The sequence below is a fragment of the Triturus cristatus genome, chromosome 11 (assembly GCF_964204655.1).
Source record: "Triturus cristatus chromosome 11, aTriCri1.1, whole genome shotgun sequence".
Lineage (NCBI taxonomy): Eukaryota > Metazoa > Chordata > Amphibia > Caudata > Salamandridae > Triturus > Triturus cristatus.
The window spans coordinates 1,042,289,719-1,042,398,893 of NC_140594.1; the positions used below are offsets into that span (position 1 = coordinate 1,042,289,719).

At 45.5% G+C, this 109,175-nt stretch overlaps 1 protein-coding gene across 1 annotated transcript; it reads right to left on the reverse strand.

Moving 5' to 3' along the window:
- Positions 1 to 3,044: 3,044 nt before the first annotated feature.
- Positions 3,045 to 57,742, reverse strand: APOD (apolipoprotein D). The gene is made up of 5 exons (XM_085633840.1): positions 57,632 to 57,742; positions 35,816 to 35,977; positions 24,392 to 24,513; positions 21,986 to 22,080; positions 3,045 to 3,563 (listed from the first exon to the last, which is right to left on the reverse strand). Exons 2-5 carry the CDS (start codon positions 35,942 to 35,944, stop codon positions 3,331 to 3,333), a joined length of 579 nt encoding a protein of 192 aa, XP_085489966.1. The 5' UTR covers positions 35,945 to 35,977; positions 57,632 to 57,742; the 3' UTR covers positions 3,045 to 3,330.
- Positions 57,743 to 109,175: the final 51,433 nt, after the last annotated feature.

Genomic DNA, 109,175 nt, shown 5'->3' on the forward strand with positions numbered 1-109,175 from the left:
CACATGGTGTCACTGTGTGTCACCACACGGTATCATGTCTCAGCACGCGGTCACCTGGTGAAGAGCTGAAATCACACGGTGAGCACCGGGTGAGCTTAAAACCCCTACTTAGAGTGAGTTTCCAGCTCATGTGGAGTGTTTTTGCACTTTTTGAAAACTGTTACCGACTGCAACTTTCCCAGGTCAGAAATGGAAGACAGCTTCTGAAACCTTGGGGCATATTAACAAGGAACAGGGAAAATTAACGCTAAGGGCGCTTAGCGTTAATCGCTGGATAATATCGCCTGGTTATTGCGTTATTACCAATGCTAACCGCCTAGGCGATGATAAAATCCAGCGATAGCGGCATTTTGGGAGGTTATCGCTGGTAATACAGTGATAAAACTTAAAGGATAGGGATATCCTCGTTGATAGCCCATGGTGGATTTAGCCATGTAATCCACCTCCCATTGGATTACATGGCTAAGTCTGAAAATTAGCAGACGTAAAAAAGCAGCGCTAACCGTGGTTAGCGCTGCTTTATTTTTGTCTCTAACAGGGTTAGCGTGAAGCTTGATAATAGGAGAAATGTCGCTTAGCGACATTTCTCCTATTATTTTGCTCTGGAACGCCCACTTTGCATCTCATTAGAGATGCAAAGGGAAGCATAGTGAAAAAGGGTGCTAACGTGAGATTTTGCATGTTAGCACCCTGTTGTTGATAGGACGATATTTTTTATCTCCGCTTCTTTGGCTTTTAAAGCCAAAAAAGCGGAGATAAAGCCCTTGTTAATATGCCCCCTTGTTCTTTTGTTCAGCATAGGAGTTACCATTCACTGTCCAAGCCCAGCTTCCTCTAGTGTTGATCCATGGGTGCTCTAGCTAACATTCCCTGAGTGCCCGCATTATCTCCATGCTAGCACCCTTTTAGGCCCGCCTTCCCTTGCACACAGGGAACAATGTTTTTAAATGGACAGGTCCGGTTAGTGCTACTGTGGGTCCTGCATCTGTTTGATAAAGGGATGAAAGTACTGGAGTGTCTGCAGTGAGTAGCTTTTTCTTAGGGGTGAGAGAGCCACTGAAAGCTCAACCTAGGCACTATCCAGATGCCTTGCTCTGGCTCAGCTTGAGGTCCTGTTGGACGCTTAAACTTTCATGTGGCTTCTGCCTGCCGTCCATGCTCTGACCTCATGCACCGAGAATTAAAGACAAAGGGGCAGATTTACAAGAAAGTGACGCATCTGTACAGATGCATCACTTTCCCTGCGCCACCCTTAGAAACCCTTGCGCCACCATAGATGCGCTGTATTTACAATACGGCGCACTATGGCGCAAGGATTGACAGATGCGTCAGAAATTCTGATGCATCTGTTGGTGGAAAAGTCACGCATTGCTGGAGTTGTGTCGCAAGCACGACGCAACTCCAGCAATGCGTGTTGAGGCCTATTCCCACTACACTGCGTCACTATTTACGCCTGCTTAGAGCAGGCGTAAGGTTTTGACGCAGTGGCGTCCTAAAAGTGGCGCAGTGAAATCTTGTAGATTTCACTGCGTCACTTTTATGAGGCCTTCCTGCGTGGGAACGCCCACCCTGCATACATTATACCTGACGCAGGCATAATGTGACGCACGGCTTTACAACGGGACGCATCTCCCTCGATGCGTCACGTTGTAAATAGGCCGCATTGTTTGCGCCGCTGTTGCGTCAAAAAAGTGACTCAACTGCAGCGCAAAAGTCACGCAAGGGGCTTGTAAATCTGCCCCAAAGCATTAACCTTTGATGTAAAACAGGAGAGAGAAATCAATATCCATTTGGTGGCTGAATTGCACAAAATGACATCAGAAAACCTGGTATTAATCCTGGATCCCCCTGGAGGACCAAATTGTGTGATCGTGCATTCTCAGCAAGTATTTTATTTCACCATGCTTTTTTTTTATCCATTATAACACAAGGGAGCACCTTAAATTCACAACTTCAGGATGTGCACTGTACAAAAACCTGTGTTTGATTTAATAGACTACAATAGAGATCCATGTATAATAAGAACCCAGGCCATTTACAGGCTGCACAAGACAACTGATTTGCTTTTGAACACAGTGTTTAGAATTTTAAACAGACTTCATCATATGTTTACATGACGTTTGTTGCACGATTTTCATGCCAAACATTTCCATGTCTGGGCTTATGCACGGGCTTTTAGCGCCAAGTCAGATCCCCGGCTCAGATTTGGCTCGGATTTCCATGCTAATTTACTGGCTCACCCACCTTTCCTTTATCCTAACAAAATATGAATTACTTTTTAAACTAGCGATAGAAGGTTCGACCGCATTCAACATACATTTTGTAAAAAAAAATTCCAATACGTATTTGGAAAGTGTTATTGGCGCACAGCTTCTCTCAGATGGCGCATACACCTACATTTTGATGGTTGCATGACAGAGGCAGGCATGGCTAAACCATGCCTGCCTCTACAATGCAGGCAGAAGAACGAATGCATCAAAACAATGCATTCCTTTACCACGCATGCTTTTACCATGCAATTTCGTGGTAAAGGCATGACTGGTAAAGGGATGTGTGGTAAAGATCACACCCCACCCCCCCTGCCTTGAGCCCTAAAACTACCCCGACTTCCCCGATGCTCTAAAAACTACCCTGAGACCTAAACACTACCCAACCCCAAGTCCAAAACACTACCCTGACACCTCGAGCCCCAAACACAACCCGACCCCTCACTGAGCCCTAAAAACTAAACCCGATCCCCGAGCTCTAAAAACTACACCGCCCCTTAAAAACTACCCTCACTCCTAAAAAAGTCCGGCCCCATCCCCACTTACCTGACCACGTCCTCTCTCGATCCTTCCGAGAATCTAGACCGTGCACTGCCTTACCCACACATATGCTGGAAAACTTCTACTATGGTAGAAAACTCCTAACCGTGCACCTCCCCCCCCCCCCCCCCCCCCCCCGCAACCAGCCTTTTTTAATGTATTCCCACTGAGGAAGTAAGAGACACTGGTCATAGAACCACAAGAAGTGTGCCTGGTGAGCAGGGAATACCACCCAGGTGCAAGTTAAAAATATTTTACTACCTTTATTACTCATAGATAAAACATATGGTCTTGGGTCAGTTGTTTAGAGAGATGGAATATCAGGGAAGACACCTTATGAAAGTAATACCTTTATGCAACATTTAATGTTTTTTAGGAAGTATGTTTACTAATGAATTCCAAACTTTTCAAAACAGAGCTGCACTCCAAAAATTTCACTACATCTTTCCACTTTATATCTTAGCTGAGGGTAATCATATTTGTAGCTGGCATGCGCATTGCTTGTGTTCCATCGCCATGGACTTCAGAAGTCTTCTGGGCACATGGATTGATTGCTGCTAATCATTTGTTCTGTGCCAATACCGTAGCTTATCAGTATATTTTTCAGCTTCGTCACAGCTTCCTGGTCTAGCGTTCGTTCTCTTGAGAGAATCCAGATGTAGTCCACATGCCAATACCACAGCTGGTAGCAGCTATAGATCAATGCATAATTATCATAATCAGTTGAGAGAACCCAGTGTGGGGTAGAAACCAGAACTGGAACAAGAAAAAAATAGGAGATTAAGTACAATGGTACGGTGGTAAATGCAAGAGTTTTTAACAAGGTATCTGAAAATGCCTCGGCAGTCACACAGGCACACCTTCTGTACAGGCGCATGTCCGCAGAGGTGCAGTACCTACATTAATATTATAGCTTCTCTTTAGAAGTGTGGTACCATTTTACACACATATGAATATTTGGATGAAGAAAACAAAGGCTTTAAATATATTTCTATAAATTTTTCTTTTTTTAAAAATATGTTTATTATGTTTTTTCAATAGTTACAATTACATCTCAACTGTTCCCCAATCCCCCCCCTGTGCAGAAAGGAGCAAGTTACAATACAATCTGTTAACATCCGCCAAATTTCAGCAATATCTTAATACACGAGTTAAAAAAACATTATTTCTTTACATTTAAAAAAAAACGTACGTTCTGTGATAACATTAATATATTTTAATATTACATTAATGTATCTTAAGATGTTTTGATTTGATATATATTTTATATATATATATATGTAGTTTCACTGGAGTGACCGCCGCCGCGGCACTCGCCCTGGGTGCTGTCTTCGCGGTGGTGAGCCGCGATACATTCGTCCACAGCGGGAACATTAGAGCCACAAATAGACGCACTCACGGGTTAGTTCTTTGTGGTTTCTTTATTGTGCGGACCCCCCGCATCGACAGACGCGTTTTGGCGTAGAAGCCTTTTTCAGTGTTGGTGTCCCTAGACTAGCCATTGATTTAAATACAAGCCCATTGGTGCATGTGATCACAGGTAAACAATAAGATGAAATGAAAATAAAAGACAGTTTCTTTGGCCTTAATTCATGGCGGCCATCTTGTAACGTGCAAAAACAAATTTGTGATAAACAGACAAAATAAAATATTTACATTGACAGGGGTCAACATGTTTGACGTGCACATTAAATTCGCTTATTGTTCAGAGAGATGCACAATTCATCTTTCCAACAGTGCACGAGAGTCATGTATACAAGAATTTGTATATGTATATGATTCCCCTCAGAATTGTGCCCTGAATGGGCATATGTCATCCAAGTTGATGTTTCATCATTTACGAAAAATTAGATTGTCATTGAACCCATATTCTTTTACCTTTAGCCATATTTACACTTATTTACTAATTATAGGAAGGCACCTAACTTCCGTTTATCTTGCATGTATTGCTGAAATTACGGAACAGTAGCTAACTATATTAATTTATGACAATATCTATGTGTGTATATGGTTATTGCAATCAGACTGTGGGATATTGGCAATTTGAGGCAGTATTAGAACATTTTTTGGCGAGGTATCGAAGATTTATTATCTTCCTCTGAGTCTCATATCTATGTGCAGTTTAAAATTCGGGATGATATACAGTCTTTTAATGTAAATGGACCCACATTTCTTCATCTCCATTGAGGCCCTTGGGGGCCATCGTTTGGAGCTTAATAATGTATTTAGATTCCAAGATTCGTAATTTCTTGGTCCTGTCTCCTCCTCTCTCGTTCTTTCATATTTGATCTAGACAAAAGAAGCTTAATATTCTCTACTTTGGTGAGCTTCCTCAAAGTGGCGGGCGATCGGGTAGTTGTTATCTTTATGGCTGATCGCGAGCATGTGCTCTAGGATCCGCTTATTTGCGGGGTGGATTGTGCTTCCAATATATCGCTTATTGCAAGGACATACCAAGCAATAGATGGTATATTCTGAATTACAATTGAGAAGCAAATTGATCTTCCACAGACTGTTTGGATCTTTATCATTTATCCTATAGTTTGAGACTTTCTTGCTGCATTTGCATGCTTTGCATCGCATGCAGGGGAAAATGCCTGTAATTGGGTCTTTTCTCAGGGGCGTTACTTGAAAGTGGCTATGCACTAGGTGATCACCTATCGATTTACCTCTTCTATAGGTGATCATGGGTCTGGGTGGAAGGTCTTTGCACAATATCTGGCCTGTTTGTAAGATCTTCCAATTCTTCTTGAAGATCTGCATGATCTTTCCAGATGTGTTGTTGAATTGTGTGATCATCCTAGCTGGTTCTTTTTTCCTTTCCTCATGATCACGACTCTTCCTATTCTTTGTCACCAATAGTTGTTGTCTAGGCACCATATTTACTTTCTCTTCCACAGTACGGAGACCATTGAGTGAATAGCCTCTGGATGTGAAACGTTCAAATGCCTCTTGCTTAGCCTGTTGATATTCTGCTTCTTTATATACATACATCCATGAAACGTGAAAGCTAAAAATTTATCTTCATGATAATGTGTGTATATATATATATATATATATATATATATCGGTTCCAAGTTTGCTTCTGCAACCCACCACCTCCTGAGCGCAAGGCGCGTTGGCGTTAACGGACCTCCGAAGCCCGGTCCAACAATATGCTTCAAATTCCAAAAAACGGAATGTCGACGCCACGTCGTTTGGAAAGTTACTTTAATGTCAGTTGAAAAGAGTCAGACGCGTTTCGCCTGCCCGATTATATCAACATTTCTGACATCGCTATTTTTATCAATTTTCATTACAAACTGTATAAAAGTTTGTAATGAAAATTGATAAAAATAGCGATGAATTTGGACAAAAGATAAGGAGGCCCACTGGGACGGAATATGTCAGAAATGTTGATATAATCGGAACGAGATTAGTGACCAATTCAATTGTGATATAAGTACAGCGATTAATCTCACTAGAGATACCAATGATGATAACAAAGAATTATCAATTATATGTATGTCCAGCAAATCAGGCTATTTTTCAATTACATGGGCCACTATGTTGTTGGTAATTATATATATATAATTGTCTGATAATGGGTACATAATTTAAAACCTCGTATGAAATAGTGGAATGAGATCGATGCATGTAATGACTAAAGAACTACGAGTATGTCTTCGCTTTTTATGGTTGTAGTTTATCACGTGACACGGAACATATGCACAAGTTTAAATGGTGGTGAAACTTTATTGGAGTTGTTAGTGAGCAAGCCTGCTGGGCAGGCGAAACGCGTCTGACTCTTTTCAGCTGACATTAAAGTAACTTTCCAAACGACGTGGCGTCGACATTCCGTTTTTTGGAATTTGAAGCATATTGTTGGACCGGGCTTCGGAGGTCTGTTAACGCCGACGCGCCTTGCGCTCAGGAGGTGGTGGGTTTCAGAAGCAAACTTGGAACCGATTTGGATACCACCGCCCCCCCACCGTGGAAATAGGGAAGCGGCATTCGCGACCTGAGAACGAAGCACGTAAGCTGCCGGATTTTCTGACTGTGTACATCGGCGAGTCGGAGGACTCGTAGAAGTAACGGACGGGACGAAGGTAAGCACTTACCAAATACGGTGTGGGGGAGCAAGGAAAGCTAGTGCAATTGTTGTGTATTGCCACTATTTTAGCGGCGGTACGCCTGGCGGTTCGTTTGAAGTGCAATAACTTTTCTGCATCGGAATTGCATGGTAACAGAATGTGAGCTGCTGAATTAAAGGATCGAGAGGAAGCAGCACTTGCTGTATTTAATGACAATGTAACGAGTGGCAGCAAAAAAACTATGGCAACGAATATGAGCACCAAGACCACCGATGTGCAAACCCGCCTAAAAAGATTGGAAAAACTAAAACGGACAGAACTTTCGAAATGGTGGGAGGCAAAATCTTTGAACAGGTATTTGGAGGTTAAAAGGATTCCTCGTGGTCTTAGGATACTAGTAGCCCCTACGTATCAGGATCCCAATTCTAACATGCTTAGAGAATGGGCGGATAATAATCAGGAGTCATCAAGCAGGATGTTAGCAATTTTAATCAAATATGCAGAAATAGACTGGATAAAAATCATGGAAGAGATAGAACATATTATGGATATGCTTAGCAAGGAAGTTGATCAAGGACCAATTGTCCAATATATGAACGAAATGAAGGAACGCTTAATCCAATTGGAGGCTACCATCAAACAAAGGAAAGCTCAGAAGTTTTTACGGGATAAAATTGATTACGACAGGGGTCAAATTTATACCTTTGCCAGGAAATTCGACAACATGAGACGACAAAGGATGAATGCAAGTGGTCCAAACATGCAAGTACAACAATCGGATTTGAGTAGTGTACCAAGTTCAGAGCCAGATACTGATCTGGAAGAAGGACCATCCAATGCCAGAATGACATCAGTCCCTTTGGTAAATGATGAGTTTGATTTTTTAAGGGAGGAAAGACGTTTCAATCTCAGACCGAGACCCCAAACAGACCTCAAACCACCAAGAGGAAGAGGCAGAGGAGGAAGAGGCGCAAAGGCGCCAAGCTATACACCAGGAAACGGGAAATTGAAGTCCAAAAACAACAAATGAATGATGACATTGATGCAACAATTATCAATCTCACTTCCACTAAACTCACAGATGCTGAAAGCAAAATCCTGAAACTGGGTCTTTCGTTTTGTCCAAGAATGGACATGGACTATACAGCCACCAGAGTAGATCTGTTTAAATTTGCTAGGACATTGAAATTGAAGAAGTTATTTACAATGGCCCCCACTAAACCAGTCAAATCTGATGTTAATCAAGAAGTTCAGAATGGGGGGTAGTTGGTGGTGAGTGACATTAATTTGATGGTCGAGATACGAGAACTACAAACTGAAAACATTGTATTCAGTAATGAGTTGGCCGCGCAAGATCTGCCCAGTACATCAAACAAGGCAATTCAGTTGGCCCAGGAAGAGCAACTTGAAATTGGGGGAAGTGAGACAACAAATTTCAAATTGCCTTCGAAATTTATGCCAATAACATCAAGGGACTCTGTAGATGTTTTCGGTGATTTCGTTGTGAATGAGGTGAAAGAATTGTATACCCGAATACCCAGCAAACAAAAGAGTATTATGCACTAGTTGAGAAACTTGCCAATGATAAAGAATGTATTGTCCGCAATACGGACAAAGGTGGAAATGTGGTGCTATGGGGTAAAGACAAATATCTGATGGAGGCCAATAAGCAATTGGGCAATAGAGGAAATTATTCTAAAACCCAAAATGCTTGTATGCAGGATAGTTTTAATACCTATAATACACAGTTGCTGGAGTGGCATAGACAGTGTTTAATTAGCAAGGATGAGTGGGCGTATTTGAAAATATCCAATCCTACCACACCAGTGTTTTATCTAATCCCCAAAGTGCATATAGATCTAACAAATCCTCCAGGCCGACCTATTATTTCAGCCATTAATAGTGCTTTTGAACATACATCCAAATTTGTTGATTCTTTTCTAAATCCTTTAGTCACTAGGCTCCCTTCTTTTATCCAAGATACAGGAGATTTTCTACGAAGGATATATGATGTACCATGGGAACCCGATTTTCTTTTAATGACAATAGATGTGACGACTTTATATACCAGCATACGTCACAAGGATGGGTTAAATGCAGTTGGACATTTCCTAGGAGAGAGATCTGCCAAACTTTGGCACCATACACAGATGCTACTATCCATGATCACTCCATGCGTAGAAAACAACTTTTTTCTTTTTGGTGAAGATCTTTATCATCAAAAGTGTGGTACAGCGATGGGCACCTGCTTCGCCCCCAGTTATGCTAATTTGCATATGGGCTGGTGGGAGGAGCAGGTGGTCCAGTCGCAGTTCCCACGAGAATGGCAAGACAATGTGATTCAGTGGAGTCGCTATATTGATGATTTATTTGTTATATGGAAGGGAGATGTTACCAGTGCCCAAGAGTTTGTAAGGAAATTACAAATCAATCAATTAAATCTAAAATTTACTAGTACTATTAGTAGTGTAGAAGTACATTTTTTAGACCTGACAGTTTACATTCATCAAGAGAGACTACACACTAAACTATTCCGGAAACCCACTGATGGAAACACGTTGCTGCATGCAACGCGTTTCCACCCGGCTAATCTGGTGAGAAGCATTCCCTATGGAGAGTGTCTTCGAGCATTAAGAAATTGTAGCACCAAGGAAGATCTGGAGGCAGAAATTAAGTGCCTCAAGAGTAGATTTACTGCAAGAGGATACTCAGAGGAATGTATTGCAGCATCTGTGCATAGAGCAACAAAACAGTCAAGAGAAGAAATACTCTTCAATCCCAGCAAGAAGGAGAGTAGCAGTAAAACAGGGAATTCCCAATGTAGAATGATTACTACGTTCAATAATCAACATAAAGATCTACTTTTCATTCTACAGAAACATTGACACATCATTTGTAATGATCCAATTTTGAAAAAATGTGTTCAGAGAAAACCTCTTATCACTTTTAGAAAGGCACGTTCGTTAAAACAAGCATTAGTAAGTAACATGCTACCAATTGATAGAATACCAAAAGTTAATAGAACATGGTTAACCAGGAAAGATGGGTTTATCAAGTGCACGAAATGCAAGGCCTGTACTTTTGGCAAAAATACCAGCAGTTATTTACCTGGCTTTACAAAGAAAGAACAGAAAAGCAAAGGACAATTTTCATGCAAAACAAAGTTTGCTGTCTACGTGCTTCAGTGCCCTTGTGGCCTGAGGTACGTAGGCAGCACAATTCTTCAAGTACATAAACGGGTGCTGCAACATTTGCGAGCCATAAAGAATGCAGACCAATCATACTCGGTTGCCCGTCATTTTAATCAATTTCACAACAGAGATGTGAATGGTTTGACATACTTTGTTATAGATGCTGTGCCAGTCAACATTAGAGGGGGTGACCGACAGAGAACCCTACGTAGGCTGGAATCGAGTTACATTATCAGACTCAATACAAAAACCCCTATGGAGTTAAATATGGAAGAAGATTTGTATACATATTTATGAATTATCCTTATGATCCTGAATTTTTCAATTAGTTTTTGTGTCCTTTTCACTTGTATGTAAAACGGAGAAGACAACTCGGTGTGATGTAACATGCTATATAACATTGTATATCTAAGATAAAAAGTATATCAGAGAGGTTTGCGCACAGGCGCTATATTATACAGTTTGTAATGAAAATTTATAAAAATAGCGATGAATTTGGACAAACAATAAGGAGGCCCACTGGGGCGGAATATGTCAGAAATGTTGATATAATCGGAACGAGATTAGTGACCAATTCAATTGTGATATAAGTACAGCGATTAATCTCACTAGAGATACCAATGATGATAACAAAGAATTATCAATTATATGTATGTCCAGCAAATCGGGCTATTTTTCACTTACATGGGCCACTATGTTGTTGGTAATTATATATATTTAATTGTCTGATAATGGGTACATAATTTAAAACCTCATATGAAATAGTGGAATGAGATTGATGCATGTAATGACTAAAGAACTACGAGTATGTCTTCGCTTTTTATGGTTGTACTTTATCACGTGACACAGAACATATGCACAAGTTTAAATGGTGGTGAAACTTTATTGGAGTGGTTAGTGAGCAAGCCTGCTGGGCAGGGGAAACGCGTCTGACTCTTTTCAGCTGACATTAAAGTAACTTTCCAAACGACGTGGCGTCGACATTCCGTTTTTTGGAATTTGAAGCATATATATATATTATCATGAAGATACATGCAGCCACACATCAAGAGGCAACGAAAAAAACAAGCAGCTACTAACTACCTACCACTTATTTCAACCATAAATTAAAACCTTTGGATGGTTGAGTCTATGATGCCCAGAACTCCATGCCATCATCAATAACAAGAAGGTAGCTAAATATGGGCAGGGTTGATATCAAATGCTTGAACTTGTGTGGAAGTTCTTCTCTATCCCATCGCACTCTGTCCTTAGTTTAAAGAATGTATCAGATCGTTGTTCAACCTTTCAGAATAAACAATTATGTGAAATTATCGGCTTCTATGAAACTTTGTTCTTTAATTAAAAACTGTAGTATCCTGCCTTTGTTAATGTTATACCATTTACACCTCCTGCTCAGCCAGTGTGTTTGTGCTGTGTGCTGCATGAAAGGTTGGAAGGATGATGCGCTTCGGAATGTTGGAAGCCTGTGAGGCGAAGTCACAGTTGAGAATGGGCTGAGCAGCAGGCAGGGTGCTCCTGGTGGGGCTGCTCTACATAACCTGTACCTTACTACAATAAAACATCTTGAACTACATCCTATCTGCGTGGACCTCGTTCCTACAAAAACATTCACTGATTCAGAAAAATCGTCTCATACAAAATAACATGCATAGATTTAAGCAGACTTGATTTTCAGGTTGCAATGAATAATGTCATGAGTAAAAGTGCATTTTATATTTGACACATATCTAAATAACCAACATATATAATTCAAGAAGGAGGACACCTAAAAGGAAAAACTATATATGATAATTATAACAGGTAAAGGTGCTGTGTCACATGGCTGCTCTTCTCAATGGTGTGCACTAGGGCAAAGCTGAACTGATCTCTGAGTAGGGACTCTGTGCACTAACAAGAACAAGACATGGCAACATCAGACTAAACTAGAAGTATTTAGGTTGGTTTAATTATACATGTGCTTCCTATACCCCTGGGTTGACTTGGTTGCTTGAGCTGGGAGCTTTGGTGTCACACCTCTGTCCAATGGGAACATTGGTCTAGATTCTGAAATTCCAACTGTTATTGCCAAGTTGGGTTACTTTCTGAATAGCAGACACATACCGGGCAGATTTTGGCTTTCTGACATGTATAAACTTTGACCTAAAAGTTCCATCCATCACCCGTTTAAGACATTGCCCGTGCTCAATCAAGTAATGAGGGTAAATCTGCATAAATTAAATGTAAATATCATGTTATTTTCCATTTGTCCATGATTTGCAACTGTTTTTATTTGCCTCTAAGATATCACGCAAAGCCAGGTTGTACTACTTTGAGTGACTTTAGTTGATATGGCTTTTTGTGGAATCTTGGGAGTGTTTCTACTGTTTTAACTCTTGTACACCCACTCTTCATGTATTATCAGGGGCCTGGTGGTACACTACACTAGTAGGGTAAAGACAGCGGCTAGGTACAAGTTATGCAATCATATAAAGCATATCAGGCCATATATTTCTTTATATTATCCTTCAAAAAACACAGTAGAGTACATTTTAAAAGGCATATACACATGACCAGACAGTCTATATATTTTTTGAAAAAAGATATTTTTATTCAAGATATCTCATTGGTGAGAAAAATATTAATTCGTTGTAACGCATGCGATGTAATTGCAACGCGTGGTAAAAAACGCGTTGTAATGGCTGTTCCCCCACAGGGGAAGCCCAGGCCGCTTATCAGATCGTCAACCAGGATGGAACAGTTTATGGGCATGTTAATGGTTGGGGGTTGACAATAAGGCCCACAGACTCAAGTTCCGTCAAGAGAGAGGTGCCCCGGGACACACACCGAAAAACATGTTTTATAAACTAAAGGATGCAGCCGATCGCTGGCTTAAGCCCCTGAAGTCCTCCTCCGAACAAATCATGGACAAGATATATTTGGAGCGGTTCTTGGAGGCGCTGCCTTTTGGAAAACAGCAGTGGCTCCCACAGCACGCTGGTCTCACACTGGAGCATGCTGTAGAGATGGCCGAGCTTAAAGTCGGACCCTGAGTAGAGAGCCAGAGCGTATACAAAAAGCCCCCCCCCAAACCGAGTAGAGCGGAGGAACCCCAAACCTCCTTTTGAGACTTCCAGAACCCGAACAGGAAGATCTGAACCGGTTGTCCCCTCAGGGCCCCAATGCTTCGAATGTGGCGAGTTGGGCCATATTGCAAGGTTTTGTAGGACAAAGGAGAAAAGCGAGGAGGAACCCATGGATGTTAGTTACCTTCCACGCTCCATCATGTACGCTCAAGAAACAGGACCTGTATATTACATAAGGGTAAGAATGAACAAAACAATGGTAACAGCCCTTCTGGACTCCAGTGTAGACATTCAGTGGTCAGAAGTGAGCTCATTCCCCAGACTCAGTACATCCCTGGGAGGACCGTTAGCATAAGATGCGTACATGGTGACACCAAGGAATATCCTGTCGCTAGGGTGAATCTTCAGATGGAACCGGGCACAGACACCGTAGTCAATGTAGGGGTACTCCCTTCCCTTCTCGAACAACTGATAGTCGGTATAGCCAACCTTGGTTATTCAACCTCTTAGCGGGTAAACTTAAGTCTTCTCCCCTGAAGAAAGGTCCCCATAAGACCCTACTGACCTCTCAACCATGGGCCATGGATCACCATTTTAGAACAGCGCAGTTGAACGATAGCACCCTTAGCAATGCCTGGCAAAGTGCCAGAGACAATCAAACTAGGGGCAAGAAGGTCTTTCCCTGTTTCCTAGAAAAGAATGGGCTCTTGTATCAGGTTGCTAAAGAAAGAGAGGAACCCCAGTGGTTGGTCCCTGTGGGCTTTTGGGACCAAATCTTGTTTTTCGCACACTCCCATTTACTGGCAGGGCACTGTGGGGTTGAAAAGACGAGTCAGTCTATTCTTCGTAGTTTCTTTTGGCCAGGGGTGTATGCCCAGATCAAGAGGTACTGCCAAGAATGTGACTTATGTCAGAGGAAAAACCCATACATCCCTCCAAGCATACCCCTACGACCCCTCCCCATTATTGGCAAGCCTTTCGACAGAGTGGGGAGGGACCTCATAGGATCCCTTTCCAAATCATCTAGGAGGTGCCAGTACCTTCTTGTTCTGGTGGACTATGCCACAAGATACCCCGAGGCTATCCCCCTTCGAGCAGCAAATACCATCGCTATAAATTCAGAACTGACTGTAGGAGAAAATCATGACATCCATGACCTTCTACACTCCTTTAGGGATGTGTTTTCAGATCAGCCTGGGAGAACACACCTGGCCGTTCATTCGATAGCCACTCAAGAAGGTGTCGTTATCAGACAAAAACCCTACAGGGTTCTTGAGGCCCGCAGGCAAGCCCTACAGCGAGAGGTTAGACAGATGCTGGAGTCGGGAATTATAGTACCATCACGAAGTAACTGGTGCTCACCCATCGTGCTTGTGCCCAAACCGGATGGCAGTACCCGGTTCTGCATCAATTTTCGAGCAGTAAACCGGATATCCAAACAAGACGGCTATCCCCTTCCCTGGGTCGACGAGCTGATCGAACGGTTGGGTGAGGCCCGTTACATCTCTACAATAGACCTCAACAAAGGCTCTTGGCAATTCCCCTAAACCCCGACGACCATGAAAAGACGGCCTTCTCCACCCTGAACGGTCTGTATAATTTTACCGTCCTACCCTTCGGGCTTCACGGCGCACCCGCCAGCTTTCAAAGGTTGATGGACACCCTGCTAGCACAACACCAGAGATATTCGTCAGCCTTCCTTGATGATATCGTTGTGTTTTGCAGGTCATGGAAAGAACACCTCACTCATCTGGAATCCATTCTGGCCGAATTAAGAACCGCCCATTTACATATCAATGCAAAAAAATCTAAATTTGCCTTCCACAAAGTGAAGTACCTTGGGTATCTATTGGGCAAAGGCATGATCAAGCCCCAAACAGAGAAAGTAAGGGCTATACAGGACACCCCTTTTCCCCAGACCAAAAGGGACTTGCGGGCTTTCTTAGGACTTGAGGGACACTACAGGCATTTTATTCCCCAGTTTTCTGCCATAGCTGCCCCTCTCATCGACCTTCTGCACAAGTCTGCCTCCCCTTCGCGTCTCCACACCCCCTCCGAACCCGAGTCCCTGGCCTTCCAGTCATTGAAGAACGTCCTGACCTTATCCCCCGTATTACTTACACCTAATTTCGGGGAACCCTTCAGCCTCCAGACAGACGCTTCCGGGGTGGGTATAGGGGCTGTCCTCTCCCGGTTAGATCCAGAAGGAATCGAGAATACTGTCCTCTATATTAGTAGGAGGCTATTCCCTCGAGAAAAGGTGTATCCCACAATCGAAAAGGAATGCTTAGCGGTAAAGTGGGGCATTGAGAAGCTCAAGTACTATCTGGGGGGTAGACCTTTTGTACTATATACTGACCATGCCCCTCTTATCTGGCTCCAGAGAAACAAGGGGTGCAACGAACGAGTCCTTAGATTGTTTCTGACTCTCCAGCCCTTCCAGTTCGAGGTCCATCATCGCAAGGGCAGTGAACAGGGCAATGCGGATTACCTATCCCGTTTCCCTCTTTCCCCCCACCAGGGCAATCCTAGGGGAGGGGTATGTCAGGAATCTCTGATTGAACTAAGGGAGAGGGAGACGTGTGCCCGATGCATCCTGAGCCTGAGGTTCTACTGCTTCATATACTGCCTGAGGATTACACCTTTAAGACTCCCGTCCATTGACGTAATCGGCAGTGACCTCTCGGGGAAGGCAGTGACGGAGAAAGAGGAAGAGGATTCCGGATCGGGAGAGCGCGCGAACAAGGAACAGAGAGAGACCGGAGAACCGAGGGAGGACGTAGCGGATTGCGAGAGTCGTCAAGGGTTTCCGGCGCAGCTATCCGAAGTCGACGTCCGGGACGCAGGAAAGAAGCCAGGAGGCCAACGTGACCACGCGCGCCGCACCCCTCTCCTGGAGGAGTGTGGCTGGAGAAGGTACGGCGCCATATACAGGTTTTCTCGGTGCACTGAGTGAGAAGGGGAGGCCCTTAGAGGGAGGACACCGTTACAAGGGGAATGCACCTGGTGGCGGAACATGGTGATCCCTCACTGACCCCCTCCCAAGTCATGAACAAGTAAACTGGCCAAACCACTGATTGTGGCATTCTTTTGTTGTTTCTTTTTCTTTCCGTATTCTCTTCCGATACGTCGTGGAAAACGCCGAGTAGCCGGGCTGGATCCTCCCTTGCGGTGAACGAAGCAGGCTGGGGACTTGAAGATTGCAAAGACTTATATTGGAGAAATAAAAAAACAACTCACCTTGAGACCATCTTTGCCTACGGGTTTTCTGTTCTTAGTTTAGAGTACCAGGCCATGGGGTCGTATTGCGACACTTAATTAAGCTGGTCTTCCCTCAAACATTTTGCCTTCATACTCCTATTTTGCTGAATTCGTTTTTTGTTGGCTTTAGGACTTTGTGCAGTTTACCACGCTAATCAGCGCTAAAGTGCTTGTGCTCACACCCTAAAATATAGGTACTCATAAACATCTCCCTGGGGGCTAAAAGACATGGTCTACTGCATGCCGTATTGTGAGGGTCGGGGTGGTGTGAGGTGGGCGCAGGGGGAAGCATGCACACCAAATAGATCAGCACTCACTATTTGTTTTACCAAATATTGTTTTTTCTAGTCAGAACAAAATTAATCAATTGCAACTTTGAATGTTGTAGTAATTTGCATCCATATTTCATAAATTCATTCAAAGTCGTTCAGTCTTGTCGTGGGTTGAAAAATTCTTTATTGAAACTATGCAAGATATTCACACCAACGTAGCCAACACGTTTCGTCCCTTCTCCTGAGACTTCTTCAGGGCTTTGTTCTCGCTCATAGATGTTTCACCGTCATCTGTTCACATTAAATAGTCCAAAGGGTCCTTAATTTAATAAATTGATTCAGCAAATGTATAGTTTTAGCCCATGTCGGCAAATGAACCTTATCTGTAATTCACTGTGCATATCACCGTCTCCGGGAAGCAAAGCCTGTATATGGTGTGGACAACCGAGCCTTCACATGGCTTCTGTCTGCCACCCATGCTATAATTCCATGCGCCAAGAATGAAAGAAAAAGCATTAACTTTTGATGTCAAAAGTGAGATGCTCATCGAGTGGCTGAATTACACACTGTAAAACTAGAAGTCCTGGGATCTATCACGGCATCCTCACTTTGCCAAATTGTGTGATCCTAGGCAGTTGTTTTTTTCACGTTGCCTTCCTTTTCTTCATTACCTCATACGAGAGCACCTTGAAATACAAGAGTACAGGATGCGTGCTGTACAAAGCCTTCTCTTGTGGTTGATTTTATAAAGGTGAATGTTTTTCCAGTTATAATAGCAACCTAGGCAACACAGAGGTTCACCTAACAAATGACTTGCCTCTTGATTCACTAATGGCATTGTTGTCAGGACAGGGCGGCATTAATTATTGCAAAGTTCAAGTTTGAAAATGATCACTTCTAACAAATTACTCTCAGTATGGTGCTTGTGAGGGTTCCCCTCCTGTAACACAGGACCCGCCCGACCTTTCCAACATGGCGGCCGCCATGTGACACACAGGAAACAGGGTCAGCGGTCCAGTAGGCCGACCGGATGTTGCCAGCCCTCCTCCAATCGGGGATCAGCAAGGCGGGACCCTGAAGAACAAGAGGACGTCGCTCATTTCACCCGGGAGTTCAGAGAACAGGAGTGAAGCTGACGAGGAAGGAGGTGCCGCAGACGAGGATTTACCCAAGGACGTTATTACAACCAGCGAGCTGGAGCAACACACCGACAACCGCTCTGGGAGCAACGCGATCGAGTCCAGCACTTCAACCTTGGAAGGAGAGGCTGCGACTTCCACCCCCATGTTCCAGGAGGGTCATGGGTTCAGGGAAGTCCCCAAAGCCGGGTTCTTTTCTTTGAGGGGTTGGTGGGCGGGGTTTAAGGGCCACACCACCCCAAATCACTAAATATCCCCTGGCACCTAGGCACCGCACATTAGGGAGGCATAGGTGACGGGAGCACTCTTCCCTTTTCATTTTTATTGACCCAAAGTGGAGACCTGACTTTGTCCCTTATTGTTTTTGTTTGTCTGGTTTCCGCGATCTCCATTGCCGGCATCTCACGTCCTCAACCAAGAGAACCTGAAGCAAGGTGGAGAAAAGACCAGCGAGGAGGGAAGAAAACAACCACCAGTGAACGTGGACTGTGTTGTGAAATTTGTTTTCCCCAACTCCCTGACTGTTTTTTTTTTATTGTTTTCTTTTGCTTATTACAATCCCCAAACAAAGGGGCTCCAGGTGGAGACACCCAAGAGACATATTGAGACATATGTACCTGACTTTCTGTTAAGAAATATACCACCTATCAATCCCGGTGACAAGACCTCCAGAGTAATTTCCTTTTAAAGCAGGGAGGGGCGGACGACCCAACTAATCACCTGCTTGCAGTGCTATAATGTATGGTCAAAGCTTCTTCATGTTTAATGAAATACACTTTTTTGAATTTTGTAGTTTCTCATATTTTTCAGTGCAAGATGTCTGAAAATGTAGGTGTTTCTAAAGATAAGATGTGCAGTTCACATTCTTAGCTTTCTTACTGTTATTTTATTTTAAAGTTTAAATAAATGCTTGCCTGCTTCCTGCACTTTCTTTAATGGCAAAGTCATATTTTATGTTACAATTTAAAAAAAGCCACTTTCAGAATATTGCAAATACAAAGAAATGATGGACAGAGCACTGAAACCTTCCAGACACTCACCCACAGTCACAGATCTAGGTTGAATCCATCATCGTTCTTTAGCTCACTTCGCCACCCCAGTTCAGACCCGGCCGTATGAAAATCAGTCTTAACCCTGTTCCTCATTGGAACAATCCAGCCCGAACTGCTAAGTCAGATCTTCCCTGGACCGAAAACAATAATCCTGGGACTGATTTCGAAGTGACACCCCTCATCAGCCAATCTAGGTTGAATCCAGTGACAAAGTGAGCAAGGGACCCATGTCTGGGCATTCCCTGCTAACTTAGGGCGAACAAAGCAAACACAAAGAGATAATGGACGGAGCGCTGACACTTTTCAGACACTCACCCCCAGTCACAGATCTGGGTTGAATCGATCATCGTTCTTTAGTACACTTTGCCACCTAAGTTCAGACCCAGCCATATACAAATCAGTCTTGATCCTCTTCCTAAATAAATGCTTGCCCACTTTCTGTATGTCCATGATCTGTCAAGGAGGATCAGCCCAGTGCTGCTGTTCACCAGAGGGCTGCATATAAAGGTCAGGACAACATCATATGGCCTCAGGGCCGTAATTTGAGTATCCCAGCCCAAAAACATGGTAACATTGGCTTACACCTCATCAGCATATTTGATTTACTTATAAGTCCATAGTAAAGTGGTATACCATATACCCAGGGCTTGTAAATTAAATGCTAATAGTGCACCTGCACTCTTTTTAATGGTAAAGTTGGATTTTATGTTACAATTTTAAAAATGCCACTTTCAGAATGTTGGCATGTTTCTTCCTTATTTGTTGCCTGCGGCCTTTTCCTGGATCACATGACTGGGTTTGGTTAGTAGTCGGACTTTGTATGTTCCTCCCAGACAGCCACACAAACGAGGAATTAGGTGTGCCTGGATGGTCATCATTGGCAGGTTCAGGGGGGGCAGAGTTGGGCACCACCCCACTTGCATATCAATAGACTGTGCCCTGCCTTCACACAAAGGACTTCACACCACTTCATTGTTCATGCAGCCAGGCTGGAGCCAGCGCAGGAGGGGCTGGAAGCTCAAAGCACTTCAAAGGTAATTCTCTAGAAACTTCTACTACTTCAAAGAAGGCACCAGGTATAACAAATAGGACCCTCAGACTTACTTCAGTTCACTCTCATGACCTGCAGAAGGACTCTTAGAGGACTTCCTGCTGTTGTGGCCTGCTGTGTACCTCAGAAAACTGCTTTGCTACATCTGGAAAGGCTGCTGTGCTGCCTGGAGCCTACCTTGAACCATTAGAGGCACATGCTGCTGTTTGAGCACTGTTCCACTGCTTGGAGTCTTCACTACCAGAGTGACTCCAACGGCTAGTTGGCTGGCCTCCTGATCAGAGCGCCAGGGACAGAGAAGGCTCCCTCCCTTCTGTAACCCTCATCTGGACACTGCCTGAGTGAGTCTTGACCCTCCAAGTGGTGACCCTGCAGTCCTGGAAACTTGGAAGGGTGGCAAAGCTACCCAGAAAACCAAAATCCAAATCTTGGGACTTAAAGAATTTTTGGTTAAAAACTGCTCTGATCGAGTGGGAAACGGCCACTACAACACAGCCATTGCCATGCATACACTTAACCACACATGCTTTACAATGCATGCATGGTTACCACGCATTCCTTTACTACGAGATACGTAGTAAAGGAATGTGAGTTAAAGGTAAAAAAAAAAGGGGGGTCTCACCCCCCCCAAAAAACAAAAAAAACATGGGTTTCAAAAAGGGGGCTTGGGGGGTATCCCCCCCAGAAAATGAAACATTTCACCTGATCAACGCTCTTCTGAGCTTCTTGTCCATTGGGAGAGAAGCATCAGTACCAACGTAATTGCGTACGTGCGTCTACGTACTGCAAACTGTGAGTATATAATTTTATACTAGTTTTAAAACCTTAACCATGAAAATGCCATTATCATGCATAGTTATACAACGAAAAAAATGCTAAAGGTATGCGTGGTAAAGGAATTTTCGTGGTTAAGGATATTCGTGGTAAATGCATTCGCGTTGTAACGCATGCGTGGAAAAGGCATGCGTTGCAACAGAATGCGTTGAAATGTCATACAACCTGATCGAGTAGACTGGACCAAACCAGTCTAGCCACCAAAGCTGCACCGCTGGCCAGCCTGCCTTTGCGTAGCTCTCGCTTCATTCTTCTCCACAGCAAAACCTGTTCAGCGGTCCTTCGCAGAGGGGTATCCGGCCTCATATACCCATCACTGGCTACAGGCTCCAGACTCGTCCCACTGGAGATTTTCAACTTCCAAAATAAGAGTACTAACATGGAAATCTTTACCTCAACTTGGTCCAGCGGCTCCCCAACGACTCCTCTCAGACACCGCTTGCAGACTTCCCCACTGAACTTCTACCTTCTTAGACACTTCTTGTTGAAATTTCTTTTAAGTCCAAATGTAAGGGCTAACTCCGATCCATCGTGGTTGGCCATATTTTCCAACTTTGACCTGGTCTTGAGTAACTATATATCCATGGTTGGCGCTTTGATGATTTAGGCGCTAGATTTTTCCATAAACTCAAAAAAATTATAACCCCAGTTGAATTGATTGGATTTATGTCATTTTGGAGTGAAATAATTTATTAAAATTAACTCCATTTTTTCTAAATTGGTGTGGTATTTTTCTTGTTTTGTGTTTTCACTTTATTACTGTTTGTGTGCTACATAAACACTTTATGCATTGCCTCGAAGTTAAGCCTGACTGCTTTTGTGCCACGCTAATAGAGGGTTATGCACAGGTTAATTTAGTGACTTTTGTGGTTCACTTTGACTGGGATGGTGGCTGGTGCTTCAGCAGGGTTAACTCTCCAGCCAAGCAACAACCCAATTTCTCACAGTTTCCTTAAAGAGAACACCCTTTCCAACACTGCCTGCATGCATGGGCATGCATTTTGATGCATGTGTGGGCATTGCAATGTGAACAAACACTTGCAGACTAGTAGATCGTTCCTTCAAAGCATGACTTTGCCAATGCTTGCTTTACATTTGACATGGAGCTGTAGTTTATGCTACTTGTGTGCTCGAGTATCTGGGGAGGTAGGGGTTTACTATCCACCAATCAAAGTTTAACATTCTTGATTTCAAACCAATTTCTAACACCCTTTGCCCCAAAGAAAGTGCCAATACATACGCCAGTAATACTTGATTTCCATTTCCATTTTGGCTGTATCGGGTCCTTTCTTCAAATATGCTTCACACAGGGAATTACGCTGTTTGCCGTTAGTCCTGAGGGAGATAATCAGTGTAAAGGCAAGGCATGTGAGTGAGTGCACACAAGAACACTATAATTCCAATAATAATTACTTTGTACTGAAAGAGTATGAAGAAAGCATTTGAAAAAGAAACAATGAATAGGTACCCTTTGTCCATTGGAGCCACTAGCGCCAAGCTCTACATATCTGTTTCACTTGCCATATGCTCGGAATGAATGAAAAATGGAACATAAGCACAAAGTTCTGAGTTTGTTTATGTGTGATATTTCAGATTTTCTTTGTGCAGATGTGGGGAAATTGAAGCTGTGAAAATTATTATTGTTCCGCATAGAAATTCACTGAAAAACAAAGATCTAAGTGATGTTATAGTTAAATATAATTTACTTTAAATTTGAAAAAAGACGAGGGAGCAAGTTATAGTTACTTTAGGGCACAATTTAAAGTTACTTGAGATAGCCATATCTGGGGGGCTCCAGTGGTTTTCTTTGTTTAAAATAGTATGTTTTAACTGACATTTTCACCTAACTATAACGCCACTTTAACCAATATATATATATATATATATATATATATAATATATATATATATATATATATATATATATATATATATATATATATATATATATATATATATATTCTGGGTAGTTATAGATAGGTCTGCATTTCCATAGGAAAAGCATTTTTTGTTTTCCCGATAACTTTGGCTCCGTATTATCAATATTCCCAAGACGTTTAACAAAAAAGTCTCATCCACACCAGCTCTTCCTGGACAGTTACAGGGTGATCCAATCAAGTGGAGCCAAGAAAAAGGAGAGGTCCCAAAACACATTTTCACCTTATATTTATTAATCGGAAAACTGAACAGCGATAACGCAAAAACTACTGAACGGAATTATACCACATTTGGCAGAAAACTAGATCTTGGTCCAAAAGTGTACTTTTTTGTGATTTGGTGTAAATCTTTTCAGAAGTTTTTGATCAATTAAGGCTAACAAACGATGTATATTTCATGCCACAGAGGATTGTGGGGGCCGACAGAACTCAAGTTGAGATCTGATTGGCTGCGACCACATCCACAAGGATTCAGCGGCAGCCATCTTCGCACTCCCAAGTCCTAAAACGAGGTTTAAAAATTGTCAAGGGCACAGTAGGTATCCCCTCGTCCCCTAGGCCTTGTGGAGGGGTTGGGTCCTAGTTGTCCTCCGCCTAGGGCCAAAAATATTTATTTTAATTTTGCAGCAAATTTGCAGAGGATCCTCAAATCCGGTGCAAAATCATTTTTTTAAAAGCAAGGGCTCCAGCGCTACTGCTATAAATACAACCCAGTGTAGGCCGGGGAAGCACTGGAAAATTTAATTAGGGTAGGAGAGCACGTGGCCACTGCTTCGAGCCTCTGGGGGGCCCTGAAAACCCCATCTCCAGTGCCATCATCAAAGCCCCCCTCCCCAAGATTCAATAGGCCCTGGGAACCTCATTCATTGGGCTCAATGTCAAATTAAAGGAGAGAGTGTGTGAGGCCCCCCCAAACCTGTAAAGACCCTGTGGGCCCCATCCCCCGAGGCCTGCTCAATTACTGTGCCCTGGGGAGCTCACACCCAGGAGACAGACGTTGAAAACACATGTCTGCTCCCACAAGGTGGGAGCATTTTTAAAGTTTCCACCAAGTCGCAAGAACACAGATTGGGAAGACATATCTGCCCCCACTCAACGGAAGCTTTAAAAATGCTCCTGCTGGGTGGGAGCAGACTTTTGTTTCCCTGGCCACACTCATGTGGCCAGGCAAACGCCCATTGCTCCCACCTGCGAGCGCAAACAAACACAGCTGCCGGCTCTCGCAGCACTGAGGATGGGTGCAAGCAGTGAACCAGAGGGTGCCCTGGGCCTCCCGCCGCACACTCCAACACACTATTAGCTGGGTGCACCGAGTGGGATTCCATCATGACTGACTATTCAAGTTTACAGATTTAATTTAGTTATATGGTATTTTAATCAGTAAATCAGTTTGTGAGTTAATAACTCGAAGAAGAGGCTGCTTCAATGATCTGGGTTGCTTTAGAAAGGAATCCATTACCAGACCCTCTGTCTTTTTCAATTAAAAATGTATGGTTCGTCATCTTTGGTGACCTTATGTTATCCCTTAGAGCCAAACTAAATGTCTTATATTGATTTATGTATTTTTCTTGATTAAGTGTTTCAGAAATATATATGTAAGCATAAAGACATCAGAACTTTGTGTTTCTCTTAAATATTTTGTTCTCACATAAACACATGCAGTATTTCATTCTCTAACAATCTTACACAAATAAAATGATGGATACTTACAAAATATCTTGGTATAGTACAGTTACTTTCCCGTCAGAGTTTTGTGAATATGTTGCTTGATTGCATCTATTTTCCAGACTCATCACTGGGTTTTTTTCAATTTCATACCATTTTCCGAGGAACTGGAAATAAATGCAGGCTTCATTTGTTATTTGAGCATAACTTGTATATAAATCACAAATATAAAGAAGCATAGCATTGTATGTTAGGTCCAAATTCAGCTTTGGCTAATAAATGTTTGTATTTTGCGTGCATGTTAGAAAATCTAAGATGTGCTCAAATATATGATCTCATAAATAATTGTAACTGCTGGCAAACTTTTAAATCCTCAAAAATGGTTTGCTTCCAAAACACGACAGGGGGGTTGTTTAATTTGAAAATATATATTTAGAATATTGCTTATGAAATTAAATTAAATGAAAAAACATTTATAAATCGCAATAGCTTCCCTGAGGCATCCCAGCGCTGAGAACGGACGCGGACAGACTGAGAAGGCCCATGATTAAGTGCAATTTTGGAAAAACCAGGTTTTTAGGAGTTTACGGAAGGGCAGCAGATTAGGCTCCCCCGTATATGGGGGGGGAGAGAGTTCCATGGTCTGGCAGAGTTATAAGAAAAGGAGCATCCGCCACATCTGGCTCTCTTTATTTTCTGGAGCATGGCAAGAGAGAGGGACGCAGAGCGGAGGTTTCTGCTAGGTTGGTATGGAGTGATCATAGATCGGCTGATTGCTGGTACATTCCCCTAAAAGGACCGATGTGCGAAAAATGTTATTCTCTCCCTGACAGGCAACCAATGAAGGCTCCTCAGTGCAGGTTTAGCGGATTGCCAGTATGGGATGTGGAGGAGCAGGTGAGCTGCACAGTTTTGGAGGATCTGGAGCTTGTAGGTAGTGGATTGGGGGCTTCTATATAAAGGGCGTTCCCATTGTCTAGGTGAGATAGAATAAGAGCCTGGACCATAATTCTTCTTGCCTGGAATGGGAGGAGAGGGAGTATTTTACGTAACATCCTCAGCAGGCCATAACAAGTGGCCAATAGTTTTGCCGCCTGGTAATCAAAACTCAGAGAGCGGTCCAGCCAAATGCCTAGGCTTTTGATCTGGTTTTTGGGTTCTGGAGCAGGGCCAAGACAGTTGGGCCAGAGCAGCTCGGAATTGAAAGATGGAGAATTATCAAGGAGCATAAGCTCCGTCTTGTCCCCATTGAGTTTTAGGCAAGAGAGTTCCATCCATGTGGCTACGTCCTCTAGGCAGCTTCCTAGGTCGACAGATGACTTCTCCGGATGGTTCAATGCCACCATGAGCTGCGTGTCATCGGCGTAGGTAACGATTTTTATGCCAAATGGCCAGACTATCTCTGCCAATGGACTCATGTAAACATTAAACAGTGTGGGGCTCAGGGAAGATCCCTGGGGCACACCACAACTAAGCGACATACATTTGTATATGGTGTCGCCTTCAAAGACCTGGAAGGATTGTTCTTCTAAGAAGGACTGCATCCATTTGATGACGCCACCTGTCACTCCCAGACTCCTAAGTCTAAGGATCAGCATGTCGTGGTTAACGGTGTCAAATGCAGCGCTGAGGTCCAGGAGAATGATCGCTGCTGTACCCCCTTGATCCAGAATTCTCCGGGACCCCTCAGTCATGCTAATAGGGAGGTTTCAGTCCTGTGCTGGGGCGGAAACCAGTCTGCGAAGGGTGAAGTAGATTGTTGGATTCTAAAAACTCTACCAAAACTGGATTGACGTGCCTCTCCAGGATATTACTCAGCCTAGGGAGGAGGGAAATGGGGCGATAATTCCCCAGATTATCCTGATCAAGGTTAGTGTTTTTTTAGAAGGGCCTTCACGATTGCGCATTTCCATGCGGGGGGACCACTCCACTGGAAATAGACGCATTGATCAAATCAAGGATTACTGGAAGGATGTTTCCAGTGACTGAGGTCTATGGAAGGATGTTTTCAGTGACTAAGGTTAGACCACGGGGAGGTGCAGGGTCCCTGGGGGAGCCTGATTTTACACGAGCCATGATGGCGTCTAATGTTACAAGGTCCAATAGGGGGATTTGCTCCAGTACTGCTTGGGTACAATAGGCTGGAGCAGTGACAGGAGTCAAATTTTGTTGACTGCCAGTAGAAGGGAAGGTTGAGTATATAGTTTGTATTTTCTGATGGAAGAACTCAGCCACGTTGTTAAAGTGGGCAAGGGCACCAACCATGGTTGGTTGTTGCTGGGGCAGTTTTAAAAGGGTTTTAGCGGTCCGGAAGATTTCCTTGGGGGAGTTAGATGCTAGATACATTTTTTCCTCGAAAAAGGAAGCTTGTGCAGCTTTAATTCTGGCTTTACAGGTTTTAATAGCTTCCCTATATTTTAGTTTACTGGAATCTGCATAGTCCTTTCTCCATTTTCTCTCCAACCTTTAACAGATTTGTTTAAGTTCCCGTTACTTTGGGGAGTACCATGGGGAGATTCTCGGCCTACATTTCTTGTGAGTGGATCACTGGCTGGCCTAGTGGCTTCAAGAACTGATATCCATTGTTCTATATGAAGCTTAGACCAGTTGCGTTCCTTGCAACTGACTTCCATCTCTAATGAGATGCAAAGTGGGCGTCACTGGGCAGGACAACCTTGTAAATATCGCTGATGTTCACATCGCAATATTTACAAGGCTGCCCCAGCATTTTAGCACACGTTAGTTTTTGGAGAAAATCGCTGTTTTCTCCAAAAACTAACGTCTGCTAAAATGCAGACTTACCTATCCCTAACATTGGGGTGGATTATGCTGATACGACCCTGTGGGTTTTATCAGCAAGGTTATTGCCGTTTTGCAGGGAGCATCGCGGGAAAATCAGCGATGTTCCCTGCAAAACGGCGATAACCTCGCTATCTCTGGAATTTTTAATCGCCCTGGAGAAGGTTTGGAATCCTGCATAAGAGTGGAAGTGACAAAGGAACTCATTTAGTATCTTCCTGTGAGGGGGTGGGGCCGGGGGCGCAACGCCAATCTCCTTCCTTACCTGTGGTACGGGGAGTACGAACGCCAAATAGAAAGTGGAGATCCCGGAACGAGACTCCAGAAAACCCGTCAACCACACCATCCTCTCGTCTTTTCTCACAGACAGGCAGGTGGACGGAAGGAGGTGGGACTAACCCAGGAAGTGATCCTCATCCGCCAGTAAAAGGAGACCAGACCCAGGAAGTGGGGAGGAGAATCGACGAAGGAGCAGGAAGACGAAGGACGAGGAAAGTAAAGCAGAGAGAGAGGGAGCGGAACGACGGTGAGCCGGAGCAGGTCGGGAGAGAAAGCGGAACCGAATCGGAGGATACGGAAGAGTTCTGGAGCGAAGACTGGTGGTGTCCCCCGGAGGAGGCTGTGGAGAGGCTGCAACTCAGGAGAGTTGCGGCGAGGCCGGTGAGTGACGAAGCCCCAGGGGAAAGACCGGCAGGGAGCGGGGAGGAGGGAGGAGACTGAGCAGAGGGAGGGGGGGTGGAAAAGGGTACGGGCGGGATCCCGGGCACTGATTTGATTATTTTCTTTTATCGAGTGCACCCTTATTCCTGCAACCATGTATACTTTCTTTCTGAGCACTGTGTGATTATAAAGGCGATTTGTATACCTCTGAAAATCGGTCAGCCTTCCTCACCCCGCGGACTTTTTCTGGCACATCCCTTTTCTTCCCCCCCCCCCCCCCCCCCCTTTTACTCCTTAACTTGCTTTACCCCTGAGGCGGAAGCCGGGAGATCACCCTTTTAAAAATCTGTATTTCTTGTGTCACTATTTCGCCGAATATTTGATTTTAAAATTGCACTCACCTGCCTGGCTCCACCAGAAACGGGCTACAGAAACGCCTAAAACAGCGATCTTCGCTGCAACAAACAATTGTAAAAGCTAACGATCCTGCCGCCATCGACGGCGAGGAACCGAGGCCACGCCTACCCTAGGCCACGCCCACCCGTCCCTTTTCGCTCCCTCAAAAGATGTGCAATCACCGGACGCGCAGCGGACGCGCGCAGCGGGCGCGCCGTCAGCGCGCCGAAGGCGCGCCAAAGGCAAGCCCGTCTGGGCCCGTCCGGGCCCAGACGGCCTTAGGCCTAGCCACTATGCCCAATCTGCAAAAGCGCATCTCATACTCCCGAGGATCACTGCTCGCCTGGAACCCGAAAAAACATCCCCAGTGCAAATACGTCCTCAAGGAAGACACCCCCTATGTAGGATGCATCCGCTGCAATAGACCCGAGGAAACGGAACGCCACCAAGGACTTCGGCTTGGCCTTCTGAATTGCAGATCCTTAGTAAAGCACGCCCACGAAATTAACATCCTCGTTCAGGATGCGATGTTAGATCTCTTGTTTCTGACGGAAACATGGCTGACCCCGCACAATGACTTCGATGTGGCCAATGCAACACCCCCGGGCTACCAAATATGTTGCCTGAATAGAACAATCGGTAGAGGTGGCGGTCTCGCCATACTCTACAAAGACCATCTTAAATGTAGAATTGAATGTGGGACCGTTAAAGACTGCGAGAACTGCCACTTCACAATCCAGATCTCTCCATCTACCTCCCTTTCGGGACTGTTAGTGTACCGGCCACCAGGCTCTCTAGGCGAATTCACCAATACTCTAATGGACCACATCTCACTTAAGACTATTTCAGTCTCTAACTTTCTCCTCCTAGGGGACCTTAACATGCACTTTTTGGACCCCACGGACAATGCCGCAGCAAACTTGCTTGCTGATCTCACTACAGCCGACCTTCATCTGCAAAACCCCAAAGCTACCCATGAGAAAGGTCAACTCCTGGACCCTATCTTCTCCAACATTAAGAACCTATATGCCCAGGACCCTACTCCCCTACCCTGGACAGACCATATGCGGATCCTCATGCACTGGTCACTCGAAACGACACCAGCGCTCAAACAAAAAACAAGGATACTAACCAGACGATGGCACAAGTTAGTACCAGAGGAATGGGAGGCCAAACTACGTGAAACCATCGCCCCCCTATCCACGGATCCAAACACCGCGGACAGAGAATTCACGGATTGGCTAGTCCGACCCTTAGATAGCTTCATCCCACTGACCAACACTCTAAAACATGTAAAAAGAATCAACCCCGCCCCCTGGTACACACCCGCCCTCATTGCCCTTAAAAAAGAATGCAAAAAGTCAGAACGCACTTGGAGGAAAAACAAGTCCATAGAAGAGAAAAGCGCTTATCAATCCTCAATGAAAGCATATAAACGTGCCCTACAAGACGCCAAAAGGGCTTACTATGAGGAAAAAATAAAAGGCTCCTCCTGCTCATCCAAGGAGACTTTCTCCATTCTCAAAGAACTCCTCCATGTCCCTGACCCCCCACAGAAACCCATGGACCCCAAAGCAGCGGAGGAAAAATGCGTCAAGTTGGCCACCTTCTTTGACGAAAAAATAAAAAAAATCCTCACCTCCCTCCCGACCGCCAACTCAGACTCCATAGAGAGAGCCAAGGAGCAGCTGCCCCCTCCCGACAAGCCCTCTTTGGAGTCGCTTGGCCCAGTTACAGAAGAGGAAGTAAGTGTCATACTCACCACAACCAAGAGCGGAGCCCCTAGCGACCCAGTCCCCATACGATTCGCTAAAAACATCCCGCTGACCATAGTTCCCCAATTGACAGCCCTCATTAACACTTCGCTGGAACAGGGAGAGGTCCCTTCAAACTGGAAGGAGGCTGTCGTCAAAGCGCTTCTCAAGAAACCGTCGCTTGACCCAGCAGACCTTTCCAACTACAGACCTATCTCACTCCTCCCTTGGATAGGTAAAGTCGCCGAAAAACTCGCGAATAAAAAACTGTCGCACTACCTAGAGTCAAACCAACTCCTCAACGACTCACAGACAGGCTTTAGACCAGGTCAGGGCACGGACACTGCTCTCCTCGTAGCAGTAGAAAGAACTAGGGAAATCATCGATACAGGAGGATCAGTGGCAGTGGTCCTCCTAGACCTAAGCGCGGCCTTTGACACGGTCAGCCACCAGGTCTTAACCCAACGTCTGGAGAATATTGGGGTCAAAGACAGAGCGCTGAAATGGCTATCGTCCTTTCTCTCCCGACGCTCCTACCAAGTATGGGAAGGCGAAAGCCGCTCCCCCTCCATCCCCCTCCAGTGCGGCGTGCCTCAGGGCTCATCCCTGAGCCCCACGTTGTTTAACGTTTACATGGCCCCACTGGAGGAACTCGTCTCACCCTTCGGAGTCACTATCGTCAGCTATGCTGACGACACACAACTGGTGGTGACACTCTCCCACCCCAAGCTAGAGCCCTCTAATCTCCACGACTGTCTCTCCAACGTACATCAGTGGATGAGTGACTCTGCTTTGAAACTAAACGGCTCCAAAACGGAGATCCTGCTCCTAGGACATAAAACCACGAACCTCCCCTCTAACATCTGGCCTGCCTGCATGGGTGAACCCCCCACTCCCAAGAAGGAGGTCAAGAGTCTCGGAGTGTGGCTGGAGACCGACCTTACCTTCAGGACACAGGCAAGAAAGACGGCCGGCATATGCTACGGTCTACTTAAATCTTGCAGGAAGGTACTCCCGCTACTACCTTTCCAGCCGCGTCTCATGCTGATCCAGGGCCTAATTTTATCCAGGCTGGACTACAGCAATGCCATTTACCTGGGCTCTCCAGAATCCACTCTTCAGACTCTGCAAAAAGCTCAAAACGCCGCAGCCCGACTCCTAACGAACACCCCGGCTAGATCATCTGCCAAACCCGCACTTAGGAAGCTGCACTGGCTCCCTATCAGGGAAAGGGTCACTTTCAAGGCCCTTTGTCTCGCCCACAAGGTACTACACAACACCGGCCCTCCCATACTAAACAACTGGATCACCCCCTATAGACCCACCAGAGCGCTTCGCTCGGAGCACGGAAACCTCATTACGATCCCCAAGGTGAAAAAGGCCCGCATAGGTGGCCGCCGTTTCTCGGTCAACACAGGAAACAAATGGAATGCACTCCCTCTGAGCCTCAGAGCAGAACCCAACCTCCTTCGGTTCAGAAAATCCCTCAAAACCCTACTCTTCCCCTAAGCTGTCACTTCTCCTGACCAAACCCATTTTGCGAGTAAAAAGGTTCAGCGCTGGGATACCCACCGGGTGACTACGCGCTCTATAAAACCATAAAATAAATAAATAAAATAAATTTTACAATTTTCTTTCTGGTATTATAACTTGGAAGAGGGGCCCATTGTGTTCTAAAGCACACCTCTCCCCAACCCTATCCTCCGCGAAACAGCTGAGGTGAAGGGTGTTACGGAAAGTAGAAACTCAGGCTAAGAAACACGGGTGAGGTGACGGGTAGAGCAAGCCACATAAGTACTGAATAACCCTGAAACTGACGGCCCACTGTTTCCTCTTTTCATGAGCCTTCGGGAGGAACCAACCACGGCCGAAGAAGCGAGACAGACGCCATTGAGATCCAGCTCAGAGGAAGACGACGACAAACAGCGTTTCCCCAGTACCTCTTCACGGCTAGGACACGATACCTTCCCAGCGGCCACCTCAATGAGTAACCTACCTGATAATAAAATATTCTCCCTTGGAAAATATATTCAGCCTCCGCGTCTGTATATCCGACCCGCCCTCCCACACTTCCTTAGTTCAGGAACTTCACAAATGTCTCAAGAGCTGACAGAATTGCATACCACCACAAGTTATCTGGTAAAGTTGATCAGTTTAATGGAGCATTGAAAAATAAAATGACTGCAATATGTGAAGGAAAAAGGACTAAAATGACCAGGTGCCTTACACTCTGGGGCTCATTACGATGTCGGTCGGAGTTCCCACCGACCGACATTGCCGCAGATGCGGAACCGACCAATCTTCGGTCGGCCTTCCCGAAACTGCAATTAGGATGCACATGGTGGAGTCGCAAACTTCCATTTTACAATGGGAGCTTGTGCAGCAGTCCGCAACCGCCCGCAGCACAAGCTCCTATTGTGAAATGGAAATGTTTGCACATCCCAGCACCGTGTGTCTCACTGTGCCTGCCACAAGGTGCAGTGATGTGAAGGGGGACGGCCTTATCCGGAGGCCAGGAGAGAAGGAGCCCTGCTAGCGGCCCCCAAAGTCACTCACCAACACTCTTTCCATGTCGGAAAGGCAAACATGGAAAGGCTTTTGGAAACCGAAATCATAATCCCGACATTGGAAATGCCGTCCATATGGGATTATGTGCGGCTTCCGACTGACCAACAGGATCCTTGAGCCCGTCGGAACCCAGTTGGTGTCCCCGGCCGGTTTACACTCCGACCGCCGACATTATATTTCAGTGGTTGGAATGTTAACCTACCATGTTGGTTGGTAAGCCTCTAACGAGCGAGCAGTGGCTTTCTAACAGACATCTTAATTAGGCCCTTTTCATTACTGATGATGATAGCTCTTCCTAGCCAAGAGACTACATTGAGCCCAAACAAAATTGCTATTGGTAGACCCATGAGTCTCTTCAGCTTTTATTAACTTGCACCTGTCTCATGATGTGAATCTCTAAGCTCATCATTGATTGGTTTGTGAAGAAGAATGCAGCATCCATACAGGATGCAGTGAATGTAATATGGCAATACCTAAGAAACTGGCCCTATTACTTTTCTAGTCTTTACTCAAGCTGAGATCACCAAAATTATTTTTTAGACAACTTACTGTTCACCTGGATCAGTGTTTCTGATGAAATAGGAATATACTACATCTGTGGCACCTGAGCATATGTGTGCTAAATTAATACCAAGCTATGGAATGTTGTTGTCCATCAAGTATTGGATGTGGAAGGTGGAGCCTGTGCTATAACTGGAGATAAATGTTGCACCTATATCCCTGGTATCTCTCTAAGGATCCGTGAACAGATTGATAATGTATGTGAAAGTTTTCAGGGTTTGCATAATTTTAAGGATGGGTTAGAGTGGTGGTAATGTTGTTCCTCGGTGAAAATTGTTTTTAGAGGGTGGGTATGAAGATACTCAAGTATTGCTACTGACAAACTCTCCTCTGAGTCTGTATTGCCTCCATAGCTAATCTCACTAGAGGCAATAATACTTTTCCAACCTACTCCTTGAGATCCTACGATGATGATAAGCTTAATGATGATACCTTGATAAGTACAGAAGATGGTGAAAGGTTAAGTATTTCATTTGATGAGTATTGAACTGACTTAAACCTTTCACTGCCATTGTTTTTTAATGTGTTTTATGATGTATTTATAAATAATACGGGAGGTGAAAGGGCTACTGCGAAATGTAGATCACAATTAAATAGTTCTGAAGGGGTGGATTGTGTAAGAATTTATTAGCATTTCCTTGTCTTAGTCTAACTGTAAACTGCTATGGCTAAGTCTTCTTGCTCATGTTAATTTAGCCTTCCACATCTCTGGGACTATGACACACTGTGCCTTGGCACTAGAAAGTTGAAGTCTGCAAAGCTGCTAGCTCAGCTGAATTTGCTTACATTTTTGTTCCTTTTGATGGGCATCTGCTAATCTCATGAGCTCAGTTAGACGCTGCCTTGTATGTTTTGTGAGAATTTAGTCTTGTGATTGATAGAAACAGTGCATGCAGCAAGGTACATATTTTAGTCTTTCTATCTCTTGGGGATCTAAGTTTCATTGCTAATGTACGGAGACCCTTTTGTAATTTCTGTGATTCATAGACTATTAATTTTTCCATTACCTGTTTACAGGTTCAACTGAAATGTGAGACTGAGTTTTTTTTCAACATCTTTGTTTACTTCTCCCTCAATGGCCACTTTGTCTGTGAAACCAAATTGAGTGCGTGCCACAACACCTGTCAGGGACTTTAAGAACACTGATAATTCTCCCCTTGTTCCACGGTGACCCTAATCATCCTCTTTTCTCCCCTCGACATTCTCTTCTTCACTCACTACTTACAGTTTCTACAGTCTGACTCTGCAATCCGAGGTGTCCTCTTCCTCTTTTGTTCTCAACACCTATCTTCCCAAAACAACCTTCCCCACCACAGTGGCTTCAGGATAAGTTAGGAGATATCCAGCTATTCACCATCAACATGTGGTTTGCTCTTTAATGCGTCAATCTCTCTCATCAAAGTGATACAGGCCACTTTGAATGCCTCCCTCTCCCTATCCCATTGCTTTTGTCAAGATATCAAATAGTTGATTCCTTCAATCATGTGTGGAAGGCCAAGTTCTACAACAATGTAGACCTAAAGATGGGATACTTTATGCTCTTGCTGCCATGCCTTCTGTGGGTAGGAGGGAAATAGCATGATGTGGCAAGACCCTGACTAGATATTTCAAACAATCCGAAACGTTAAAACGTTTACATGCTGCCGCACCCCACCAGACAGTCAGTCTATCCTGTGGCAGGTGGAGTACACAGTGGAGTGGAACAAGTAACCCTACTAACCCTCTTTTGAGGTCCCCATTGGATCGTAGACAGGCATCAGCTGGAGTAACATCATAGAAGTTCCCAATGGTATTACAGTGAGCCTGAATAAGTTTAAGAATTAGAGAAGAATGCAAAGCCCCTGAGCTGCTATTGGCAAGCCTCCCAACCTTACCAATAACAGCTCCGTTTGGCTAGCAATATGCCCAGCTATCATCATAAAGTAGAATCAACCACTTATATTGGGGAAGAGTAAGCACAGCATGAGATATGTCACTCTGTTTATATCACAAATGAATGCAACATGGCAGTCATTGTGAATTAACCTGAAAGAGTATGTAAAGGAGAAGTAATATCTGGCCTCCCATTTGGTAAACAGCCTCCCACAGTTCACCAAATTTTCTTTCTTATAAAATGGATATGGACATATTAATTTTTAACAATCATAACTTTATCTTATTGCTCCACCCATCGTTCCCTTAGTAAGCCAGCTTACAATGGATAATGTTGATTTTGCTAGATGCCATTATTTCAATACTCTGGTTCACAGCTTCACTTAAGCACCATCACCAACTGGCAGTACTCCAAATCTCCAGCCGTCATGAATAAAAACCATACACACACAACTGTATTAAATAAACAGAAGCCCCCCAATAGCCCCTGCAGAACTTAAAACTAGATTTATATGGATAGGCGGTCAATTTGCAGCTGCCCAGATACTAGAGTTAGAACATCACTGATGGTGCACTCTAGACACCTGGAGTATTGCCCGTGCTAGGTATAGTCTTGTGATGTGATCTAACAATAGAAAACCAATAGCTTGCCCCCCCTTGAAGCCGGTGCTAATGATAAGTCTCATTTGGCACAAAATAAGTCGCAACAACAATAAGCCCTATTTGGTTATATAGTTTTTAAAGGATGAAGGAAAAATTATATTTTTAAAAGTCTGCTCCAATTGTTAGTAGATAAGCAGTACAAAATAGCGCTTGTGTTTTTTCACATATGGCAAACTGTTAAGACACGTAAACTAACCTTGCTTATATTGAAGTTCTCCTGGACTGGTGGCTCTGTGCAATCACCATAAGTAACTCTGTCAAAGCCAAAGAGTCGACCACCTTCAGAACTAGAGAGGATGAGGAACACTACAAATAACTCCAACATATTTCTAATCCTCCGTGACGACAAATAAAGAACCTGTAAAGAAATAAAAGGTTTGGCATTGAGACACTGGGGCACCTGGAGGTTGGCATACATATCACTAACACATCTTGGCACTAATTTGAAAATCCTTTTAGCAGCAAAATATTTTTAGTTTATGGTATGGAACTCGGCAACAGTGATTGAAATTCTGTGCACCTATACATTCTTTATATTAGAGCAAGAAAATTATTCAATGCTTTTTTTCAATACAACAACACATATTTCAGTAACCAATCTGCTGTTTATTAAAACTTCTTCAGCAAATCAATCCAACAAAAACAAATTGTCTGAAAATTAATAGGAGGTTGGCGGATGGAATACTCCGTAAAAACTTGGTGTATATCCAGTCCGCAGTATTACAAGCGCTATAGTAAGGTTTGATCTCTTTGAGCTAGAAACAACATGTTTTTCGCTGAAATCTGTATATTATTCAGAAGATTATGGATTATGTGGCAAATGCGGCAGATTCATAACTATGCTAAAAACGCTGCAGCCGCATATTTGGATTATTCCAGTTGCCCTGGCTATAATGCACTCGTAATACAGAAGACTGGACATCTGCTACATTTGAGACGTTGTATCCCATCCACCAAACTTTAATTAAGGCCCTTAGTGTGACCTGAAAGGCAATTCTAAGAAAGGTTATATTAATCACTATCCTTATCAGTATCATAATAATGGTGATAAACATAGGAAACTATAGGGATAGGGTAGCATCTAAATTAGGAATAGCAACATGATGATACTTGTGGATGAAGTGTATGTGAAAGTGTGTGGGAGTAACCCACCACTTACAGATAGAAAACATAACATATCTTAAATGTGGGAATTAGTACAGAGAGGTGAACAATAGAAGAACAAGCAGTGGCACTACCAATAGGTCTCGCCAATATAATATCTATTGGCTTTGCCAATGTTTTGTAGCCATGTTGCAAAGTGGCTGAAAGTAGAGAAAACAAGTTGTATGACACAGCCAGCGTTGACCACTTTATAGTGCTTTTTTTTTTTACTTTCAGCCATGCTGCACTGAAGCCAGCGCTCCTGTACAATATGGCTAAAGAAACATTGACAAAGCCAATAGATCTTGCATAGGCGAGACCTATTGGCTTTGCCAAAGCTTTTTTTCATTGAGCGAGCACATCTATGCCATTGAACAGGCTACCAATATATAAATAAATAGGATTTTAGATATGCAGGCATTATTGAGGTTTTTGCTGGGTGCTTTGCTCAAAATAGCATCAGAGATTAAGCTCTGAATTGATCTAATAAATCTTTTGACTGTTACTTTTTGGCTATTTACATACTATCTAAAGGCCGTCCTTAAGCGGTACATATCAGTTGGGTCACACTTTCGTTCACAATGCAAAGGCCTGTTCCAGATAAATAAATAAAGTCAAATATTTTACATTTTTCAGGCGATGTCTTTTAATCAGAGTATACTGCTCACAACTTTGTAGGGATTCCTTTGGGGTTCCGGCACATCTGCATTGATCTAAAAGACAATTCGTTAATCTGGATTAGTCCCCTACCCTCCACCCTTTTGCTGAAATCTGAGCGCTCTATGGCATATGGGATGGTGGCTGCCAAGAGCGATGTAGCTTCGTCGCTGCAAGGAGGGTAGAAGGAAATGGGCGAATTAAAGCTTCTCTGTGGACAGCCTTTAAACAAATCACTGTTGCTCAACGAACTCCTTTATGGTGAGGAACACCTTACGTGGAGACACTGATGCGCAACTTTAGGGTGTTCTCCGTCATCATGTTGTAAACCCAGCAGATCAGCAGCAGTCTCGATAGATGCACTCACGGCGACACTGGCACATAAACTGATCTATGATTTGAGGAAAGGCCAAACGGACTAGAGTGAGTCTCGCATATGTAATGAGTCTGACACAGACACCTATTGGCCTTTCAGAGGCATTAGCCCTGTTGATAAACTGACTAGTTTGCCATTGTACCACCATCTCTTTGAACGTACTGCATATAATTATATCTGTATATTCTGCTCTCGCCAGCAACCAAATGGGGAAAACCTAATTTAAGAAATACTACAATCTTGGCATACAGTCCAATATAAACACAGGATTTAAATAATACAATGACCAAAAAGGTTTCAAAACATATATTAAGTGAACGTGCATGAACACAAACTGTCAAATTTCCCGTGCTTCTGTGGCAAAATTAAACCATGAATAGGTGTACCATGTACCAAAAAATCAAAAGCCTTATGACAGACACGGAGGTACCTTAGCAACAAGAGGAGAAGGGTAGGTTTCAGTACAAGAAAAACAAGCGCCCTCGGAAGACAGCACCTGACATTTGACTTCAGTCTTTGAATGCCGAGCAAATGTGATGAGATAAGAGCAAGATTTACAGGCCTGTTTATTATAAAAAACAAGTTTTTGGAAAAATATTGTAAACACAGCTTTGGCATGGGGAGGTACGAACTCAAGCTGGACAGCCTAAAGCAGATAAAGCCAGCGAATGGAAATCCAGAAAACGTGAGATACAAACCACAAAGCCACAAGCGACAGCAGACCACCCTCCTTGTGATTAAATTTAATAACAGAAAGCATTTTTTTCAAAGCAGCCCAGCGCTGCTTTAAAAAACAAAATTAAAGATTTGCTTTTTGGAAAACTTCAGCAGGAGCCGACAATGGTCCGCAGCATGGCTTCCTACACCGCCCGAGGCTGCCAAGATGATTCACAAAGGGCCGGGGATCCTTTAGGGACCCCTTTCCCCTTTTTGCAGTTACCTCCCCAACTCAGGGATGGGTAATACATTAACAGTTTGCAGAATGAGAAATATAGTAGGGGGGTTTAGTCGGAGGGAGTGGCATATGGGAGGAGGGTAACCATGACAAAATGATGACCCTGATATACTGAACTAGTGTTTGTCGTAAGGGTCACATACCTCTTCTATCCCTCCGCTATCCTTCTGAATCCAAATAACTGTCTAACCTATCCATCACTTAAATTCCTTTCATATTTCACTATACTAATTCAACACTAATCCTTTATAGGTTCAGGAGTAGCGTGCTACTCGCCAAAAAAGCGCTTTGACGCCTTATCAGGGGTAGTAAGCGCTATATAGATGCAATTACAATACAATACAATACAATTTGGTATATGGGTGGCATAGATGGCAACATTTTGGCACTAGTACATTGCATGCACTTTTTGGCCAAAGGGATACATACCCATGGCATTTGGGGAGAACCAAGACAAAGTGCTGGTTCTGGCACAATGGAGGTAATTTGTGACATGTACCAGTAGCACATTTAGAAAGGAAATGGGGTCAACTCCTGGGAAACATAGGTTTTATTGTTTTGGCACTTGGTACACCATGAAAGGTTATGGATATTGAATAAGTGCTCTTTCACAGCTATTGGCTTTTGAGCAAATTTATGTGAAAGTTTTGCTTCATAATCCACTATTTGACAGAAGTTTGTTCAAAACTTTTTTAAGTGCAAGAACCCTGCAAATCCCACTAGAAGAGGTCTGGCTCACTCGCTTGCAACAATTCAGGGCTAGTATTACGCCCCAGCACTTTCAAAGATCATGTCAGTACCCTAATATAGGTGGTGGCTCAAAAACATATTTGTTGCTATTTTAATCATGCACTTATTATGGGACTTCAACAAAGTCACTTTTTGTAATAATACCATGGTTAAGCTCATGTGATATGACTTCCAGGGACAATTCAGCGCCAAAGATATTATGACGTCACTTCCTGCGATGCCATTAAGGTCAAACGGCATGTAATGTAACTTCCGCTACCCCTTGTGTTTTGTTGAATCGAAGTCCATAGTAAAAGGGTTTTGTACATAAGGCGTACAATGCATAAAATAAGTTCGTCAATATCAGCCAAAATGAAAATAAGCATGTTCGGTTTATATAGATGCAAAACAACAGGTACCACCAAAACAGAAATCCAAAGTCTATGTCAACTTCACTGGGCCAACAGAACAGGTGATTCTATGTCTTAGTTAAAAAAAATATATATATACTGAGCTCATATTTGAATTTACTGAGGGGGAGAGCTTTTCTGAGGGAAAGTCAGAAGAAGATCCATCATTTTTGGGCTGCTCCCAAAAAGGCCTTTTCAATGTTTTGTGTTTCAAAGTTTTCGAATCTTCCAGAAATAGACCTCGTTGGCTATAGATGAGCGAGCTCCCCCAGGTATCTTGTTTTTTTATAAACTGTTTTATGGAGTGTATGGACGGCCTAAAGGTAATGCAGCCGAGTGTATCAGAACACCTTGCTTTGAGCGAGAGGCATTGGAGATCCTTTAGCACTGGGATTATCTTTATCGAGGATCGAATAGCAAAACGATGTGTAACAGTCTGGATGGTTGCTTCTGAGAGTGCAAGTTTGGCTCTGGGAATGTCAATCAGGAGGGCATGGCCATCATTAATTCTGTCTAAAGTCTTCCTTAGGAATGAAAGGTTTTCATTTTCTTAAAACTCTCAAAAGGCGGTGAGCACCTCTGACCAGATGTTTAGTGTGTTTGTCCAGGTGGAGTTCAGGTAGAGTCGGTACTGAGGATGAACCCAGAGATTTGGCATTGTTTACCAGCAATTGTGTAAGTTAAAGGGGCAAGAATTTTGTAGGATCTTCAAATACAAAGTTTAAGTTGGCTAGGAAACACTTTTGAGAAGCTAACCAGCTGTGACTGGTCTACTGCGATCGTGTATGAAATTGTGGGTTCCATTGGCAGTGTGTGGTCTTTGAGGGTCAATGGTGGTTTCTGAATGCCTGAAGGACGCTCTTCCCACCAGTCTTACGCTTGCAACTATTTACACGCGTGGTCAATAGCTTAGTGTGACATGAGCCATTGGATCATTGGAGTATATGCCATTGTTGTGGGGCAACCTTTACTACCTCTGCTCTCCATCATGGATTCTGAAGCACACAGGAAGAACGCCAGTGGAGGAAGAACAAGTGTGATTATGTCAGTTTTTAGGAAGAATGACCATAATGGCATCATTAATAGGAGGAAACAAGACAAATGATTGAAGAATTTTGTCCCTTTAATAATAATAATCCTGTTAGAAATGGGATCTCTGGTTGGCTAAGGCTTGCGCCAAAGCCAGGCAGAGACCACCACTCTAGTCAGGGCAAGGGAGTTACACGCCAAAGATAACCCCTGCTCACCCCTTTGGTAGCTTGGCACGAGCAATCAGGCTTATCCCGGAGGCAATGTGTAAAGCGTTTGCACGTGCACACAGCAACAACATCCCAGGCACACTACAAAAGGAACTCCACACAAGGTTATATCAAAAATAGCCTTTGTATTCTCAAAACACCTTAGAATAGTAAACACATAATATACATGGTGCCACCTGGCACTGGGTCATATCTACAAGGGATTATATACACCTGACAGGGCCCACTGGACCACTGTCAGAACCATCACAAAGCGAACTTAGTAAAAGTAACAGATCATAAACGTACAACCAGTAACCACTGGTAATCACTGTACTTAGCATCAGCCTTTAAAATAAACTACATTAGGCACAGTATCACATCAGGCGCGAATTACATTCTGCGCCAACCTCACCAGCATAAACACATTATGCAATCATCTCAGAAGTCTAAACGCATTAGACCCTAACCTCCTAAGTATAACTCACATTAGGGGCATAAATCACATAGTGAAACATAATCTCACTAGCATAAACCATAATATGCAAAACAACCTCCTAATCATAAAAACCACATTTAGAGGTATAACACAGGGTGCGTAAATCATACTAAATATATAAGACATTTCCTAGCAGCCTATAAATCTCACATCAGGGCCTGGCGCCCTACAAACCTAATAGTCCCCCTGGCCAACTGGCCTTCTCCAAGGGGCTCAAATGCCCTGTGTCCAGAATGTCAGGGCGCGCTGCCAATGCAGCGGAAGTCAAGGGTGAGCAATCTGCGCAGGCCTAAACGTAGCAGCTGGCACTAAGTGCTGCGCAGCTGTGAAGAAAAGTACTGGGGCAGAGGAGTGCATCTCACTCCTAACTTCAAACATGCCCCCCAAGGAATGAATAACCTAAACGGTGCAACTGCCCACTACTTGCTGGGCAGCTGGGAATATTAAAATGCGGCATGGGCTCTCAGTGGCCCTTAAAACAATTGTGCCCCCTTCGTTGGAGCCACACGGGGCTCTGTAAACAAATCATGCCCCCAAGCACTGTGGCCCTCGGAGGCCCCTAAACTATTGGGCCCTCGTTGGAGCGCACTGGCTCCTAAAACAATTGTGACCCCCAAGCGTTGGAGCCCCACAGGCTCTGAAAAAGAAACATGCCCCTCTGTGTTGGAGCGGCCCGCTGCTAGACGGGGCCGCTCAAAAATGTGAAAATGGCACTGTGCCTCGAAGGGCACCAACCGCATGGAGCCCCCACTCACCGGGACTCCACAGCAGGACTCCGGTCTTCTCTGGGGCTCTGGTCTCCTTTTCATCCGGTCCCGCTCCTGGGGGCCGGGTCTTCTCACAGGCGGCGGGCGGGGCTCTCTCACGCATGAGAGCCTCGCTGGGGGATCCGGCTGCATCTCCCTCATGGCACGGGGCTTCCCCTTGCTCCTGGGAGCCCCGCGTTGCCATCGGTGGCCTCAGCTGCCTTTTACTCTTCACCCGGGCCCCCTCCTGGGAGCCCCGGGACTTGTCACGGGCATTCGGGGAGGCGGGGTAGACTCCCGTCCTCCTCTCACGCTGCCCAGCTTCCACACTCTTCGGCAGGGAACAGTCCCGCCCACGTCCCAGGCAAGGTTTGCCGGACTTCCGGGTCGCGCTAGGCAGCAGCCCGGAGGAGATTCCTCTCGCGGCTTGGGCCGCGGCGGTGAGACGCGAGGTGGGCTCCCGCTAAGGTAAATAAAATATAAAAAGGCGCAATGAGGGGTAGGCTCCCTCCGAATTAGAATATAAAGCAGGGTGGGCTCCTGCTATTAAAATATAAAAATAAGCGGCCATGCGGGGTGGGCTCCTGCCTCTCTCCCCTCCAGCAGGGGGAATCCCTACGTCGGGATTCCCTCGGGAAAGTTTGCAGCGCCGCGCTGCGGAGCCCTCGTGCTCCTTTTCTCCAAATTTAAGCATCGCGCTCACAGGGCTCAAAGGGATGCAGCAGCAGTCCTCCTCCAGGGAAGAACAGGTCCTGGAAAAATGAAGGGGCAGAGCTGGGCCTAGGGGTCAGCACACAGGGCCCTCCAGCAGGGAGGCAGCCACCATGGCGGTCCCTCCAGGGCCCCAGCAGCAGCAAGCCCCCCCACCTCCAGTCAGGATCAGGAACAGAACAGGCAAAGTCCAGGGAAGGAGTTCAGGGGCAGAGTTGGGCCCAGGGGCCAGCACACAGGGCCCGCCAGCAGGGAGGTAGCCCCCATGGCGGGCCCTCCTGGGCCCCAGCAGCAGTGAGCCCCCCCATCCCCCTCCAGTCAATTGAACAACTTTCATGGGGTCACAGCCCCTATATTTATATGCCCTTTTTCTTTGTGTCACAGCACAGGGCTTGGGGAGGTACCAGTCAGAACTGGTTTAGGGGACCTTTGGAGCACTTTGTTGTGCTCAGCTCCTCTCTCCTTTGTCAGGTGGGGGCTAGGTGCTCAGACGCACCACAGGGGGCGGAGCCAGCATTGTGGAGGGAAGGCACAGTCCTATTCAGGTCCCAGGTGCAACTCCTCCCTCCCATCTAGATGCAGATCTCTCTATTCACCACTGGGCAGACTCACCCTGGCTCCTGGAATTCCCCAGCCCTCTCAGCTCCTGTCAATCACAAGCCAGACATGCACTCCACATCAGGCAGGCAGACACATAGCACACAGAAATGCCAACTTTTAAAAGTGGCACTTCACCACCAGTCACCATAAATCGGCGCACACCATTGCGCAGCATTTATTCTCACGAGTTCGCACATTAACTCGACCCTGCACTCCTCTCACACCAGGAATTACCATGGACACACATATCCCCCATGCATTCCTATGGGAGGGCAGGCCAATCTCACCACACGCACTCAGAGTGCGCACGCATTTTACACTGGGCCACAGGGCTAAAGTGTGCAGAGGCCAAAAATCACTACCACCATGTCAGAGCTTAAGGCAAAAAGTTCGGGGTGAACCTGCCAAAAAGGGCCAAGTCCAACAAATCCACATTTGTAAAGCGCAAACAATCACCCGTAAGTGTCTTTAGGTGCTTGGGGCCGTCGGGAAGATTAAGCAAGCTATTGGCCAGAGTCACATGGTGCTGGGCTAATCTGCCGCCAGGGATCGAACCGTGATCCCCAGATTCCGGAGTCAGCCGCACTGGCCGCGGCGCCACACCTCTTCTTTAAAGAATGTTCAAGAACAGTGGAGCTTTGCAGTCATGAACTGTAACTACACAGAGGTGATATTCTTGTGCATTAAACTCTGAGAAATGAGATTTGAGGAAAGTAAAGATTTCAATGGAGATTACTTGCAAATAACTGCATTACTTTCAAGGAAAATCCTATTTGGAAGCTATGCTTAATTTTCAAGGATAAAAACGTCGGAGAAAATAAAGAATAGAAGATTAATTTTAGGAATAAAGAGGCGAGTATCAGATCTCTGTTGGTGCATTTAATTCTACAAAATAGTGGCTTTATTTGTACGTAAATATTTAAAATTTTGAACATATGCTTAATGGTGCTTTGTGTGGTAATATGTGTAAGGAGTAGTTTAATGTTAGTATTCCATGCGCAGTGTCACGATGGATGCAGCATGGCAGTATTGTATGTTGAAGCTGAAATTGTAGTGATTAGCAGACATTTCCTTGCAGGACGTACACCGAAGCACTTTATATGCCCACGTTTGCCCCGCAGTGATATTTGTTGCTCTTACACTACTACGTACTTACCTCTACCCCCCCCCCCTTTTCCCAGTGCATCTTTCTTTCTGGCTGCTCTTCTGTGAGTCCTTTTTTCCTTATTCTGATCAAAGTGTGGAACAGATGTGATTGTGGCTTCCACGGGCTGTATTTCAGTCTGTGGAGTTCTCTATACACTTGCTCCTGCTGCCATGTTGATTTTGTAGTTGGTGCAGGGCAGGCGGCAATATGTCTGCCGCAGAGGCCTACACGCCAGGAAGGGCGCATACTTTGTTTACCATGATTTGGTGTGCATAAGTATACCATGTTATTGTGTAATGATAACTTTTTTAGTTGTGGTTGCTATAGGCAGTTAAAATGTTGTATTTGATTACATAGATAAACGATGTCATGGAATACCATTACTGAGAAACCATTTATTCTAAACTGTTTAATGGAAATTTTCAGAATGAATGACATTTACCTTTTCATTGAAACTAATTCATAGAATGTCTTTTTGGGCAAAAGTGGCATTTGAATGCTTAATTTTTCAGTATAAATGCAATGGTTGAGGGTCTTTCGTTCTGAAACAGTTTTGTCGGACATATTTATTTTAATCCTTTACTTCAGGGGACATTATTTATTTAATATATCTTTGACATTGTCAAACAATTACTTAAATTCTTTTAATTTAATGACCGATCACCACCCATAAACACCATCCACTGCTGACCATTCAAAATCCCTAAATACCATCAATCACTGCCCCCTAAATCCTCTCACCACACCTAAACTTCTCTCATCCCTGAAACCTAAAAGCCCTTTCTACCATAAAAATCCACCATCCCTGAGCCATAAAATCACTCATTATACCCAACTCCACCCATTCCATAGCCCTACAAATCCTTTCTGCGCCTAAATCCCACTCAACACACCCCCCTTAAAACACCTCAGCACACACAAACTCCACCCATGTCTGAATCCTAAAAGAACCTTCATGGCCCTTAAACACCAGCCATCCATGACCCATAAGAACTCCTCATCAACCTAAACTACTCATCCTTGAACCCTAAAAACCCCTTTCTACATCTAAACTCCACCCATCCCTGAATCCATAAAACCCCTCACCACCCTAAACTTCACCCCATCCTGAACCCTGAAACCTCTTCACTGCCCCAGCCGCTACCCATCATTGAACCTTAGAAACCATCACCAGCCATAAACTATGCCATCTTTGAACCCTAAAATCCCTCAAAACCCTTACACTCCACCCATCCCTGAAACCTTAAAAACCCTCACACACCTAACCATCACTTATCCGTGAACCCTAAAAACCCCTTACCACCCCTACACTTCACCATGTCTGAACCCTAAAAAAACCTTTTCTATGCCCGAACTCCATTTATTCCTGACCCCTAAAAAACCCTCATCACCCGAAACATTACCAATCCCTGAACCAAAACCCTTACAGTAATCCAAAACTCCACCTAAGTTTAATGCATTTTTGGATTTGCCTTAAAATTATATTGTCTTTAAAAAGTTTCCTTTGATTTTTGATTTTTTTTGTATGTCCTTAAAATTGTCTTTCCTTAAAATTGTTTTTCCATGATTTGGTTTCCTCCAATATGGTTTCTCAGTTTTTGTTTTCCATTAATTCACACACATCACAGATAAAGACCTGCTAGATGCTTCTACAAACAATATGGTTGCTAAAGATAATTGAAGACCTGGTAGATGTTTCTACAGCAGTCGTTGCTATTGGCCTGTGAAGCTCTGTCAGATGTTTCTACAGGCAGTCTGCTGGCTATAGGCATGTTTAGATATGCGAGAGGTTTCTATTGGCAGCATGGTTGCTTTAGCTTTGTAAAGACCTGTCAGATGTTTAAATGGGCTGTCTTGTTGCTATAGTCATGTTAAGGTTTGTCAGATGTTTCTACTGGTTGACTGGTTGCCAAAGGCATGTGAATACTTCTCAGATGTTTCTTTGGGAAGGTTAGTTGATACAGGCATGCAAAGTTATGTCAGATGTTTCTGCAGGTCTCTTGATTAATATAGGCAAGTTAGAACCTATTAGATGTGTCTATGGGCACTCTGGTTGGTATACACACATGAAGCTCTACCAAATGTTGCTGCAGGCAGTCTGGTTGCCAAATGTATGTTAAGAAACCTTTCTACACACAGTCTGGTTGCTTTAAGCATATGGAGGCTTGTCAGATGTTTCTATAGGCAGGATAGTTGCTATACTCATGTTAAGATTTGCCAGATGATTCTAAAGGTAGTTTGGTAGCTACAGGCATATTTGAACCAGTTAGATGTTTTGTCATGTAGTCTGGTTACTAACAGTATGTGAAGACCTCAAACATGTTTCTAGAGGCAGGCTGATTCTCATAGGCATGTAAAGATTTGCCAGATGTTTCTATAGGTAATTTAGTTACTAGGGGCAAGTTCAGCCCGTTTAGATGTTTTTTTACAAACTTTGTACAAACAGTCTGGTTGTAATAGGCATGTGAAAACCTATTAGATTTGTGTCTTCAGTCTTTTTGCCTTAGGTATTTATAAATGTGTGTATATGTTTGATGCATCTTGCTCTAGGCATTTGAAAAATAGTTAATGAGTTGCTGTTGTACGTTGGAACAGAGAGGAACGATGCTCTGGTATGTATGATAAATGTATTGTGAAAGATAGATTTTTGATATGGTTAGTTTGTTGTTTGATTATACTGGTCTGCCAAACTGACGTGCACGTTTATTGGTAGAAAGGATGAGAATGGCTGATAGAGAACAGTGGTGTCTTGAGAGTGTGATGAAGTGTTTGAAAGTGTTCTGTTTTCTTTGTACGTCACTGTGGAAGTATTCTGCGTCATTGTTGTACTTCATGACATGTGTCAAAAGTTAAACATGTTTCTTTGGTATTGTCCTTCGGGAGCATTTTGTATTATTGGAGTGTTCGCTTTTTTGTTTTTAAAAAGTAAGATATTGTAGTATCTTAGTATATGGTCAGTGATGTCATTGTGAGATGTATGACCGCTCCTTCTGTGAAGTCATGGAGAATCCATTTGTGGGGTCTCCTAGTGGCAGTCACTTCATTGTCACTGGGCTGAGTGAACAACATTTCACTGGTGCAGTCCTGGGTATCTGACTAAACATCTAATAAACCTTTAGTAAAATAGCCTTTGTGTCAGTGTGTAACATACTGCCTTCATTGTAACACCAGCTCTGTATCATGACGAGAAGAACTTTTGTTCAGAATGGTTTCATCTTAGCTTAAATTGAGCTATCCAACTTTGGATGTGATCCAAAGAAATTAGATATTCTCAAGCGACTTTACCCTGATGTAAAGATGAGTGTCATCAGCATACTCATCAGTGCCAAGTTAATGTATTAGGACACTACAGGCTCTGTGTAAAGATTAAACGTAAGCAAGATGAGGCTAGAGCCTTCAGGTACTCTGTGTGGATTTGTGTGTTGGCAGGTAATGCTAGAGAAACTAGACAGGGATATGGATTGAGGGTTAGTGTTACATTTTGAGGCAATGTTAGGAAGTACCAAATCGCGATTAGTTTTCAGAGCTATTTATTAAGATTCACTGAATTTCTCCTCTCAGCAGGGGGAAGAAATGTATATAGCCATCGGATCACAGGGTAGATGTTACCTTTTAATGAAAAAAGGTCAAATAGATAAATGAATTCCTACTTAATGTTTTCAAACTAATTGTGTTTTATATTTAAAGTATATATTTATTTTCAAAGTAAAAGTTGGATTTTTTTAAAACTTACTGTCTAAATAAGATTACAAGGATGCATATGGTGCAAACAAGACACAAATAACCAACCAATCCCCTTTTAACTTTAGTTCATGAAGAAGGTTGGTTATCTGGAAACCAAATGATAGTTGCATCTCCTTCCATATCAAGGGATGTATTTTGAAAAAAATCACTCCTCCAGTGAGAAGATCAGAAGGCCAGAAGATTATGGGAAAGGTATTTTCTACATATCTGAGGGATGAGTGGGTGCATTAACTGATCAGAATAAGTACTTGTAGAAATTGAACCCAGTTTTGAATACTGTGCATCAATGACTTTGTTCCCACCACATCAAATATATTTAATATTTAACCTTTTTTATAACCCGACACATATGGATTTGCACACTTGTACTGTAATAAGAACAACAGGTCTACACAAGAAAGTTATCTTAATACCAAATATTTCCGTGCTTACGATGTAGACCTTGGGAGAGGATTAACAGGTATGCTTATGCATTTTGTTAGACTTAGCACCGATGCATGTATTCGAGGCTGACAATACTAAACTGCAAACACTACCATTATTTGTGTCTGTCCATGGCTTACTTTTCAGGCACTATTTTTTTATTTTATGGTTAAGTACTTCTCTTCCCCTATTTGCTGCGCTCTGTGTTGCTGTCTCTCGCCCATGCAATTTTCAGCCGCACCAACCACCTCGCCAGCTACATCTCCTTCCTTTAACTCCTGTTACCGGGACCTGTATCCAATCACCACCTGCTAGCAACTTTATCACGCTCTTAGATTCTAGCATGGAATTGGAGTCATAGCTGTAGTATGGCTCAGATTCCAGCTGCTCATCTGGAAAATTCACACCACCTCTCATTCCAAACTACTAAAACTCTCATAAACACTCTAATGTTGAACAATTAACAGTCTTCTACTCAGCCTTCCACTTTCTGCCCTCTCACTTTGTCTTTGCCACACATGTTCTCTTTAAACTCCCAAGTACCCATCCTACTTCCATTCAACAATAGCACAAGGCAATCTTGACCTTGGCAACATTGTCTTCTGATGAACTCCATACATTCGGGCAACTAAGACCTCCTGAATGTTCCTTCATGCTGCCTCTTGCTTTCAATCTTTTTTACTTGTTGATGCCTCACCTCTGGGAACACCTTTCCCTGTGAGATACACCCATAATCCTGCCTAGGCACAAACTACCCCTCAGAGTCTACCTCCAGTAGTATCCCTAGTTGATACGCCTGTAATTATACAGTAGTTGTGTCTTTCTCTCATCTCAGCCAACAACTCTATATCTCATAATCTATTCTACGAACCCTGATCTCATTAGTGTGTAGTATTTCTGTTTAAAACCTCCTACAAATTAATACAAATACAGAAATAAAATCAATTCAGAAGCCTAGGTGGAAATCGGTGCGAGTGTGTGGAGATGTCACGTCTCCGGTGTTGTTTGCGAGTACCTTCTTAATTTGTTGGGGCTGGTAACCAGAATCAGAAGTACAAAGTCCATGGTAAATTTACAGACCAGGTGTCTTTCACCCGGAGACTTCGGCAAGTTAGAGCATCCAACATTTCTGAGAGAAATACCAGGCATGAATGGGGAATAACCATGGAAGCCAGGATTACAGATTCCTCATGTCTAGGGCGACACTCAAGTTTCTACTTTTCCTCTTGCAATCCCTGTTCCTCTCCCCCTCCCCCCATACAGTTACGAGCACTCTAGGCATTATAACTCTGGTGGGGTTGGAGCTAACAGGCGTGTTACTGATAATGAGGCCCCCACAGGTTTATTTCTACCTTAACTAACAGCAACGTGTTTGCCTTCCATATCTTATTTTTATGACAGTATTAACAATGTATACTCTCCGTTGCAGATGTTGAAAATAAATCTTTTCCTTCAACACATATTACACAACCCAGAAAATCAATAAGTCCTACCAATCTATCAAGCACAATACTATTCACTGACACACCGAATATCTGTGTTTAAAAAATTACAAAACAAAGAATGAGAGGGGATCAATCTCTCATATATTAACTGCCCAGGGAAATTATTTATTTATTCATTTTGGATGCTGTCAAACCTGTGTCAATCAGGGCCGCTGGAATTATGTGATAAAGGCGGCCCATACCGTGCTGTGGTTTTACTAAATTATGCAGCATAGGAAAAGCAAATTCTCAAATAATAATGGTTTAGTCTTGAAAGGACACTCAAATACACCATTGTATTAATACTGTCCCTTCTATCTCAAGAGCAACATAGTTTGTGTAAAACTTGAACAATGTTTCTTTCTGTAGAAAAGAGCCCCATGTGAACACGCGTGTGCTTCTTCTGTTCTGGTCATCCCTGTTATGCTTTAAAACTTGTCTTCAGTTTTAGGCTTATCCAGTGTCCACACTCTATGGACCTCTTACCAGTAAGAGACTACCCTGCAGAAAAGAGGGCACATTCCATGTGTGTTATGTACCTGGAGGGACTTTTGATTCAAGATGCCTCACACTAAGTAAGATGAGAGGGCAAGTGACATCAGCTGACACTGACCCCACCCAACCACAGAAGGGTGGAATATCTAGGCCAGACATAATGGAGAACGTTTTATAAAGGTGTCTTCCAATGACCTCAGCAGTGCAAGCCATCAGATCAACCATTGTACAAAATATAAAATGTTTCACTCAGCAAAGAGCAAGTCTTTGGTGAGGTGCTTATTGCAATAAAAGATGTGCCTCTTTTATTCTGTGCATCTCAGATTTGTTTTCATTCTTGTCTTCAGTTTTAGGTTTCCCCTATCCACACTGTATGTGCTCTGGAAGTATTTCTTTTCATTCAGAAACAGCCCTGCATAGCAGCATAGCTAATTAGATGTCTGTTATGCACCACTTACAGCAGGACTCACTTTAGGATTCAAGACATGTGGGGCCAGATCACAAAACATTTTTGACTGGTGCTATTATATGGCTTGGGAGTAATTAAAGCAGTGTTTGGTGCATACATCTTTTACTTCCATATTAAGAAAGCAGATTTGTGAAGGAGTTAATATATCACAAGAATATGTGTGTATATTTGTTGTGTTGTTTTTTTGTTGCAGTGACGTGTTTTTTCTTCTGTTGTTGTTTTTTGTGTGTTCCATTATTGCATTGTGTTCTTATGTTCTGTTTCCCTTAAGATGTTTTGTTTCATTCTATTCTGTATTTTTTCGCTTTGTTATAGTTTTGCAGGATTATAATGCTGCTTTGTTATGTTATTCCGTTGTGCTCTGTAGCTACTTTAGAAATGTCAACAAAGGCAACATATTCCTTTAAAGTTCCACTGACAAACAACCATTTACTACCATTTTAGGGGCATATCAGCAACAACCGGCGATAGTTATCGCTAAGCGCATTTAGGGCTAGGATAATTATCACCGGCTAGCATGGATTTTTATTGCTGAGATAGCGTGCTATTAGCAACGCTTATCTCAAAAGCGATGAAAATCCTAGCGCTAACTGCCAAACGTGAGATTATCACTGGAAACCCAGCAATGATCCCACAAAGTTTGGCGATAGCTTGCTGATAGGGTCTCACATACTTAGCCATGATATCCACCTTCCATAGGATATCATGGCTAAGTCAGTTTCAGAGCAGGCGTAAGGAAAGTAGCGATAACAGAGGTTATCGCTACTTTTCTTGTCGCTATGCTGCTTTGCGTGAGGCTTGATAATAGGAGAAATGTCGCTTAGTGACATTTCTCCCGTTATCCTGTAGAGGAACGCCCACGTTGCATCTCATTAGAGATGCAAAGATGGGCGTTAGGAATTCAGGCGCTAAGGCAAGGTTTCACGCGATAGCGTGACCTTGCTAATATAGCGATAAAATTATCGCCGCTTTTCGGCCGAAAACGGCCGCAAAAGCGGCAATAATTTTATATCGCCGCCTTGTAGATAAGCCCCCGCGGTGGTAAAATACCACTGCTCCAGTTCCTCACTATTTAAGACACCGGTCATCTCAAAACTGTGTCAGAAGCCTTTTTTAAATTAGCCCTTCCAGGGCTCACTCCATGTGATGTGACCACAGACCTTAAAAAGAGTTGCAGCTATGTTTGGGATTCTTCTGAACTTTAAATGGCATCTTACAACAACTATTATTTTGGGATCTATGTCTGTGATATACACATCAATTAAATGACTAGTGAAAGAAAACAGTGTCGAGACACAAATGGAATCACTGTCGCCCTACCTGAGTTACCTTTAATTAATGCACGTTTTCAGGGCCAAACTGGCCTGGCGGGCATCGGGCGTTTACCCAGGAGGCTGTAAGGGTGAAAGCTGGTTTTGGAGCATGGAGGCTGGTTTTGCAGCGATGCCACAAGTAACAAAAGCAGCAGTGCTCAGGGACGGGTTTTTTAAGAAGCAGTGCTTCATGCTTGCAACCCCCCCCTAGCCTCCCCGGGAAGGGTGGCGGGGGCTGCTTTGGGTTCCCAGTCAGCCCCTGTATGTTTTAATATCTCACCCAGTGGCAGCCGGCACAGGTAAGAGCGGTGAGGTGGGGGTAAGCCAACATACGACTGGAGAAGTATAATTAAATTTAAAAAAAACAAAACCAGTGATGCGGCGAGTGCAAGGTAAGCGGTTTTATTTTTTTAAATTTAATTTTACTTCTCTCGCCGTTTGTTGACTCGCATGACCCCCACCCCGCCTGCCCCTGCCCCGCCCCACTGCTCTTACCTGTGCCTGCCGCTACTGGTCTCACCTACTAGAAAGTGCATGCGCTGTCTGTTGCAAGAAGTATTGTTAGTTTACAGTAGGCTTAGAGATCATCCACTGCTTGGCCCCCTTGTCCCTTTCATTTGCTTGTTTCTTATTCATTAGTTTATTTGAGCTTTCCTTCCTCTTCTTGTGCTTGTTCCTCCCCTGAAAGATGGGTACATTATTTGTGTGCGTCCTTTCACTGCTCATTTTTCAGATACTGCCTTTTTCTTTTTATTTAAGCACTCCATAGGAGTGCATGTGTTTTCCAGCCATCTCCCTAGTGTGCTTCTCTTCCTCCCTCATGCTCCATGTTGCACCCTCTCTCTTGCCGCTGTGCTTCTCCAATGCCTGTGCTCATTGCTCATACCTGTTTACTTTTCCTCCGCTGCACTCCATGTTGCTCTTTCTCCCTGTTAGTTTGCTTCTCTCCCCCATCCTACATGTTGCTTCCCCCACCTGTGCCCTCCATGTTGCTTCTGTCCTACAATTTTCGTTGTTTCCTCCACCCTGCTGTTGCTTCCCCACCCCCGTCTACCATGATTCCACAATCTCACCCACCATATTGCTTCCACCACCCTGCTGCCCATTGCTGTCTCTCGCCCATATTTCCCCCTTTACCATTGATGCAGCAAATGTGCCATGGGCCCTTGTGCAAGCAAGAAAACTGCCCTCGTCGAATGTTTTGGCAGTAAAAATCAGCTATATTTGGGATGCTTGCGAGCATCGCCCCACTGCCTTTTTTCAGCACAACAAAAAAATAAAATGATAATAACGAGATGTTATTATCATTTAATTTTCTGTGCTGGGGCAGCTTTGTGGGGCGGGGCTAGGCTGCGTAGGGAACGAGGAGTGTTGGCACCCTCCTAAGTGTGCATGAATGCTTGGCTGGCCCTCTGGGGCCGGCCAAACATTCATGCGCACTTTCCATGTTTACAGCCTGGGTGGAGAACATGCCCAGTCTTCCATTCCCAATCTGAGTGCCAAACCACGGTGCTCAGACCAATCACAACGCTACATTGCAGCGTTGTGATTGGCTCAGGGAAGCCCGGGTGCTTACCAATCACAATGCTGCATTGCAGTTTGTGATTGTCTTAGGGGAGACTATTCTGCTTCCTGCTCCAACAGAACCCAGGAAGAGGACCGAAGGGAGGCGGCGGGCAACCGGCAAGCAAATTGTTTTATTTCAATTTTCTCCCCCCTCACCCCTATTTCCCCCCTCCCCAACCCACTGCTGATTCGCGGAAGCAGCAGTGACTGCTCACAGCCCTGGCCTATGGTGCCACTGCACCTGCTGCACTATTGATAGCTACGCCCTTGCCGTTTGTACTTGAATCCCAGAGAAGCCGAGGATATTTGCATCTGGTTCTCCCTGAGCAAATGACCTGCATTACTTTTGGATGAACCTTGCCGGAGAACACATACTGCAGCTCCACTTCTTAAGGAGCACTGAGGCACTAAAAAACCCGGGACCTACAATCACGGCCTGGCGTGTCACAACAGAGGAAGTCAGGCCGTCTGATTTTTTTTCACTGAACAGCACAACTCCACACTCTGAGGCGGATGCGTAACACCACCTGTGCTCCTGCCCGCCCAGAGACGTTGCAGAGTGAGTTCCGCAGAGGACTAAAGCGGTCATTGCTTCTTTTTGCTCCACAAGTTTTAGATTTGACTCCAAGAATTCCACAGTTTTACAGGATTACAATTGTTAAGTTTCTCCTATGAAACAGCCTTTTGCTGTCTGTGGTCAAAATGTTATTGTGGGCCATAGTGCTTTATGTGAGATAAAAAAGTGGGGTGTCCAGTGGGACTTGGTGACCCACAAAAATGGTGGGTCGACTTCAATACAAATAAAACGACATAAATACAATTAAAAAAATGCACAGAAACATTTAAAAATGAAAAAAAACTTTCACTTACCTTAGCCTGCAGCACGTCCTCGGTGTTCTCTGGCCCCGGCTCCAGACTCCTCCAACGCGAGGTCCCACAACTCCTTAACCAATCCAGAAACTGCTCTCATGATCCTTGAGAGAAGTGTCTGGATTGCCTTAAGCAAGCTGCCTCACTGTTCCGAAGAGCGCTGAAGGCCTATGCCTGCTCTCCAACCCGGCTGTCATAGAGAGGTTGAATTGCGCATGTCTGTTTGGCCGTAAAAATGTAGCCGGCCAAACCGACATGTGCAATTCATACTGAAGGGACCACTCGCCATTGCTGCCAATCAGCAGCAATGACGCACGGGCCCGCCCTGCCCCCACCGTTCGGCAAAAAGCTGGAAAAATAAAATGGGAATAAACTTCTTTTATTACCATTTTATTTTTCCAGATTTCTGCGCAGGGGTTTGGTGCTCCTCCGCTCCCATGAAGGAACATGTGAACTACAATCCTGTGGTTTACACAGCATGCTGCCAGACCGGCATTTAGGTGTCTTTTTTTGAGGTTTCTGGTACTGCAGTCAGACCTATCACACAACAAACACATGCCAAAAACAAGATAGACCTATTGGCTTTGTGAGTGCTTCTTGGCAATTTGATATAAATGAGTAACGTCAATGATTTTTTCATAAATAATTAGAACTGGTAATTACAAATGGTACATATGTGGCCATCGGTATGTGTGCAGTGGATAGAGGCCAAGTATTGAATGAGCATGTAAGCTGAACACTGTTACGGCCCACGGACTCTCACTGCCTTCAGCCTCCGCCCCATAGTTCTCAATCATGCACCTTTATGAACACCCTCCCCCAGTTAGAACTCACCTGAACACCTAAAATCGACTCAGGTCACATGTACCATACAAGCATTGGAAACCCCAATAGCTCAGCCTTTTAGAGCCGAGATCTCTTGGCCGTGCTAACACTTAGTAAAGTAAATCCCAATTACAATGCAAAATTGCAATAAAGCAAAGAGAGTATACAAATGTTAACACACTCAAAAATTTACTTATGTGAAATATGCAATGTACACACAGTAACATATTGTTGGAACAATTGGCAAAGCCGATAGGTTCCAAAGAGGATACCTGTTGACTTTGCCAATGCTTGCTGTTTCATGATTCAGACAAAATCCTTTCCCACAATCCATAATCTGGCCAGGCTAACAATCTATGCACTATGGACACAGCAAATTCACAGGTGAACATGTCTGGCATATCGTTCGACCTCCAGATTTGCATTCTTAAAAGCCATTTGTTATTGATTTTTCAATCTTTGCTTGTACAACAAATCCTATTTTCTCGAAAAACGCTGCAGGTGTATGCTTAGTCTCTTTACACCATTGATTCTCCCTATGATCGATTGATGACAGCGGAGGAAATTGACAAATCTGATGCCTTTGAGATGCAGAGAAGCCATGTAACCCAACCGGGGGGGGGGGGGGGGGAGGAGGGATGGTGGGGTTGTTTATTATAATTTAAAAAAGACAGCACGAGTCAGTTTACATATTTACTTGTTTTATACAGCACCTGATTCTGAGGTCGTTTCTGCACCGCAGGTAACAGCCGACAGTACTGCCTGTTTAATGACACTAAATGTATCTACCCAGGAAAGATGAAATGCTAAGGAGACCCTGCCACGACTCAGAAGAGAACTCCAGTAGAAAGCACTAAGGAAGCTTAAACTGCCGATCGACTGTCAAAGCAGATTATGACTTACAACTTGAATACTGGACATCTCAAACCGAATGTATAAACTTTTCAGATATGGATTTTGTATTCCGGAAGGTGAATATTAATAAAAGCAATTACAATATGAAAGAACAATAAAAAAGGGACTGATTACTGCAGCTATGACTGATCCACGCTTCACACATGCAGCAATTTGTTAATATATGCATTCATAGGGTCGCCTTCAGGCTAGTATCTCACCGGCCTGACCGCCTTTAATGCCAAGACTTGAAAAAAGTCAGGAAAATCACTGAAATGCGTTTTTTTCCTGCTTAGGGACATAAACTAAAAAGAGCAAATACAAGATAGAAACTCATCAAAAGAATTATAATGCGGTCTAGATTTTCCCCAAAAGGGCTTTTAACGCAAACAGAGAAAGAATTGCTGTTGTATATAGAGAAAACAGAATTTTACACAAACTGCCAAATAAGTACCATCTCTTCGTCCCTTTCAGAGTCTCCAAAACACATACAAATGTCAGGTATTTTTCTCAGAGGAAATTGACAACCTTACCTACAAACATCATTGAATTCAAACCTTTAAATAAGGGCGCACACAGACATCTGCTACCTTATAATACATATCCAGACCTGAACGTGTTTCGAAAAACAATGTGGTTGCAAGCTAGTCGATGGTAATATAATTTACATAAATACATTAAAAAAACATAGATACATAAAAAATAAGACTTCATGTACCGTTTTTGATTTGCTGAAAATGCCTCAAAGTCCTGTGCGGCGCAGTTGAATTTTGTTTGCTCAGGAATGGCAATCTTTTGAAGAGCCCCACTTTATGTAGGACGGCCGGGCACGTGACGCCTCCCGCGGAAGCCGACCACACCCTCGCGCCGCCGCGTTTGAAGGACGGCTAAACCAGGTCAGACTCAATGGTACACGTTGCATGGCGGTGGCGGCGTCTCCCCTTCACAGTCACCTTAGCCGAGCCGACGAGGCCCTCACCCATTGACGGATGCAACCGATCCTGCGTGTGCCTGAAGGCACGAGCCATTGAACCTGCTTGGAAGGGATGGCCCTTCCAGTGCTGGTATGCACAGCTCTGAAGGAGACGCCATAGTTCTGTTCTTTAACGTATCTCTAAGTCTTCCAATCCTCCAGGAGGCTGAAAAGGAACTTCCCGCTCTTTTAAATGGAATCTTAGTCACCTGCCATGACATTTGAGAATGAACTGGAGAAAGGGGAGAGGATGTGGCCTTAGGACCAGAGCTGCTGACTTTGGAGCTGGGGAACCAGGTTCGAGCCTCAGCGTCGGCCCAGCATCAGGGCCGGACTGGGAACCAAAACCGGCCCTGGCAAAGTGCTCGGCTATGCTGCAAAAACGTCCCTGTAACAAAAACGGCCCCCACCCGTGCAGCACACCGGGGGATTGCCCAGTGCCCGCTACGGCCAGTCCGGGCCTGCCCAGCATCCTGTGATTCTGGGCAATTCACTCAATCTCCCCGTGCCCACCAAGAATGAACGTGTGCTTGTGTAATGTGACAGGTGCTCTGATACCTTCGTGTCAAGTTCCCGCTATATAAAACTACACCAAAAAATGTCATGTCACACAAAGGATTTTCAGCAACCAACCAGCTACCTGGGCTACGACAGGAATAAAAACAGCACGAGTTCACCAGGAGGTCACACAACCACGTCAACATTGTGCAAGTACAATGCTACAAATCACTTCTCATCCAATGCAAACTCACAGCCAGCCAGCACTACATGTTCCTTCTTCTCTGTCTCCGACTCTCCCAGCTCCAACCCGAACCTCACCAAAAGTTTGGCAACCCATTCCTCCCAATACTAGGAGACTTCTGTCTGACAAAATCACTAATGCACTCACATTACTTGGTAGGCCTGAAGCTCTCAATTTTGACCAGTTAGTAAATATTGCAGTGTAATTGCATTTATATAGCGCTTACTACCTCTGGCGAGCTGATGAAGCACTTTATTGTGAATAGCATGCTACTCCGCAACTCAAGGTTACTGTTGTGTTCACATAGGAAAGGCTAATGTGTATTGCCACAGTTTGTTTGTGGTGGAATCAGAGGGAGTTAAAAGTTGTAGCTAGCGCGGGTGCTGGATACGTTATTTTTTGCACATGATTGTTGTGGTGAATAGATACATAGAGGAAGCTCCCACCACTGACTTACATGTCCATAAGCGATCTACCGGTATACCCCTTAATATACTAGGGAACGCCCTAGAGGAAATCTTGTCAAATGCTCACCCTGTAAACGTGTACACATCAATACTGCTCTCCTGGAATAACCACAACTCCAACCTTTCCTGCATTTCTAGTACTCACACACTGAAAACACCACTAATACAACCTCACCCACGCACTGGCCCTCGGCAGATCTACTAACTGTAAAACTTTCTCAGCTCCTTTAAGCCACATCACCACAACCTCTAGCCCTCAGAAGCGATCGTCTGCGTTCAATTAATTTTATGGGCCCGATTCGCAAAGGTAAACTTAGACTTAAGCGTAAGTTTATTACTTTTTAATATTCACAAGGGTAAGTTACTACTAGTAACCTTACTGCTAGTAAACCTACTAGAAGTAACTTTACTACTAGTATCTTTACTAGTAGTAAAGTTACTAGTAGTAACTTACCTTTGTGAATACTAAAAAGTAGTAAACTTACACTTAAGTCTAAGTTTACCTTTGCAATTCCACTCCGATGGGTTCCGCACCTCACCCTCAAAGGTGAGCAGGAAAAAGTAATGAGCCAAATGGTGCAACTTCTCCTTCTTCCAGATGAAGAATATAATCAAATCAATAAACAAAAGTCTAGGATGAAAATGGGGGGAGTCAAGAACTTCAAATATTTTCAGGCATGCAAACTGCAACTTAGACACAAATACAAATGCAAACGATAGGCAATGACAAAAAAGTATACTACGGCAAAATAATTTACTGCGTCTACTCTGTGCAAAACAACTGGCCATCTCAACAATTTTGTCAAAGCCTAGCTCAGGTAGATTTTGAAAATATGGATTCCTCAGCACACTGCATCTTGGAAACAGTAGGGGGCATGTTTACAAGCCCGTATCACCACTGGAGCGTGACTTTTTTTGACGCTACAGTCGCGTTGTGCAATTTCCCATATTTACAAGGTGCCGCTAAGCCACTTAAAGTGGTTTAACGGCACCTTGTAAATATGCCCCTTTCTGCCGCAGTCCTCTGCGACAAAGGGGCCATTCAATGGGTGTTGCTGTCGGCGGTCCACCGCAACACCCATTGCTTTTTGATGCGCCCCTAGATTTACAAGGCTGAGGCAGCACCAAAAACAGCGCCATTCCAACACCATAGATTACCAGACGTTAGAATGGTGATACGTGAAGAAATTATTAATTCCTCCTCGTTTGTTGCTCTTTCCATGTGTGCTGCATTGTGAAGCACACACAGAAGACCAAATTGCCATTATTGATTGTTTCTGTGCAGGAAGAGACACCTTCCTGCACATAAACAATCACCCCTGCACCGCAGGCACCCTTGCTACATGGTGGCAGGGTGCCTGCGCTGGCGCTAGGCAGCTGTTTTTGCGCCAACGCTAGGGGAAATACAAGGGTGCGCCATATTCCTGTGAATACAGCTCATCCCTGTGTTTTAAAAATGTCGGAGTGCGTCATGGCTGATGTTGGCGCAGCTCCGCGCTCCAAATTTTTTTTGTAAATAGCCCATCAGTAGTATGTTGCAGCATGGTTACAGCATCCATAAGGTTAAAATGAACAGCTTTTGATTCGCACTTGTAATGCTGAACGTCTAGAGTGAGGGAGGCCATATAACTGATGTGTGCTGTTGGGTTCCACACACACTAATTAGGGGTACCTCCCTTTGTTAAGCCAATTTTCCCCTAAGGGTATCCGTTGGGAAATGGCTTAGCACAAACAGTGCTCCTTAGTGACAGGATGTATGTCAGGTAACAACACCTCAAACAACAATTCATTTAAGATAACAAATTTAGAGAACCTCCCAACCTGCTTGTATCAAAAAGAGGAAAGTCAGATTCCATCATTTTTATTGCTAATTTGTTACATTCATACAATAGCAGCACAAATATAATGCATACAAACAGGATTTGCGCGGACCCCAACATTAATAAGTTTCTAAAACTTTATGTGACTTTGTCAAGTTTTTTCAACTGATATAGTTACCTTACTAATAGAGGAAATATTCATTATGAGAACATTGGAATGTTGAGCACCCCATTGAAAACAATGGAGTGCTCCAGGCTTCTAATGGCAGGTAGAAGCCCAGAGCATCAATATTCCAATGTTTAACAAAGGCCTCAAGGAGCCCAGGAGAATTTCAACCCCTTTGGGCTCCGTAAAGTGCTCCCACAGTGTTGACAGGAGCATATTTAGAGAAAAAGCCCACCACAGCAGCAGGTTTCTTTAAATATGGTGGGTGATCTGCCATGGAGTGGCCTGAGGAAGGGCCTGTGACGCTCCTGCAGGATTGTAAACTGCCTGCTGGGGTTTAATTCACTTAACTCCTCTTGTGTGACTCAAAAGGATCTAGGTCTGATGTCAGACACATCATCAGATAGAGCTAGGAACTAAGGCTAGTCAAAGATCTTACCTTTCGGGGGGCGTGGTCTCGCACCACAGGAAGATAGCGGCTCTCCTGTAAGCTCCGTACGACCGCGGAGCTTTATTAAAGATTTCAGCCTTCATTCTGCCTCCTGCGGGAACAACAATGACGGATTCTGGCACATGAAAGGTCGGAGCGGCGATTGAAACCGCTCTGACCACTCTCTCTTCATCCAGTGAACCAGCGGCAGCGGCGGTGTTTTCCCCTCAGCGTAATGCAACCGACAGCCGCCATTTTGTATCGGCCGCTCGCCTCACACAACTCCAAGGTAAACCCGCGCTTCTACCATTAACGCGCGGCAACGTGTTTTTTTTTCTTATTTTTTTTCTCACATATATCTATTTTTTTTACCATCTCTATACATGGAATACTGACATTAATCCGTCAAATCTTCACAAGCGCTGTCATTGCTGGCTATATTATGCCCTATCAACGCCCTGAGCCTAACTGATGGACATATGCTGTTACTTCTTTTCACCTTAAATTCTCAGTATGCACACCTTGATTTTTTCCAGCTAATATATGGATATTACTTCAAAGAATGCTGCATTTTTTGAACCTCTGACTTTTATACTACGCATGTGCTAGTTTTAATCTTTTTTTTCTACATTTTGGTCACACCTCCTAGCCTCTTGATATAATTGGCATTTGATTTAATATTTGCCTCGTCGCTTTCGCTTACTTACCTGTTTTGCGAATATTAGAGTGCTGACGGAGGGTGACGCAATTCTTTTGGTAAATTCTTCTCTGGAGCCTATTTGATTAGTGATGTGTCTTTACTAGGCATATGGGCTGATTAAAATCATTATTAAAAATCACTTCTCGCCCTCCTCATCATCTCAAGATGGCTAATGAAGCTCCAATTTCGGTCAGAGCCTCGTCTTAAGGTACTAAACCCAAGAGAGCCAAAAATGATCCTCCTTCACCCATCTTATCCTCTCAAAACCCTGTTCTTGATATTATTTTGGATGAAGTGAGAGGTCTTAAGTCCTTTATGACCACGACTAACGAGAAGATTCAACAAATAGAGAATAGATGGATTAGTATGGAAGCTAAGGTGTTAGATATGGAGCAACGCATCAGCGAGCTACATGATGTATCTACTAAAATTCCGATTTTGGAACAGGAAATTCAACGTCTAAAGCTTCACACAGAGGACCTTGAAAATCGTAATAGACGCAATAATCTACGTCTTTATGGTCTGCCAGAAAATCTTGAAGGTCCGGATATGCTTCTCTTCCTAAAGAAATTCTTGTCAGAACTTTTAGACCTTCCGCCAGAGCCTTCATTAAATATTCAACGAGCCCATAGACTTGGTCGAATTCAACCTCATGCTTCCAAACCTAGAGGAATAATTATGCGGTTTTTGGAATTTACTGACTTAATGCGAGTCCTCTCTGTGGCCAAAGCAAAACATTATCTCAAATGGTCTGGTCACAACATCTTCATGTCACAAGACTTATCTAACGCTACTAATGCTAGACGAAAATAATTTTTGGCTCTACGTCCTCAAATGAGACAATTGAATATTCGATATGGCATCCTCCGTCCTTGTTTGTGTAAAATCACTCATGATGGCTCCACACGCTCGCTTGATGACCCTCTTAAACTGAGGTCTTTTCTTCAGAACATCTCTACAAATTCTGCAACTGGTTCTTCCTATCGTCCTTGATGTTCTTGCTTCCTCTCTTTTGTAGGAACCTGGGGTCACCAGGCCCTAAGGGCGGTAACGTGGCGCGAGCCGGTCGGGCAACCAGAGGGCTATGTGTTAAGCGACCATACACCACACACTCCTCATGGACTAGGGACACACACAATACGTGACGCCACACCGTTTAAATTATGCAAATACTTCAAGTTTATCCAAGTATAGCTGGTCAGTTGCAGTTCAGGAAGTAACAAGGCAATACATGCATCATAATACCATCCATCAGTAAATACGGCAATCTTGGCGATATTTATGCAGTGCCTAACCTCATTCAGACACCCACGGCAGTTGGCTAAGTGCGGGTGATTATAGCGCTGTGCGCGCTAAGCGAGGCCTTTCCCTGAACAGGCCGTCTAACACAGCACGATACTCGTAATGGGTGACATCGGGTACATTAACATGGAGCCTGTAGAACTGAACGCTCCTCGTAATCGATGGCCCCCTAATCCTGTGAAGCAAAGCATATAAAACCAAGCGCTACGCGCAATCATTTACCTGTGAATACATTTGAGCAGGGCATATAACACAACGCGTTATTTTTAATCAGTTGCATATCATTACCTTCGAGCAGAGCATATAACACCGTGCGCTACTCGCATTCCTTGACATGTAATTTACTTTCGAGCAGAGCATATAACACAGTGCGCTACTCGCATTCCTTGGCATGTAATTTACTTTCGAGCAGAGCATATAACACAGTGCGCTACTCGCATTCCTTGGCATGTAATTTACTTTCGAGCAGAGCATATAACACAGTGCGCTACTCGCATTCCTTGGCATGTAATTTACTTTGGAGCAGAGCATATAACACAGTGCGCTACTCGCAGTCCTGGTCTCTCCGGCTGGGGAAGCAGGGTCGGTGGCGTGAAGCGCCACCCGAGGGTAATGTCAGTCAGTTCTTTGGGCGGCTTCCAGTGGGGAGGGTGACCGGACTTGAGGAGCGGGTCCCTATGCTCCGGTGCAGTTCACAGAGCACCGCGCTCAGTATTACAGAAGGGGGGACACGGACAGGATCCCTCGGCGGGGTCTCTCCGTCACGCAGGCAGGGGAGGGGACTCCCACGGAGGGGACAACCCGGGCCAAGTGCGGTGTGGTTTCCAGACCAGCAGGGGGCGCACCAGGGGGGATCTCGGCCTCCGGGCTTACCTCCGTCTCGGCGTCAGCAGGCGTCCGTCCTCACGACGTTGGGGGAACTCGGCCCCGACCTTGCGCACCTCCTCACACGGCAGCGACGGGGCCCCGGACTTCACCTGGGCCTCGCGACACAGCAGGGCACTCCTCCAGGCCTCCAGGCCGCGGCGGTGAGCGCGCTGGCTTCGTCGTCGCAGGGGGGGGGCTCAAATTAAGGATGGGGGTAAAGTGCTCAGCGGAGCACGCTGCCGGGGGTCCCAGACCAGGGCAGGGAGCGCGGGGGTCACAGCGCTAGTACCTGGTCGATCCCCGGTGACTTGGCAATCGGCTTAGTATTTTGTTCAATAGGGTAGCTTGGACACGCAGTCTCAGCTCTGGCATTCAAGGCTTACAGCTCGCTCTTGTCATGCAGTCTCAGTTCTTAAAGTTAGGTTTCAGTTCTCAGTTGACAGATGAAGTCTTTTGGCGCAGATGTATCTGGCGCCCTTAAGGGGTTCTGTTACAGGGGTAGGGATGGAGAGGGCGACTAGATCCTTCCTAGTCAGGCTGGCAGAGAGTCTCTGGGTCCTCCTACTACTGGGCAAGATCAGTGGGATTCACAGGGCACCTCACTCACTTAAGAGGCAGTACCTAAATACTGTCACTCTCAGAGGCATAAGTCCCTGGCTAGGCCCTACCGCCTACACTCCTGGTGGATTCTTCCAGCTCTGCTTCACCCCAATGGCCAACTCACCACAAAAGTTTCCCTCCCACCCTTAAGTAGCCCTAGGTCAGGTGACCTCTAGCCAAGGCGGCAAAAGTAAAACCCCACCTCCCTTCTAGAAGGTTCCAGCATCTTCCAGGAGCTTCCCCACTCTAACTATGGGACAAAAAGGCGGGCTGGTGTCGCAACATTGTTGTGGGTCCCAGCCAGCTCCTGGCAGCTAGGGTGCTAGTATGAAAAACGACCACCCTGCAGTAGCAGGGGTCGGTGGCAGCCATCTTGGGAGAAGTAAGCACCTGCACCTTAACATTACAAAAACGAAAAAAATGAGGGAAAAAGGGCCAAGTCCAACATAACCCCCTTCCAGCCGAAAGCCAGGGTAGACCGATCAATGCCTTGATGGTCTTCCCTGCTTGGGGCGAGAAAAGGTGGACGCAGGCCCGCAACGGCAGGAGCACCCGCAGGTTCTCCGCCGCTCTGGAACCCAATGGTTCCCTAACAAACCTCCCTGGACCAACGAAACCACCCCACTGGGGCTCCCTAGCTAGTTGTGGCCAGGACCGGCCCCTGGGCCGTCCAGATGTCTCTGGCCCGGGTGATCTCGCGGAGTGGGGGGCAGTAGCCCCAGGCCTGTAGTGCCTGTTGACCACTCCGGTCCTCCTCCTTGCAGTCCTAAACTGCCTCTGGTCCTTCCACCTGGGGTCCACACCCTTAGGCTGACCAGCCTTCAGGGGCGAGGCTCTCCTCCCCCTAACTCTCCTTCTGGGGTTCCTCACCCTACCCTGCGAGGCACCCTCAAACCACCACTGTCTCCTCAGTACAGGGCCTTGACCCTTCAACTGATTCCTCAACCTAGGGTCTAAACCCTTAGGCTGAGCTGGTGCCCGAGGCGAGACCTTCCTCCCTCTGCACCCCCTTCCAGAGTTCCGCACCCTGCCAACAGGAGTAGCACCCCTGGAAGACAATTCTGGGGGGACACTGCTAACAGATGTCCCACCCGCCAGGTCAGGCAGTACCCATCCCTGGCCTCCCAACCCAGGATCTAAGCCCTGTGGCTGAGCCGGTGCCCGAGGTGAGACCTTCCTCCCTCTGCACCCCCTTCCAGAGTTCCGCACCCTCCCACCTGGAGAAGTACCTCTGGAAGTCAATTCTGGGGGGACACTGTTAACAGATGTCCCACCCGCCAGGTCAGGCAACCCCTGAGCCTGGCATCCCAGCACAGGATCTAAACCCTGCAACTGGGCCAACCCCAGAACCTCAGGCGCGCTGGTTACAGTCGCCCTGGGTCCTCCTGACACTAGGGGCTCCCCTGCACTGGATGGCACATCGGGACAGCCTAGGCTCCCAACCTGGGGCTCCCTTGCGGAACTCTCCAGGCCCTGAGACTCCGGTTGGGGCACCTCGGGACACCTCCCCGTCTCACGCCTTCCTACAGATAGGTCGTGAGGCCCTACAACCCTCTCTCCCTGGGACCTAGCTGGGCTATCTGCCACTCCTCCCACCTCGCTGGGTTGGGAGATCCCTGCACCACCCCCTTCAGGTTCACACCCCAATGCCTCCTCAGACACCCTGGTGATGTCATCCTGGGGTAAATAAACTCGTAGCTCCTGTGGAGCTTCCGGTATGCTGCCACCAGTGTCCTCACTGGACACATTCATCTGGAGGGCACGCAGCTCCAACTCCTTCATCCGAAGCTCGTGCGCCATCCTCCTCTCCTCCATTGCCCATTTCTTATTCTCTCTTTCCTGTTCCAGTTTGGCTAGCTCCCACTTTAACTGCCTCTCCTCCCTCCTGTCCTCATACTCCTTGGGAGACGCGCTCCTACTAGACCCTGTCCTACTACTGGCCCCAGAACGTCTCCCTGGGGGCACATTTTCAGACATATCCACGTTCAAGAGGTCAACCACCTCCTGGGCGCTCTCCTCTTGAGGTGCATCTGGCGCCTCCTGCCCCTCATCCCCTCTCCCTTCTGGGTGGGCTTCTACCCATGCCCTAATGGCGGTGCGGAGTTCCGGCGCTTTGGCCTTCCGCATCCCAGGCACCCCCATCCCCTGCCCGAACTCCCTTAGTTGCTTCACAGTGTACCCCTCGAGGTCAGCTAATCGGAATTCCATTCTAGCAGGTGGGGACCTAGACACTAAGGAGAAAAATTCCTAGGGTATAGGCAACAGTTAACGGCTCACCAGGCTTCTTGCACTTTCAACCTGGACAGTGGAACTAACAATGCAGCAATCAATGTTTTTAGAGCTTTGGAACACAACAGGCGTTTAATTGTGGCGCCCTTCGCCTCACGGAAGGGTGCTGTATGGTCACAGGTCCCAAGGATCCCACCGCTGCCACCAATGTAGGAACCTGGGGTCACCAGGCCCTAAGGGCGGTAACGTGGCGCGAGCCGGTCGGGCAACCAGAGGGCTATGTGTTAAGCGACCATACACCACACACTCCTCATGGACTAGGGACACACACAATAAGTGACGCCACACCGTTTAAATTATGCAAATACTTCAAGTTTATCCAAGTATAGCTGGTCAGTTGCAGTTCAGGAAGTAACAAGGCGATACATGCATCATAATACCATCCATCAGTAAATACGGCAATCTTGGCGATATTTATGCAGTGCCTAACCTCATTCAGACACCCACGGCAGTTGGCTAAGTGCGGGTGATTATAGCGCTGTGCGCGCTAAGCGAGGCCTTTCCCTGAACAGGCCGTCTAACACAGCACGATACTCGTAATGGGTGACATCGGGTACATTAACATGGAGCCTGTAGAACTGAACGCTCCTCGTAATCGATGGCCCCCTAATCCTGTGAAGCAAAGCATATAAAACCAAGCGCTACGCGCAATCATTTACCTGTGAATACATTTGAGCAGGGCATATAACACAACGCGTTATTTTTAATCAGTTGCATATCATTACCTTCGAGCAGAGCATATAACACCGTGCGCTACTCGCATTCCTTGACATGTAATTTACTTTCGAGCAGAGCATATAACACAGTGCGCTACTCGCATTCCTTGGCATGTAATTTACTTTCGAGCAGAGCATATAACACAGTGCGCTACTCGCATTCCTTGGCATGTAATTTACTTTCGAGCAGAGCATATAACACAGTGCGCTACTCGCATTCCTTGGCATGTAATTTACTTTCGAGCAGAGCATATAACACAGTGCTCTACTCGCAGTCCTGGTCTCTCCGGCTGGGGAAGCAGGGTCGGTGGCGTGACGCGCCACCCGAGGGTAATGTCAGTCAGTTCTTTGGGCGGCTTCCAGTGGGGAGGGTGACCGGACTTGAGGAGTGGGTCCCTATGCTCCGGTGCAGTTCACAGAGCACCGCGCTCAGTATTACAGAAGGGGGGACACGGACAGGATCCCTCGGCGGGGTCTCTCCGTCGCGCAGGCAGGGGACTCCCACGGAGGGGACAACCCGGGCCAAGTGCGGTGTGGTTTCCAGACCAGCAGGGGGCGCACCAGGGGGGATCTCGGCCTCCGGGCTTACCTCCGTCTCGGCGTCAGCAGGCGTCCGTCCTCACGACGTTGGGGGAACTCGGCCCCAACCTTGCGCACCTCCTCACACGGCAGCGACGGGGCCCCGGACTTCACCTGGGCCTCGCGACACAGCAGGGCACTCCTCCAGGCCTCCAGGCCGCGGCGGTGAGCGCGCTGGCTTCGTCGTCGCAGGGGGGGGGGCTTAAATTAAGGATGGGGGTAAAGTGCTCAGCGGAGCACGCTGCCGGGGGTCCCAGACCAGGGCAGGGAGCACGGGGGTCACAGCGCTAGTACCTGGTTGATCCCCGGTGACTTGGCAATCGGCTTAGTATTTTGTTCAATAGGGTAGCTTGGACACGCAGTCTCAGCTCTGGCATTCAAGGCTTACAGCTCGCTCTTGTCATGCAGTCTCAGTTCTTAAAGTTAGGTTTCAGTTCTCAGTTGACAGATGAAGTCTTTTGGCGCAGATGTATCTGGCGCCCTTAAGGCGTTCTGTTACAGGGGTAGGGATGGAGAGGGCGACTAGATCCTTCCTAGTCAGGCTGGCAGAGAGTCTCTGGGTCCTCCTACTACTGGGCAAGATCAGTGGGATTCACAGGGCACCTCACTCACTTAAGAGGCAGTACCTAAATCCTGTCACTCTCAGAGGCATAAGTCCCTGGCTAGGCCCTACCGCCTACACTCCTGGTGGATTCTTCCAGCTCTGCTTCACCCCAATGGCCAACTCACCACAAAAGTTTCCCTCCCACCCTTAAGTAGCCCTAGGTCAGGTGACCTCTAGCCAAGGCGGCAAAAGTAAAACCCCACCTCCCTTCTAGAAGGTTCCAGCATCTTCCAGGAGCTTCCCCACTCTAACTATGGGACAAAAAGGCGGGCTGGTGTCGCAACATTGTTGTGGGTCCCAGCCAGCTCCTGGCAGCTAGGGTGCTACTATGAAAAACGACCACCCTGCAGTAGCAGGGGTCGGTGGCAGCCATCTTGGGAGAAGTAAGCACCTGCACCTTAACATTACAAAAACGAAAAAAATGAGGGAAAAAGGGCCAAGTCCAACATCTTTATTATATTCATTATGGCTGTTCATAACTTTATCACTTTTATCTTTCTCTCTGTTGCTTCTTCCCTTGTTGGTGCAGTTTCGCCCCATGCACCAGTTGTTGTTGCTTTCTCGTAGATCCGGACTACTTTCCTTGATCTATCTGCTCTTTCTTATATTTCTATTCCCTTTTTCTTTTTTTATCTTTTTCATTCTTTCTTTTCATCTATTCCTTTTATTCGATGATGTTTAATTTGTTGCATGTGTCCATTAGTAATACTTGTTGTTCTGTAGCATATTTCTTCTATTCATCTCACATGTAGTGTTTTTTTCTTTTTAGCTGTATCCCTGAAGTGTATCAACTCTTTACGTGTTTTACTCCCCATCCCTCCATCATGTGTAATTTTGTCACGTGGTATGTTCGTGGTCTTGGAAACCCGACAAAAGATACTATCTCATTTATCCAAACTAAATTCTCAGGTATCTTTTATTCAAGAAACACATTGTAATGAAGCAGAATCGCTTAAGTTAAAAAGACAGTGGGTGGGTCAAGTTGTTTACTCTCCTGCTTCTAGGAAAAAAAGGTGGTGTTGCTACATTGTTTCATAGGTCATTATCTGTACTAATTTTATCTACACAAGATGATGCTGATGGACGATGGGTAATGGCCAAGGTTGTTATACAAAACAAAAATCTGGTCTTATTGAATATTTATGGCCCAGTCAAACCAGATCCTAAATTTTGGAATGACATTAAGATCTTACTCTCCTCCATTGATTGCCCTAATATTATTATTGCTGGTGATTTTAACCAATGGATTGACCCCTTTTCTGACAGACAATCTAAATGTAAGTTTAATCCAGATAAATCCCACAAAGCATTCCAATCAGCCATTGCCTCTTGTTCATTGTTTGATGTTTGGAAGACCTGTAACCCTGACTCTCTCAAGTTTACTTTTTTTCCCAATGTTCATCAAACACGTTACAGGATTGATTATATTTTGGTTAGTAAATCCCTACTTCCGTCTATTCAATCATCGGAAATTGGGCCTATTTTCGTCTTCGACCATGCACCAGTCCATACTGTTTTGGACCTTTCCTTAAGCTCCCCAAAATTTAGCCGTTGGAAGCTTAATAACTTTCTATTATCGGACACTTTTTTAATTAAAGAAGCCACTGCTTTTATTAATGAGTTTTTCAAGTTCAATAATCCATTAGACACTTCTATTTCCAATAATTTGGATGCCTTTAAGACCTCTTTCCGTGCCTTTACTATTTCATATGTTTAAAAAAAAAAGAAAATTACTCGGAATAAGTATACAGATCTCCTACAACAGCTTAAATTATTGGAGCATAATTATTTTACTTCTAAATCGTCCTCGACTCTCCATGAGTTGATCAAGGCCAAATCTGAACGTAACAAACTTGCGACAGTCGAAGCTTGTAATATCCTTCTTAAAATTAAATCTAAATAATGAAACTGCACTGATCCTCATGTACCAGCATGCAAATTACTTGAACCAGCTTATTCGCCTGGGCCTTCTCTAATATCTTGAGGTCTACTCCTAGCATAGAGACGAGTCTATATTATCAATATTTTGATGTCTACTCCCATCATAGCGATGGGTCTATATGATCCCGTGAGCACTAGGTCTTTTACAGGCTTTAATAGCATTTTTATACAAGCGTCCCTCATAGTCCCAGCAATCAGTCCGACTCTTTGGCCTCTAGGAGCTTGTCAGAGAGGAGTGCGGAGTACAACTGGCAGAATTTCAGTGGAAACCCATCCATCCCTGTTGTCTTCCTCCCAAGGCATATTAAGGATGGCTGCCATAAATTCCTCTAATTGAAGGCCTTTTCCCAGCTCTTCCATCTGCTCACCCATGAGCATTGGGAGATGCATTTCGGACGGAACATTTCCATTGCGGTTGTATTGAATGTCAGCGATCGAGTATATGGGCTTGAGAGGTGCTGGTGCAAGGTGTCAATAATACAATCTAGGTTACAGCCCGGTCGCGCTTGCTTTAGTCATTGATAGGATCAGTGACCTGTCTTCATACTGCTTGTCTACTTCTTTTTCAGCATGTTGCAGGATTATGTCTCTGCCTTTATGATTCAGTCCTTAGAAACACATCTCTGAGCTGTGCCACTGCAAGTGGCATGGAGCCACGGCTTAGGCCGCACAAATATTTCTGAGATGCTGGCAGGCCGCAGGGATTCTCAGATTGCTGTATGAAGAGTTCTAGGTAGTTGCCTTCCTCTCTTTCTGGGAATCCTATAAAATGCATATTATTATGGTGTGATCTGCCTTCTTCTTCTTCTAGCCTATTGCCAGAAGGTGTGTCAGATCGCCCACCTATGCTTTTAGGATCTCAACTGTTTTTTTCTGTTACTTGTAGTCTCTCATTTACTTTTCAGTGATCCACCCTAAGTAGGTTCACTTCAGTTGAGATATGGCAGCTAAAATCTGAAGCACTGTTTGCTCAGACATCGAGGCACTTCAACACCTATGTTCCTCCGGCATCTTTCTACCATAGCTCCCCCCAGCAAACTGCTCGATCCTCATCTGCTGCAATTACTCCAGTGCCCTGTCTCTACCCCATTGTAGTGCACAGTGGCAAACGTCTGATGCAAGCCACCATAGAACAGCATCACTCTAGCAGATTCCTGTGGTACCACAGTCAAATAGCACCCTCCACTGACTTGGCCATACATTGATGCTGGGCCATGTGTGTGACTGTTGCCAGTTGTGGCCTGTACTTCTTTTGCAGCTGCACCCTACTGCCACAGGTGGAAACAAATTACCAGTTGCTGACAACAGAGTCCTCCAGTTCTAACCTGTCCATGCACGATGCACCAGCAAAGCACACCTTCGGCACTCTCCACAGGGGGCTGTGCCTGTTTCAATGCCTGCCTAGGCCACCTGCTCCTGCTGGCTCTCGGTGTTCAGAGCCCCCTCTGCAGTATGATGGTGCATTGCATGTGGGGGGCTGCTTCTACTCAGACACATTCTCTTCTCCACCCACAAAAGTGGGGGGGGGTACACAACAGGCTGATCGGGACTGGGACGGCTTCCTTGTTCACCCTGGTGCTGAGGGGATGTAACCACAGGTGGTGGTGGGATAAGCCTGGACCAGCCACTCCTGTCCATGCCAGCCTAGATCACCACCACATCTGTTGTCCCTGCTGCATGGCTCAGATCCAGACCCACAGCCCCTCGTCTCCGGTGTCCTCTGGTAGCCCCCCCCAATACTAGTGCTCCTGATCCTAGCTGTCAGTACACCATCGCAAAGATCACATCCAAGTGCCTCGGTTCCCGGGGCCGCCCACCATCTTGGATACATACACACCCAGATACAACAGGGTCCACCCTGCCTCCTACTCAGGCAACAAGGTCTGTCAGTCTACCCAAGCCACTAGCACACATGCTGCAACCATCCTCTGTGGCCGAGTCTATGGCAGCTGATCAGCCTCCTCACTCTGAGCCATCCGCTTCAGCCCTTCCTATGTGGAATGAAGTTTAAATTGTGTGCAGACCGTAAACCACTTATGGATATTATTCCCACCAGAGGGGTGAGGAAGGCTACTCCACATGAAGCCAAGTAGATATTAGGCAATAAGAAATTTCATTTGAGGTAAAGTATGTACCTGTGTACAGCTGATTACCTGTCCAGTCTGTGATACTTTCGAGAAGACAGAGGATAATTGGATTGTAGCAAATATTGAGACAACTTCAGGACGAGCCATTACTGAAGAAGAATGGAAGCAAGGCATACATTGCGATGATGAATTGTGTGCTAAGGAGAACGTTACGAAGTGAAGAAGAAGGAACTAGCAAAAGATGAGCTGGTAGGAAAATTTTAACTGAATTAACAGTGGTCAATGAGTTATTTTTAGAGGTCATTTGATGTGTCTGCATCTCTCCATCAAAGAGTGATGGATTTGCTTAATGAAGGTCATGGTAGTACATCTTCCATGAAGAACAAAGCCTGTATGGATATTTTGTGGCCAATGTGGATCGTGATCTTGAGAAGTGTGTAAGAGAATGTGCCAGTTGCATGTACGGTGACATGTCTTTGGTAGGGAGGGAGTCACCTTGGAATAGAGTGGACCTGGATATTTGAGGACTATTCGGCCATGGGGCAGTGCAGGGTAAGTTAGTGATAGTCTTGATTGACAATCTGTGAAGTGACCAAAGATAGAAAATGGTAAATGTGTTAATAACAAAGCATACCATTTCTATTCCAGAAGGTATTTTCATGAGGGAGGGTATTCTTGAGAAAATTGCTATAGAAATTGGTCCTCAGTTCGTGTCAGGGAACATATCAGAATTTCTAAGGAATCACAGATTAGTTCCCCAGAAGAGAGCTCTATATAATTCAAGATAAAATGGTCTAGTAGAAGGGTTAAATGAGTGTTTACAATTAGTTGAGGAAGCAGGGTTGAAGTGGAAAAATGAGTTGAGAAAGATGCTTTTGAGTTACAGAAACACTCCACATTCTGTAACAGGGAAACCACATTTATATTGCCATGTGAAAGAATTAGAGCCACTGATGCATGTCTGCATAGGTGGGAAGTTGTGAAGTGGTACATTGTGATCAAACACAAGTGTCAAGGAGGGTAGTAGCTGAATAGGATGCAAATAGAGATAGAATGAATGATGGGATGTGTGGTCCTAGACGTAAATTCTGTGTAGGTGATTTTGCTTGTGTCAACTTGAAGTGTGGGTGATTAAAGAGAAGTAAAACGTTTCTTACCCAAATAAATATCCAACATGATTTTGGAAAAACTGTCATTTTGGAGAAAGGCGAGAAATGGAACACCAGAAAGCTGATATTTTTCAAATGGAAGGGTAGTGTACAAAGGATGTCAAGAGACTGACGTTGAGCGGAAGGTGACATGCAGAAAAAAAAAACCACCCCGAGCGGTTAAAGGAGTACAGGATTCATTAGTGTTCATACTACACATTATGTGTGCTCTACACATGTTTTATTCCAAGGAATTGGTGCACATTCTATTCGGTTCGTTCAGTTTTTTTCTATTGTTCCAGTGTTTTTATAAATATTAGTTTGTTTTAAATAGATGTTATGTTATATTGATTTGTATAGCGCACTAATCACCGACAGGGTATCCAGGCACTTGGGCTGGTGTGTAGGTGTGAGGTGCCCAAGGTGCTTATATGAAGAGCCATATCTTCAGCTTCTTGGAGGAGGAGACTCTGATGGGTTGAGGGAGGCCGTTCCATGTCTTGGGTGCGATGTAGGAGAATGAACGACCACCCGTTTTGCTTTTACGGATGTGGGGAATGTGCGAGAGTGAGGCAGAGCGTAGGTGTGTGGTGTACAGATGCTAATAGTTCTTGTTTGCATGGCATGTTATTGTAGGATAAGGGATGGAGATTCTATGGGTTGTCAGTTCTGCTGCTGGAGTCCTGTGCTGCATCTGATCTCTGAAATAAAAGCTGTTGATCTTTTTAATTGTGCTTTGGTGCTGCTACTTCTTTTCACACAACACTGTCTAACAAAGATGTTTTGTGATGAGACCATACGTCTCCTGATTACCAGACTGCAGTTCATCAGCTTTAAACACAGAAAAACCTGTCTGTCTACTTCTGTTGATACTTATGTTAGACTCTGTTACTTGGTTTCCTGAACTAACCATCAAGAGAAATAAATTCTCTGTGTCTGCCCACCTTCTTCCTTCTCTGATTACCTTCTACTTTATAAGTTATTTGTTGGCTGAACTCCCAGTTCGGTAGGAAAGGCAACACCCCAAAGAACACCCAAAAGTGACTTATGCTCCCCTCCTAAAGTTTCAAGGGAGATAAAATAGTGAAATTCTTCATGGACACGACAGTTAATAATGCAAGGCCGAGTCTCTGCACGAGCAGACACGCCCTGGGCTAGCAGAGCTCATGTTCCATCATAAATATTGGAGGAAGGGAGAAAAACAGCGCTTGGATCTGTATCTTTCATTGCCCAGTTCTGTTGCTGTACTTTAGACCATAGAGTTAAGTCTTCAGTCCTGTTGCTGTACTTGAGACCATAGAGGAACGGTTTCAGGCCTGTTGCTGTACTTTAGACCATAGAGTTAAGTCTTCAGTCCTGTTGCTGTACTTGAGACCATAGAGGAACGGTTTCAGGCCTGTTGCTATACTTTAGACCATAGAGTTAAGTCTTCAGTCCTGTTGCTGTACTTGAGACCACAGAGGAACGGTTTCAGGCCTGTTGCTGTACTTTAGACCATAGAGTTAAGGCTTCAGTCCTGTTGCTGTACTTGATACCTTAGAGGAAAGGCTTCAGGCCTGTTGCTCTACCTGAGACCACAGAGGAAAGGCTATAGCCTACCACTGTTACACCATGCACTGACAACAAGAATCACACTGGATAACACTGTGATGTTGGACAGTCGTGCACCACACCAAGCAGTCACTCAGTGAAACTACGCACTATAATACCGTACTGAATACCGTTGTGTGGGAATTCAGCATTAATGCGTCATCCAGGGCACCATGCACAGATTAGAATACTCTGTTTCCTACTTAGCAACAGGATACTATATTAAGCAGCTCTGTGTCACACTTTGCCCAAACTCATCAAATAGCATGGCACCGCTGTGTGGTACTGAACAACACCGTGTCATAATGTCCTTTAGTGATATTGCAGCTTCCATGGGTACGTTTGTTGACTTCAGACATAGGAGCAGTTGAAATAATCAACTGGTCGAAGTGCATTAAAAAAAGTATGGGAACTGGGATGCTGCACACAATGGGGGCGAGGTGACGGAGTGTGGGGGCGGAGTCAAAGGCATGGCTAAAATAACAAAATATTCTATAACTTTTTGAGGGTCTTTCACCTTATGCTACCTACATATAAAATAATGCACAATAAGTACAAGTTAAGCTAATCAACAGGAAATGCACTATTGTACTCTATGAACCCTTTATTAGTTAATGCACTGCACCAGAGAGCCACATACTGAATTGTGGTGGGTGCAGTGGACAATAGTGACTTGTGTATGCTTAGTGAAACGAGGTCCTAGCATGAGATAGAAATTGCATTGCACACAGTATAACAAAATGTGCAAAACGGTTTAAGATAAAAAAAAGTTCTTCCAAAAAACAAAAGCACACACTTCACAGCTCAGCTAGTAGCTCCCGTCCAATACCACTCAAAAAGAATAAATGTGCGTCATCATCAGGAAGTTTCAAGTGATTCCGTCATTTAAAGCCAATGCCGGCTTCCAAGCCCCCTTTGCATGTGCAGATTGACCAGCTGCACACATTTACATTTCTTTCGGGCCACAGGCACCTTGGTAAGAAGGCTTGTCTGCCCCTCCCTCGGTTTCAGAGCACAGGGGTCTTCCTCCCTTACATTTCTGCTGAAGCATTTCAGCTCTCGGAATGAACCGTCCTGGGACGGTTGTCTTTTCACAAAAAGTAGGGGAACTGTTTCCCTTAAATTAAAAAAGCGTGGGCACATCGTACTCCTCAGACCCCCACCCTCCACACCCCCACTTTGACCACCGGAAGTAATTGCTGTAGTGAATGCTGGGGGACGCCACAGGTTTTGTAAAGGTTTCACAGCAATGAGAATCTTTCCTCTGACTTGAGACCTTACTACATAAGCAATGGTGCACACCCCGACATCGAGTCTTCTACTTTGGGCAACCTCTACACCGGAGATGCTACACTGAAATTACCATTTACAAAAGTCCTGCTGGTTACTAGCTCCTCACACCCACTGCATTCTGCTTCTAGTTGTTATTTACATCACCGGCATGGATAGTGCCTTACTTTTTTGTGCAGTCTGTGAGCATGTGCGGAAAGGGAATAATGCACATACCACCGGGGCAGTTTACAACCCAAAGGCAAAATACCGCCCAAAGGAACAATAACAAGCATTGGCAAGGCCAACGGGTCTTGGAAACAAGACCCGCTGGCATCAGCAACGTTTTGCAGCCATGCTCCAAAGCATCGCACGAACAAAACTAGACATGAATGCAGATTTTGAGGGTTACAGATGTGCAAGGACACCTGTTCCATGTAGGTCAAAGAAGAGCAATGCCACTCATCTGAATAGAACCATGCCCATGATCTTCACAAACTATAGAAAAACCATATGCAGATGGTTAGAGAGCGGACAGACCTGGTATTGGTTCCTGGAGAACACTGTTTAACATTACATTTGTAATTGTAAAGCACACGTTCTCCCAGAAGGGTATCTTGGTGCTGAATAACAGATGTTTAATATTACCCAACTCAATGGTACTCATTTTATCAACCTCAGAAGGATGACAGGCTGAGTGGACCAGCTGGGATATGAATCTGTGACCATGATGTCAAACACATGCCCCTACAGTGGACCCATTACTCCACTAAGCCACCAGACGTAAGAAGGAAGGATGTGTATGAAGCTCAAAACACCGAATCCATAGCACAAGGAAACTGTTTCTTAGAAGCAGTGCTTTAAATGGGCCGGTAATTTCAAGTACTGAGTAGCTACACTTCTTTATTTTGAGAGGGAGAGTACCTGCACTTCTCAGTTAAGGTGCAATACTATTAATTGGATTGTACTGGGACTTCTCAGAAACAAGCAGGTACTCTGATACAGAGTACCTGCACTTCTCCTTTTCCATTTCAAGCACTGCTTGAAAGTACTTTCTTTATGTCCAATCGGCTACGCCACAATCCTCTGATTTGCAGAACAATAATCCTTTCTTTGTTAAAGAGTGTAGGATTTCAGAGGTGGATCCTGCCTTGGTTTTTGACTACGTGTCGTGTGAACAATGTGCACTTTTCAGACTCCTGAGACCGAATGATGACACTCCGCTCTTCAACAAAGTTCTCTGTTGTTCTCAGCCCTATGCTTGTCCCCGTGTTTGAGTCTCTGTGCACGGTCTTTGTTCTCCTGCTGTAGATGATGGCGCTTGAATAGCCCTCAGACCTTTCTGAAAGTAACACCATGCCGCCTGAACTTCTCATATAACCATTTCCGCGCCCTGATGCCTGTCTCTAAGGCCTCCAGGGCCCAAGCTTCTCCAACATTGTTGTGTTGGGAATGTGGCAGGGCAGTGTGCGCTTCTTCACCCCGAGCAGCTCAAAGGGACATCCTACTGCTCTGGACGTGGCATGCAGCCCTGGGCCTCTGGGAGCTAGCCTAGTTTTTCAAAGAATTCAAGGACATAATTAGCACATTGACTAATCGTTGGTATCAGCAGCAATCCTATTTTCAATTTTGTAGGTAAAAATTGTAGTTGTACACAAGATGTACCCTTTTACAAGATAATTTTCGCAAGTCTCATTATTAATGGCCTTATTACGAGTTTGGTGGTCCAATGGACTGCCGAACCCATGGTGGCGACCCGCGGACTGCCAGACTGACGATCCGCCCGCCAGACTGTCGGTCCACCCGCTGCATTAGACTGCCAATGGACCGCTGCTGCCACCAGGGATCCGTGATCCCTGGCAGTGGCGCAGCAGTCTGAGGCCCCTAATATGCTGGCGGTACCGCTGTGGCACTGCCAAGTATATTAGGAGTTCCTACACTGGACAGTACTTGAAAGTAACCCCGCTTGGTCAAGTCACAAACTATTCGAAACTGAACAAAGGTGGATTTTCCGCCTTTCTACACATAAACAAGGTCTAAACGACGATATTCCATGGACAGAAGTTAATACCACAGCAACACGATGAATTTATACTCTACTACGATGTACATTTGAACATCTGCCCTAAGTATAATACTTAAGCGATACCATCACGGGGAAGAGACACTTTGTGTCTATAAAACCATCTTTCATAGTTATAAGAGGACCCTCGGGACCCCTGTACAGCAAACAATATCTTGCCGCAACTACCGGTTATCAAGAACTACTGCTTGTCATCAAATACTGTGACAATCACCTCACAAATCACTCAAGGTCAGGCATCTCGTTCCTGGGACAAGATGGCGGCTTAGTCTCACGAGACTTAGATCGCCGAGCGATACGCTATAATCTGGATCCTATCGCCTTCGGTAACATCCAGGTGAGATGGAGACGAGTAGGTTCTAAGACGAGCCCACGTCTGTTTCAGGGTAAGTCTGGCATCCCCTTCCCCGGGACACCAGGTGCGCATAGCCTTAGCCGCAGCATGTCGGCCCGCTACCTCTACTTTCCTTCTTTTTAAACCTCACGGCCTCCCAGTCTGAGACCTCACACCCGCCGCTTCTCTCCATTTGTTAGCATCGCGTAAACCCGTAAATACTCACTGTCTTAACACTAGCTAGCGGGCGACGGTAAGATGATTGTACCTCCACTCTGTTTTTTAAGCTCACGATCTCTCAGTTTGAGACCTCACTTCCGCCGCCGCACTTGTATATATTCACTGCTGATACTTTAACCCGCTACTTCGGGTTTGCGAGGATGGTCTAGTATTTACCTTCCCGGTACGGGACATCAGTGCTTTTATCGTTAGCCCATTCCTAGCGAGTCCATTGGGACTCCCCCCGGTAACACAATCCTACCACCTCACACCAAAACCCCCCCACGCCTCTTGAGTACGCGGTCCATCTACATCACGAGGACGGGTAGTTTGCACACCCCGCTGGTAAGCACAGGCGATCCTCAGTGGTGTTAACGCTTCACTCACGGCACCTTGCCCACCTCTCTCTGGCCTTCGAGACACCCTAGCTACAGTGCGCCCCCACAAGCATGAACGTGGCACTAGGGCTAGCTGGGATAACTATCGCAATCGCGCACGTTATCGTCTAAGTAACCGTCCATACCGACATATCAACATGTTCTGTTGCGAACAATTGTTGTTAATGTTTTTTGTTCAGTAATTTCATTGTTCCATGTAATATGCTGATACTTACCAGAATTGTACCACTGAGCAGTTTTTCCCTCCCATGTATCAGTATATATGCATATGTCTAATTCAACTGTTAGCGGCATGTTGCAGGCTTCATGTCTCTTTTACTCCCTGTCATATAGTACACCCGCTCAAGTGGTCGGGTCGTCTTCCCTCATCTCTGAGGCTCCTCATTCTACCCCAAGGAGGTAAGATTAATTCCTTTTACCTGAAAACGTTACCTTACCCCTTTGTGTGTGGCCATCTCAGCTGTGTCACTCTAGTTTTATAATACTATGATTCCTCTCATGCCATGTGTTTTTAATGTCCACTTAACGTTAGTTCTCTTTTTAATCTAAACCCCTTGTTATTATAAGATATCAGCCACATTTGGCCTAGTCTGGGTGATATACTGTCTTTATCGTAGTTGACAAATTCATACCCATGAGTTTCTGATGGTATCCGTATCCCTTTCTTGTCTTCTTTGGTCTTATCCATACAGGAAGAATACCATAACAAGAACCCTAAATAAAGGACCCTAGCACTCAGAAAGGGAATTCTCCTCCCGTGACTGTTCACAAGCGGTCATATCATCCCGGTCCTGAAGAAGTGTCGCTTTACTCTAGAGCACTTGACACGAAACATGTTGACCTGACATAATTCACAAATGGCTATCTGAATACCTTTAATTATCACACGTAGCCTCACAGTTTTTAATAAAGTCCCTTCCTTGAGCATTTAATAAAGTGAACCAACAAGGATAGGGGCCTTTTTTAACAATCACAATCTACACCTCTAGCAAACAATGTTTCTCTTATAGCCCCACACACCTCATTCACCAAACGGCGTTCCCAGATCAAAAGATCTCCGATAAAGATGCCACCAGGCCTGTCGGACATTGCAGCGCCGGTCCGACGAGGAGCGCCCAATGATGAAGCATGACACCCTAACAGGTGTGTGAGGGCATTACGATCTGGAATTGCAGATCCCCCCCAGATTCCATCTCTAATAGCGTAGTTAGTCATTGGAACTCTCTACTTAGGCCCATAGAGAGGAACTGTTTTCCCCTTTTGATATTTATTAGGAGTTCCTTCACCACCGGTGAAGAAACAAAGGGGGCCCTACAGGGCCCTCTTGTGCCTCTGCACCATGGGTTGCATGCATGGGTGCACATGGTGTGCCCCCTGTCTGCATGCACCCACATGTTCCTGCACTGAACAAAACGCACAACACTGTGAATTTCGGTCCACACCACACATTTGCATCCCTCTTAAATTCTGAGTCTCCAAAGAGAATGAGATTTGGTGCTTTCAGAGAAAGATCATATGGAAATCAATGGAGATTAAAGGTGGGGCGAGTAACATTTTCAGAGCCAGTGACATCATTGTTGTTTGCAAAAGTCTCCCTGCTTGTCTTGAGGGTCAAGATGAATCTAATCATCATGACACCCTCAAAAGAAGATGGAATTGACACCTAGGATTGATACGAATTATTAGCACTCGTGCAAAATGATTTGTGACTGGAATAAACTTTTCTGAAATTTATAAACCACTTTTAGTGATCATGAAAGACTTTAGGACATGCATAATGGATTCTTCAAATCAATAAGAATTGTGTGGAAGGGGTATCCCCCTCCTAACTGTGATTCGCATTGGTATCAACCTTTGGCTTGGGACTGCAATTGCAAACCAATGAAATGTTACTGACAACTCAGAGGATAGAAACTGATTAACAAAGTGGAAGCTGTCTCTTGGGGAATAACAATGGGCAGCCAGGTTAGGAGCAGGCACTGGTCTATGTGACCATTGCACACTCACCCCAATGCAATCCCAAACAAGAAATATGTTTTCTTAAAATCTCACTTGTTCCTTTAATGGACCCAGACTGGGAAAGAAAATGCAATGCTGGTGGTCTGTTGTTCCTCAGATGCCCCCATCCCTGCATTCGCACACATTCGCAGGGGGCCGCAAATTGCAACCTGGCTAATTTGTTTTCATTGAGCAGGTCATTTTGTGCCCTCCCCAGTGAATGTGCAATTTGTGAAGTGACATATTAGTACATAGGTCCTATTGCAATTGCATACTCATGTACAATCGAGTGGGTGTGCAAATTGCACATTCTGGTTTGCAATTGGATCTTTGTACATTGAGCCCAGGAACACATTTAAATGTCAGATGCTAACTATTGTATGATTGGGTTCCTTTTTTTAGATGTAGAACATTTTTTGGGGTGGAGCGCAATCAATAAGTAGCAGAGTGAAATCACAAAATATTTTATGCCACATTTAAAAAAATAAAATATGCCTCATCAAAATAACGAACCGAGCTGAGGCTTCCAGCTCTGCAGATAAATGAATTTATGAATGGGGGGCAATGCTGCTAGAAATAGGTGTCACTTTGAACCTCTGATCTTAGAGATCCTTTTTGAGAGTAAGTATAAACCGCTTGCTCTCTAGGAGGGTTGCACGGATTCTGCTTGTTACGCAGAACTGTGAGTTAGGACGACAAGAGGTCAGAATGTAGGGACTGAGTCTCTGTATGGCATCAGTACCTGTCGGCCCAATCATTGCAAACTCACAGTGCCTCACCTGAACCCCTAACCTTTCCAGAGTAACAGGTGATTTCGACAACCTCGAACATGACCCTCAAGTCCCAGAGGGAGCCGTGGAAACAGATCCACCCCTTTCGTCACTCACTCATGCATGCCAATAGCACACATAAGAAAGAAAGTTTACAATACATTTATTGAAACTATCATAGTCTATTAAGGAGCAAATGTGCTGCAATCAATAGGCAAATGCAACTGAACAAAGCAATTAGCATTACTATCAAACTGTCTAGGACGAACATCCCAATCATGGCAAATTATATATCTACCTAGGTCAACGCTAAGTATGCGAGGTGAGGACAGGGATATATTTGCGATCTCTGGGATTGGCCTAGGACCTCATACCTGATGTATGCAGTTAGGTGGTCCGCATCATGAGTGCAAACTTAGTTTACGCAGGGCTGTAGGTCAGGCTCGGCTGTCGTTCCGGAACAGTCATCTCTGTCTGGAATTTTCCTCTCTGGCTCCCAAGGGGACATGACAAAGTTTATATGATAAACTATTATGTTGGAAGATGCAGCTGTGTGATGTCTAGTTGTTAGAAGCTGTCGCTGAACGAGCAGGAAAACAATACACTATGTTGTTATGTATTCCTAGCAGCCTTGTACGAGATGTGCAGACGGAATCCCAGGAACAGTCTCTGAATAATAAACAAAATAAACCAGCTAGGAAAATGACGCAAAAACAAATGTATTATATGTGGCTATGCAGAGCGGAGGCAGCCTAAAACGTCCAAGACGCAAAACTAAAGAAGAACCGAAGTGGGTTCATAAGTGGAATCGCTACAGGAGCTGCCCTCAAAAACATTGATATCAGGACTGTGCACCATGATGCAACTATTAAAGTGAAAATATATATATTACTAAGGTTATATGTTACAGGTTTGAGGTCCACTACCATGTTCTAAAACTGCACTGAGGCCCCTACATCAGCGTATCACTACAATTAAGCACGACATCAGCTCCACTGCATTGACTTTCCATCTACATAAGCTCAAACCATAAATCTAACTCTTACGTCACCCCTAATACTAACCCTGTCCCCAACACCAAACCTTACCCTAATTCTAACACCAACCCTAACCGTAAGCCTAAATTTTACCCTTCATCTAAACTATGCCTTTGCCCTATGCTTAAAACCACCTCCTTGCATACCCTTTGTACTAAACTAATCTTAACCCAAAACCCATCACCTTGCCCCACACCCATGCCAAATCCTAATTGTAAACCAATACCTTATCAGCATACCCAGCTGCTATATACACAGGCAATCACCTCACACATAAGCTCACGCTTTTCCTAATGCGTGCAGTGACTGTCTTTTGGTTCCCATGTGTTTTCTCTACCATTCTAAGACAGCATTAGTAATGGTAAGGTAATGTAGCAGACCTATTTATTTTTTTTGCAGTGTTATATAGGGTGATCTCGACCCTAAGGTAGAGCGCTTTACATGAGCACCAGTTGCATTACAGATGGACACATTCATTTTTAGGCACGGGGAGATTAAGTGATTTGTCTAGAATCACAGATGTTTCAGCCTCTCGCCATACTCCAACCTGGCTCCCCAGCTTCAAAGTCAGCCGCTCTAGCTGTTAAGCCATATTCTCTCAACTATAAGGTGTACAGTCACCCAATAGCTGGCCGTAGAACCAAGCACAGAAAACTGTTGAGGAACAATAGCAACAAGGCAGGTCTTTAAAGCCTTTCAAAAGAACAGGTGGACATTAATGTGGCATAAAGGCAACTGAAGAGCATTCCATGCCTGAGCCGCCGGAAAGGAGAAAGAGCGACCACCTGCATGGGCACTGCAAACTTTGGGAATTGTGATCAATCATTGCGAAGATGATCAAAGCGGGCAAAGGTCTTGTACTGAGAGATTCAATATTGCAGGAATGTTGGACCAGTGTGATGAACGACCCAACGAACCAAGAAGATGCCGTGCTTCATCACTTTACAAACGCAGCGATGCGCCGTATTTAAAATAATACAGCTCACCCCTGCGTTTCACCCTGCTCTGGCGCTAAAATTAAATGCCTGCATTACAGGGAATGATTGTTTGTGTGCAAGGTGGTGTCCCTTCCTGCAGATAAACAATCCAGAATGGCGTTTTGTAACTCCTATGTGTGCTGCATTGTGCAGCACACATAGGAGTTGCAAATCGTTATTTTTTCAATGATTGTTTATGTGCAGGAAGAGACACTTGCTGCACATAAACAATCCAAAGGTTCCAAAGGCGAGACCTATTGCCTATGCCAATGCTTGTTTATGTCTCCAGTTATTACACAAAACTAATATCAGGCGGGCGCATTGCGCAAACATGTTTGGTAACAAATTAATTTTAAATTGCACAAAAATGAATAAGTTCAACAGGTATACAATCATACAGATCTCCCAATGTAGATAGTTGAGAAGACACTGACCGGTCAGATGGAGATTAGAATTAAACGCTCACCGCTGATATCCAATGCCAACTGTAACCAAAAACGAGCTCACCTCACTTTTCCAGCCTTACTAAGAGCATTGAAGTGCCAGCAAGCGCTACATCATAAAACAGATCGTTTTTTGACTCAGGAGAGGTTACGGGTAACGCCCAAAAGGCAAAGTTGCTATCATTTGGGTAAAAACAATGCCGAATGGCCATCAGTGGAATTGGGTGACACAAGCAGAAGCTAGGTACCTCTTTTAAAGGTATGTATATTGCCTACTGCTGTATAAATACACCTCATGAGCGAGGAAAGACGCAGAAGAGCAATCATGGCTGGCAACATGAATAGAAACTCTATGAGCCCAGAATCTTTCTCCCCCTGCTAGGCCGAGAGACCAACTTTTTTGACAGGAGTTCGCACCCAAAGCATGTTTCATTCTCCTGAAGGCTTCCAAAGGTGGACGAGCCCTATTTGGGACCATGGTTGAGATCCAAGCCATACTGGCACCCTGTAATGTGATGGTGATAGACAAAGCACTTGGTAGGTTGCTGACCTGATAGCACAAAAAATAATCGACTCACACCCTATCACCTCTCCGTCCTCAACTCTCCACTTCTAGTCCAACTCCTTTTCTGAAATATGAGAGACTCTTCCTCAGTTTATATGAAGAGGCATCCTCCTGCCTTTGTAGAATATCCCCCCCAGATAAATTCCACTTTTAATATTAGTAGACAATGATATTTCATGTTGAAAAGAGAATGCAGTAAGAAAAGGGTTACAATGCCTCCATCGCTTGACCTATGAGGTCATGAGCAGTGCATGGCGGGGACACAAGTTATAGTTAGCTCACTAAACCATAACTAGAGAATTTCTTTGTTTTGGGGGGTTTTAACCAAGAATTATTATCTTTTTTAAGAGTGGTATCAATCTTATTTAAAATATTTGAACAGTCACAGTTGTTTCTGAGCCACAGTACCTCGGCGTGTAGGTTCATGACGCGGTATTCATTTGCTTTAAGACACCACAGGTGCTGAGAAGTTTCTCTTTTTGTTGGGATTGAGAATCTCAAGGCCATTGACACCTGCCCTCACAGTGGTGCTGCTCTACAGTAATACTAGGTAGCAGCTGTAGGCGACATCTAAGGGGAGGGGGATACCTAGCTACTGAAACACTATGTGTGGTCTTACTGCCAGGCAAGGCAAGATGTCATTTGTAGAGCCAGAAACATTGCACTGGTACTGACTGCACTCAAAATCACGCGTTATTAGTGCCGCCTACAGAACACCATTTCAAGGTGGTGTTCAAATATCTGGCACCAAAAAAAGATGTATTTTGTGCTGTGCTCAAGGCCAGTCGCTGAACTTTCAGTGGTGCGGAAAGCTTAGCAAGGAAAATTGAGCCCCTACATGCTCTGGTTGGATATCTAAAGTTAGCTTTACTTTTTGTCCTGTGGCCACACATAAGACTTCGCCCTGGCCTCGGTACCACTGCACCGGCTGCACTGAAAGTACCTGCAATCCTGGGAACTTTCCAAAGATGAAACACTAAGCTACATCCTGAAGCGAATGTGGAGTGCATGTGTTGAAGGACGTCTTCGGTGCAGCTCAATGTCACTGCATTAGCATGACCTTGTCAAATGTAAGACTTTTCCTGGTCCTTGGAGCCTAATAATACAGCACCTTCAAAGACGTGCTATTGTGCAAGATGTTTTCATAATCAATCTGTGGAGCTTCATTTGAATTGTGCATCAGATACAACTGGCCCTGGACTTTGTTTGTCACTCAGAAATGTTTTATAAATGTATTTCCCCAACGACTTAAAGGCCCTTCGCGTTTACAAAAAGCCTGCAGACTCACAGAACTGGCGCTATCAAGACAGCACGGAAACATTTGATTTCTGGCCTCCTTTGTGGAGGAAAATTACTATTCGTCCATGAAAACAGTACGTGATCTCTCGTGATGTATAATCAGCGTGTGCTGGCTTAAGCCAGGCGAGACAGCAGAGTGAGTGAGTGAGTTAGTGAGTGAGTGAGAGAGAGAGAGAGTGTGTGTGAGAGAGACAGACACAGAGAGAGAGAGAGAGAGAGAGAGAGAGACACACAGACAGACCGAGAGAGAGATAGGGGGGTGGGAAGATAACCCTAGCAACAAAGATGCCCAGCGCCAATGGAACACCAAGGGTACATTCGCCTCACCGTGATTATCGGGCACCACGTAATAACCGGTTTTCTCAGAGTTCAATTTTCCAGTGGCTGATTTACAAGGAACTTTTAATAGTTTCATCCAACTCATTTTTCGCGTGATCCATTTGATGTTTTGTGTGGGCCCTCGACTCTTGCAACATATAATCACTCACTTTGGGTTTGCGCCCTTTGTGTTTCCGTGGTGAAAGCTTTTTGAGCTTAGGTCTGTGGCTGGGCCTCACTCGCGCCGGCTAAGCTTGCCTTTGAAAGAATATCCTGTAGCTGTAGAACAGAAGCTGGCTTGGTAGAAACTGGGCATAAGTAGCAGGTTGAGACATCAGGAAGGAGCGAAATAGTGACACACAGACATAGATTTAGTGCATTTTGCTGCCAAGCACTGCAAGGGCAGAGAGCTAACTTTAAACAAGCACGAACCCTGTAACGAGTAGGCACGCGTAAAAAAACAAACAAATGCGTCCGGCATTGTTGCTAATAAGAAGCAGCCTGCCACAAAATTTATAAAAGTGGGTGCCTGCTGAGAAGGACAAAGCTCTGAAGGACAAGTAACCTGAGACTGGAATGCAGCCTGCCCTCCATCTGGCGCACAGCGCACCGCCGCTGCTCATTAAAACCAGATGGCACACGGCCGCACTGCTGCTCGCTCCCGAGCACCCTAGGTCAGGGGGGAGAGAAGGCGGGACATGCACCCGCCTTTGGCCAATTGCGTGCTGTCTTTCTTAGAAAGACGCATGCAAAGGCCAATAGCGGGTGATAACAGTTTTTTAAAAAAGCACATGCACGAGCGTGTATTCCCACTTTAAAGTCCTTACTAAAAGCCTTGCAGCTTGCATGCGTGCTGGCTCAGGCGAGACCTAAAAAGTAAATTTCCTGCCCTCCGCTGTAACTTGGCACTACCACCACCAGGTGGCACCCTAAGATTGCTCCTTGGAGTTATTAATACAAAGTTGTGTTATATTTTTATTATCATTTGTATTCGTCTCTGCAGCCTTCTTCCATATCCTTTATGGAATGTGGCTGCAGAGAACAGAAAGCTTGCCATGGTCTGGGTACTACTTGAAAGGTAAGCACGCTCCTAAAAAGGAAGTGTGACTCGTGTTGCACTCGTTGGGAGAAAATGAATTCTCTTTATCCATGAAACTGATTTAACAAAAGACTGTTTCCAAGGTCAATTTAATTTATTGAACCTGTTCTTCAAATAATAGTGTAGAATTGTAATCATTCTTATGCAATCAACTCTTTAACCGGATGCCCAATGCATTTCGGGCTGTTCGAGCCCTTCATCAGGGGAGACACTGGTTGAGTAGCGTGATTACGGGATCATCACGTAGCGAAAAGACGCTCCAAAGTGCTTCGGTGAATGTGAAGTTCGCGGGTAGCTCGAACAGCCCGAAATGCATTGGGCATCCGGATAAAGAGTTGATTGCATAAGAATGATTACAATTCTACACTATTATTTGAAGAACAGGTTCAATAAATTAAATTGACCTTGGATACAGTCTTTTGTGAAATCAGTTTCATGGATAAAGAGAATTCATTTTCTCCCAACGAGTGCAACACGAGTGACACTTCCTTTTTAGGAGCGTGCTTACCTTTCTAGAATTTAATTCCCAACTCGGGGGGATATACTCGTCTGCACCAACTACTTATTTTTTTAAACTGTCTACTTTTTGAACACTGAGTGCGCATATTCTATTTTTTCTACTGGGTACTACTTGAACACAGTTAGGGACAGGCCCTCGAGTGAAGCGAGGATGAACCTGGAGTAGGCATTTGTATTGAACCTGGATTAAAGACTATTATTTTCTATATATTTAGCCTCCACAGAAGTGTCTTATTTTTTCCTACAACAGGCACAAGGAGTAGGACTGATGTTCGTCCCCAGTCCTTCATGCCAATACAGATATAGGACCAGGAGTTAAAATGAGGGTAAGCTACAGGGGTAAGCAAGCGAGTGAGAGTAAGAAAGAGAGAGCGTGCAGCGCCTTCCCGCTGGATTGGCTATTGGCTCTCACAGTTATGACTAAACAGGCACACTTTGCCAGGATACAATCACTCACTCCGAGTACAATGTGAAAATCCTAGTAAACAAAATACGAGAATTATTATAACTGATAAACTGCAATGTACACTCATATTTCAGACTTCAGTCCAGGAGACTGAGTGCTGGTATCGAACCAAAGGGGAACTTGGACTGTCTACGGCAGCTCCGAGAACCTGGAGGACTTGAGGCAGAAGAAACGTGGAAATGGAGACACAGATTATTGGGTCTAACTCCTTTATCTGATCCACCTTTATTCCAAAGTTTATTTTCCCCTGGTGAATCAGATTGTTTCCTTTCCCTACGCCTCATAAAGCGGTCAATTTTAATGCTTCTCAAGCAGTCTTGCATGGTGGTGCCACAAATGTTAGGGCTGGACTGTACACATTGGAGCAGGGTCAAGACTGATTTGCATATGGCTAGGTCTAAACTGGGGGGGGGGGTTCATGGTCAAAAGAAGAATGGATTACGATGTGGCCCGAGTAATTACCAGTGGCTGAGATTAATTCAAGCATTCCTTCCATCACTTTTTTGTATACTTTAGTGTGTCGCCCTGTGAAGCTGTTTGCGGTTTATTGACCACGCCCCTTGGCTATTAATTAGACCCCGTATTTGCCTCAAGGGTGAGTTTCTTTGTTGTATTTTATTTTATTCTCTCAGTAAGGATTCTTGAATTTTGTACTTGGGGATTCATGATGCTGTATAGTTTCTGACCCTGGTAGGTTCCCACCTGCGAGTATAAACACTTGCCTGTATTGTTATTGGAGCTTTCACTTGGTGGTTGTTAGCACGGGACGCATTATATTTTACCTCTCCCCTCACTCTGAATTAATTTCATGGTTGAAGTAGGTATTATTCCTTTTTCCTATTTCTTGACATTCATTTTGGTAGGTTTCACAGTCTTACTCTTCTCATTTCTACCTCATAGGTTTTCGCGGACCATCCTAGGTCCTGAAGAGACCATTTGATCTGTAACAGGATCGAAACGCCTTCAACACTTTTTTTGCAAATAACCCCTTTGATAATTCACAACAGTGTGTGCATAGGCAACAACGTACTTTGTCCAACAAGACTGAAATATAGGGTTATTTTGCTTACCAGCATACCTTGTATTGTCACTCATTGTCTCACCTTTTTCTTTAGTTATGGTTGTTGTTCACATGGGGTCACCTTGCACTTCCCAATATTTGTTCAAAGATGTGTTTTATAAGTTGGATACATTCACAACTCTTACAGGAAACACAATGTTCATTATTGTTGTTATTATACTACAATAATTTTGCTGTTTCACTGTATAATTCTTTGAAATGAGTTCCATGTAAACAATTGTTAGTAAAGATAATTCTGGCTTACTCTACCAAAATATCTACAAATGCTGCTTGTCTGGGTTCAGGTGTGTTCGGTGCTTCATTTGTGTAAAAAAAAGTGCCAGGTCCCAAGATATTGCTCAGGAGGCTAGTGCAGATTACACCATCTACAGTCCCTGCCAGAGCAGCCAACTACAAGTGACAACGCCAACTACTACCAATTACACTGATAGAAAGACCATTTCAACTATAACAATGGCTTGGGCACACTAGTATTTTCTCAATTTTAATCGTATATTAACCAGTTAAACATTCTCATTTAAAAATAAACGTACGGCGCCACCATGTGGTGGACTGTCATAAACATGCCAGTGTTAAGAAACAAATGCTGATGCTGAGCACCGGCAAACAACAGCACAAATTAAACACTGGGTGCATTTGCAGAGTTGTGTAAATCCAAGCGCTCAGATAACAAGGCTTCATCTCAGATCTGAAACCAATGTTATTTTCATGTGATACTTGCTACCACAGTCTTTACTGTTCTGTACAACGCTTTAACAAAGGTCAATTGTACCCAATTAAGTAGCACACATATAAACAATCTCAGGAGTAAGAGAGGCTGACGCAGTCCTGTAGCAATCTAAACCGGTCATCTGCAGTTTGCACATAGAACGCCCAAGACATTGATCTATCCTGCCGTGTACTACAACTGTGTGTATAGGAACTTCCTTGTTAGAGCTCAGAAGTTGTTTTGTTGTCATAATAAAACTAGTCTCCAAGGCCATAAGAATATGAGCAAACGGTAAATGATAATAGACCAGCGCATTGCACAATTTGGCTGTTTGCCTAAACCATGAATATTCCATGTACATAACCGGATAATGTTACATCACCTTACAGAGTTCACCATAAAAATGTAAACAATAAGTTTTCCAAGAAGCAAATCTCTCTGCTAATTCATCAAATTAGTACATCACTCTTTACCTTTGAATTTAGAAGAAAACAGATAAAAGGCCCGACACAAACACACAAAAAGCAGCAAGAGAGACAATTGCCTCATCAATGCACTGGATATTACTGACGTAGTTTGGTGGCTATAAAAATGGCGATTATATAAATGCTGGTATATGGTTTACCTAGTACAGTTCCAGACACCCTTTGGTATGTAGCCCGTACTATAATTAAATCAAACACTAAAATCATTGAAAGAAAGAGCTACATAAACACAAGGTAACAAAAGGACCCTTGGTTTAATATTTGGGCAGAATCACCAAATAGAAAACACTTATTATGGTCTGCCTTGGCACCGCAGCTGTCGCCAGACAATTGTGTGATAATCACTATAAGAGGGACTTTGGCTGCGCCCACATGTTGGGAGCCAGGAGCACATGTTTTGATTGGGCAGAAGTGGTGTGCCTCCACCAAAAATTGCTTGCCCTACATACAGCTGTTTTTTTTTGTTTATTTATCCAGCTGCCTCAGCTTGAACTTTCAGGGGCACACACACGGCACGGTAGTGGTATTAATGTAGGTTAGATAATTTATGGTGTTTTCTCTAGCAGTAGCACAGATTGGAGGAGGGCTGTCATTAACCTACATGGATTTTTAGGTCTGGCTTGACATTGCAACTGCCACCTGACCTTTTAACCTACATAAACATTATTCTACAGTTCGTGGCTTCCACACAAAAACATATATCTCCAATCCCATGCTATCTCATTGTCATGCTTCACATTACCATACAACTTTACTTTAAAGCCAAACCTACTGGCATTACCAATGCCCGTTTGTTTTTTGCAGTTGGCAATGTATTCACTTAAAGGAGTACAGATCTAGGCCAAACTATGAACAAAAGGGGTCTAGTTGCTGGATTTAGTTAAACAATATCCTGGTTGGGCCCTAAATATTGTTTACAAAAATATCTTCCTTCGAAGTCATTAACAGAAAATCAATAGCCAGTGGGACAACATTTGTTTTAAGGGATATTTAAGATGAAATATTTATGCCAGGGATATTTTTGTCAATTATATTCTAAAAACAACTAGTTAAATCTGGGTTTAATAGATTCTTAGAACTGCCCAAAGATATCACTAATCATCGAAGCTGCCATGGCAAATTCTGTATATCCGGCCGAGGCTGGTTCCAAATATATTCACAGCGCCTCCGTCCACATACAATAGAAGTGTAATAGCCATTTAACTGCCTCTCGATATGGGGGCTAACTTACATAATGTCACCTGCACCCTCTAAGACCCTTCATGGTAAAGGGACCTGCACCCTCCAAGACCCTTAATGGTAAAAGGACCTGCACCCTCTAAGACCCTTCATGGTAAAGGGACCTGCACCCTCTAAGACCCTTCATGGTAAAGGGACCTGCACCCTCTAAGACCCTTCATGGTAAAGGGACCTGCACCCTCTAAGACCCTTCATGGTAAAGGGACCTGCACCCTCTAAGACCCTTTATGGTAAAGGGACAATATTCAGGGTTTCTTCCGTTTCCTGGGTCTTACCACAGTTGTATCCCTGAATTGAATGTTCCAGCATTGCTCCAGATCCACTTCATGTTAGCCCTGCGAGGTAGAAGCAAGACAACAAGTAGGCACTCTACTTGCCAAAACATCAAAAGAAATACACAAAAAAGCCAATTTAACTCTTATAAAAATATGCATTCAGTTGGATTCTGAGCGCACGTTCTCATTAGAAAATGAATGCATCCTCCCAAGGGCTCACGCCCCATTACAAGAGCAAAGAAATTGTTCTGAAAAAAAACAATTAGTGATGAAATAGGTAGGGCCTGATGCCCCATGAAAGAAATAAAACAAATTGATAATTCAGATACTGGCTCTCAGGGCTTCTTTTCCTCATCAAACAGTGTCATATGTAGTTAAGAGTTGCACAGCCTATACGTATTGTCCATCTCCCTCTGTCACGCCCTTCATCGACAACGTGGTTGTTTTCTCTTTGAACCACTCCGATTCCCCAGCTTGGTTCTCAAATGTTCTCTTAAGTCTAGTTATCAGGTTTTCAGTTCAACTCTATGCTTTCAGGCCAAGCACCCAAGAAATAGATGAGAAGGCTGAGAGAATCTAATCTATATATTCCATTTGGTCTATTCTCTTGCCTTGTGACCTCTGGGATAGTCACTAATCAGACTTCAGATGTTGACATTCATCATTTGTAATCTTACCTGTCTGAATCTGGCTACTTCTCCCAGCCCAACTCTTCGTCAAGTACAACACTCTTATCAGGATGTCCATGCTACTACTGTTAAGAGCAAGCTTCTGGCATCAACGTAAAGGGCTTTCTCTAGTCCTTCCAATTTACAAGTTTACACCAAACTGTGATTCCATCCCAGTGAATTTGCCTTCTTTCTGCACTTGACTCAACTAAACCCAACTCCCGATCCCAGTGGTACCTCTAGATTCCAAGATCACCATACTCACAGTGTTGCACTCACCCTGCCCTGCCCCGTGTTAACTCCAAAAACCTGAGGTTGACACATTTCGCAAATGCAATATCGCTTCTTCCGGGCCTCTAACAAATCCCTCTGTGATTCCTACTGGCCGAGTGAAGGCACGAGGCTAGTTAACAGAGTTAAAGAACCCCATATGACAATTACTGCATCGGGTATGAAGCATAGAGAGATGGACTAGGATTGAGAGTCCACTATAATATAGCACCTACCACAACAAAGAAATACATTGCATTTGTTAGTGTCTCTAAAGAAATGGTCACAGGGACCACATTATTAGGCATAGAAACCACCAAAACAGGAGAAACATCAGGGACGACTGTAGCAGACACAAAAGTAGCAACAGCAAGGACTACAGCAGCAACCAATTTGGCCACCATGTTAAAGATTGCAGGAATTGCTGTTAGCATGAGCTGAAAGCCATTTTGTTCCTGGCAGCCATTTTAGTTAGCCATGTGCTTTCTCCCACTTCCAGAGCCTTGCACATGCTCAGAAAGACCTGTAGCTGCCAGAATGCACCTGCTCCTAGTGTGTAACTGTTGGGCTGTTCTAACTGATGTCAGCAACTCATTACTCCTCGTACTTGTTGTCTGTGCATTTTCTGTATGACCATCTATGTGTGTAACTCTTCTCATGTGTACTTGTACCACCTCCTTTTGAGCCCCTGTGTGGATATAAAAGGCCCCTGTTCTCTGTACTCCTTAGACTGTCTCCTACAGTGGCCCGAGGGTACTGTATGACGCAGTCTCCCTCATGTGAGGTTATTAAATATGTTCCTTTGATATTACAGCTTCAGTGCCAATCTCCTCTTTGTTGGTTTAAAGGACCAGGTGTATCAGTGAACCCCCTAGAAGGTTTTTATTTCTTCAAATGGCATCCAAACGTGGACCTCATCGGAGAAGTGGATATCCAAGGGAGTGGTCTTGATGGGAGACCGGAATCTACTGAGGATGACAGGACAGGAATGTATTGAGGAGGTACCCTGCGCACGGATCCTTTGTCTTTGCAGACCCATGTGGTTCTGGTTTCCCTGATCTGGTCCTCCAGGTGTTAGCAGCTCCCGACTGAGACCTTCTTTGGCGTGAGTATTCTAAAAACGACCGTTAGGTCATTCAGAACTTGGCAGTGGTAGGCTGAAGATTTGTGCTTGGTAAGGTTGTAGAAATATATGTAAATTGTAATTTATGTAGGCAGGTAATGAGGAGATTTTTCTTCTAACTTTTGAATAATTCGTAACGGCACATATTGTGTTAAGTGCCACTGTTGTATAATATTGTATATGCTGCAATATTTTTGTCATGCCGGTTTCAAGTGCACATCGAAGAATGTGCTGCTTTCTTGGAGGTTCCCAATGTGAATCTTGAATGAACTCAGCCGGTTCCCCTAGAGGGGATACCTAAATAGGTTTAGGTATAAAAAGGTATTTCTTCCTTGGTGACAGAGTACCCCATGGAACTAAATATGTACATAAAAAGGATCCTGGTCTGTGCACTTAGTAACATTCATAAGTGGTGATATGCAGAGCGCTTTATGAGTGTTCTGACAGCCAAATTAGCAAATTTGGTGTATTTTGGCTTCTTTAACATTGAACCGTCTTTTGGGCTGTTTTGGTGTAGTCTTTTGGACTACTTTTGAGAGTTTTTCTTGTACATATGACGTACAATTATTATTTACAAAAGGTTTGGTTTCAGTACAGTCTGTGGGCTGTCTCTTGTTATTGTTCCAAGTGTTGATTTGTGGGTTGATTGTGTGTTTGAATGTCTATGTGGTTTGACATCGGTGGTACTTGTGTGAGTAAGTAGCGATTGCGCTCTTTGTGTAAGAATGGCTAGCCTTAAGCGCGCTGTATTGTGTGTTCTGAGTTTATGACCCCCTTCTGAAAAAGTCTGGAATGAGATCAATGTGTTTGTCATTCTGTTATGCAAATGTCATTGAAAGAATTACATTTTAAAATTCAAGAAATGAAATACGCCTCATAGAAAGGAAGGAAAAACGAAATTGTGTGCTTTACACACCTAGGACTCAATATAAAATGTTACAGTGCTGGAGCAGAGTTTTCTGTTGAAAATTTATTGGGTTTTTGAGCTCCAGTTTTGTCTATATGTCGAGACTTAAAATACTAATTTGTAATCATTAATTATTTGTTTCTGTGTGAAAATTCTGACTAATCAACGCAATTAACAAGAGAAACTACACGTGGGAATGCATATATGTTGCTTAATAATAATGTGCAGGTATAATTAAATGCATGTTGCTAAGTGCTGTTTGTTTTAAAGCACAAAACGCTTTTGAAATAACGTGTATTAATGCTTTATTGTGTTGCAAAGAGCTAGATAATTACATACACATAAGGGTATTAGTGGGGTTAACACTGTTTACTCACTATGCTGTGGTAACGTTGTTTTGTCTCTTTTAATTAAGATGGTCCGTTTTGGCCTGTGACAAAATGGCTGCCTTTTACAGCCTGCACTCGAGTGATCGAATTTTGATGAGAGGGCCTTGCTGAACATGGTTGACAGTCACCTGACCATGGCTTCTGCTGGAGTTTTGAAAGTTTCCGTGATGACAGTGTTGGACTTGGCCCTTTTTCCAGAAATTTTTCGCTTTTCTGGGAAAATAAATGTGTAAATGGAAAGACTGAATGTGTGCAGACTGAGTTTCCCCATTTTAAAAATGTAATTTAAGATGGATGCCAAAGCTGTGTGGTTGCGCCGTTTGACTGAGCTGGGTTGACAGTCTAGGCATTATTTCCCAGCAGCCCCAGCTTTTGGAGGGAAGCCTGGCACCCAGGGTGCTCTACCCCTCCCCCTAGGCCAGTTAGAGCCAGTTTTCCCCAGATGCTTCTAGAAGCTTCTGGGACTGTCTGGAAGGTGGGGTGAGGGGCGTCTAAAGGGCGGAGCTGGGCTGCCATGCAGTCAGTCAGAGGGTGGACCTGGGAGAGAGGGGACCTGCTGCCAGGGGTTACCGCCACATAGGCCTGTGTGCTGGGCCCTGAGCCTACCTACCCCCCCCCTACTGTCCACAGGGCGAGGGAAAGCTATAGTGGGGGCAACGCAAACCTGGAAAAGCCTTCGCAGGAGTTTAGGCGGTAGGATCAGTCAGGGACCTATGCCTCTGAAAGTGACAGGGCTTAGGTGCTGCCTTTCAAGTGAGTGAGGGATCCTGAACTACCCACTGATCTGGCCCGGCGAGGGGAGAATCCAGGGACGACAGGCAGAGACTAAATAGTCCGCCTTCAGCCACCAACGCAACTTCCCCCCCTCAAGAAACCCTCAACCAAGGGGCAGGAAAGAGAGAGCGCTATTTACAAGCCCCCCCCCTGGAAGGAGAGCGCTAGATTTGGTGAGCGCTACATCTGAAGGGACTGTATTCTGCTGGGGGCCGCTGTCTGTCCACTCCCCTGTGCTGTCGCCATATGGATGGTAAATCGACGCCAGCGGGAGCCCACCCCGCGTGATACCGGCCGTCGGCGCGAGTGAGAGCTGCCTCGGCACTTATTCACAACATCGGGAGCCTACCCCGTGTGTGTGCCACCACGCGGTGGGTGTAGTTAGACCACGGGAGCCTACCCCGTATTGGCGCTGAATTAAGAAACGGGAGCCTACCCCGTATTGCCCCAGCAAGAAGAAACTGACCAGAACTCACCGCCGTGGGCCGGGACCTCGCTGGTAGCGTGGCCGGGCGGAGAGAGCATTGCGTGTCCCAAGATCACCACCGCCGCCCGGGCCCACGGGAAGGAGAAGCACCCTGGCGAAGGAGGTCGCCGCAGCTCCGAGGTCCGGGGAGGGCCGCAGCGGCTTTCACGAGGGCGGTGCTAGGCCCTGGGAGTGTCGGCGGAGCGTTGCCAGGCGACCGGGGTGCCGGCCGCGTCATCGGCCGCACCTCGCCGGAAGCTGCGTCCTCATTGGTTCCCGAGCGAGGGCCGGAGCTGGTCCCGATCGTTACGGGAGGGGCTCCGCTGCCAGAGGGAGCCCCTCGATCAGCTACCCCGCCTACTGAATCGGCAGGAAGGAGACGCCGAAGGAAGTGCTGCCGCCCGGGGGTCTCTCCGCGCACTGAGGAGAGCCCCGTGTGCGCTGCCTGCCACCAGCGACGCCGAAGCCTGCCAGGGAAGTGCCGGTGAGTGGGGCCTTGGTCCGCGTTTGCTGGGGGAGGCATCGGGGCATAACCTCGGTGCTCGCCTTCCCCCCGGGGCCGCGTGGGGGCAGTCCCTGAGTTCCCCAGTCCTGGAGGGGGACTCCAACGGGACCGCCCGAGTTTGGATGTTTCTCAGCTGCCCCACTTGACAGCGGGCAGCTGCATCGGCCCCCAGAATCGATTTCAAGCACCTGGGGGGCAGGCTCCCCCACGAAGGGGCCTTTTTGAGGAGCGGGGGATTGGGATTGAGAGGGCGACGGGGCACATTGTCGGTGCCCGCCCCCCCCCCTTGCACCAGTGTGACTCTGGCTAACGCGGGACACGGGAAGAAGGGACCCGGGGAAATATTCCCCAAAGAAGGCTCCAAGCCAGAACCAGAGGTAGCGCTTGGTTCCCTGACATTGGGAAGCGCTGTAGGAGCTGGCAAAGTCTACTGCTCCAAGAGCTTGCTATGCGGAATGCCCAGTGAGGGCCATATATTAAGCGCCAGTTTGCCAGGTGTAGCACCATGCTATAGTGTCAGGTTCAAAGCGCTATGGTAAATGAGGGTTGTGCAGCGCTAATGATGTGCTATGTTCAGCGCTAGGCCCAATGGCTATGTTTAGGTGCCATGTGCTGAGCGCTATTGCCGTGCCATATTTGAAGTGCCGGGGTAGAGCTGTGATTGCTGGCCTAATGTTATGATAGGTGCAGCGCTAGGGTAAATGCCTGATTTAAAGTGCGATTCCATTGCCCCGTGCAGCGCTATGTTTAGTTGCCATGCCCTGTGCGCTAAGGCCTTGTTTTAACGCGCTATCGCCGTGAAAGGTGCAGCGCTATCTTTGAATGTCCTGTGCTTAAGTGCTATGTTAATGGTTATGTCTAAATGCCAGGTTAATGTATTGATGCTCTGCCTAACCTAATTTCCTGCTTCAGGGGATGCCCAGGACGGTCATGTTTATTGTGATGCTGTGAGATTTCCGTTACAGGTGTTCCGGCCTAATGTCTCACGTCATGCCCTGATGTATTTTATTGCAGGATTAATGTGGATGGATGGGAGCTTTATTCCTCACGTACAATTATTTTATCTGTAAATCGCAATGATTCCGGCAGGGGCCCGATTGGCCCTGCCCTGTACATAATTCCCCCCTGTAAATTGGAACCGGGCGCCAGTTGGCGCAGTGTAGAGATTTCCTGACACCTAGTGGTTTTGCCAATACAAAAGTTATTTCTACCTAAACTGGTGTAGTGTCTCTTTTTGTAGTGTGCCTTGTGTGTCGCATGTGTGTACTGCGTGGATGCTTTGCACATTTCCTCTGGAGTTTGGCCCGCCTGCTCTGCACCACGCTACCCGATTCCAACATTGGTGTTCAGCGGTGGGATAGGACTTGTGTTTGCGCAGTACCGCAGCGACCACGGGTTGCACTGCAAACTGAGTGTGTAATGTAATCTCAGGTTTTGGGGAATTATTGTTTTTTCCATAATTGTGATTTCCTCCTGGAAGTGTTTTTAAATTGTGTCCCCTTGTTGCACTGTGGGTGGTGTGTCCCGGGTGTACCTTGCCAGGATGGGGTTGACCTACAACGAAGGTGATCTTGGGGAGTACACGGAGCAGGAAGTGATTTATTTCTGCAGGGAGAGAGGGATACCCCCAGTAGGCAACACACGCAGGAAGCTATTTCTCTATGAGGCCCTCAAGAGGGGGGAACCCTTAGAGATTGGTGGGGACCTGTCAGATTACCCCTCCGCATATTTAAAGGGTGGATTTAGTGGAGACCCGGAGGAGGACCTCCAGTGTAGGGAGGACTCCGAGAGTGAGGGGGCCCAGTCCATAACCCAGGAGGTAGGTGACACTGACGAGGAGGAGGAAGATGACCGGGGGGAGACGCCAGTATCGAGTAAGGACACCAGAGTTAGGGAGTCCAGCGCTGGGTCCAGTCCCGGGGGCACTGCCCCGTCCCTTTCCCTGTCCCCAGAAGAGTGGGTAGATAGGAGGGAAGAGAGGGAGCATCAGCTGGCGCTGGGAAGGCTCAAGGTGGAGCTAGCGCGGCTGAGTGTGCAGGAGAAGAAGCTAGAGACGGAGAAGGTCCTAGCGCAGGAGAGGATGGCGGAGGCAGAGAGGGCCTTTGCCAGGGAGAGACCAGCTCGGGAGGGTAGGTTGTCCCCTGAGAGTGTTTTTTGTGGTCTGGATTCACCAGTAAGGGTGGGATCCAGTGGTGGCAGCGAGAGTGGATCCAATGTAGGGTGTCCCACTCCCAGAGCCCAGGAGACGGTGCCTGATTCCCAGGAAGAGGGGGACAGGTTAGAGTTCAGGGGCAGGGGAAAACTGTCCCACCAGTCCTGGGGGGAGTTTGTGGAGGTGTGTGGGACTGCATTGGAGGATTGGGTGGTGAGGAGTGCAGTGAATGAGTGGGAAGGGCTGTGCCAGGTACTCATCCGGGAGCACATGCTCAGAAATTGTTCCCCCAGGTTGCGTCACCACCTAGTACAGTGTGGGTTCTCCGACCCAAGGGAGCTTGCACAGGAGGCAGACCTCTGGGAGAGGGCCAGGGTGTCTGAGGAGGCATTGGGGAGTGACCCTGAAGGGGGTGGTGCAGGAATCTTCCAACCCAGCGAGGTGGGAGAGGTGGCGAATAGCCCAGCTAGGTCCCCGGGAAGAGAGAGGGTTGTAGGGCCTCACGACCTATCCATAGGAAGGAGTGAGACGGGGAGGTGTCCCGAGGTGCCCCAACCGCAGTCTCAGGGCCTGGAGAGTTCCGTAAGGGGGCCCCAGGTTGGGAGCCTAGGCTGTCCTGATGTGCCGCCCGGTGAGGGGGAGCCCCTAGTGTCAGGAGGACCCGGGGCATCTGTAATCAGAGCTCCTGAGGTTCTGGGGTTGGCCCAGTTGCAGGGTTTAGATCCTGGGCTGGGATGCCAGGTTCAGGGGTTGCCTGACCTGGCGGGTGGGGCATCTGTTACCAGTGTCCCCCCAGAAGTGTCTTCCAGGGGTACTTCTCCTGTTGGGAGGGTGCGGAACTCTGGGAGGGGGTGCAGGGGGAGGAAGGTCTCACCTCGGGCACCGGCTCAGCCACAGGGCTTAGATCCTGGGTTGGGAGGCCAGGGATGGGTACTGCCTGACCTGGCGGGTGGGACATCTGTTAGCAGTGTCCCCCCAGAATTGTCTTCCAGGGGTGCTACTCCCGTTGGGAGGGTGCGGAACTCTGGGAGGGGGTGCAGGGGGAGGGAGGTCTCACCCCCGGCACCGGTGCAGCCTAAGGGTTTAGACCCTAGGCTGGGGAACCAGTTGAAGGGTCAAGGCCCTGGACTGGCGAGAGAGTGGTGGTCTGAGGGTGCCTCGCATAGGAGTAGGGTGAGGAACCCCGGAAGGAGAGGTAGGGGGAGGAGAGCCTCGCCCCTGAGGGCTGGTCAGCCTGAGGGTGCGGACCCCAGGTGGGAGGACCAGTGGCAGTTCGGAACTGCAAGGAGGAGGAGGAGAGTGGTCAACGGGTACTACGGGCCTGGGGTTACTGCCCCCCACTCTGTGAGACCGCAAGGGCCAGAGACATCTGGGTGGCCTAGGGGCCAGTCTTGGCCACAACCAGCTAGGGAACCCCCGGGTGGTGGCTCAGTCGGTCGAGGAAGGTTTGAGAGAGGGAACCTTCGGGTTCCAGAGTGGAGGAGAACCTGCGGGTGCTTCTGCAGTTGTGGGCCTGCGTCCACCTTTTCTCGCCCTAAGCAGGGAAGCCCATCAAGGCATTGATCGGTCTACCCTGGCTTTTGGCTGGAAGGGGGTTGTGTTGGACTTGGCCCTTTTTCCAGAAATTTTTCGCTTTTCTGGGAAAATAAATGTGTAAATGGAAAGACTGAATGTGTGCAGACTGAGTTTCCCCATTTTAAAAATGTAATTTAAGATGGATGCCAAAGCTGTGTGGTTGCGCCGTTTGACTGAGCTGGGTTGACAGTCTAGGCATTATTTCCCAGCAGCCCCAGCTTTTGGAGGGAAGCCTGGCACCCAGGGTGCTCTACCCCTCCCCCTAGGCCAGTTAGAGCCAGTTTTCCCCAGATGCTTCTAGAAGCTTCTGGGACTGTCTGGAAGGTGGGGTGAGGGGCGTCTAAAGGGCGGAGCTGGGCTGCCATGCAGTCAGTCAGAGGGTGGACCTGGGAGAGAGGGGACCTGCTGCCAGGGGTTACCGCCACATAGGCCTGTGTGCTGGGCCCTGAGCCTACCTACCCCCCCCCTACTGTCCACAGGGCGAGGGAAAGCTATAGTGGGGGCAACGCAAACCTGGAAAAGCCTTCGCAGGAGTTTAGGCGGTAGGATCAGTCAGGGACCTATGCCTCTGAAAGTGACAGGGCTTAGGTGCTGCCTTTCAAGTGAGTGAGGGATCCTGAACTACCCACTGATCTGGCCCGGCGAGGGGAGAATCCAGGGACGACAGGCAGAGACTAAATAGTCCGCCTTCAGCCACCAACGCAACTTCCCCCCCTCAAGAAACCCTCAACCAAGGGGCAGGAAAGAGAGAGCGCTATTTACAAGCCCCCCCCCTGGAAGGAGAGCGCTAGATTTGGTGAGCGCTACATCTGAAGGGACTGTATTCTGCTGGGGGCCGCTGTCTGTCCACTCCCCTGTGCTGTCGCCATATGGATGGTAAATCGACGCCAGCGGGAGCCCACCCCGCGTGATACCGGCCGTCGGCGCGAGTGAGAGCTGCCTCGGCACTTATTCACAACATCGGGAGCCTACCCCGTGTGTGTGCCACCACGCGGTGGGTGTAGTTAGACCACGGGAGCCTACCCCGTATTGGCGCTGAATTAAGAAACGGGAGCCTACCCCGTATTGCCCCAGCAAGAAGAAACTGACCAGAACTCACCGCCGTGGGCCGGGACCTCGCTGGTAGCGTGGCCGGGCGGAGAGAGCATTGCGTGTCCCAAGATCACCACCGCCGCCCGGGCCCACGGGAAGGAGAAGCACCCTGGCGAAGGAGGTCGCCGCAGCTCCGAGGTCCGGGGAGGGCCGCAGCGGCTTTCACGAGGGCGGTGCTAGGCCCTGGGAGTGTCGGCGGAGCGTTGCCAGGCGACCGGGGTGCCGGCCGCGTCATCGGCCGCACCTCGCCGGAAGCTGCGTCCTCATTGGTTCCCGAGCGAGGGCCGGAGCTGGTCCCGATCGTTACGGGAGGGGCTCCGCTGCCAGAGGGAGCCCCTCGATCAGCTACCCCGCCTACTGAATCGGCAGGAAGGAGACGCCGAAGGAAGTGCTGCCGCCCGGGGGTCTCTCCGCGCACTGAGGAGAGCCCCGTGTGCGCTGCCTGCCACCAGCGACGCCGAAGCCTGCCAGGGAAGTGCCGGTGAGTGGGGCCTTGGTCCGCGTTTGCTGGGGGAGGCATCGGGGCATAACCTCGGTGCTCGCCTTCCCCCCGGGGCCGCGTGGGGGCAGTCCCTGAGTTCCCCAGTCCTGGAGGGGGACTCCAACGGGACCGCCCGAGTTTGGATGTTTCTCAGCTGCCCCACTTGACAGCGGGCAGCTGCATCGGCCCCCAGAATCGATTTCAAGCACCTGGGGGGCAGGCTCCCCCACGAAGGGGCCTTTTTGAGGAGCGGGGGATTGGGATTGAGAGGGCGACGGGGCACATTGTCGGTGCCCGCCCCCCCCCCTTGCACCAGTGTGACTCTGGCTAACGCGGGACACGGGAAGAAGGGACCCGGGGAAATATTCCCCAAAGAAGGCTCCAAGCCAGAACCAGAGGTAGCGCTTGGTTCCCTGACATTGGGAAGCGCTGTAGGAGCTGGCAAAGTCTACTGCTCCAAGAGCTTGCTATGCGGAATGCCCAGTGAGGGCCATATATTAAGCGCCAGTTTGCCAGGTGTAGCACCATGCTATAGTGTCAGGTTCAAAGCGCTATGGTAAATGAGGGTTGTGCAGCGCTAATGATGTGCTATGTTCAGCGCTAGGCCCAATGGCTATGTTTAGGTGCCATGTGCTGAGCGCTATTGCCGTGCCATATTTGAAGTGCCGGGGTAGAGCTGTGATTGCTGGCCTAATGTTATGATAGGTGCAGCGCTAGGGTAAATGCCTGATTTAAAGTGCGATTCCATTGCCCCGTGCAGCGCTATGTTTAGTTGCCATGCCCTGTGCGCTAAGGCCTTGTTTTAACGCGCTATCGCCGTGAAAGGTGCAGCGCTATCTTTGAATGTCCTGTGCTTAAGTGCTATGTTAATGGTTATGTCTAAATGCCAGGTTAATGTATTGATGCTCTGCCTAACCTAATTTCCTGCTTCAGGGGATGCCCAGGACGGTCATGTTTATTGTGATGCTGTGAGATTTCCGTTACAGGTGTTCCGGCCTAATGTCTCACGTCATGCCCTGATGTATTTTATTGCAGGATTAATGTGGATGGATGGGAGCTTTATTCCTCACGTACAATTATTTTATCTGTAAATCGCAATGATTCCGGCAGGGGCCCGATTGGCCCTGCCCTGTACATAATTCCCCCCTGTAAATTGGAACCGGGCGCCAGTTGGCGCAGTGTAGAGATTTCCTGACACCTAGTGGTTTTGCCAATACAAAAGTTATTTCTACCTAAACTGGTGTAGTGTCTCTTTTTGTAGTGTGCCTTGTGTGTCGCATGTGTGTACTGCGTGGATGCTTTGCACATTTCCTCTGGAGTTTGGCCCGCCTGCTCTGCACCACGCTACCCGATTCCAACAGACAGTGACTCCAGGCAAGCGTCCAAATAACCTTGGAGGACAAGAGAGCCACAATGAACTTTGTGATTACAGTGGTGGTTCCGAGGAAATGTGTGTGCGAAAGTAACATTTGCAAAACTCGAGTTTCCTTCTTCCGTCTTTTTATTTTTGTGATTTTTCTGAGCGGAGGTTTTCCAAATGTAGCGATGCTACATCCTTTCCTGCTCGCTCTGCTCAGCGGTTCAACGGATATTCAGAACATTTTATGTTGCGTTATTTTTGAAAGATTTGCTATAAGTATTGTTAGCCTAGAGAGGGTCTAAGGCCACTTCTTCCCAAACCTGCGTTGGTGAGGATCGATGCTGTGAGGACGGCGACTCGGGAGACTTCTACTGAGAGACCTGTCCTGACCCATTCATGACATTTAGCTAGAATAGGTAATTATGAGATTAATGATTTGCTTTGATTGAATTTCTTTGAACTAATTTTGGATAAAGTACCATTATTTTAAATACAGTGTTGGTGGTTATTTCTTGTTGTTTATTGAGTACTCTATTTTGATTATTGTTGTTTAGATCATGACTCAGGACAGTATCAAACTGGTCATATCGGCCTCACTGTAGATACAGGGTGTTTAGGAGTTTTCTCTCCGCAGGTTCAATGCTGATAGAGTAATCGAGCGTATGTTAGTGAAATGGGCCCAAGTGTGTGATGAGTGCATGTGCGTCTATCTGTGAAATTACTCTATCCGTGGAAGTAGGGAGAATTTGTATGCCCTGATCTGCACCAATTTCCTGGTAGCAGAATTTGATGGTTTTGATTATTGTCTTGATCTGATTAGATTGCTTGTACATTGGCTTTTTGATTCATTGATTATTAATTGATGTTGGTATATGTACTAATACTATATGTTGAAGTCGTCATGTTGAGTTATATGTAGTGCTTCTGGAACTTGGGAGCTGGTAGCAGTTCCGTAGTAGGGCAGAGGGAAGTATATACTGCTCTCGGGAAAAACGGGATTGTTGGTCCTGTATGTATGCAGGAGAAACGTGTGACAATTGAAGTTGCGCGTCACATTGTCTGAGTTCTGAATCAGTGACATCGTCGTGTGTTACTATTAGGGACATATTTTCAGTATAAAAGGAGTGTGTATGGTAGTGAAGGTTATCTGTGAAACTCTGGTCTTAAGTCCCAGGGATCCGTAAGGTTTGCCGTTAAAGCTTACCGCTGGAGAAGTAATAGGTATTCTCTGAGCTTGTTTGAAGGACTAGGCAGAGGTAAACACTGCTTGGTTAATGTGTGTTATAATTCTGTAGTAGAGCAGACTGTTTGCTGTTCTCGGAAAAAGCAGGATTCTGTGTGTATGTACTATATTTTCTTGAATGAATGTGCGTGAATGTATGAGCATTTAATTGATTGTAAAACTCTTTGGAGAAGTCCTAGAGGAAACAGTTAATGGATGCATGTTAGAAGGGCAGAGTAGAGGGATGTGCTACTGTGTCAATGAGAGTATTAATTCCGTAGTGGAGCAGAAGTGAGTGCTGTTTCAGGGAAAGACGGGATTCTTGTGAAAAAGGATTTTCTTTACTATTCTGTGGTTAGCAAAGCAGACAATGGAGATGTTTATATGTTGTAACTAATAGATTTTGTAGAATTTGACACGAAGTCTACTGAGAAGTTTTGTAAAGGAGGGGTAGACGAGTGACAGGAGACAGAGCAGAAGCTGCAGTCAGCGGCTGCTGACGTCATAGAGACCGCGCTCTGATTGGGTAGTGGATCAGAACAGTGTTCGCGCTGGGATTGGTGCGTTGGTGTGAGCCGCGCAGGGATTGGAAGGAGTACAGGGTGACGTAGACGCTCCAGGATTGGTGCGTTGGTGTGAGTCGCGCTGTTATTGGACGAAAAGATTGTACTGTACAGTTGCATTACGAAAGGGATTAGAAGGTTTTGGTAAACGCTAAAATGTATTACCAAGAAGAGAAAAAGAAGAAATCCTTGTTCGGAAAAATTAAGAGATGGTTTGACAAGGATAAAGATGTTAAAACAAGAGAAGGTGAATTGTTACCTCCAACGAAAACGCCTGCATCCTTCATGGCTGCGAAATATGGGTATCATACCTGTATATGGTTGGACAATTGGGTTAGGTACACTAGAGAGGATGGTGTTTTGGCTTTCCCGGAACATGGTTCATTTAATATGGCCGTGTTGAGAAATTTACGGGAAAAGATGTTGTGTCTTGACCCAAGACCAAGGCCGACACAGTTTGAGGCATTGGTGGAATGGGAAGATGAAGTACATGAGTGAGAAAAACAGAGGTCTGGAGGCAATTATAGGTACATGTTCGGGAGGAAATATGATCGTGAAACTCATCATGATCGAATGAGGAGATGGCGAGATGCTAGTATGTCAGAGGGATTATATCCTATGAGAACAGTTGACGAGAAGGAAGAAAGGAAGGGTACGGAAAGGGTTCCTGAGGCAGAAGTGAAAAGATATGGAGTTAATGATTATGAGGATGAGGTCTTGGATGACATGATTTACAAGAGACCACCTCCATATAGACCAGAACCCGAAGAGAGCACACCAGTTGCTTCTCCGATAAGAGATACATTGCGTATCATTGAGACAGAAGTTGTGACACCTGATTTAAGAAGTGGTAGTTCTTTCAGGGAAAGAGAGAAAAGATGTGGTGATGAGAATACGAGAGAATTAGCCAGAACTACATCAGAACTGACTGAAAAGATTAGAGAACTGACGAAGAATCTAGAAGCTGTTACGGTGCCTGTAACCATAGGTCCGGTTATGCCTATTTTTGATAAGCAGAGGACGGGTGAAAATGGTTTGGTGGTTCCATATGTTGGGAATAAGATAACAAGTTTGGCTGGTCCCTCAGGAGAGTCAGGAAAAAGGACAGAAAGTAGTGATTTGAGACAATCCAGACATGACACATGTAGTGGAGGATTAGAGGTACAGTCTAATTCGAGATTGGATACTAGTAATACTAGTTGTTCAGGGATGCCAATTTTAGAACCACAGAGGATGCCAGAAAAAGTGGTTCCAGTGAGAAAAACTACTGAAATAACAGCTGAAGATTTGAATGATTGGATGAGAGTCCTTCAAAAGAGGGATAAAGATTCACAGGCAATTGATGTGGCCAGGTTACGCATAGAATTAGAGGAGCTTGTTGTAGGGACAATTCCTACAGACATTCTAAAAAACCATCATGATGGAGAATTATTATTCATGTGCAAAAACATCACCTGGAGAGCTAAAAATACACATGACAGGTTAAGAGCAATAGCGAATGAACAAGGAGTTGACATTGATAAGGTGAAAGCATTGCAGAAGTCTTACAGGATGGATTTCACGGACAAAGATATTGAAAATCTGAATGGTGCTGGTAGAACAGGACAGATTAAGGAAATGATTGCATTGTTGCGAAAATGGGGTGATGTAGAAAAATGGAAGGATAGGTGGTATAAGAAAAGGGAAGAATCAGTGGACAGGACTTATTCAGCATTTCCTGTGAGAGAAAAAGAGAAAACAGTGGATGCTTATCCTATGAGAGAAATACCTGGAGGAGGATATGTACATGTTCCATGGACCAGACAGGATATTTTATCATTTACGAATGATTTCCCTCGACTGAGAGAAAAGCCTTTTGAGTGGTATAGGCAGGTAGACCGGTTTGTGAAATTGTCAAAAGTGCTGTGGATTGACCTGAATAGTCTGTTTGATATAATTGTTCCAGCAGACTTGTGGGCTGAGTGTAAAATAGTTGTAAGTTGGCCTACTGAGGAATATCCAAGAGATCAGAGAACAGGAGCACCAGATCCAGAGGTAATGAGGAAGTATGATCAGGTGATTCTATACCTGAAAAGTAAAGTACCTCCAAAAGAGACAGACTGGGTTAAGAT

Coding starts and splice junctions, on each gene's coding strand:
- APOD (XM_085633840.1), bottom strand. CDS start 35,944: ATGTTGGAGTTATTTGTAGTGTTCCTCATCCTCTCTAGTTCTGAAGGT. Junction 22,081..24,391: donor GTACTATACCAAGATATTTT/GTAAGTATCCAT, acceptor TATCTCCCTCAG/GACTAACGGCAAACAGCGTA. Junction 3,564..21,985: donor GGAAATCAAGTATTACTGGC/GTATGTATTGGC, acceptor TTCTTGTTCCAG/TTCTGGTTTCTACCCCACAC.